Consider the following 144,179-nt stretch of genomic DNA (forward strand, 5'->3'; position numbering starts at 1 on the left):
CCGAAATAAATAAAAGTAAGTCACCGTTGAACTAGGAGAAGAATAAAAATCGAAATATCGTGCCTCACAGGACCACGGTGCTACATAAATACAGGCATACAGCAATGAAGTAAAACAATATAAACCTATACACAACTATCCTACTGATAGATTTGACTATAAATATACTATATATAAAAAATGTTTTACCTATACATAAACTAAAAAAACAAGCAATACAAACTATACGAGTGCTTCAGATAAATACTGTACATGTGCGAAGAGAAACATTGTGAGTCAGCAGCTGGCTGGGGAACAGTGCAGGATGATTTGTAGTGCATGAGCATGTAAACATACATATATTACGGTCTTTTTGTGGGATTTGTATACACACAGCAGTGTCAAGTGCGCATAGAGGAGGAGAGTGTGCTACTACAGGTGGTTTGTACAGGCCCACTCACCTGTGTGTAGCACACTTCAATTGCACAAAAAAAGCTCCATAAGTTTCAGATGGTCCATGTTTCAGGAGGTAGGGGGTTTGTATGGGGTTTCAGAGAGGGGCGGGGTGATTCGAGTTCAGGGCTCTCACAGCCTGGGGGAAAAAGCTGTTGAGCAGTCTGGCAGAGCGGGCTCTGATGCTCCGGTACCATCTTCCTGATGGTAGGAGCTGGAAGAGACTGTGGGAGGGATGTGTGGAGTCCTTCACGATACTATTGGCTTTGCTGGAGCATCGTGTGAGGAAAATGTCCAGGATGGAGGGGAGAGGGGCACCGATGATCTTTGCAGCTGTGTTCACTGTCCGCTGGAGGGTCTTGCGGTCTGCTGCGGTACAGTTCCCGTACCAGACATTGATGCAGCTGGTCAGCACACTCTCAATGGTGCCCCTGTAGAAAGTGGTGAGGATGGGTGGAGGGAGACTTGCTCTTTTCAGCCGGCGGAGGAAGTGTAGGCGCTGTTGTGCCTTCTTGGAGAGTGACATGGTGTTGGTGGACCAGGTCAGATCCTCTGTGATGTGCACCCCCAGGAATTTAGTGCTGCTGACTCTCTCCACAGGCGAGCTGTCGATGGTCAGTGGGGGGTGGTCAACAGAGTTCCTTCTGAAGTCCATCACAACCTCCTTTGTCTTACTCACATTGAGGGACAGGTTGTTAGTGCCACACCATTTCGCCAGCTGTGCCACTTCCTCTCTGTAGTGCGTTTCATCGTTGTTGCTGATGAGACCTACCACTGTTGTGTCATCAGCGAACTTGATGATGTGGTTGGAGCTGGACTTGGCAGTGCAGTCATGGGTCAGCAGCGTGAAGAGCAGCGGGCTGAGCACACAGCCTTGTGGGGCACCTGTGCTCAGTGTGGTAGTGCTCGAGGTGTTGTGGCCGACACGGACTGACTGAGGTCTTCCGGTTAGAAAGTTCAGAATCCAATTACAGAGGGAATTGTTAAGGCCCAGCAGGTTTAGTTTGTTGATGAGCTGTTGTGGGATTATTGTGTTGAATGCTGAGCTGAAGTCAATGAACAGCATTCTAACGTAAGAGTCTTTGTTTTCTAGGTGGGTAAGAGCCAGGTGGAGGGTGGAGGAGATTGCATCGTCTGTAGAGTGGTTTGGACGGTATGCAAACTGGAGCGGGTCGAGTGTGTTGGGGAGGCTGGTTTTGATGTTGTGCATGACTAACCTCTCAAAGCACTTCATTATGATTGGAGTCAGTGCTATGGGACGGTAGTCATTTAGACAGGACACAGGTGATTTCTTTGGTACAGGTATGATTGTTGTGGATTTGAGACATGTGGGGACGACTGCCTGGCTCAGCGAGGTGTTGAAGATATCTGTTAGGACATCTGTCAGCTGTTCAGCACAGTCTTTCAGTACACGGCCAGGTATGTTGTCGGGACCCGCAGCCTTGCGTGGGTTGATCCTAGATAGGGTCTTCCTTACGTCGGCTGGAGACAGACAGAGCGCCTGGTCGTTTGGAGGTGTGGGCAGTTTTTGTGCAAGTGTGTCATTCTGCATTTCAAACCGTGAATATAAAGTGGTTGAGTGTGTCTGGGAGGGATGTGTCGTCATCACAGGCCTGTGGCGGGGGCTTGTAGTCTGTGATGGTCTGAATGGCTTGCCACAGACTCCGTGTGTCTCTGCTGTCTGTGAAGTGATTGTTGATTTTTTGAGCATATGACCGTTTTCCATTTTTGATGCTGCGGGACAGATTGGCTCTTGCTGTTTTGAGGGCTGCTTTTTCTCCAGATTTGAAAGCTTCATCTCTGGTCTTTAGCAGCCCACGAACCTCTGCTGTCATCCATGGCTTCTGGTTGGCGCGTGTGGTGATGGTCTTGGTGACTGTCACATCATCAGTGCACTTTTGGATGTAAGCAGTCACAGTTTCAGTGTACTCCTGCAGGTCTGTGTGGTTGTTGTAAGTGGCCGCCTCTGTAAACATGTTCCAGTCTGTGTCCTGGACGCAGTCCTGCAGTGCTGAGGTAGCGTTTTCTGGCCATACCGTGATCTGTTTTTGAACCGGTTTGGCAAGTTTGAGAAGTGGTCTGTATGCTGGGATTAGCATAACAGAGATGTGGTCCGAGTACCCGAGGTAGGGGCGGGGTTCGGCTTTGTATGCGTTCTTTTCTGTTGTGTAAACAAAGTCCAGTGTGTTTTTTCCCCTTGTTGCAAAGTTCACATGTTGGTAGAACTTTGGCAAAACTGTCTTTAAGCTTGCGTGGTTGAAATCACCGGCTATGATGAAAAAGCCGTCAGGGTTGTTTGTTTGTTGTTCGCTGATGGCGCTGTACAGTTCACGAAGCGCGTCCTAAGTGTTTGCACACGGGGGAATGTAAACCGCGACAATAACGATGGCCGTGAACTCCCGCGGCAGATAGAACGGTCGACACTTCACAAACATAAACTCCACCAGCGAGGAACAGTGTTTTGATACTAACGCAGCATTGTTACACCATTCTTTGTTGATATACACACACAAGCCACCGCCGCGAGTCTTACCAGACAGTGATGAATCTCTGTCCGCTCGGTAGCAGGTTAGCCCGTGCAGCTGAATGGCGGAGTCCGGGATGTTGTCGTTTAGCCATGTTTCAGTGTAAACAGACATACAACAATCCCTTGCCTCATGCTGTGTAGATCGACTGAGTTGAATTAAGTCCAGTTTGTTTTCCAGAGAGCGGACGTTTGAGAGCATGAGTGTTGGAAGAGCCGGTCTTGTGGGGTTAGCCCTTAGCCTGGCTCGTATACCTCCGCGCTTACCGCATTTCTGTCCTCTCTCACACCGCTTGCGACGCCGCCTTGTGCGGGTAGCGTCAGTAGGCGAGGCCGCGGTCTCGAGGTCCGGCTCCAGCAGTAAACAAAGGCCTCGTAGCTTCTCAGTAGCCGCCGGTGAGAGTTTGTGTTTGTATGTGTTGTCGATATCCAAAAGGCTTTGGCGATCATAGATGTATCCCGGAGTGATCTCCCGATGAATTAGCGGTAAATTGACATTGTTTGGAGACGAACAGACGACATTAAAAGACATAAAAGCACCGTCTTTGGGACCCGGAGAAGCCGCTGCGTCTGAGCGCGCCGCCATCTTGGATTTCTTTATTCACAACATTTATGTGAATAAAACACATCGTCAGATTTTAATTGAAAGGATTATTATTGCCACTTTCCTTAGGCACCAGTGCATTTAACAAACTCACAAACATCAGTGAGTATTTAACAAATGTCTTTTGTGCTAATAATTCATTTATATACGATACGATTCAATATACTTTATTGTCCCCTGTAGCTGCGTGTACCTTCGCATTTTATTGAATCTCTATCTTACTTTCACTCCCTTTTGTCTAAAGTGATAATATACAACTTAATTCCCACCATATTTCTGGTGTTATTTTTCAAACTAATCTAACTAATTTGATCGTTCGCCTTTAAAAACCGTGAGTGCAGCTTGTTAGCCCGTTAGCTTGTCACTCGTGGTTCTTTTTGCATTTCTATTCGTGCCTATTATTATTTTTATTTTTTTATTTTATTTTTTTTCCTCGCTCATCAAACAACAGTGGTAAGTGGTAAGATAAGTTGGTATCATTCATCAATCACGGTGAGTAATGGCTTCTTCTCCTGCTATTGTTGTTTGCACTGTTTGCCACATTATCTGTCTCTGTCAGCAGCGAGGGATGCACATGTGATAAATGCAGGGAAATAGTTAGGCTGACAGAGAAGGTTTTAGAACTAGAGACACGCATCCAAACTTTAGTTGAGGACAGTAAGAATGTGAGGGCTGTAGATACTGCTTTGGATGCGACTAGCTCATGGAGTCCGGAACGTGAAAATAGAGACACCAGCCACCATAGTCCATTGTTTACCAGGAGCCAGAGCACCTGACATCTTGGCAAATTTAAAAGTGCTGACTAATGCTAAACATAAATTCAGTAAGATTGTTATCCACGTCGGCACTAATGATGTTCGAATTCGCCAGTCGGAGATTACTAAAAATAATGTTAAAGAGGTGTGTGAACTTGCAAGTACGATGTCAGACACTGTAATATGCTCTGGTCCCCTCCCTGCTTACCGGGGTGATGAGATTCATAGCAGACTGTCGTCACTTAATGGCTGGATGTCTAAGTGGTGCCTGCAAAATAACATAGGCTTTATAGACAATTGGAAGAATTTTTGGGGCAGACCTGACCTGTTGAAAAGAGATGGTGTTCATCCCTCCTGGGGTGGTGCCGCTCTTCTCTCTAGAAATACGGCACATAGTCTTAGAGTTCGTACTTGACTAACTGGGGCCCAGGTCAGGAAGCAGACAGACTGGCTAAACCAACCGTCTGCTAGCCACCTCACGTCACAGAAGTCAGTTAACTCTCAGCACATAGAAACTTTTTCACCTAGATATCACTCTATAGAGTCTGTGTCTGTTCCCCGAACTAGAAAATACAGAAAACATCCAAACCAAAGTAATAGTAACAATTTAATTGATGTTCAACAAATAAAAAACCAATATAATACAGATAAACACATGATAAAGCTTGGCTTACTGAATATTAGATCCCTTTCTTCAAAAGCACTTTTTGTAAATGATATGTTCACTGACCATATGTGTGCTTTGTCTGACAGAAACCTGGCTAAAACAAGATGATTACATTACTTTAAATGAGTCTAAACCCCAAGATTACTGTTACAAACATGAACCGCGTCCAAAAGGTAAAGGGGGAGGTGTTGCTACAATTTATAGCAATATTTTCAGTATCTCTCAGAGGTCGGGTTTCAAGTATAATTCGTTCAAAGTAATGGTGCTTCATATAACGTTATCCAAAGAAACAAGTGTTAATGATAAATCCCCTGTGATGTTTGTACTGGCTACTGTATACAGGCCACCAGGGCACCATACAGACTTTATTAAAGAATTTTCTGATCTTCTATCGGAGTTAGTGCTGACTGCAGATAAAGTCCTAATCGTTGGTGATTTTAATATCCATGTTGCTAATGAAAGAGATTCGTTGGGATCAGCATTTATAGACATTCTAAACTCTATTGGTGTTAAACAACACGTGTCAGGACCTACTCATTGTCGAAATCATACTCTAGATTTAATACTGTCACAAGGAATTGATGTCAGTGGCATTGAAATTTGGCAGCAGAGCGATGATATCTCAGATCATTATCTAGTCTCCTGTATATTCCATATAGCTAAAGCTGTAAAGCCAACTCCTTGTTACAAATATGGTAGAACCATTACCTCTACCACAAAAGACTGCGTTATAAATAAACTTCCTGACTTATCTCAGTTCCTCAGCATATCCAATAGCTCAGAACAACTTGATGATGTAACAGGAACTATGGACCCTCTCTTTTCTAGCACTTTAGATGCGGTTGCTCCTTTACGCTTAAGGAAGATTAAGGATAAGAGTCCAACACCGTGGTATAATGAGCACACTCGCGCCCTAAAGAGAGCAGCCCGGAAAATGGAGCGCAGCTGGAGGAAAACTAAATTAGAGGTATTTTGTTTAGCTTGGCGGGAAAGTACCCTATCCTACAGAAAAGCATTAAAAACTGCTAGATCTGATTACTTTTCGTCTCTTCTAGAAGAAAACAAACATAACCCTCAGTATTTATTCAATACAGTAACTAAATTAACGAAAAATCAAGCATCAACAGGTGTTGGCATTTCCCAAGAGCATAGCAGTAATGACTTTATGAACTGCTTCACTTCCAAGATCGATACTATCAGAGATAAAATTATATCCTTGCAGCCGTCAGCTACAGTATCGCATCAGATAGCGCACTATAGATCCCCTGAGGAACAATTCCATTCATTCTCTACTGTGGGAGAGGAAGAATTGTATAAACTTGTTAAATCATCTAAACCAACAACATGTATGTTAAACCCTATCCCATCTAAACTACTAAAAGAGCTGCTTCCAGAAGTCATAGAACCTCTTTTGGCTATTATTAATTCATCATTGTCATTAGGATATGTCCCCAAAACCTTCAAATTGGCTGTTATTAAGCCTCTCATTAAAAAAAACACAACTTGACCCCAAAGATCTAGTTAATTACAGACCGATCTCGAATCTCCCTTTTCTGTCAAAGATACTAGAAAAGGTAGTATCCTCACAATTATATTCCTTCCTAGAGAAAAATTATATCTGTGAGGAATTCCAGTCAGGATTTAGATCGTATCATAGTACTGAGACTGCTCTCATTAGAGTTACAAATGACCTGCTTCTATCATCTGATCGTGGTTGTATCTCTTTATTAGTTCTACTGGATCTTAGCGCCATGCTCGACACTATCGACCACAACATTCTTTTGAATAGACTAGAAAACTTTGTTGGCATTAGTGGAAGCGCCTTAGCATGGTTCAAATCGTACTTATCTGACTGCCATCAGTTCGTAGCAGTGAATGAAGAGGTAACATATCGATCACAAGTGCAGTATGGAGTACCTCAAGGCTCAGTACTAGGCCCATTACTTTTCACGCTTTACATGTTACCCTTGGGAGATATTATCAGGAGACATGGTGTTAGCTTTCACTGTTATGCTGATGCTACTCAGCTCTATATTTCTTCGCGGCCTGGTGAAACACACCAAATTGAGAAACTAATGGAATGCATAGTCGATATAAAAAAACTGGATGACGAGTAATTTATTACTGTTTTTTTCTTAAAAAACAGGTGTTAATTATCGGACCTAAAAACACCACATGTAATAACTGAGAACATTATCTAACACTTGACGGCTGCTCTGTCAATTCTTCTTCATCAGTCAGGAACCTATGTGTGCTGTTTGATAGCAATCTTTCATTTGAAAGCCATGTTTCTAGCATCTGTAAAACTGCATTTTTTTCATCTCAAAAGCATATCTAAATTGCGACCAATGCTCTCAACGTCAAATGCAGAAATGTTAATTCATGCGTTTATGACCTCAAGGTTAGACTATTGTAATGCTTCATTGGGTGGTTGTTCTGCACGCTTGATCAACAAACTACAGTTAGTCCAAAATGCAGCAGTTAGAGTCCTTACTAGAACCAGGAAATATGACCATATTAGCCCAGTTCTGTCAACACTGCACTGGCTCCCTATCAAACATCGGATAGATTTTAAAATCTTGTTAATTACTTATAAAGCCCTGAATGGTTTAGCTCCTCAGTACTTGAGCGAGCTCTTATCACATTATAGTCCTCCACGTCCAATGCGTTCTCAAAACTCTGGCCGTTTGATAATACCTAGAATATCAAAATCGACTGATGGTGGATCAGCACCAAGAGATGATGTCTACAGCCCTGATCGTCAGCGGAGACCAGGACACCCAGATGACCCCCAGAGACATATCCCCAGTGAAAACCTCGATTGAATACAATAAAACTAAAAAAAAATATAACAAAATAACTAAAATATAATAAAATACCTAACTACATATACTACTATTGTTAGAAATTGCAACAAAATTAAAATAGAAATATAAACTTTTGAACTGCGGGTTTCGTCTGGTCAGAGGAGAACTGGCCCCCCGACTGAGCCTGGTTTCTCCCAAGGTTTTTTTTTCTCCATTCTTTCACAGAGGGAGTTTTGGTTCCTTGCCGCTGTCGCCTCTGGCTTGCTCAGTTGGGGACACTTAATTTCTAGCGATTATCGCCGATTTTATTGCACAGATAATATTTTAACTAAACTGAGCTAGACAATGACATCTCTGAATTCCATAATGAAATGCCTTTAACTGAAAATTGAAAATTGAGTGTTTAATCTTATCATTATACATTACTGACACTCTATCCTCTAATTTTATACTGTTAAGTGCTTTGACACAATCTGTATTGTTAAAAGCGCTATATAAATAAAGGTGACTTGACTTGACTTGACTTGATTTGAGTGTTGTAAATAACAACAGGACTGTGAACCAGCCACGTTTCTAGCATTTGTAAAACTGCATTTTTTCATCTTAAAAATATATCTAAATTGAGACCTATGCTCTCAAAGTCAAATGCAGAAATGTTAATTCATGCATTTATGACCTCAAGGTTAGATTATTGTAATGTTTTATTGGGTGGTTGTTCTGCTGCTTAATAAACAAATTACAGTTGGTCCAAAATGCAGCAGTTAGAGTTCTTACTAGAACCAGGAAGTATGACCACATTAGCCCGGTTCTGTCAACACTGCACTGGCTCCCTGTTAAACATCATATAGATTTTAAAATCTTGTTAATTACTTATAAAGCCCTGAATGGGATAGCTCCTCAGTTTTGGTTCCTTGCCGCTGTCGCCTCTGGCTTGCTTAGTTGGGGACACTTCATTTCCGGCGATATCGTCTACATGATTGCACAGATACTATTTAAACTGAACTGAGCTGGAAGATGACATCATTGAATTCAATAAAGAAAGGCCTTTAACTGAAAATTGAGTGTTTAATCTTGTCATTTTATATTATTGACACACTATTTTCCTATTTTGATATTGGAAAGTTGCTTTGACACAATCTGTATTGTTAAAAGGGCTATATAAATAAAGGTGACTTGACTTGACTTAACTTGAACACTGACTGCTCTGGGGTCAAATGCAATCTCATCTGTTTTTTTGACATTTAAAATCTATTTATTGGCATCACACCACTGTTCAAATTTCTTTATCTCAGAATGATAAAACGATAAGTCATTATACAGTCTTTATACAGTAGACTCAAGATGGCTGTATCATCTGAGAATTTGAATGTAATTCCCAGAGTTTGAGCTTATGCAATCATTAGTATAGAGTGTAAAAAGCACAGGCGAGCTCTCACAGCCCTGAGGAGCACCTGTGTGTGTAATTTCTGGATCTGAGAAGGTCTTATTGATCTTCACAACCTGAGTACGGCTGGTTAAGAAAGAGTGATACCATTTGATCAGGAAAGGTTTAACATTCATCTGTCTCCTTTTCTGGATCATGAGATGGGGCTGAACCATTTTAAAAGCAGAGGTAAAATCTACAAAAAACAAACAAGCATAGGCTTTGCTGTACTCTAAGTGTTTTAAATCAGATGTGCAATACTATTAACAGCATTGTCAGTACCTTTGCTGTGCCTGTAAGCAAACTGTAGAGGATCCTGCAGTGGGTAAATATCAGCTCTAAGCAAGGAAACCTGAATTTTTTCCAAATATTTCATCACAACAGACGTTAACACTGTTGGTCTACAGTCATTATTGTCCATTGTACATACTTTTTTTGGAACAGGTGTAATAACAGATTTTTTCCACAGACTGGGGACAGTATGTGTACCTATAGATTGTTTGAAAACAGGCTACCAAGCTGGAGTCAGTTCCTTTACAAAAGTCTTTAGCAGAAAGGCTGAAATGCCATTCGGGCCTGTGGACTTTTTGGTACACACCTGTCTAAATGCAAACTGAACCATGTGTTCTTCAACATTAGGCTTGGTCTCCGGATCACATGGGATAGACCCCAGCAAAGTGTCCTGAGAGTGATCCTCCATTTCAAACCTACAATAAAATTAATTTAGTTAATTCGCTTTGTGATGTTCTTCCACGCACGTGAAAAGTCTCCTACTGGTTACCATATTGGTTATAGCATTCACTGAATCCCACAGTCTTTTAGAGTTTGATGTGGCAAAGCTTTCCTCAATAATGACTTTTTGTTGCCTTCAGGCTACACAAAGCAGCTGGTTGAGCTCTTATTGAACAGTTTTTAGTTGTAGCCGGTCACAGTTTCTGAAAGCAACTTTTTTCCTGTTAAAATTGTTTTTTTTGAAAAAGTTGTGTCTGCTCAATTGTGCTCCTTCTTGCAAAAAAAAAAAAAAAAGATCTCTGTGAAGAATTTCAGTCAGGTTTCAGGCCCCATCACAGCACATAAACTGCACTTGTTAAAATTACAAATGACTTGCTTCTTGCGTCAGACCAAGGCTGCATCTCATTGCTAGTTTTACTTGATCTTGGTGCTACGTTTAACACTATAGATCATGACATACTCATAGATCGATTACAAAACTATACGGGTATTCAAGGGCAGGCTTTAAGATGGTTTAGATCCTACCTGTCAGATAGCTACCACTTTGTTTATTTAAAGGGGAGTCATCTCAATTATCACCAGTAAAAGTATGGAGTACCACAAGGATCTGTCCTAGGTCCTCTGCTATTTTCAATATACATGTTGCCCCTTGGTAATATTATTATAAAATACAGGATTAGTTTGCATTGTTATGCTGGTGATACTGAACTATATATCTCAACAAGACCAGATGAAACTTCTAAATTATCTAAGCTAACAGAGTGTGTTAAAAATGTAAAAGACTAGATGACCAATAATTTTCTCCTATTAAATTCAGATAAGACAGAGATATTAATTATTGGACCAAAAAACAGTACACAGAATCCCTTGGATTACAATTTGCAACTAGACAGATGTACTGTTACTTCCTCTACAGTCAAAAATCTGGGTGTTATATTAGACAGCAAATTGTCTTTTGAAAAACATATTTCCAAGGTTACAAAAACAGCATTATTCCATCTTAGAAACATTGCCAAGCTACGAAACATGTTACCTGTTTCTGATGCAGAAAAGCTAATTCATGCATTCATGACCTCTAGACTGGACTATTGTAATGCACTGCTAGCTGGTTGTCCTGCATCTTCAATAAACAAGCTACAGATAGTCCAAAATGCAGTGGCTAGAGTCCTTATCAGGTCAAGAAAATATTATCATATTACCCCAATTTTACAGTCTCTGCACTGTATCGGTTACAAAATATTATTACTTACCTATAAGACTCTTAATGGTTTAGCTCCTGCGTACCTAGCTAGTCTTCTACCACGCTACAATCCAACCTGCTCCCTTAAGTCGCTAATCTGTGGACTTTTGGTAGTACCTAGGATAGCAAAGTCTACTAAAGGAGGTAGAGCTTTTTCACATTTGGCTCCTGAACTCTGGAATAGCCTTCCCGATAACGTTCGGGGTTCAGACACACTCTCTCTGTTACGGAAGGAACAGAGGAAGCGTTCAGATCCATCTGCAGATCTTTATTCATAAACATGGTCAAAACACAGGCAGGGTCGAACAACAGCAAACGGGTATGGCATGGGCAAGACATAAGAGTGTAACAATCTCGCCTTAGTTTATTTTAGACGATAAGCTACATAAAAAAAAAGGGGTCACTTTTGCTAATAGATTGATTTCAAAAGAGCTATAGGAGTCTCAATAAGGAGTGGTACATAACCATTGGTACATATATTAAATCACTGAATGACAGAAATTAACAAATTGCACCTTAATGAAAACCAGTACAGTATTGTGAATAACAAAACTCAAATACTTGAAACAAACAGATAAACAATTAATCCCACTCAAACCCAAAAATAAGAAAGTGTTACCACATACAATACAACTAGCTCAATCGAATGAGGGTACCCAACAATTCAAAATATAACCAGAGAAAAGGATATAGAGGCAAGGCTTTTAGCAGGGTATGTTAAAGTCCCAGTCTTGACAAATTCCAAACAGGCCTTAAGGATTGCAATCCCATTGGCATAATCCAACCCAGAGAAGAAGTCGGTCTCAGTCTTTTAAATAGCCTTTAAAGCACCATAGCAGAGTCATCTGTGAGCTCCTCTGAAAACTTTCAAACACTTTAGATTAACTTTTTTTCAGAGTACATCAAAATGTGCATTTGAACATCAGTAAAGTACTTAAAGGCCAAAATTCACTTAACTTCCCGCACACCCTACGATTCCACGCCTGTTCACCCCTCCATCAGCAAACTCCATCACCATGCTTCCCTCTCTCTACTTCCCCGAAACCTTTAAACCATTTCTCTCTTTGTTACCCTCTAGAGGACAGGATGAAAATTTCATCCCTGTAACTGAAGAACTGTTACAAGAGTAAACCTAGGGCAAGTGTGGGTCTTCAATCTGCAAACGTAATCCAGGGAGCAAAACAAGAGAGATAATCTGTAAAGATGAGCAATGGTTCAGGCAGGAGCAAACTGAGTCCAAATGACAAGACGATAAAGCAATCCAAAATAAACAGGCAATAATCAAAACATTGGAAATCCAGGCAAGGAACTAAACTGAGACTAGGACTAGAAAATAAGCAAAGGCTAACGAACAGGCTCCGTAGTGTAGCTGCGCGAAGACAGCGATAATTGCTAACAATACTCAGCAGTGAGAAAGAGGAAGTCCATAGCTTATGTAGCATGTTTAATTGAAATCAGCTGTGTGTGTGTAATCAGTGCATTCAGCTGTGTGTGTGTTATCAGTGCAATGGATGATGGGAACTGTCGTCCGGGGTGAAGTGCAACAGTTAGTGTAGTGCAAGGGTCCATGTGGTGAGTGGGTGACCTCTGGTGGTGAGTGAACGGAAGTTCATGGACCGGATTCGTGCGGAGAGGCCGGGGACTGAGGCAGAGCCGGCAGAGCAGGACACCAAGTGGAGCAGGAAGCCAGGGCAGAGCTGACGGAGCAGTAACCCTAAGCGGAGCCGGAGACCAGGACGGAGCCGAAAGAGCAGAAACCCACCAGGGCGGAGCCAACAGAACAGGAGTCCAAAAGGATGGAGCAGACAGAACTGGAGCCCACCAGGGCAGAGCAGACGGAACTGAAGCCCACCAGGACGGAGCAGACGGAACTGAAGCCCACCAGGACGGAGCAGATGGGACTGCAGCCCACCAGGACGGAGCAGAAGACCACCAAGCCGGAGCAGAAGACCACCAGGCCGGAGCAGACGAAGCAGAAGACCACCAGAGCGGTACAGAAGACCACCAGAGCAGAACAGAAGACCACCAGGCCGGAGAAGATGAAGCAGAAGACCAACACGGCAGAGCAGAAGACCACCAGAGTGGGACAGAAGACCACCAGACTGGAGCAGATGAAGCAGAAGACCAACACGGGGGAGCAGACTGATCAGGAAACCATGGCAGAGACCCGGGATCTAGGGAGAGCAGAGACAGACAACACGGGCAGTGCATTCACGGTCTCAAGGTCCATGGCAGGGAACACAAAAAAAACATCAATAGGTTCACTGACTGAAACTGGACAGAATGACAGTTCATAGACAGGGTTACTGACTAGGACCGGTAAGGCAGACGGTTCAACTGACACACTTGGGGGAACAGAACAAGCAGCCAGTTCATGAATAGCCTCTATGGCAGTGACAGAGTTAACATGAAAGACATGGGATGCATTGATAGTCTCTGGGCTCAAGACAGGCAGGGTTAAGGGTGCAAAGGCGGGTTTTTGAGCTGTGACAGACAGGGCTGAAAGTTCTGTGTTAATTTCATTGAGAGTGGTTGGACAGACAAACCGTTCAGCATTGGGTACATTGGCAAAGGTTGATTGGGTTGACAGTTCACAATTAGATGAACGATTGCACTGAAAGATGCGTTTCTGCGTCAACATCCTGAACGGGAGCTTGTGAAGGGCCCTGTTCATAACACGCAGGTCCAAGATTGGTCGTAACCCACCGCCTTTCTTGGGTACGATGAAGTAGGGGCTGTAGAACCCTGACTTCATCTCGGCTGGAGGGACCGGCTCTATCGCGTCCTTCGCCAGCAGGACCGCGACTTCTACACGCAAGACAGGAGCATCTTTGTTCAACACAGAGGTGAACCGGACGCCTCTGAACTTGGGAGGACGCTGGGCGAACTGAATCGCGTAGACGAGTCTGATGGTTCTCAGGAGCCAGTGAGACGGCCTGGGGAGCGCTAACCAGGCCCCCAGAAACCGTACAAGCGGGACCAGGTGAGCCTGACCATGAGCCGAAGTAGCCCTCCGAGAACCGGAGGAGCTAGAACGGAGCATGGCAAGGGGGATACCCCCCCGTTTGACGAGGAGGTATCTGGAGCGCAGCATCGCGATGGTCATGTTCCCACAATGAGAACATGACTCATCCACGAGTGCTGCTTCAGCGTGCTGAAAGCCCAAGCACGAGACACAGCGATCGTGACCGTCAGATGAAGCCAGGAAACGACCACATCCAGAAACACACGAGCGGGAAGCCATCTTTAAAAAGACGCCCGTCGTTCGTGGAGCTCTTTTAGATATTTTGCTCTTTTAGAAAAAAAAAGGAAAACACTCTTTTAGAGAAGCGCTGAAGCGCCCAGGGGAGGTCGCGGCGCGACCGCAGAATGACGAGCTGCAGCACGCTGTCAGAAGCAGCAGCACTGGAAACAGCAACCTCCGCTGACGCGCCGTAACACCAACTGCTTCGTAGCTGTCTTGCAGACACTCTCGGAGATTCACGCTGAATGGCTCAGCTCCGAAGCGAAAAGCTGATGTGCGCAGTGCGGGTATAAAGGTAGAGCGCGTGGCGAAACAAGCACGCCAACTGTCATTGGCTTGTTTTGTTAACAGTCGAAGGTGATTGGGCTCTCGGGCGAGATCCCATTAGTCAGTCACACTGACGTTACGTCGAACGTGACTGACTGATAGGGAACTGCGGGTTTCATCTGGCCAGAAGAGAACTGTACCATTTGGAAACAGGGAGAGTTCATTACCAGGACAGGTACAGCGCTCATCTACAGTTCCTTCGACCGTGACATGATGGACTGAAAGTGCATTGTTGGGCGCCACCACCACGCAAGGAGCTGAAGCAAGCGCCGCTGCTTCGAAAGGTTCTGCAGCATGTGCTGCCACCTCTGGAGAAACTGCAGCGGGCACCATCGCTTCGAGGAACACAGTAGCGAGCGCCACTACCTCAAGAGGTTCTGCAGCATCAGCCGCCACCTCTAGAGACACCATAGTGGATGCTGCCACCTCGGGAGGTTCTGTGGTGGTGTACGCAGCCCAAACATACCAAAAATGTATCATGGGAAACACTTTAGACAGGGGAATCAGTTCAGGAACAGGAGGGCTAAAGTGAGTGAGTTTGAGGATGCTAGCTGCGCATCCCTCACACTGGATACCAGACTAGGATACCGAAGGACTGACCTTTAATATCTGGGTGTGACAGGCAGGACGTGACGAGACTCTGGAAGATCAGCTGAGACGTCATGGGGCTCTGGGAGATCAGCTGAGACGTGACGAAACTCTGTACGATCAGCTGTGATGTGACGAGACTCTGGACGAACAGTTGTGACGTGACTTGATTCATGACGACCAACTGTGACTTAACTTAGCTCATGAAGATCAACTGTGACTTGACTTGATTCATGATGATCAACTGTGACTTGACTTAGCTCATGCAGATCAACTGTAACTTGACTTGATTCATGATGATCAACTGTGACTTGACTTAGCTCATGAAGATCAACTGTGAGTTGACTTGATACATGAAGATCAACTGTGACTTGATTTGACTCATGAAGATTAGCAGTGACGGCCATTTTGCGATCGGGCACCGCTGTTGCCGCCATTTTGTGCTCGTGCTCTAGTGCGGCTGCCATTACATGAGTGAGTGCGGTGTCGCGTTCCTCCGCAACACCCACAGTGAACACTGAACCAACAGTCAATAAAGCATAGTCCATAAAATCACTTAGAGACGAACGGGGACCATCAAGGGTTAATCACGATTTGAGCGGCTGGTTAATGCCCTCACAAAAAAATCTATGAGCACACAGTCAGGCAAATCAGAATAATTAGCGATCTATAAATATTCTTGAATATACCTCTCGAGTGATCGAGTGTAATGCTTGAGAGCTAACAGCAGTTTTGCTGTATCCATACCTGGCCAGTGCAAGTGGGGCTCGTTTGCACAACACAAGATCCAGGGGGCGTGGATGCATAGTAAGGTGGCTTAGGTTTGGCAGTATAGGCATTTTTTATGTTACCATAACATTTGTTCAAAATCTTGCAACCTAAAATAAATTTTACGTGGTTTAAAACACTGAATTGTAGTGATAAAAGCTCTGAGCGCTTCTCTGGCTCAGCTCCAGACAAAGTGCGAAAACACGTTTGAAGTTAGCAGTGAATGGTCTAAATACATGGTGACCATCCGAATGGAATGGTTAAAATCGACACAGTTCGAGGGGCTGGAGGGTGTCAAATTGTTACCCCTCGTTTGAAATTGCATTCATTCAGATTGCTTTCTGTGTTTAAAATCCGGGTATGAAGTGGTGGGTCCTTCGGATCATTCCAGGGGGGCTCCCCCTTTGACTCCGGGCCTGTCTCCGACATTTTTCTTTACAAATCCTCGTTTCGTGCTTCTAATTCGTGACCGGTGTTTTGTTTTGTTCTCTCTCCTTTGTTCTTCTGCGTCCATCATTAATCACCGGTGCGTGTGCTATTCATACGTCCTATGTCATCCTAAGAATGGCTTGCACGTATGACAGTCAGCAGAAGTGAGAAAAAAGTATTTATAACATTTTAAATATGGATATTTTTCTTACAAAAACATATCGATTCGCTACAGAAGGCCTTTATTCACCCCACGGAGCCATGTGAGGCACATTTTAGTATAGATACGTACGCTTTATTTGATTACTTTTGGACTGTTGAACCAAAACACCCACCTACTAGGATGGCCGAGGTCAGACCTGGACAAGGCTTGGCGGAGAACAAAGGAGATGCACCAGTCAATGAGACCACTCAGCAGCCTGAGCTAGATACTTTGAGCTGTAGTAAACCTAGTCCAGTCGGATAGCCAGGTCTTGAGAACAGCAGTCAGGGCTTGATAATTTGAGCTGTAGTGAAACCTAGTCCAGTCGGATAGCCAGGTCTTGAGAACAGCAGTCAGGGGGAATCAGGACACAGAACAAGAACAAACACTAGACAAAAAACACACAAGACAAGACCACAAGACAGAACAAGCAACAATATAAGACACCAACTACACGCTATGACTCGAAAGGGAAACAACAATACAAACGGCAGAGAACAAATAAACAAAATAATAAACCAAAAGGCAAATTCCAGGAATCGATAACTGGAAATATAAACTGGCTAAAACAAAAACAAAATAAAGAAAAAAGCCAAACTAAAAGCTAGAAAAGACTAACCTAGTTCCTGGCTTTACTTTTTGCTCTAGACCAAAATAACAAAAACAAAGAAATCCAAATTAACTTCAAAAAACTAAATGCAAAGCTAGACCGACCAGCGAAGTAAAACAACACTACTAATACGACCAGTTGACTGACAATGAATTCTCTTAAACACAAGGAACTAACGCAATGAACAAGCAGAGACATGAAGGAAAAGGTGCTCAATATAAAGGAGCAGAGCACATGAGGATCAGGTGGACACACAATCACGTAAACGAGGACTAGACCAGGACTAAACAAGGGGGCGGGGTAACTGGAAACCAGGAGGCAGGGCAAGCGGAGCACATGGCCAACAAAAACAAAGACAAAGCCATGTGCTCAGACACAAGACAAACAAGGAGACATTAAACAAAGCCAGAACAGACATGACTGTCAGGGCAGTACCCTGCCCAGTCAACAATTTGATCTCACAGTGATGTCACCATGAGCTCACAGGATACTCGTGATGAGGTCACAATGTGAGGTAACAGTGAGCTAAAAGTGTAACCTCACAGCGCCCTCACTGTGTGCTCATACTAATCTGAGGTCAAAGTGCACTCACTGCACAGAGACTAGGTACCCAGCATGCATTGCAGCACAAAGGTTTTGATTGTCACCGTTGTTGAGATTCATACACTGATTCTTGATGTCTTGATGACACAGTAGTTCAAAATATTTGTGTCTTATCATGCTTTTAAAATCTTTCATAAGCGATTATGTCACTGCTGGGTCCTACACTGTATAATCACAAAGCTATAATAAAAGCTTTAGATTAATGACTCCTCACAAAGACTAGACAATGAATCTAGGTGATGGTTGCGCTGTTATCGCCAGTAACAAACCAATATCACCTGGTTGCAGTCTCTTTTTGGTTTTTCTTGCCATAACAAATGTGCTTTACAAACACAGTTACAGCAGCCCCAAAAAATATAATGTTATAAAGTCAAGGGTCAAGAGCCCAACTAAAGCAAACACTACTCACCACGATGGTAACGTGAAACAAAACAATAAAACATCATCATCTAAATCTCTGTTCATTCTCAATAAGCGCTTTTGTAGATGTCTAACACCCCCTCCTGTTCAACATTTTGAGTTCACAATGAGCTCACATATTACTCACACTGTGAGTATCACCAGATGAGAATGGTGTGATGTCACTGTGATCATCGCGTGATCTCACGTGTTGACTGGGTGACACTAACCAGCATAAACCAGCACTATACCTGAACTAACCAGTATAAACCAGCAATATAACAGCATAAACCAGCACTATACCTGAACTAACCAGTATAAACCAGCAATATACCAGCATAAACTAGCCTAAACAAGCATTATATCAGCATAAACCAGCTTGAACCAGCACTATACCAGCACTAACCAGCATGGACCAGCTTGGAATCCATGCTGGTTTATGCTGAATTTTTCTTCCCGGGAGCAGAAAATTGTACATAATCAGTTGCCATGAATGTACCAAAATTGCATGATGTGACCATGTGGAGGTTGAACAAGTAATTTTAAGAATATTATTCTAAAGGACAGTATGACCAGTTTTACTCAAAATATAATTTTATGGGTAACGTCTTACTAAAAAAAATATATATATATTGCTTATCATTTGACAAGGGTGGAATCCTTTCTTTAACACTGAGCAACTTTAAGGCAGTTTTGGTCTTTCTGTTGATGCCATTCAGTAGAAAATGCGTCTTAATTTTATTGACAGAGTCTCAAGGATTTTTGCAGCTTGGTGCCTCAAGTTTCTATCTCTGACTGTAATTTCCTAAAATTTCTTTTAATGATAAGAAATGCTTCTGAGCAAACAAGGGAAAGTAGGGAAATGAAGTAGCACCTTCTACCTGAGATGTGATCACAGACACTTGAAGAGAAGATGTGAGACAGATGGTGGAATGGTATCAAAAACAGGACAGGTTAAGTATTCAGAAGGCTCATCTCGCATTTTCCTCGCATACACTCTGGATGAGATCAACTGGAGACTGCACATTCACAGTACAAGAGACAAAAACACACCTTGCTAGCATATTTGAAATCATGAATATAGTGAAAAATGCAAGGCAGTCAACTCTGTATTTCAGCATATGAAACAGCACACACATTTTCCATTCTCCCTCTTACTCTTTCTCTCTTTGAGGCTGTACTACTGTAGCTGGTGGACTAACAATAACATGTGCTTGAGCTGCTGAAACTTAAGCTTGCCAGAGATTCTGGCTGTTTTGTTAAAGGCCCCACTCCCATCTACAACCATGGAAATACACAGTCGCAGCCCAAAGACAAGCAGTGCTAAGCGGTATGTGTGTGTGCTTAGACTTCAGTCACTAAAGGCACACAGATTTTTTATTTTTTTTATCTTTCCCAAAACTCACATGAATCAAGAAAGAAAAATATCAATAGTATCAAGTAGGCCTATCAATACGGTTAATCCCTTCGTTTCATTTCAAATTTGATGTTTTTTTTTTTGTTGTTGTTGTTGAAATAACTATGTTTCTGTGTTGTATGTTACATCTTATGTTGTTAAATTAAGGTTTATTGCATTATTTCAGTTTCATATGTGTCACCGTGATGGTGTTTAGTGATTGTGTGAATGACACTTTCTATATATGTTAATCGGATTTACTGATGCTATGAGGTGTTAGTGCACCTGTTGCAGAACTTATAATTACATAGAAAATCTGGGAAAGATTCCATGGTTGCATCTTTAAAAATGAACATTCATAATGAAAAAAAACCCCCATAAATATCATGGGTTTGCACACATCATAGCATCAGATTATATACACAGAAAAAAAATAAAAATCTTTGATTCATCATAATGCACCAAAAAAAGAGTTAATGCATAATGCACCAAAAAACAAGGAAAACAAAGGAGATTTAAGGCTTGTGGATGAAAAATTTAGCACATAAAATAAAGAAATTAGCAACATATTCAAGAGATGACAATTTGGAGTTTTTGTAATAAAAAAAAAAAATTAACTGTGGATCTCATTAGTAGGGTTAAAAATATAAGAACTTAACCCAAAATATATTGGTTATACTATAATCACAAAATAAATGGGCAGCTGTTTCTTCAACAAGACCACAAAATGAGCAAATGTCATCAACATCAAAATATTTACAGATGGATTAAACCTGTCACTCATGTATTTTAAGTTTTTGTGCTTGTTATTACATCATAGGTCACATGATAACGTCAACATGGTGGATGATGTTGGAATCATATTCATACTTCACGCATTTAGCCTACAGTATATAGTATATAGTATGTGTATATAGTATGTGCTCTTTATAGTATGTAATTCTTTATTGAAATTAAGTACCTACTCAGAGAGTATGTCGTTTTGAACATCGCCACTGAGTTGATAGAAAATAAATTTGTAGTGAAATCATTGTGTGTTGATGCACAGAACTGATGAGTCTGTTTTTTTTTAACCAGTTCATTGAAACAAATGGTCTGAAGCAGGGGTCACCAGACTTGATCCTGGAGGGCCGGTATCCTGCAGAATTTCACTCCAACTTGCCTCAACACACCTGGAAGTTTCAAGTATTCCTAACAAGACCTTGATTAGCTAGTTCATGTGTGTTTGATAAGGGTTGGATCTAAACTCTGCAGGACCTTGGCCCTCCAGGACCAAGTTTGGTGACCCCTGGTCTGAAGGAACCGATTCATACTTTGCATCACTATCTAGCACACCTGCCTGTGATTATCAAGTAATCCTGCACACCTTGATTAGTTGGTTCAGGTGTGTTTGATTGGGGTTAGAGCTGGAATCTGCACTACAAAAAAATATACTTTAAACTAACTTAATTCAATTATGGACAGTGGTTCCACATAACAGAAACATGTTATCGCTACTCAAATACATAATGTATGATGAACTAAACAGAATTGAGTAAACTTAAACAACCACATCCAAATAACTTCAATCAAGTAAGTTTATCCTAACTAAAGTATTTGAGTAAAGATAACATGTTTCCATTATGTGGAACCACTGTCCATAAATTAATTGATTTATTTCAAGGCAAAATGTTTTTTGATGCAGCTGCTATTTATGACACATATTAAACACACTAAATATAGCTCTTATTGTTAGCCAGAAGATGGTTGTTACATACATAGCATGCTCAAACTAGTTTTTTTCTTTTACTAAAACAACATTAATTCTTGTTAGCAGGTCCTCAACCCAAGCACATGCTCTATACTTCACCACAATGGTAACCCCCCAAAACACTAACATAACCGAAACGCTCTTAAATACAAACATAAAAGAGCATTAAACATGAATATTTATCCCCATTGTATCATTTTGAGAAAAGATGCATAAAATAATATTTTATTTGAACATTTACTTTCCTTTTCCAGCCCTGTGCAAAGAATGATGGGAAGTGGAAATCCTGTTCCTAGATTATATAGTGATACTTTAACACAAGTAAAATCATTTATGTGTCTTAACTCAAATGGATTAAGTAATGTGGTAGAAAATTGTGCTAGGTTAACTTGATTTAAGTAAACTAAACTAGCACCAAATGCTATTTTGACCTACTTAATTGACACATGTTCTTTCAAACAGAAAACATTTAGTTGAACCAAAGCATAAGTGTTTCAGGTCAGTTTACCACAATGCAACTGTGTTTGAACGAGAAATCTAATACAATGGTGTTAAATTAAAATGAATTGTTTAAATAAAGTGAACAGTATTGTAATTTTTTAAATTACAATACAATAAAAAAATTTTTTTTTTTGAGTGTGCAGGACAATAAAATCAGCTTTTGTTTTCATCAAATGACATTTAACTCGCTAACATGGGTTTGTCCACAGGGGAAGCAATGGTGGTCCCAGGAAATCTCAGGAAAAAACAAAACAAAACAAAACAAAAAACACTAGCCTACAGGTCTGAAGTTTGCACATCTATTGCCAAATTCAACATTCACTAATTTGCCAGAGAAGATACATACAGATTCTCACAAATATTCACTGTATATCTTTTACCTCTGTGTACTGGCAACCTTAGTCAGCCGCCAGAAGTCAAGTCAAGTCATCTTTATTCATCATTATTAAATTCAGAGATGTCATTGTCTAGCTCAGTTTAGTTTACAGTTTTTCTTGATTGCTAACACACAATTCATGAAACAATTCACCATTTTCTCACAACTATAAACACAATCTCAAAATTACACACCAACTTGTGCAAACTTCAAACTTCCAAATAGTTTAGTCAAAAACATATTCTCTTTTGTCAGACTCAAACTTTGGCCTCAGATGATACACAAACCTGTCAAATACCTCCTTTTGGGAAATAGAAATCCTTTTGCTAGTCAATGACTGCGTTTACATGCGCACGAATATTGCGATTATTTCCAATAATCAGAGTAAGGACTTAATCGCATTTTGATGTTTACATGTCAAGAGCAAAGCTCTTACTCCCGTTTACATGCAATTTCCATTATTCTTATTATTCGCTAAGAATTGTGGTTAATTTTTTCACTGCCATTATTCACATACCCCACTGGACAGCACAAATGATGGACTCAGAAAGAGCAGTGTTACTGGTCGCTGTTTTAATCTATTTACGTCTAATGCATAATGATTTTGTATCGCTGTATTCCACGCTTTTTCGGCGCCATGATAGAAATATGATGGAATTTGTTTGCCTATACGCTGCCGTCGCGTTCTGTTCGTCCTTTCTGGATGAGGGTAAGGACTAGAGCAACCTGATCTCACAGAATTCTGTGTAATGTTCACGGACTTAATTAACCCCGAATCTGTGGAGGCATCACGGAATCGCCGAAAGTTCCGTGATGGGCTCACAGAAGGCATCAGCCGTGGTCCATGCACGGATTCACTGGTTTCCGTGCGTGTAGCACGGCTGATGCCTGTCACTGACTTACATTGGTATCATTCTGTGAGTCCATCACGGAATTTTCGGCGATTCCGTGATGCCACCACAGATTCGGGGTTAATTAAGTCCGTGAACATTACACAGAATTCTGTGAGATCATGTTGCACAGAGACTGCTGGCAGCTTGTTGTGTTTTCCTCAGAATGCGATGCTTTCTTCCCCTCCATCGTTTCTAATCTCCGTATTATTACAGGTGCGTGTCACGTTATTCATATATGTCACAAGCGCATGCGCACTTTGGTCAGAGCGGCAATACTGCGATTACAGTTTTTCTCGATTGCTAACACACTGTAACTGATTCATTTGGCCCATTTTTCCAAACCATTCATACAGTTCTCAAAACAAAGACATGTTTCTCAAAACGTTTAACACATTTCACCTGTTTGCACACACGTTCCAATTTTCTCAGTGTTTTCTGCAAAACTCTACACAAAAACGCCATCATTTTGCACAGGTTTAACCATGTTCTCATTTAGAAAACTCAAACACACAATATAATTAACTCAAGCATCAAAAAATGAACACAAACAGCACATGTTTATCCATGTGTGAACATTCAGTAGCAAAACTGATGACACACAGGTCAGAATCTCAGGATGATATGCACATGATGTGATTATCTGTTTTGGAAAATGAATCATGGTAGTGGGAGACAAAGAGGAATGGGAGGAGAAAAGAAAAAAATAAGGGGATGAGGTCAAAGGTCGTTTGTTCCTGATGAAATACAAAGCACTATAGTTGACCACATTCTTCTGCATGGACTGACCGTGAGGGAAGATGGCCTACAGGCTCATCTACAAGGTTTCAATACTACTGACACATACAATATAATTACAGCACATAGCAGCAGTACTTCGGATGAGACAACTTTCATTATTCTATGTACAGTAAATAATGTAGCACATGTTGTACACCCTCAAACTCATTACTGTTGAAATGATTTGTAGCCAAGTAGTCCTTACATCTACTCTATTTTTGCAGAACTGAGAGACAACTGTCCAGGGAAGGCAGAGAAGTATTTTTTCAGAAGACTAAGAAACCGCTATAACAAATAAGGATACTACCAATACTGTAATGCAATTTGGCTGAGGATGCTGAATGAATGAATGAATTAATTAATTAATGTATTTATTCATTCACAGTAACTGACAGTATAGTCCAGTGTGTGTTTACTGTATATTCAGTTGTTTGGTCTTTGAACTTTTCTCTTCTAGTGCTTTTCATCTACTGTAAGATATCTTTACAGTCGTGTAATGAAAGTAAACTTTTCTTAAAGTTTATTGCTGAATTTTACTGTATCTGCACCCCTTTATTTATGCTGTATACTGTAACAGACATTGACTAGCAAAAGGATTCCTATTTCCGAAAAGGAGGCTTTTGTAACAGTGTTTTGAATTGATCTCACTAGTGTTCTCTAGACAGGAACGTAGTCTGAGTATTTGACAGGTTTGTGTATCATCTGAGGCCAAAGTTTGAGTCGGACAAAAGAGAATATGTTTTTGACTAAACTATTTGATTTTGACCTGGAAGTTTGAAGTTTGCACAAGTTGGTGTGTAATTTTGAGATTGTGTTTATAGTTGTGAGAAAATGGTGAATTGTTTCATGAATTGTGTGTTAGCAATCGAGAAAAACTGTAAGGTGTTTACATGCCTGTATATTCCGATTAAAATCGGCGTACGCCACCTATGTTAATACGATTATGCTTGCTGCGATTATAAGCTTAATCGTATTATTTAGATCGAAGTATTGCGTTTACATGAGGTAAAGCATAATCGCAATATCGCCAAAATCTCATTATAATCGCATTAAGAGGGTCCATGTAAACGCACTCTGTTACAATATACAGCATAAATAAAGGGGTGCAGATACAGTAAAATTCAGCAATAAACTTTAAGAAAAGTTTACTTTCACTACACGACTGTAAAGATATCTTACAGTAGATGAAAAGCACTAGAAGAGAAAAGTTCAAAGACCAAACAACTGAATATACAGTAAACACACACTGGACTATACTGTCAGTTACTGTGAATGAATAAATAAATAAATTCATTCATTCATTCAGCATCCTCAGCCAAACTGCATTACAGTATTGGTAGTATCCTTATTTGTTATAGCGGTTTCTTAGTCTTCTGAAAAAAAGACTTCTCTGCCTACCCTGGACAGTCGTCTCTCAGTTCTGCAAAAATAGAGCAGATGTAAGGACTACTTGGCTACAAATCATTTCAACAGTAATGAGTTTGAGGGTGTACAACATGTGCTACATTATTTACTCTACATAGAATAATGAAAGTTCTCTCATCTGAAGTACTGCTGCTATGTACTGTAATTATATTGTATGTGTCAGTAGTATTGAAACCTTGTAGATGAGCCTGTAGGCCATCTTCCCTCACGGTCAGTCCATGCAGAAGAATGTGGTCAACTATAGTGCTTTGTATTTCATCAGGAACAAACGACCTTTGACCTCATCCCCTTAATTTTTTTCTTTTCTCCTCCTATTCCTCTTTGTCTCCCACTACCAGTATTCATTTTCCAAAATACATAATCACTTGTGCTCCTGTGCATATCATCCTGAGATTCTGACCTGTGTGTCATCAGTTTTGCTACTGTTCACACATGGATAAACATGTGCAGTTTGTGTTAATTTTTTGATGCTGGAGTTAATTATATTGTGTGTTTGAGTTTTCTAAATGAGAACATGGTTAAACCTGTGCAAAATGATGGCGTTTTTGTGTAGAGTTTTGCAGAAAACACTGAGCAAATTGGAACGTGTGTGCAAACAGGTGAAATGTGTTAAAAGTTTTGAGAAACATGTCTTTGTTTTGAGAACTGTATGAATGGTTTGGAAAAATGGGCCAAATGAATCAGTTATAGTGTGTTAGCAATCGAGAAAAACTGTAAATAGTATCTGTGCAACCAATTCGACGATAATCGCTAGAACTTAAGTGTCCCCAATTGAGCAAGTCAGAGGCGACAGCGGCAAGGAACCAAAACTCCCTCTGTGACAGAATGGAGAAAAAAACCTTGGGAGAAACCAGGCTCAGTCGGGGGGCCGGTTCTCCTCTGGCCAGACGAAACCCGCAGTTCAATTCCAACCGCAACCATGTCAGATTGTGTAAAGGGCTTATCTGATTCCCGCCAGAACAGAGAACAACTCTCAGTACATCATTGTAACATCTCTCCTTCAGAAGATTAATTCAATAACTTGCTAATTATTAATTTTGATATACTGTAAGCCAGAAATTTGCACTGCAACATACATCATGCCTACCAGCAATAGCACACAAAATGAAGTTTAGCAGGAGTCTGAGCATTCAGCCCCCATCTGTCATATCTATTTTTCCTTATTCTGTTTAATGCCATTATGGTTAGACTGGAGCTCGAGCTGAGTTCCGGGATGCACTCAGGACAACATGATACACAGTGAATCACACATTCAGCGATTCATAGCACACTAGGGAGTAGTGTTGCCAAAAGTACCAGTCCTGCGGCACCAAGTATATAAATGTGATAATGCCGGTTTTTCTGTGTTACCGGTTGTACCGAGTGTGTAGACAAAATGTAAATAAGAGATTCATTGTGCAGTGTAGTCAGCTTCATTGATAATAACAGGAATTTTTGTTGTACAGTGTGACAAAAATTATGTTATATTGATGTGTGCATGCCCCATATGTATCCCTTCTGGCCTTAACCCTCTTTCATCTCCGCCGATGTGATTTTTTCCCCCCTGTTTAATGATAAGTGACAATCAACATTAAAGTGCAATACCTCCACTTTCTTGGAGTGTCAAACAGATTATCATGCGTATTATTAACATGTTATTATTTCCTTTTTTAAATATCATGATTATTGTCAGTGCTGCATTATTGCAACATCCGTAGTGTAAATGCAGGCTAACAGAACTGCCACTTTTTCTATTGTGCGTAATATATTTCTTTGTTTTGTTTTGTACTTTTCATTTGACTTTTTTTAAAGCAATGTTTAATTAATTGAAGAATATTTGAAAGCGAGTGTTTGATTTAATGGATTATTTTAATGTTATTATCAATAATAAATAACTAATTAAATAAAAATTTCCGTATTTTTATTTTCAAATAGTCAACTGTAATAGTCCCAATATTTTTTGTTCATGGTTTTGAAATTGGTATCATTAATATTGTTAATATTCCTGGACCAGCATTAGTCAAGTAAAGTCAAGTCACCTTTATTTATATAGTGCTTTTAACAATACAGATTGTGTCAAAGCAGCTTTACAGTATCAAATAGGTCAATAACAGTGTCAATAATGCAACAGGACAATAGTAAACACTCAATTTTCAGTTAAAGGCAGTTCATCATTCAGTTCAGTGATATCATCATCCAGCTCAGATCAGTTTAAATAGTATCTGTGCAATCAAGTCGACTATATCGCTATAAATTAAGTGTCCCTAACTAAGCAAGCTAGAGGCATTAAAGACGTTGTAAGTGATTTTGCATCAGTTTAGCTTGTTCTTGCTGAAATATAATCGCAAAACACAAAATCTTATGTTTATGAGAAAGTGGCAGAGACATGGCTTTTTTGTAATATATAAAAGAGATTCTCTGGTTCGACATCATAAGTTGAATCTGCAATTTTAAAAAATGTCACTGCTACTGCTGCACATATAACGTATATGAATAAACCCTGTATATAGCATACGTGAAATCACCCTGTTGCAGACCTATACAGGTGGAGCTGGGGAAGTGGAGGGTTTCTGAAGCACACTGCAACTGCATCAAGCTCATTGGCTGCCGATGCGAAAGAAACCAATCAGCTGCGCCATGTGATAATGATGTCATTATGGCAGATTGAGTTAGAACCTATCGGCCTGTGCCATCTAGAGTTTCATGACAGAACTTTGGATTAATTATCATAATAATAACTTTGATATGCCAGGTTTATGGACTTCCAGCACACTACTACACAAAGAGGAAGGCATTTGTATCATGATTAAAATAAATGTAGGCATTGTTTTTCAAACATATAAGCCAGTACAGTAGGGAAATCTAATATGTAATTTGTGAAATAATTCAATGGTTGCACCCCATGGCATTTTCATTACTAATTAATAATTATAATGTGGCATAGAAAATTATTAAATAATCTATAACAATCACATAACATTTTTCAAATATTTGACATATCTGAGCAGGCAAGCTCCCAGTCAATTAATCCAAAATCTGTGTATGTTTTTGTGTAGTGAATTTAATGTCTATGATTTTCTCTGTGTCATCAGCAAAGTCTCAGACACATCCCACTTCCTGCTTGGAAGGAGAGGAAACGCGTGTTCCTCACATCATTCCCTGAGCTCCTGCTAACAAAGGACCATCTTGTGTTCACCACAGCAGATATTTACATTTGTGAAGTAGGAAGACTCATTCTTTCATTCCTATGTGGTATGTGTGTGTGTGTGTGTGTGTGTGTGTGCGTTTTTGTGAAAAGTCAGGACATAGATGTGTATAATGACAAAGGTATGGCAGGTATTACAAGGTGAAGGTGACTTTTCAGGACATTGACCCATGTCCCCACTTTTCAAAACGCTTATAAATCACTCAGAATGAGGTTTTTTTGGGGAAAGTTGAAATGCACAGTCTCCTGTAAGGGGTAGGTTTAGGTGTAGGGTTGGTGTAGGACAATAGCACATACAGTAAGTACAGTATAAAAACCATTACGCCTATGGGATGTCCCCACTTTTCACAAAAACGAACATGTGTGTGTGTGTGTGTGTGTTTATACATATTCCCATCTGCATACAATAGCTTTTTTTTATATATAGAAACTATTATTATTATTATTATTATTGTGTGTGTGTGTGTGTGTGTGTGTGTGTATATATATATATATATATATATACTGTATATTAGTGCTGTCAATTGATTAAAAAATGTAATCGCATTAATCACAGTCACGGGCTGTGATTAATCTTGATTAATCGCAAATTTAAAATACTAGGATTTACCTGTAAATGTGTTGAAAAAGAAATGCATGACAAACTAGTTTAAGGAAACAGAACCTTTCACTCTTCCGCCAGGTATGAGACATAATCCTCATTATTCTTTTATCATTATTCTTTTGTTTTTATTCAGCCATTATCAGCCTTTATACTGGCAATAAAACATTTACCAAGCCACATCACTTCAATCTCAGTATACATTTACCCAACTATTATCAAAAGTATTTCTAAATAAATACAAAAAAACATTTTCTTTTTATTATGAAGTATTATGACAAAATGCATTATGAAGAAGAATTGGACCTGTTCTGCAGCTGCATTAGAGCTAACATTAGCATCATGCTTCATAAGACAATTTATGAGATTAATAGTACACTTTTACTCAGAACTCACTTCAAACCAGCATCGAGTGTTTGTAATAACTTCCTTTTGCGATCACATGTGGAATTTGTTCGTTTACTGTTGTTAAAATATGCTATTTATAGCCTTTTATATCGCTGCACAAATTAGCATTTCAGATGTACACATTCCACTCAAGAAAATCACATACAGACCATATCTATCGTAATCGTGTGTTTATTATCTTATATAATCTATAGTGGCTGTTGTCATGTTTATTCCTGCTGTGTAAAAGCCTTAACATGTGCTCTGCTGAAACTCATGTTGTTTGATGTTACAACCGTCTCTCCGTTCTTAAGTTGCTAGGGACACATTTCAAGTATAATACACATTAGTAAAAGGATCTATTTAAATTTTTATTTGTCTACACTTTGAGCGGCCGCGGTACATTAAAAAAGTAGCCCAAAAAACTGCAGCCCATGGCGACTGTATTTTCAAAATAGCCCACTTGTGCCGTTACCCTGGCAACACTGGCTCGCTGTAGCCTCATCACACAATGATAGATAACCTTCCGCGCTGCGATGACGGGAAGAAGTTGGGGTCAAACCTTATCAAACGATTAATCTGCGTTAAAAAAATATTAACGCGTTAAATCTTTTTGATTAATCGCATGCGTTAACACGTTAACGTTGACACCCCTAATATATATATATATATATATATATATATGAATGAACAAATGGGCATTAAATATCCAAATACAATGTTTAATTAGCATGTAATATTTGGTTAAAGTGATTGCTCTGTCTTAAGGCTGAAAACAGAAGTGTTAGGTCTGATAGGAGTATACTGATAACACCTGGCCATAAGATCAGTGTCGACATTTTCCAAGCTTGTCCACCACCTGTTCCAGCTATGCAGTTTGGCAAACAGTTCAGGCAATTCATGACTAAAAAAGTCCAATCTCTAGAATATCTCTAACCTGAACACAGGTATTCCTATCATTATGAGTTCGTTCAAAACTGTATTTTCTGTCCCCTTACCCCAAACCCTTCACCTAAACCTACCCCTCACACAAAACTACAGGCATTTTACATTTTCAAAACACTTCATTCTGTTTTTTCGTTAGGACCAAAAAAAAAAAAGACCTTATTTAACATTTGGTCCCCATAATGTAGGAAATACCAGGCACACACACGTTTCTTTTTGTGAAAAGTGGGGACATGCCATAGGCGTAATAGTTTTTATACTGTACAAACTGTATGTGCTATTGCCCTACACCAACCCTACACCTAAACCTACCCCTTACAGGAAACTTGGTAACACTTTATTTTGATGGTCCCTTTTGAACATTCTGTTGACACTAAGTAATGTTGCAACTAGATGTCAACAAACTCTCATAAGAGTATTAGTAGACTCTCTGCTTCATATCTACTAACTCCTTATTGTGTTGGTCTCCCAACAGATATTCTACTGACTATAAGTAACTTTGCAAGAACATGTCAACTTAATCTAACCCTAACCCTACCAGTCAACTAATACACTACTAACACTATAATGAGAGTTAGTAGAAATGTAAGTGCAACATTACTTTTAGTCAATAGAGTGTGTTAAAGGGACCATCAAAATGAAGTGAAACCGGAAACTTTGTACTATTTCAGATTTTCAATACACTCCATTCTGTGTGATTTATAAGCGTTTTGAAAATTCTCCTTGTAATTGTCATTATACAAATTTATGTCCTCATTTGTCACAAAAACACACACGCACACGCACACACACACACCTTTCACTTTCACTTTTTTTTTTATCTAAAATTAATAATATGGCCTGTTTCTCATCAGTTTATATCAAGAATGTTCAGTGCTGCTCCTGACAAGTCAATGTCCAGGATTTTAGCTTCTGCAACCTGCACCAACACACCTGGAAGTTTCTAGTCATCCTATAGACCTCAACTAGCTTGTTGAGGTATGTTTTATTAGGGTTGAAGCTAAATGTCAAGTTGAACTTAACATTTATATTAATTTACATACAGCACTTGTTATGTTGTTTCAAAGCAGTGGCTTTGCTGAACCTATTTGTGACACTGCAGCAAAATTTCCTGATTCCTGGAGAGGGAAGGAGGATCTGATCTACCTCTGAATGGAACATTCTAAAAGATAATGAAAAAACAAAAAAAACAAAAAAAAACAACAACGGCATAAACGTATAATTCTGTGATTCATTCAAATAAATGCAGCTTCCAGTGCACTGTGATATTACTGGAGGGATATGTGTGCTCAGAGAAACACCCTGGATAAGTAGCATCAAGGATCTGCAATGAGAAGAAAAAAAAAGTATTTGTTTAATGTGAAAGCTCGTCTAACTTCAGTTGTTAAAAGACTGTGGATTTTTAGATTTAAACTTAAAATCAAGAAAATGTAATAAACATGCTAACAATGTCTTTATGGAAATGTAAAACTATAACATTATTATTCTCTTTAATACATTTGCAGCTATGCCTTTACAGTACAGATCTGACTGTACATCATTATAGATCCCCGCATAGCAGGGTTTTCTTTCAGAATGACCGTAACGCGTAGATCGTGAATAATTGCACTTGAAATGCTGTTTTCTTGGCAGAGGTTTATTGGGCTTCTGTTTCTGAGCTGCACGTGAAAGAAGGGCTCTTAAAGAATGGGTGCGAGAGGAGAGAGCAGGGCAAAGGTTCTCCGATTTCAGCTTCATGGGGGGTAAAGGGGTGGACTTTTATTTCCGAATGCACGCTCTCCATTCAGAGCTGCATGGACTCAAACTCGCGGCCCCTGGATCAGTCTGCAGGAGTCTCCAGCTTCATCGCCCACCATTCTGGACTAAATGCTTCATGCCCGTCACTAGGAGAAAACACTAAACCCAAGCGCTTTCTCTTCTGCTCCTGAAACGCCGCATGTCTGCAGTTTAGACATGATCCTGTCGGCGGATTCTAGGACTTTACTGCTATTTGTGGCAACACTAGTCGCATTTTTGGCCGTTGTCAAATGCCAAGAGGAGGATGACCGTGAGTTTGCCCACCATTTTCTCATTTTACGCTCAAAAGTTTCAGAAACGTTTCGTTTTAACGCACTTCAATGCTTTCAGACTTTTTAAATCTCTTTAAACGCCGATGGTTGCGTATATAGCGTAAATAGTAATGAAAGACAATACTTCGCGCTCTGCCAGGTTGAAAGTCGCGGAGCAAAGGTATTGGAAAATATATGTGTATTTGAAAAGACAGTGCCTTTATTAGAAAACAAAGAAAATGAGCCAAAGCAAATAAATACTTTCTATTATAAGTATAAAAAGAAAGAAAGAAAGAAAGAATGAAAGAAATGAGAGGAAATCGAAAATCAACACATTTCTAATGCTTTATTTATTTAGTCTAGGGCATTTCTAAAGTGGATTCATAGCGCCTGGTCAGAATGTGTTTATATTGAAGAGAAAAGACTAACCAACAGCACTAAGCAGCAGTCTGAAGGTATTTATGGTATTTCATCCATCAGGACACCTGCGGGACATTCCTAAAGCCTTCACACACACACACACACACAGAGCGCTGATTTATTTGTTGTCTCTGATTGTTTTATTTTATCATTGTTTTATTGATTGATTGCTGGCTGAAGGCCTCCTGATGGCCTGGAGGCTCAGCTGGTCAGGCCTGTAAAAGAGTGCATTCCTCTGCTGTCAGGGGCCACCGGGGCGAATCCAGGCTTGCTCCAACGGCAGATGCTCCAAACACCTTCGAATTATGAGAATTTTGAGCTGGAGGGATTCAGAAAGCACTGCTTTTCTATTGGGCTCATCCAGGGCGCTGACTGATTGTGAAGGGTTCAGAGGTGTATCAGTAGTTGAAGTCAGCAGCGGTGGGCCTTCGCCAGAGTTACTGTTCCATACGGTTAAAGTGCTTCCATCTGTTTTCTAAATTACCCAGGGGCTACGATAGTCCGGGGAAAGCAGGAAAGACTGTCTGGCGAAAAGCTATTGGAAAAACATGAAAAGGACAGAGGCAGCTATTATAATTCAGCAAGCCACATTCCTTTGACGATATTTTGGAAATGTAGAAGTAATAAGCTCACCAGTAAACAAGTTAGAAGATATTTCACAGCGAGTTTTAAAAATGGCAGTAAAAATAACAGTAAAATATATTTGAAAAGAAGCAATTAGGCAGGGGAGAGAGAGGGGGAGACTGAAAAGAAACTGGGCAAAAGCTAACAATCGGGTTATTGTAGCAGAGAGGCGTATGAGTGTTTCCTTAGAGCTCCCCGTAGGGTCACGGATCGGCTCGTCTGGGTCATTTGTGAACCCATCAGTCATGGCATCATTTTACGTGCTGCAGAGGCGTCCGCACTGGCCTAGGGACGTTCCAGCTTGCATACATTAACCTACACAGAAGTTGAAAAGAGAAAAAGGAAAGACACGATCTGAAACCAGAGAGCTCCCCTCACCTGTGTCCAATTTGGAGTTTTCCTCCATTTTCCATTTCAAAAAAGAAAAAGAGCTCATGGTTGTGTTCCTGTAGCTCAGACAGTAGAGCAGCGGATTTAGAAACAGAATGCAAGGAAGACCGATGAAGACTTTTGTGAGGAAGGCCTGGAGCGTGTGTGTGTGTGTGTGTGAGTGTGAGTGTGTGTGTGTGTGTGTGTGTGTGTGTGTGTGTGTGTGTGTGTGTGTGTGTGTGTGTGTGTGTGTGTGTGCGTGTGTGTGTGTGTGTGTGTGTGTGTGTGTGTGTGTGTGTGTGTGTGTGTGTGTGAGTTTGTGTGTGTGTGTGTGTGTGAGTTTGTGTGTGTGTGTGTGTGTGTGTGTGTGTGTGTGTGTGTGTGTGTGTGTGTGTGTGTGTGTGTGTGTGTGTGTGTGTGTGTGTGTGTGTGTGTGTGTGTGTGTGTGTGTGTGTGTGTGTGTGTGTGTGTGTGTGTGTGTGTGTGTGTGTGTGTGTGTGTGTGTGTGTGTGTGTGTGTGTGTGTGTGTGTGTGTGTGTGAGTTTGTGTGTGTGTGTGTGTGTGTGTGTGTGTGTGTGTGTGAGTGAAAGCTGTCCGTTCTCTGCTCTCTCTGGCGTGTTTGAACTGGCAGTGTACAGACACACACTTCCTGAGCCCTGTGTTTAGATTAGCCAAAAGCATGTGAATTGCTCAGTCTTTACTTTTCAGAAAGGCGTCATTCATCGCCATATGGGGTCTGTAGGAATTTACAGAAAATAAACAGGCCTGTGAGGTAAACAAACACAGTGCTTATTTGATTACCCTCAATCTCTCTGCACTGCCCCATTTTTCTAAAACTGCCTGTGAATTCATGAGCTCCAGTGACCTGCTACTGACTGAAAGAAAAGTCACTTGAGTATATAATGTGCTGTGAGTTTAAACAGATTCAGGCTTTTATTTACAAAGTGGGTTTGTGTGGTATCAGCAATTGGGGCAGGTTGTGTGTTTTAAACTGTCTGAGGGCAGAAGTAAATCAGGCCAATGTTGTGAGATTTGAACTGCACTTGGAAATGATTGTTAATTAGCTGGATTCATTGATATCAGTTTTATGCTGCCATCTTGTGGTGTGCGTTTGAATGAGCGTGACAATGCTGTAAACGTTTGACAGCAAAGACAAAAACACCGATCAGGAGGTTCCTGTGCACTGAAAATCAAAAACAATGCACTTTTTAATGCTTTCTACTGTATGCATTTCACTAATATGATTTACCTGATCATGTTACACTAATCGTAAAGCTTCTATGGTTTGGGATCTCAAATCCAAAACATGGATTTAATGGCCTTTTAATGTTATTGGTATGTTTCACCTGAAGCGCTGTGCTTTAACTCTTCACCCACTCACCCAGCCACCTCCTGCTTCTTCCTCCTCCTCCTCCTCCTCCTCTTCCTCTGCTCATGCTCCTCACAGAAGACCCAGGCAGCTGCACGCAGGACGGCCTGTTCTATAGGGACAAGGACGTGTGGAAACCAGAGCCGTGTCGCATCTGCGTTTGCGACACCGGTGCGGTCCTGTGCGATGAAATCGTCTGCGAGGAGCTGAAAGACTGTCCCAAACCCGAGATCCCGTTTGGGGAGTGCTGTCCAGTCTGTGCCGCTGACCAGCCTTCCTCCCCTGGTCGTAATTTATTTATCTCTCACTTTTATAAATAAATTACAGTTGTATTCATATTTGTTTGATGGTTTTGGGTTTGTTTGTTTTTAAAAAGCACCTTAACAATTTATGGATGCTTTTTAAAAAAAACTAACCCAAAACAACCTGACAAACAATTTGAAATGAGAAAAGACTAACCCCAGTGAGACGCAGTGTTGGCTTTGTCTGGAATGGATATCACTGGCGGCAGGAGTGTGATGGACACATATGGGAATCATTTAGAGAGAGCTTCACTTCAACAGACATGGTATAGAGTTTCATCTCTGACTTATTCATGGAAGGAGCATATTTTGAGTGGTTTCTCTTGGTCACCTTTACAAACGTTCCTCTTTTCTTTATAAAGAAAGGAAACAACCAAACAAGTCTGGCATGGGGCTGTGTTTGACTCCATCTGCCTTTAGTCGTGTTAGCAGACAGACCTGGGGCCGGTTGTGTAAGCTTAGCCTCTATGTTAAGCTGTGATTATAATGGTAAAAAACCTGGTAATTGGTTATTACAGCAAATAACTGTAATGGTAACTATAATCTAACCTAACATTTAATGTCATTTTACAGTAGAATACTGTTAAATTTACAGTTTTTCAAAGTGTAAACGAACAAGTCGTTCTATAAGGGAAAACCATTAATTGACATTATACCACAATTCCCTGAGTGATAGTTCACATTAGACAGTGTTTCACTGAAATAATTATTTTTTCTTCTTAGTTTTTTTTCTTTTTTTTCTGCACATTAGGGTTTTGTGTTACATCTAATGTTGTTAAATTAATGTTTATTACATTGTTTGAATGTCATGTGTTTTACCATGGTGTTTTGTATTTGTGCTTATGACAGACAATTACAAAACTGTAACCTTTACTGTAAACTTCACAGATTATTTATTTATTTTAATGTTTACATTTTTACAGTCCCTGTTGGAAAAACCAGCATTTGCTGGTTAGATATGTTTTGAAGCATGGCTGCTGGTCATGAGCTGGTTTAAGTTGTTCAAGTGCTGGTCCTGAGCAAGAGCTAGTTGCTTAGGAGGACCAGCTTAGGACCAGCACATGACCAGCTGAGAACCATTTAAACCAGCAGACGGCCAGCTAAGGACCAGCTTAAACCAACTCAAACCAGCAGCCATTCTTCAAAACATACCTAAACAGCATATGCTGTTTTTTTTCAACAGGAGTGTAGTTAATGAGTCTTATTTTCTGGATTCAAATTAGACCAATCCAAGTTTTCATGTAACTTAAAAAAGTTATGAACAGTTTAGAAGAAGAAAAAAATGGGTGACTAACTTGTGAGACTAGTCTAAGCATTTTATGCAACCGGTCAATGGGCTGTTTCCTGAACGCATCATAGCTTATGGAGATCATGGAGACCATTGGTGCATGTGAGAAACCACAGCTCTGATCTTGTCTCTGAATACACAATCTGGTGATTTGAATAAGCCTCAGCCTCCCGCCGCTGACATCTGCTTCAGATCAAAGCCCTGCTGCAGAGTTTCTCAGTGTTTGCTATCATGTCCCGCGGTCAGATGTGAACGGCACACAGGTCTCTGTCTGTCACGTTGGTGGCAGGTTGTAGCTTGCCCTCAGTTCATGTATAGGTAAACTGTGATCTTTTCTAATTATGTCTCTAACTCTCAAGCATTGTAATGCCATATTTATAATGTCAAACCTGACATTATGACCTGTTTAAAGGCCCCCTGGTGCCGGGGTTTTGACCCTTTCGGCTGAGATAGAGGTCTGTGTGTTATTCTGGCTCTGCCTAGTCAGAATATACAGCTCTGACATATTTTAGATCTATTATGACATGCACGAGTGTGAACGACAACAGGCCACCAACGCCTTTAAAATAACAGTACATTTACGCTGAAGCATTAACTGTTGTTAGGTGTTCCTGGAGGGCCAGAGTTTAGCTCCAGCCCTAATTAGACACACCTGAACCAACTAATCAAGGACTTCAGACTCGCTAGATCTTCCAGGCCGGTGTGTTGGAGCTAAACTCTGCAGGACGTCGACCCTCCAGGAGTCAGGATTGAACAACCCTGTTTTATTTAGCAGGTCCTCTGCTTCTAACTAAACATTAACGGCCCAAAGAATTGAACATAACCTTTTACTGTTAAGTAAAAGTAAATAGTACATGTGATGTTTTGCTCTTGGTTTGTGTCAGATTCACAACAGCTGAAATGTAAGCAATAGCATTATAATTAGAACAGTCCAAAAATCATGTAAACGGTTTCAAAAACACCCTGAGAGACTTGTTTTAATCAGTTCTCAGTAACTTATTAGTAATTTGCGGAAACAATCATTCTTGCTAAAAAGCCATAGATTGGTGCACATGTCTGAACGTGTGTCGCTTGTAAAGATAGTGGGCAGAAGTCTCACCACATATGATGCCTGTGGGAAACATTGAAATGAGCAGGTTTTATTCAAGCAAAAACGATGAAATCATTAGATTCATAATCATAATTAAGTGCCTGAATGCATGCAGCTGAAGCTCTGAGAGTGTGCTGCAGTTAAACGTCTTCAAGACTAGAATCTGAACGGGAATCTGAAATAAATGCAGTGGATATGACCTGTGAATAATTTTTGTTCTGCCAACTAAGTGGAGCTTAGGTTTGCTTTTATATGATGCTCTTTTAACACTGTTTTTATCTTTCATGCCGTGATAATAACAGGCTTGCCAGGTGCTAAGGTGAGTCTGTGTTTAATGTCTGTTTGAAAGTGTTGTAGGTTATGATTATGTCTCAGGTTCATCCTGTCTAGAGATGCTGTGTTTGGTCTGAAATGTTAGATCATGTGTATGATGTAGAAATCAATCTCTTAAGCCACGCTGTCTGTGTAATCTTGTGTTTTCAAGTTTAATCTGAATGCCACTGAAGGTGTGACAGCACTTAATTTCTTGCTTTTTAAAAGAAATATTTTCTCTAATGTGGCTAATATCATCGTTTCCCCATTGTGCAACAGGGACAAAAGGGGGAACCAGGAGACATAACAGATGTAAGCTTCAGACTTTTATCATTGATGTGTGTGTGTGTGTGTGTGTGTGTGTGTGTGTGTGTGTGTACCTACTTAACCATATTTTGGGGACAAATTTGTATCTTGGAATTTTGTACAAATTTTCTATGGGGATGTCCTCATTTGTAAAACTGGTATAAAATAAAGGAAAACAAAGTTTTTTTTTTTTTTTTTTAAATTGCAAAAATGCTGAAAGTTTTCTGTTATGGGTTGGATTAGGGTTAGGTTATAAAATGTATAACTATCTGTATGTAAACACAAGGTGTGTGTGCTGTCAGTGGATTTACGGTTGAGGTGTGTGTCAGCTACTTCACTCTGAAACTACTGCCATGATCCGTCAACACGGCACTAATGAACTCTGCCAGATTTCTGAGTGGATTCTGTAGTTTTTTATCTTCTTCTCATGTTTGTTTGAGATGGTAGAGCCTCTCCCAGTAATTAACACTGACGCTCTGTTGATTTTTCCCCCAGGTTGTGGGACCGAGGGGACCGGCCGGTCCTATGGTATGAATACTTCTGGCATTCTTGGGATTCTCTGGGTTTGCTTTAGCAGTGGTATTGCAGCATGCTCAGAAACACACTGTTTGCTTTCTCTCCTTCACCAAACAGGGACCCCCAGGAGAACAAGGGCTGCGAGGAGACAGAGGAGAGAAGGGGGAGAAGGTGGGCTTCACTTCCTCCCAGACTTCTGTTGAGCTTTAGGCTGCTCTTGTGATTTTCTCTGGACTGACAAATACCAGAGCTGTGCACACAGACTAGAAGACATTTTATAAGAGAGAGTAACATATTTGTTATTATTATTATTTTCATGAATTAAAATTTGATTTTGATTGCTTCCATTGTCCTCATTTCTAAGTAGTTTTGGATAAAAGCGTCTGCTAAATGACTAAATGTAAATGAATTAGTCTCCAGATCACAGTCTCTGTTGTGCTGAAGACAGTCCATGCTCCTGCTATAAGTTTGCTTTGAGCTGTAAATGAGGTTAATAGAGCTTTTCCATTTGAATTTCTAAATATATTGCAAATATGGTGAAAAGTGGACCACTTTACCAGAAATCACCTTTTATTACAGCCCTAAAAATAGCACAACACAACGGCGTCCTTTGACAGGCTATTGAGCTAATGGGCTGCGGCTGCATTATCATTGTTGTTTTAGCACTGGCTGTGCAGTTTTACTCTGCAGCTGTGTGGCAGTGACAAACACAAACTACACTGTGGGTGAAATCTGTTTTTTGAAGTCATTCATTGCATTTCTCCATCTCCGTCTTTAGGGAAGTCCAGGGCCCCGTGGTAGAGATGGTGAGCCGGGGACCCCTGGAAACCCCGGGCCTCCTGGACCGCCTGGGCCAAATGGACCTCCAGGCCTCGGTGGAGTGAGTATTTGTGAGATTTATAGACACAGTCAGTCTCCAAGTAAGACCTAAACACCAAATCAGATGATACTCACTTGCTGAAATGCAGTGAAATACGCTGCCAGCTGATAGTGTCAGGTGAGAGAGATGCCTCATGTCCTTTACCTGCATTCATCAGAGACTCAGACAGCAGTGAGAGCGGAGGTCAGTGCTTTTCAATCTGTGGCTTCCAGGTGCACCACACAAAACACCTGACCTCCACCGCTGCTTCTGCTGTATATTAATCACCCTCTGTTAATGATGGATGCAGGGCTCGAGCAGACAGCAACCCACATGTGTGCATCTGTGTATTTTAGGAATATGTGGACTTGTGGATTGTGTTTACGTTTTACATTTTGATGATGCTGAACGATTTTGCTCTTCTCCAAGAACTTTGCTGCTCAGATGGCTGGTGGATTTGATGACAAAGCTGGAGGAGCACAGATGGGAGTGATGCAAGGACCAATGGTGAGCGTCACACCTGACCGCTTGCAATGGCATCGCTCGATAATCATGGCATTTTTCTATTTAAGTTTGTACTGCATAGAGCTGGCCTCATGTTTTGCTTAATTGGTAATTCATAGTGTAAATGTCTGACTCTAATTCATCTTGTTCTCATTTTCTTTAGCAGTACACACTAAGGGTTAGTGTTAAGTTTCAGTACTCATTACCATTGCAATTCTCAATATAACTTTTGATACCAAAGATGAGAAAAAAATATGAGATTGAACACTTTTAAACTGTTCAGCTGCATTTAAATTGTAGTTAATTATACAATTTAATTTAAAAAGTACATTTTAAAATAATTTCAAATTAATGATAAATTAAAACAATTGGGTGTGTAGTCTGATCATTTTCATCTAACTAGTCAGCAGTGAATGAGAACAATGAAACCCATTATAAGCATTATAAGCAAAAAAGTGGCATCAGTGTCTAAGAGTGTGTTTAGTATCTGAATGTTTCCAGACAGCAGTGAGTGATACTTAGAATATTGGCTGGTTATTAGTACTTATATAAAGCACATATTAATGCTTTATTCTGCGTAGTCATATTCTAGATCCCTTAACCCACCCCATACCTCAACTTAACAACTACCTTACTAACTATTAATAAGCAACACATTAGGAGTTTATTGAGGCAAAAGTCATAGTTATTAGTTAGTTAATAGTGAGAATTGGTCACTAAACTACAGTGTGACCTTGATTATTATTGTTGACATCATAGATCTAATCAGCTGCATTCACACTGATGCACAGATCTGTCTGGGTCATACTCTATCAGATATTTCTTCCCATTTGTTTGCAGTCCCTTGAAACATCACTGTCTGTATTTACTTACATTCATTTATTATCCTAAAAGCATTTTGAGATTTGCATTTAACCACTTCAGACAGCATAAATGATGCATTTGTGAGGCATTTGGAATGAAAAACACTCAAACACCTCACAAGCGCAGCACCGAGCAGAAGCCTTGATCTTCTACAAATCATATCCTGTGCAATGAAGCCTGCAATTGCTCTAATAATTCACTTCGACCTCTCCGAACTATATGGCTATTTGTTATAACTGTTAAATAATATATATATATATTTTAATATGTGTGTGGAATTGGCAGAAAGCAGATGAGTTGAAACATGAGTTGTAAAATTAAACATGAATAATTTCTGAAATTCTTAAAAACTGTTTCAGAATTGCTGAATTTATAATTTCCCCCCCCCCACACTGTAGTGCTGTGTGAGATTCTAAGCCATTTGGCTCAAAATTTAAAGGGGTCATATGATGTTGCTAAAAAGAACATTATTTTGTGTATTTGGTGTAATGCAATGTGTTTATGCGGTTCGAGGTTCAAAAAATACATTATTTTCCACATACTGTACATTATTGTTGCTCCTCTATGCTCCGCCTTTCTGAAACGCGCCGATTTTTACAAAGCTCATCGTTCTGAGAAGCGAGATGTGCTCTGATTGGCCAGCTGTCCAGTGCGTTGTGATTGGCCGAATACCTCGAGCATGAGACGGAAATGTTATGCCCCTTACCATGCTGTGATGCCGTGTCCTGGCGCAACGAGACTAAAACAATAAAACCCATTATAAACGAGGCATTTGTTGCATCCAGTGTGGACATAATTACTGATTATAATGACTTATACTGTATTTTTACGCATTGCGCCACGCCGCCTAAACATAACACCATGTCTACTCTACACTGCTCAAAACTCGCGTTTATAGTCAGTAGCAAATTCTTTAAATATCAAAAGGTACTTACAGGCTGTGAGTCAGAAGCACCAGACTGTCCTTGCAAAGTTGGAATTGCCCCACTTTATAGTGTTCACAGCCATTCATAGTGTTCACATTGTAGGCTACTCTCTTCCAGGTTCAGGAAGCAGTCCTCCGTAAAATGCGCTGCACACACTCAATTATTTGCGTTGTACTGTTCTGGAACAGTGTTGTAAATATAACATAGGGGTGGGCGATATGGCAAAAATATAATATCACAATATTTTTAAGAAAAATCACGATTCACGATTTTATCACGATTCTTTGTCATGTTGGTTTTACTATTTTGCAAGTTGTCTGAGCATTACAGCCAAACTAATTTCCCTATTATAAAGACAAAACCTAATAATATTAAAATGTTAAAAAATAATGGCAGATATTTAGGCCAAAGTGGGCGAAGCTAAAAATCTTTGTCATTATTTTATCTTTGTTATTAAAAAATGAGAACAAAGATACACATTACAAATACACATACTCTACATATAAAACAGTGTTTTATTTTCAGGTACAATAGGTGTATTTAGCAGGAGCATTCGAGAAATTGAATCAACAAAAATAAAAATAAAACACTATATAGATTGATTCCTATTAAATCAACTGTATTAACGTTTTTCAGTCAAGAGTAGTGAGTGATTTTTCTCTTTGTGTTTTGGTGTTTTATTAACATTGAAGGAATAGTTAACCCTAAAATAAAAAGTTTTATATTTATACCACATTTACACACTCAAAAGTTTATTTAAACCTGAATGAGTTTCTTCTGCTGAACATAAATGCTATTTTGAGGAACATGGAAAACCAAACAGTTGCTGGTCCCCAGTGACTTATTCCATAGTATTTCTTTTTCCTTCTATCAAAAGTCAATGTGGACCAGATACTATTTGGTTACCCACATTCTTCAAAATATCTTCTTTTGTGTTCAGCACAAGAAAAAAAATAATACAGGTTTGGGACAACATGCGAGTTAGTAAATAATGACAGAAATTAAATTTTAAGGTGAACTATCCCTTTAATGACAGTCGGCAGCATGTTCAGTACTGCTGCCCCTTTAAGACCTGCACGCGTCTAATATACAGAGGCACGCATCCGTTTCTCTCAGCTGTTTACTTACTCATTTTAGACATAAGCAACGGAGTCTATACATAAACCTTGTGTGTTTTGACAGTATTAGTGCACAAGATAACTTAGTTCAGTAATCAGGCGCTTTTTGACAGGCTTTAGCACGCGCACTTCGGGTGTACGGGCTCAGAAAAAGCGCGCGTCAGACTGACGCGTGAATAAAACATTTAACCGGCAAGGCTTTAAAGCAGATCCGAATAATGTACAGTATATTGAGACGGAGGAATAAGAACTGCAGCTGATAGAATGTGCGCTGTAGCACGATACTACCATATTTCTTCAAAAGCAGATCGTGGAGACATTTTTATCTTCCACGATCAAAAATCGTCATATCGCACACCCAGGCCCGGCGCCAGGATGTTATAGCTGGGGGTGCATTTCTATCCCATGGGGGGGGCGCCACTTCTTATATGCGCAATGACAAAACAGACACGGGTGCCTGCACACATAAAAAAGTTAATAGTTTTTTTAAATAAATTTTTAAAGATTTGTTTTACACGTTTGCTGCATGAATTAAAAATAACTTTTATAAAAGTGCATTTTTTGAGAAGAAAAAAAAAAAAAAAAAAAGGTAGGCTAAGGCCAAGTCACATTTTATTATTACATTCATGAATAGCCTAATGTAAAATGCTGGTAAATGAAGCTAAATGTTTACTTGCATTATAAATACAGATAAACATTTCTAAAAGCTTTTTTAGTTGTTCTCACTTGATGATAAATCCTTTAAATTTAACGGTATTCAGAAAACTAATGAAAAATAGTAGGCTATAAGCAGCTAGTTAAACTAATCCTTTAAATTTTAAGGTATTCAGGACAGAGCAACATAAATATCAGAAAATATACGCAGCTATACAATTAAAGGACAAAGTTTTACATATGCCATTATAATTTGTGTTTTATTTTTTAATTGTATACAATTATAAAATAAAACGCAAATTATAATCGGGCCTGTTTTAGGCTTTTACATTTTTTTAAAAATATTTTAGATGGTGTCACGTGATGAAAAAAATGACTCGCCATGTCCTCATTGTATGTGCCTTTAGAGAAAAATGCATCTTTACGGATTACATAATTAAAGGGTTTTTACTTTCGATTTGAATTATTTCATTTTAAAATGGTAATTTAAAGCTTTCTATAGATATATTTATCATATCTGTGAGTCAGTTTCGGTGAAGCGCTCCTGTTCAAGACCGGCAGAAAGCGCATCCTCTGTTTTCCTATTTTGTTGATATTGTGAATTCACACAAATAAAAGTAGACCCTTTAAAGTTCCGAATGATGTATTTATCTTACCATAATGAGCAAAAATTACGGTGTAGGACTGTTTTAAGTTCTACTGTAAGAAAAAAAATGCAAGTGATCGTGCTGGCGCCTCCATGTCCTGCAGAGCGCGCTTCAGCTTACACTCTCCACACAAACTGATGGATATGAGTCTAACAGCGCACATTTATATAGATTAAACATTTAAACTAACATTGCGATATGCTTGAACTGTTTTATATCTAAAGATTTTATTTTAGGCAAGTCGTGATGATTTGATGAGGCTAAATTAATCAAACACAGGCTGATTAACTCACTGCTGCCACTGGCTGCTTGGTCCTTGCTTAAAATGCATTTAACGAACAAAAAAATGCTCCATTCGTTTTTCTAAATTAACTTTATGGAAAAAAAATAAAAATAAATAAATAAAATAAAATTAAAAACTTTTCCATTTAATACAAAACTGAACTATTTTAATAACAGTAGCTAGTCTGTTTTGGGAGAAGGGGAAGACGGGCTCAGGTAATTCTGATAAGTGCGTACCCTCGGAAGAAATCCTGCAGGCGCCCCTGATTGCAGTAATATAACTAAAATTTTTACAAGAGTTTGTTACCATTTTAAAGCACGACATGAACTACGGTGAGACTTTAATCTTTGCAACTTTAGGGATCTTATCTATGCACAAACAGCTTATAATACTCCAAAGAAAACATGAAATCGCATCATATGACCCCTTTAAAACAGCGTCCCACTCTACCTGTACTGACCCTATTGACTCATTGAGCCTAAATATGTGTTCACTCTGCCAATGATTCACTGTGACAAGACAACCTTATTTTCTATGAGAGCTGATTTTTGGTGACATAAGCAGCAACTTTATGCATATGAGCAGCTCATGTTGGTGATGCAGGTTCAAGTCCAACCTGCAACCACTCTCCCTAGTGATTTCCTGCCTCTATTTCATTATTTATCCAATAATATATTGTGCTCTGGTCAATTTGACCCAAAGAGGATTTTCTTTTGTCTGAAAATTCTAGTTAATCTTATTGCATTGGACTAAAACTTAAAAAAAGGATCATTTTGGTAAGGGTAAAGTTGTGTTTCCCCTTATGTTGTTAAACTGGTGTTTCCGGTCAAAAATGACTGGCTTACAAAAATGCCTTTACATTTTGTGTGATACTGATAATATAGTGGTTTTCTCACTATATTATTACCAAATATTGGATTAAATCTTTTTATTAAGCTATTTCCTTTCAGTTTGCACAGGTTTTGTATTTGTTTTTGCAAGTGATTGGGCATAGGCCTTACTGATCTGAACTTATGAGAACGTGAGTGAACACTGCCAAAATAATCCACTAATAATGCTTTTATCACTCAAATCATAAGGTCAGATTAATAAGAAATACAAACCCTGTGCTAAGTGAAAGTAAACAAGTCCACAAGAAGATTAAATCCAGTATTTTTTAAAAGGCTGGTCTTTTTTGACCAGGAACACCAAATTAGGGGGATTTTCATCACAGCACAAGGGTTAAAAAATCCCACCCATCTGACAGCCAGATAAAACCAGAAAACAAAACTAGTCCCAGTGGTTTCACATGAAGCATGCTAGCAGCTCAATGTATGTTTGGAACTAGAATACTGTTGTCAGGAGCAGGACTGGCTCATTAAAAACAGTCTTCAGCTAATCTAGATGGCTCCCAAAATGTTTTTTTTTTTCTCTCAGCATGCAAACATCTGAAAGTATATTTGTGTGTACTTTGCTGTTTGTCCTGACTGATATAAGGAGATTCCATAAGCGCCACGTTCACGCTGCAGCCTTCAGACGCCCAGTGATGTGATGTACAGAACACAGAGTGTTTTTACTCCCACTGCGTTCACTTATATATCCGTCTCTTTAAACAATAAGAGTCATTCAGGAGCTCGGCCCCATTTCAGTTCGTGCAGACGGAGATTTTTCTGTGGTTTCAGGAGAAGCTATCTAAATATCCCATGTTTTCTTCGGTTGCTGCTCAGAAGTTTTGTTAGTAATGTTAGTAAACATTAGTGCATGCATGACTCAGCTAAGTTTAAAAGTAAAACGTCAAATTTTATTACATATACTCAAATGTAAAGGCATCTCCATAAGAGAAGCTATGGAAAATTCAGACAGGTAATAATCAGACCCATTATGATTATTACCTGTCTGAATCTGGCTGATGGTTTTTTCTCAGATGAATTATTATCCTGCGGTAGATAATCAGTCTTCTGATTGTCACTTTTCTTCATGAAAAAGCTCTGAAACATTTAATTGGTGGTAAGTCACAAGGGTTCAAAGCACTTTAGCTGATTTCCTGCGTGTGAAGGTGGAGTGAGCGTGAGGAATTCTCTGAGTGTTTCTGCTCCAGCGAGTCGCTCTGATGTCCTGAGGGCACCGCTGCCTAACGTTTCCCATCAACACCAAACTCTCAAAAACACATCAGCACAGCTACAACAGCTTCTGCCGCTGTGTCTCCTCACACTGTGTGACTGAACACACTCACTGATTGCTGTTGTTACTCTGTTTGTTCTTCAGGGTCCGATGGGTCCTCGAGGACCGCCAGGCCCCAACGGATCTCCTGTGAGTGGATTTCCTACATAAACACCTCAGCCATGTGACATATGCCATAATGAGTAAAATACAGTCAGTGCGTTTTTATCCTTTGAAAGATGTGCATAAATAGCGTGTGTAAAATGATACTTTGCTTCCCAAAGATAATAATAACATGTCACACACACACACACACACACACACACGCACACACTCTCACACAAACACACACACACACACACACACACACAGGTTAGTACTAGTAACTTTCATCCTCTCTGTGAGCCGTAAGGGCTTTTTTCTCATTCTACCATCATGCAAACAGATCCTTCATTTTATCTCTTTTCATTCTACACACAGAAGATGTTTTATTTTGTTTTAAATGAAATAATTTTTTCTTGTTATTAATTATACTGTTTATATCAAGGGTTACATGAAAACCAAGTGATAATCTTGGAAAAAGTTTGTCTATATACACAGACTCATCCTGTGTTCCAGGCAGAAGCAGCTTTTGCTCCAGCAGTCTAATAATACTTCTTCTCACTGTACACATACTGATCATATAAATATTGTTTCTGGCATGAGATTGAACACACAGTCTGTGATGTGAATTCCGTCTCATTTTTGCTGCAGGGCCCACAAGGATTTCAAGGCAACCCTGGAGAAGCTGGAGAGTCCGGATCAGCCGTACGTATCCAAAAACCTTCCTAAAAGACCTCATTACTGACGATTACAGTCAGCCTCCCGGTGTGCAAATGCCACTTCATTTAGCCAGAATCATTCTAATTGAAATAAGCCTCTAGATCGTGTATGTAGGTCAACAAGGTGCACACGGCTCGCTGGACTCAATTATGTATTTTTGTAATAAACACCACAAAATCAGCACTGAATACACTTCAGCATTGTTCTTACCAAGTGCAGTCTCAGATCATTCACATGTCCCATCTTCCGTAATCTCACAGTTTTGTTTTCTCTCAACAGGGCCCAATGGGTCCTCGTGGCCCCCCGGGTCCCTCAGGAAAACCAGGAGATGATGTAAGTACGCCTCATGATTGACCTGATTACCTGATTTCTTCCTCATAGCGTTCAGGATAAAAGAATGTGTTTGGACATTGGTCAAATCACCCACGGAACACTGTCGCAGGTTACGACTATAGCTCTGTGAGCTTTCTCCTCTCCAAACACGCGCCAAGGTGTTTTTCCCCGTACTGCCGTCTCCAGCTGTTCTTCTCCTCAGACCCATTCCTTCCATTTCTCTTGCCCACATCACACACGATTCACACACATCGTGCTGGAAGATTTCTGCGTATTAAAGTCACTGGTGTCAGTACAGCAGCAAATGCCTTTTACATGAACTTTTAAAAGATAATCAATAATCAGTAATATTATCAATTTAACTGCACTGACACTATTGGATGAGAACAGAATTTGAACTGAATCAGGATATTAGACATTATAAACTTTTTTATTTCAGCTACTTATCAAGGCAATAAAAATAAAAACTGATTCAAAATATTAATATAAATGATAATAGTATCTCAATGATACTAGCATAACATTGAATTGAACTGATCTGTATAACGATTTCTGTAGAGCTGCTTTACAGCTGAAACTGAGTTTTTTCATAATTGATGAATTTGACAACATTGCCGCTGTTATTTTACTTTTTATTACTGAGATGCTACTTTGACACAATCTGTATTGTATAAAGCGCTGTAGAAATAGATCATTGTGAAAAAAATGCATTAAAACGATCAGTTCTCTGGGCGTTTGTTCACGGCCAGCTGCAGCTCTGATGTAGAAGCATGAATGCAAATCTTTCATTTCCTGATGGGTTTGTAGTTACACTTTGATATTTGAGCACAGTAGCGCTGATCAGAGTTTAATTTTAAGCTTTGTGAAATCACTGTGTCTGTCTTGTAGGGGGAAGCAGGCAAACCTGGGAAATCTGGTGAACGTGGACCTTCTGGGCCTCAGGTGAACCGCTTTAAATTAAAACAGCGTTAAAGCGCTTGATCCATGTGAGAAAGCAGCGATGCAGTGACTGCTGCCCGCGGCGCGCAAGCTTTTGCCCAGATGTGAGACGCTGCTGTGGCTGCAGGCCAGAGAAAGAAAGAAGAGACGTCTGAATACTTCCATTCACCTCATACCTCTCTCTCTCTCTCTCTCTCTCTCTCTCTCAACACAGGGAGCTCGTGGATTCCCAGGAACACCAGGTCTACCTGGAATCAAGGGACACAGAGTTAGTGCACTTTTTCATTATGTGATCTTTTTGTGGTCAACCTCTTAAGGCCAGGCACTACAGGTGAATAGGGTAAACATTCTTAACTATAGACCTCCCCTGGTGATTAATCAAAGTACATTAAGAGTACAAGTATTACAAAACTACATTTTCACCAGAATATAGACAGGAATAAAACTGTAAGTTTTGGTGTATGTAAGTGTGTAAAATGGAGGAAAAAAAACAAACAAAAAAAACTCTTTAAAGATATGGATTGGAATTGAAATCTACAGATGCAAATGTATAAAGTGTAATAAAAAAAATAAAAAATCTTAAATGCATATTTTGGATGTTTCCTTTACACTATGAAAGAAGCCATGTTATAAATGCAAAATAGACCAAAATCTGGCCAATGCATGGAAAAGAAATAGGGTCATTCTGTGCCAAAATCCATATAAAATTGTAAGATATCTTTAAAACTTCTACAGTTCTACAGACTTCAGAGAAATAACTTGAAAGGTGCTCTTTCCCCCTTTTTGAACAGTCACCATAGGCACATAATACAACAAAGATTGCTAAAGTCAACAGATTTCACTAATAGACCTACCAATCTCTGTGTGAAAATAACATTATGATGCTGCGGTCTTTCTGAGGTCATTTTTACCCCCCTGTAATTTGGCTCTGAATCTCAGGTTAAAATGAACAGTTTGACCCCTCTACAAAATAGTGGATTGCTCAGTACATATACATCCATGACATTTCATATTTTGGCTTTCCTCACTATACATGTTTATCTTTCTTCAATCAAAAATTTGGACCTCTGGTTGAGTTGACAGGAGTGACCCGATGGTCTCACCTCCCCGCTGTAGTAATTTCATCAATAGCTCTGTGAATGCAGTATCACTGACATGTGTTGGTCTGTGGTGTGTTTGCAGGGTTATCCAGGTCTTGATGGTGCTAAAGGAGAGTCCGGAGCCACTGGGGCTAAAGTATGACTTTCACTAATCACATTTCCATCATTACATGTAAGGGTAGTTCCAGGTTTGACTCTCGGTCCGACCCTTCTCTCTCTGTCTGTGTCTGTCAGGGTGAGGCCGGGTCTTCTGGAGAAAGCGGCGCTCCTGGACCAATGGTAGGTGTTCGTGATCAGCTGCTGCCCTGCTGTTTCTCTTGAATACATTTGTATTCTTAACACATATGCAGCTGCAGTATGTTTTAAACACCTGAGCTGATGTCAGATTCAAACAAACATCAGCACACACACTGTAAACACTTAATTTCTGCTGGCAGCGTGTCAGAGTCAGACCGTCTGACCACGAGCATCTCAAGCTCTCAGACGCTGTTAAACAAACTGCCATGGGCTCACATTCATCAGCATATATGAGACAATAAAGTGAATAAATACGCCATTACAAATATTGCAACCAAATTTCCCTCAAAGGAAAGAGCTTACGCACATGAGATCTCTGAACAACTCAGTTGTTTCTCATAGACAGTAATGAGATCAAACGGAGAGCAAATGGAGAGCGTTTCAATTTCTGTTCAATATGAACTTGATCATTGCTCATCAACTATTGACTCGTTTTTATTTCTCCTGACAAATCTTTTGAGAAAACATCTGAGACACAGTTAATATTCATTAGAAACATGTTTGTGTGTGTTTTTTCTTCAGGGCCCACGTGGTTTACCTGGTGAAAGGGGGCGTCCAGGACCGTCCGGAGCTGCTGTAAGAATCACTCACTTCTTAATTAACCTTCTTTCTTTCTTCTGTAGCACACTGACAAATATTTGATGTTTTATAAATGAATTTCTACATCTGTCTCAGTAGCTAGTAAGTTAGTTTCTGCGTCCTCTTGACATGCTTCTGCATTACCGCACTAGTTTGCTGGTTCTCCTCATGCATCTTATTTTGAGACGTGGGAAGTAAGCAATATGATGTACTTATTTTTGTGCGTTTACATTTCTATCCACTGTAGATAAATGGAACAAAATCAGAATCTGTCACACAAAAACAATATAGCAGCGTATGTTACTATGAGTTGAAATATACAGCATCTACAGTATAAAGTAATTGATTAGATTAGTGTTTCGTCCTCTGTTGTCTGCTACAGACGGTCTCTCTGTGTCTTGCTCTCTTACTCATAGTCACAAATCTATATGCTGTGTCTCTGATAATGATAATAATCTGATAGCTAGTATCTCAAGGTGTAGTGTTGCTTGTGTGTTCTGTGAGGATGTTGATGATCTGAACTGTCTGTGGTGTTGTGTTTGATCAGGGTGCTCGAGGGAATGATGGGTCACCCGGCGCTGCTGGTCCTCCTGTAGGTTTGAGGCTTCGTCTTCTGTTGCAGTAACTCTGCTTGAAAGCTCATTTTATTTGAGGATTGTTCGAGGCGCGGAAGCATTGTATATAACTCATGTTGTTTGTCTTAACAGGGTCCAGTTGGTACGGCTGGCTCTCCCGGTTTCCCAGGATCCCCCGGTTCTAAGGTGTGATGTCTCTTAATTCTGCCTTTCTCTGTCGCAAATCAGACGTTTACACTATTGGTGCATGTCATGTATGTCATAGGTATATACCAATAATAATAACATCTATACAAACAATAATAACAATTCATGAATGTTTTGAGAAACTGTCGTATCTACCATTAAATATCACATCAGACTGGTCATTCAGATTCTAATTTTTCTGCTATTAAAAACAGTAAATTTAGTAATAATCTCAGGTTTATGACCACTTTTTATGACCACATTAATACAGATGAATGTACAACCCAGGCTCTGAAAATGACGTTTGAAAATGTTGCTGATCTTGAGAAGGAATAGTCGTGCCCAAGCAGAATGTCTCGTGTTGTTTTTTCCTTCATAGGGTGAAGCAGGACCTACTGGAGCCAGAGGACCTGAAGGAGCACAAGGACCCCGAGGAGAGTCTGGCGTCCCCGGATCTTCAGGACCTTCTGGAATGTCTGTGAGTAACCACGGAAAAAGATTAATGCGATCGAAAATGACTCAGATGACTATATTCATTGATCACCATCCTCACTGTGCCCTTACACGAGGTCAGAGGTCAGAGGTTACTCCAGAGGTGTCGTAAGTCACTTTGGATAATGGAAACTAAAACATTCTGCTGTTGATATGGACAATGAAATGAAGTTATGCCCTGCAGAGGCAGTATGACTCTGACAAGTGATGAGGCCCAAAACATGACTGAAACTCTTCATGAACGCTATTTCTCTGCAAGAAAGAGCATAGCTGGGTGGGCATTAATGGCATAAATGGAAGTGCTACAGAGGTCAAGATGTGGTTTTCTGGCATAAGCTGGTTTAGCCTGACCAGATGAATAGTGCCCAACTAGACCAACCAAACCAGTGGAAACCATCTTGGTGGGCAGGATTTAAGTTCCTCCAGGAAGTGGACATCACCTTTCCACCAGCTGATGGATTTAATAATAAATATATGAATCAATTAAGAGAACAACTGCACACTCACATAAGCATATTTATTAACAAACATTTCTAAACGTTGGTTAATAAATATGCTTAAGCGAATGTGCAGTTGTTCTCTTAATTGATTCATATTTTTTCCTTCAACTTGCACCTCATAAGGTGTGCGTTTTCCTTGCCTCGCTTGTTCTAATAATAAATATATGTCATTGATGCCACCGCTCAGGATGGACGGCAGTGAAGTGTTTGGGACTGTGTGCTCCAGTCTATGTTTTCATGACGTCATTTTCTCACAACTGATTCGTCACATGACCTTTAAAGCTGAGATAACTGGCTCAAAGGTTCTGAGCAGTGAATGTGGATGTAATGGATAGATCGCTACAGGTATTATACAAAGTCAGAGAATGCATGAAGACTTATTAGAGGCAATCAGCAGAAGATAAGAACAGGAAATCAGATTCAGAAGAAAAGCACACAGCAAACACAACAAGACACAGCGACCCCCAGTGGATGATGGGAGAAAATTGGTTTGGATTTGGTTTGGTTCCTCCTGAAGTCAGCAGTGGTGAAGTGCACTGGTCTTGTCCCGTGGACAGATGAATTGTGTTCCTGAATTGAATAAGTTTTATTTTGACTTGGCAATTCTATGTTTCTGCTGGAGTTTTGCTGAGGAGAGACTTGCAGCAGATGAAACAGAAATATTGCTGTTTAACCTGTTGTAGGATCTGGATCTAGTCTCTCTGACTGTGTGCTCTCGCTCATTCTGCAGGGTAACCCCGGGACTGATGGCCTCCCTGGAGCCAAAGGATCAGTGGTAAGTACACCTGCATTTAAAGAGCTGTAAGACTCTTTGTGACGTATTTGTGATCCACTGTGAATGAGCTGTTCTTCATAGTTCACCTGAGCATCATTCCTGTTTCAAAATTTGTGAGAATCACTTGCGATAATTCAATCCTCTCAAAGCAACACAGTAGATAGTATGAGGATTGGAGTTGTTTGTGAACCTGTTTGCACACGCTCATCTGTGTCATCTCATAGGGTGCTCCTGGTATCGCTGGCGCTCCTGGTTTCCCAGGCCCTCGGGGCCCTCCTGGACCCCAGGGAGCGACTGGACCTCTGGGGCCGAAGGGACAGTCTGTGAGTTTCTGTGTTCATTTCAAATGGTCAGTCTTCAGACAGCCATTCACCTCTGAAAAATAAACCCAGACAGGCCCATCAGGACCTGACACCTGGTTTATTTAGCAATAACGACTGGTTAACTCTACATTACACTGCTTTACACTACTTTACATTACAGTGAGTGTTTGTGTTTTATACTCCGTATGCAAATGACCAAAGTAAACACAAAACAATGCCATCATCAGAGACTCTTATGATAAGTGTATTAAGGCCCGTGCACACCAAGTACAATAATTATGAAGACAACGATAAAGTTCTAAAAATCGTTCTCAATATTAAAGAATAGCAGAGTCCACACCACAGCTATAACGATAAAGGCACAGAGAAACGACAGCGTTTGAATCACTTTCAGAATGATTGTTTCCAGCTGATGAACGATACAAACATTGACATCCAATCAGAATCCATCCTGCTGTAATGAGCTTGAGAATTTAAAGCGGCAGCTTAGAATAAACAGATGATATAATTCGCTGGTGAGGACACTAATATCGTTATCTTTATAGTTATCGTTCTTGGTGTGAACGGGGCTTTAGAGTGTGTAGTTGGAGTTAAACTCTCTGGCTTAGAGATGAGTTCAATGTGATAATGTGAGATATAAATTATTTATCACGTTTTGCCCTGTGCCATAATACACACTTAGATATTTCACAGATCTGTTTTATTTAAACCCACACTGAACCTTTCCAGGGCTGGATGATATGACGATATATATAGTGATGTTAATTGATAGAGATTTTGTTATATCGTTTATAATGCGGATTGATTTTTATTTGATTTATATATTTGTTTTATTGAATTTATTTGTATTATTGTTTGTAATTTACTTTTTTGTTCTTATGTTTGTTAATGACAGTTTTTTTTTTTTAATGTTGAAAAAATAACTATACATCTTTATAGTGAAAAAAGAGACTTCTAATCAAAGACCCTTCAATCCCACCAGAAAACTTCATTCAGAATATCTAATGTCTATTTCTGATAATGCTGATATTAGATGAGATTTACTCATATGTCAGACTATGATGTGTTTGTCTTTAGGGTGATTCGGGTCTCGCAGGGTTCAAGGGTGAGGCTGGTCCTAAAGGAGAAATTGTAAGTTCTGTTCCTTGCATTCACACTAGAAGTTATTCATAGTCATATAACTTCATAAATAAAAACTTCATAATCTGCAGCACTGTATTCTACAAAGTTGAAATACAAGGAGCGAATGCACTGTAAACACTTCTTTCATGAAGAGTGTTTGCTAACATAAAGCAATGTCACAATAAAATAATACTTTTAAGTTTACATGTCTTTTTAACATTTTAAAATGTTACTTTTTTATTCATTTTAACTAAAAGTAACTAACCTATTAATTTTACAGCTGTACAGATGCAAGTGAAAAGTCAGTGTGTAGCATTTAAACCTACTATCAGTGTGTTTTTGTGCTGCATGTGAAGCGTATCTGTCAGAGAATGCAGTGATGGTAGTTCAGCAGCTGGCTAGTGTTTTACGTGAGTTAAATGTGTTGCCTTACAGCTGTCATAGTTAAATGAAAATGAGGGTTTTAAATAAAGGATGGTTTGTTTAGGGCAACGCTGGGCCTCAAGGTACCCCTGGCCCTGCCGGAGAGGAAGGTAAGCGAGGACCCAGAGGAGAGCCCGGCGCTCTTGGACCCCTCGGGCCGCCTGGAGAGAGAGTAAGACACGGCTTCTTCATGTCTGACCTGATCTTGTGTACCTTCTGTACGTGACCCATTCGAGGAAATACAGTTATTCAGCTCTCTCAAGGACTGCCATCGGTTAGATGGGGCTGTTGTAGTTCTTTGAGATGAAGCTTTATACTGTATTGTGTTATAAATTAGATTAAACGAGGATGACATGTTTTCTGCAGGGAGCTCCTGGTAATCGAGGTTTTCCTGGACAAGATGGTCTGGCTGGACCAAAGGTGAGACGCCTCACGTGTTCGAAATGCATAACACACATACAGTCTTTCAGGAAAAATATAAGCATTTTGCTGTTTAGAGATCATGAGTGAACAAGAAATTATGTTAAATAAGTTCTGACAATGTGCCTGGATGAGAAGTAACACTAGCAAATTAGTGATGAAGTAAAGTTTATTTTTTAAGAAAATGCAGTCTGAAGGTCATTTCTGACGATTGACATCAGAGAGTTACAATACAACAATTTTACAGAAATTAACCAGATTTGATGTGTGAAGGTGGCTTTTGTCATCATGCCTGATATTGTTCTTCGGCCATATGCTGCTCCGTGTCCTTCAGTCTCGACTGCACTTTACTACATTGCAAACCAAATTATTAGACATCACGTGGCTATGAAATGCATGTTTTAGCTGATGAATTCAGCATGAATTGAGTTTCTGGCGTTGTGCTGCAGGGTGCTCCGGGCGAGCGGGGAGCTGCGGGAGTGTCGGGACCCAAGGGAGCCGGCGGAGATCCGGGCCGGCCTGGAGAACCGGGTCTGCCTGGTGCAAGGGTAAATCAGGACATCTGTCTGCAGTGTAAACAGTGTAAACAGGTTTGATGCTGATTTTACACACTTGTCATAATTCCATTACGCAGGGTCTGACGGGACGCGCGGGCGATGCTGGTCCACAGGGCAAAGCTGGTCCGTCTGTGAGTAGACGCTGTTGTACACAACTATTATGCTTATATTTTGACTATATTTTTACACACATATTTTGGCTGTGTGCTTAATAGTGAATTTGACCATTACAATTATAATTTCTATTCATAATTTCAGCCAGTCTGCTCTTTAGATATCAGCCTTAGCCATTACAATGTACATGGGAAAAAATAATTGGTGCAGAAACAAATTGCCGTTTGTAAATCTTACAAATAATTACAAAGAAGTGGCACATATCATTTTGAATTAAACATTAAACTTCGAAGCAGAAAGACTGAAATAGTCTTTTCTTCTAAATGTGTACTCCAGTAATCTTTGTTTTATTCACAGCTTGGAAAAGTATCATAGTGAAATGGAAAAACATGTTCTGTGTGAACCAGCCCTTAATCTGTTAAAAGCATAAAGTCTATTGGTTCCACACCAACAGACAGCCTTGAAGAGTCTCTGTGTGTCAGCAATGCACTCAAATACAATGCACTGATACAAAAGAGTGAATGCAGTGTCCTGATTCTGTTTAAAATCTCAGACCATGCTGCTTCTTATACATATCATAGAGGGTCCTTGACTTCCTGCTTCCTGTCATGTGATCTCTCACGAAAAGATTCACAGTTAAAGACTAACACACACGTGTTTAAGAGCTGTAGTGGTATGTTTGTACCCTGAGTAACTGCAGTGCTCTGGGTGTAGGGTGCTGCTGGTGAAGACGGCCGGCCGGGGCCCCCGGGCCCTCAGGGTGCTCGCGGTCAGCCGGGAGTCATGGGATTCCCTGGACCCAAGGGTGGCAATGTAAGACATAAAACTCTTGTCCATACATGTCTGTTTGTGTCACAGCAACCTGAATGTCAAGTCAAGTCAAGTCACCTTTATTTATATAGCGCTTTTAACAATACAGATTGTGTGAAAGCACTTAACAGTATCAAATTGGAGGATAGAGTGTCAGTAATGTATAATGATAAGATTAAACACTCAATTTTCAGTTAAAGGCATTTCATTATTGAATTCAGAGATGTCATTGTCTAGCTCAGTTTAGTGAATGTGTACATCACTGTTCTTTTTTGTTATTAATTGTGTTATTATGTAAACACTTTTTCAAGTATTATTGCTCTGCATTTTAATGGCTGTTTCACATAGCCATCACTGAAGGCATCTTCCTCTCGCTGCAGGGTGAGGCTGGGAAGCCCGGAGAGAAGGGCCTCGCTGGAGCTCCTGGTTTGCGTGTAAGTTGCTCCACGATCCTCAACACATCTACACTGCCAAACGAAGCAGCAAGGGAGCAGCTTGACTGATCTTCAGAGCGACTGAACTCTGGGCAGGATTGCTGGTGCTTGTCATTAGCGATGCCGAGCTCTCTTGGCAGGCTTTCTTGGCAATTTCTTTCTTCCAGCGCTAAAACGGTGGCTTGTTTTAAAGAAAACCAGACATTTGATCTTGTGTATTTGAGTCGACTTTATGATTTTTCTAAACATGCATTTGGGTAAATGGTAATTTACTAAGAAATTATAAAGAATTATAAAGAAAACATGCTGTTTCCAAAACTAGTGATTGGCTTTTATTTCAAGCACAGCGGACCATGTACAGTATAATTCTTACTTGAACGATTCTTTACATAACTACAAAGCAGTTGTTTGCCGGTGAAGGTCATCAGGGATGTAATTTGTTAATGTGTCAAAGTTTCTGTGTCACAGTGCATCAGGTTTCTGAAACATATTCAAGAGTTTAGTTTGAGGACTGAGCGAGCTCTTGTGTGTCAAACAGACGCTGAGTGTCTTTATGTGTTGCACACTGCTCTGGTGTTCTCCTAGCATTCATTTTAAAAGACTTTTATTGGCCTTTTTGCATAAAATAAAAATGTGGTTTCTTTGTGGCTTCAGTTGCGGATGGATAGAGCAGATACTGGTACTGATACTGGTCCACAACTGATCATTTCACAAAGCCATTTGATAGATAAACATCCAAAGCAATGGAGAAACACTTCCAGTTAGCTATAAGAGTTCAACACACTGCATGATGACCTGGAGAACTGAAAACACAGACCCTTGGCATTTTGACGCTTGATTCGGCTCAGATGTGTTGAGCATTATTATCCTGGAGTCTGGGATTCATGTTTGAACCATGTCTTGTGAAAGGACGGCTCTTGCTTGGCTTTGGATAAAAGTTAGAGGCAGTTTTTGACTGGTGAATGATTATCTCTTGTGAAGTAGAAAACTCTGTTTTTTGGAAATATGCAATGTTTGACAGTACTTTGTATGACATTTTTTGATCTGGACAGGAGGCAGAAAACCACATTAGGGCGTGCTAAATAATCAGAGCCTCGACATAATTGACCTGCAGCACTACAAGGACACACCTGCATCACTATTTCTGAAGAAATGCTGCCACAATAGTAAATATAAGAGGCTAATCATGCAGTGAGAGGCTGAGGCAAACCTCAGTGTTTTTCTCCAGAAGGTTTGCGGTGTTTTTCTAGTCGTCTGCTGTCTGTCTGATGCTGAGATTAGGCTGACATTATAATATGTAGACAACAAGCAGTGACACTAAGGCTCTTCTGAAGAAACAGTCGTCTCTGACACACACACAAGCACCTTTCACACCTCAGCTTCAGTTCTTATACAACACTGATGGAGTGACCGATGTCTGTGCTCTGCAGGGTCTTCCAGGGAAAGATGGTGAGACGGGCGCTGCCGGACCCCCTGGACCTGCTGTGAGTGTCATCTGCACATGCGCATGTTCACATTACAAGTTTATGAGTGAGAGTCTGATGATGATGATGATGATGGGATGTTGACAGGGTCCTGCAGGAGAAAGAGGAGAGCAGGGTCAGCCCGGACCCTCCGGATTCCAGGTGAGTTGCCATGCTAGTCTTATTCAAGTCAAGAAGAGTGTTTAACATCACTCAATCAGCCTAATTACATTATTTCTTTTCTGTGGGTTAAATCAGGTAAAAATAGCTCTGTAAGCTAACAGTTGCAGGTTGCCTCTTTTTACAGTGCAGAGTGTTTCAATCATGTCTTTGTATATTCACTGTCGTGACTTGTTACTTAACAGTTAACATTAACAATTCCAGCAGCAGCAATATGATGAGAGATATGTATTTACAAAAATCATTCTGTAGGGAAAGATAATTATTCCCATCCATCTGGATGACTGTAGACATCGATCTGTGTATTCCTGTTGAACATAGATGGTTTTAATGCTTTGCTTCAGTTTGAATCTCAGTATGATCTTGTTCTTGACAGCAAACCCATTGTGAGAAGATTCAAGATCTATACATTTAACAGTTTATTTAGTTTAATTATCATGAATGAAGAAATGTAAACAATATTAAATATAAAGTAGTAATTAATCTTCAATCCATTTCAGATGTAAATAGTTTCTCAGATGGTCATGAGATCATTTCAGGATTTACAGGCATTGATCAGTGATTTATTACTGAAGTCATTTTCTTCCACAAACCTGAGGAAGATTCCCAGCTGAATTTCTTCGTTCTACAGTTAATAGCGGACCATATTTTATAATGGATGAGCCAACAAATGATCTTTTACAGACATCATTTTTGTACAGATGTATCTGTGATGCATCTTGACCAGGACACTTCTGGAAAAAAAGAGATTTTTAATATCAGAAAGTTTATATCCTGGATAGATATGGACAATGAATAAAAAATCATCATGTACAATATGTGCCATCCCAGCAGGGCATTAGTTCAGATCATGTCTTACCTGTAACTTGATACCTGTAACAGTATTATTATATGACATAATGAACTAATGAGTGACACGATTAACTGCTACTGCGAGTTTTTTCTGAAGGAACTATCACTGAGGCTTCTGTTTGTTTCAGAGAATCATACAGATCCTGGAATAATACCAAGATTAATAGAGGTTACAATGAACATCCTTTACATGGATCTGAAGCTCTAAAGCTAGTTGTGCTACTTGAAGATTTATTTATCAAAAAAATAATGAACAGTTTAGTTTAACACCATGTTTGCATGTCATAGTGTTGTGAACAAAGCATTTCTTTGTTGTTTGTAGGGTCTCCCTGGACCCCCGGGCCCCCCTGGTGAAGGTGGTAAACCTGGCGATCAGGTGAGAGCTCCTGAAGAAGCAGAGGAAACCTTGCTTTACATGTCATTGTGCTGGCTGCACACAGATGTGTAATAAACCTTGTGTCTGTCTTTGCTCACTCAGGGTGTTCCAGGAGAGGCTGGGGCCGCAGGGGCCACCGGACCACGCGTGAGTCTCAACCTGATGCTCTCTCTTCGGTTTGTGAGTGCTTAGTATTCTCATGTGTGTTAAAGTTCCCTGCGCCCTTCCTCCTCAGGGTGAGCGGGGTTTCCCAGGAGAGAGAGGAGGAGTGGGGCCCCAGGGCCTCCAGGGGCCTCGAGGTCTTCCAGGAACTCCAGGAACTGATGGGCCCAAGGTGAGCAGATCAGTCAGTCCACTACAGAAATACAGCAGTAGAGATAAATGTACCGTACTTAGGTACCGTACCATACTCAAATCCTGACTCACTCGTGTGTTTTATGATAACACATGCTACAGCCTTCACTTCATTAAAGCATGCGGGTTAAATGTGCTGAAGCCTGTATTGATCCGTAGGGTGGCGTCGGCCCGGCGGGAGCTCCTGGTGCTCAGGGGCCTCCGGGACTGCAGGGGATGCCTGGAGAGAGAGGCACGTCCGGCATTCCTGGACCAAAGGGGGACAGAGTAAGTGAGATTTATTCAGATCCACCCTCTGTGAGACTAGGCCTGTGTCTTTTTGAAATGAAGAGAAACTTATGTTTATAAAACTCTGTTGATCCGTTACCTACTGCTTCATTATGTAATATTCATCAACGCTCCAGCTGCTTTGTTTAGAAAATGTTATAAAATAACATGTTAGAAAAGCACTAGTAAAGCACTATTGTCCATTTACTGCTGTGTGTGCAAACATTAGCGATACAGGTACTGTAATGGATATAAATCATAAGATTTAACTGTCTGTGTATTGCAGGGTGACAACGGTGAGAAAGGACCTGAAGGAGCTCCTGGGAAAGACGGCGCAAGAGTAAGAAGATTGAACATCTTGGGCCAGATTTACTAAACAGGGCAAATTAGCATTAGAGCGCAGTTCCATAAAAGTGTCGATGGGAGGGAAAATTCTGCGGGTGATTTACTGACAATGCACACATTAAAGAACACAAATGCAGCAGATCATTTCCATAATGACCAGCGCAATCTACTGAGAGCAGCGCAAATTACCTCCTGCATAAGACATGCTTTTTTGGGTGTTATATAATGGCGGAAATACGCAATTAACTAAGTAATTTAATGAGTGTAAACGTAAGTAAATCGCATTGCTTGATTCATTTTAATACTCTCCTCCCATAAATTTTGCATCTGAAAGGGAAACTCCTACAAATGCATATTCAATAAGGTCAGGCCCAAAAATAACTGTGTCCTCGCCTTTTCAGCGCTAATTCTTCACTGCGCGTCTTTAGTAAATCCTGACAGTACTATTTTAATGGCAAAACACGGTTTGTGCTGGTGCAAGCTGTTAGTAAAACTGGCCCATTGTTTTTTCCTCTAATATTTTCAATATTTACTTTGGTTTTTACATGTATGGTTGAGCTGGTGATGAAGCATGTGTTGCTCTCAAAGCTGCCTCTCAAACTAGCGCTGAACAGTGAAATACACATCTGATTTGGTTTACAAATGGCCATAAGAAGAAATATGATGAAGCCAGACTTCTTGTGCAGTCTTCGAGCCACCACTGGTCTACATGATATAACTAAACACTTGAACCAAACGAATCCTGAATAGCATGTGCGTGTTGTAGTGTGTTAATTGTACACAAAGGACATGCTGCATGAATATGCCAGCATGAGTTCTGTTCTGGATGAATGCGTGGGTGAATTCATATGTGACCCTGGAGCACAAAAGCAGTCATAAGCAGCACAGGTATATTTGTAGCAATAGCCAACAATTCATTGTATGGGTCAAAATTATACATTTTTCTTTTATGCCAAAATTCATTAGGATATTAAGTAAAGATCATGTTCCATAAAGATATTTTGTAAATTTCCTACCATTAATATATCAAAACTTAATTTTTGATTAGTAATATGCATTGCTAAGATCTTCATTTAGACAACTTTAAATGTGATTTTCTCAATATTTTGATATTTTTGCACCCTCATATTCCAGATTTTCAAATAGTTGTATCTCAGCCAAATATTGTCCTATCCTAACAAACCATACATCAATGGAAAGCTTAATTATTCAGCTTTATGACAGCTTTTAATTGACCCTTATGACAGGTTTTGTGGTCCAGGGTCACATATGTGTTTGTGTGTGTCATTTCAGTAGCAGAGTCTTGTAGGGATGTTAATGAGATCCTTTTTTAATCATACTACTGAAGTTTATGAACAGGAGTGCATGAGGAAGCTGCTTTGTGTCTTTGCAGGGTTTAACGGGTCCAATCGGTCCTCCTGGTCCTGGCGGACCCAACGGTGAAAAGGTACTAAAGTTATCAGTTTATTATCAGTTTGTTAACATGTTAAATGTCTAATATTAATCTTTACCCTGCACATTCCTCAGGGAGAATCTGGACCTGCAGGACCATCTGGAGCTGCTGGTACTCGCGGTGTTCCTGTGAGTCTCTCATAAATGATATCAGTGTTCAAAGACCTGTGTTCAGAATAGTGGCATTTATCTACTTTCCATACTTTCCACATTGAAGTCAATATATTTTGCAACTTGCGTATGTAACTCAATGCATGCAGTGATCTTCTGTTGCTCAAACTTTATACCGACCTTTGAATTTACATACGGAGAAGTTTTATCCGTCATACAGTTTTGTCATTCTGTATCTCACTTACGGTAATACACCAGACATGATATGACACACCAGATCTCTGGATAATTTGGATATATGTTTTTATATGCTTTATACATATGCGCTTCTTAGAAATTAATGTGACATGAGCAACCTTCATAATCTAAAATGCTGTTTTATTTGATGGCATGGCATCATTATTGTACATAAAGTATAAAAATGTACTAGTATGATATCATAAAACTGGGGCTTTATGTTTTTGACAGGGTGACAGAGGAGAGACTGGACCTCCTGGTTCTGCAGGTTTTGCTGGTCCTCCTGTAAGTACAGCAGTGGCAATCACTGCACCTCGCCTTCACTCTTTCTTTATTTCTGCCTAACAGTAAAATCTCTTATGCTCTCATACGTCAAGCTCACACAATCTGACCATCAGACTACTGGAATTGAATTGCTGTTTTTAATATTATAGCAGTGCACAAATGAAACCCACAAATAAAAAAGGCTTTGGCCTAGAGACTACCCAGCTAATGGTGATACCAGTCATCTAAGTGTTTGTGCAAATAAATTTTATTTTTGCAGAAAATAAAATAAAGAGGCAAAAAAGATGGAAAGATGGTGCAAATGGCTAAAAGTCAATGCGTATAATTCCTTGAACTCATTTATTTATTAAAGCAAGAACTGAGATCTCAGTGATCAGTAAAAGAGAAGGTAGATGAGTTTGCTGTCTAATCATAAATGATGTAATGACATCTCAGCTCATTACCCAGAACAACATGCGAAACAGTTTATACAGTTTGTTTTCTGCCTCTGCACTTTGTTTGGCTGCAGCACGTCATATTACACGTTTAAAACTGTTCCTGTGACTGCACCAGCATTGACAGAGATACACTACAGCTTTATAACATCAACTCAGATTTGGGACGACTATGTTTGCACAGTCAAAGTCCCTCTAAAGCAGGGGTGACCAGACTCGATCCTGGAGAGCATCTTCAGTGGTGAAGTTGATTCAGGAGCTGGAGCTGTGGGAATGGTTGCCAATTCAGTTGTTTTTAAATCATCACTGTGAACTTATTTTGGGACATATTTAAGGAAATGCAGCGGAGGAAGAAGCAAAAAGGAGTTTCATTAAAATTCAAAATCAAGAACTAAATGCAGTCATGAATGCATCAAACCTGAAATGAATAGATTTAACATGATATTAAGGATAGATGAACTGCCTTTGCATGTTGATTAATGACATAAAAAGGTGTGAGTGTTGGAGCACTGACAGCACAAACATTGATTAGCTGATTGTTATTTGATTTGATCTGGATATGTTAGGGTGCAGATGGACAGCCTGGCACTAAGGGAGAACAGGGTGAAGGTGGACAGAAGGGTGATGCTGGTGCACCGGGCCCTCAGGGGCCTTCTGGAGCTCCAGGTCCTCAGGTAAAATGAGCAAAATGATTTTGCTTTCCCGTCTCAAGACAACATTTGCCCTGTATTTCTTCACATTGTATATTCCTGGTTTGGTTATAGGGACCAACTGGTGTGTCTGGACCAAAAGGGGCTCGCGGTGCTCAAGGACCTCCTGTAAGTACTAACAAGAGACTATCCTTTGTAAATGTAGATCATGAAACTCAATTTTAATTTTTTATTAATTTTATAGGGTGCCACAGGTTTCCCTGGAGCTGCTGGTAGAGTCGGACCTCCTGGTCCCAATGTAAGTAAAGCAATGGACCTGTTCACTATGACAAAGACCTCAAGGGGTCATGAACTGAGAAAACAAAATTCTCTTGATCTTTTGACAGCTAAACTAAACCACACTCTAAACCTACCCGTCACAGACCCAGCGATTATAATCTAACTGTGACATTTATGGTCTTTGAAACATGGCAATTTGGCTTAACAAAACTTCTTAGAAACCTAGCCGGTTCAACTCAAGTACTGCTAGATTTAAGGCTGAACTAAATCACACCCTAAACTTAACCATCACAGACTCCGTGACTATAAATCTAACTTTCACTTTTAGGCCCAATGCTTAGACAAACCCAGCTCCTAGACCTGAGATAATCTCACACAATGTGGTATAGTCTAACAGGCGTAGGCCCGTGCACGCATCCTCAGTCTCCCTACTCCAAACCTTCCTAGACGGGTGCTAGGTCTGGGGGAGCTGTTGTAATTTTTCAACCTGGTCATTGTACTATAAAAAAACATCCTGTAAGTTTCAGAAATCAAAACTTTCTCATAAGTCTAAAAACAGCTTATATTGAAGCCAGTCTGCCAAAACAACAGCTTGTGGAATGTTCTACTCTGATGTAATAGTGTGGATAAGCACCGCCTCCGTGGAAGAAGATCAACACCTGCTTCTACATCGCTGCCTGTTTAGCCCCGCCCACAGAGTATACATCTCTGCCTGTTTAGCCCAGGGTAGAAAATAGCCTGTTACTTCTAAATTATGTTTTTTGATGTAAAAATCTTGATGACATTATAAGTGGACCTCAGAGAACAGTACAAAATAAAAAACAATGGCAGTTCATGACCCCTTTAAGGAATAACTGCTCAGTATACAAATGTACATCATTAATGCAGTGTGAAACATTTGATTAATGTAATGTGTGCATCAGCCCAAATTACTAATGGTCAGCTGAAGCCTCTAGGTGCATAAATAGCCAACCTATTTCCTGTAGACAGATGTCCTTTCACATGCTCTGTCCTCCACACTTCAGTCTTTCATTCATGTTAATGTGCATTGGTTCACGTCATTCTCAGGGTAACCCGGGTCCGGCTGGTCCTGCTGGTCCTCCTGGTAAAGACGGTCCTAAGGGTGTGCGCGGTGACGGTGGTCCTCCTGGAAGACCCGGGGACGCTGGCTTGCGTGGGCCGGCTGGGACTCCTGGAGAGAAGGGAGATCCTGGAGAAGATGGGCCTCATGTACGTAGTTTTACTGGCTGTCATTTAGCACGGCTGGTCATCAGTGTGAACATACAGCATTTACAGCTCAACACATAGTAAAGATAGCAACACTCTGAGCGTTTCCTAGAGATTTTAATTGCAAAGTCCAGACTCATTTTGTGACAAGTGTCTTATATGTGACCCTGAACCACAAAACCATAAGGGTCAGTTTTATAAAATAGAGATTTATAATCTGAATAAATAAGCTTTCCATTGATGTATGGTTTGTTAGGATAGGACTATATTTGGCCGAGATACAACTATTTTAAAATCTGAGGGTGCAAAAAAATCTAAATATTGAGAAAGTTGCCTTTAAAGTTGTCCAAATGAAGTTCTTAGCAATGCATATTACTAATTAAAAATGAAGTTTTGATATATTTATGGTAGGAAATTTACAAAATATCTTCATGGAACATGATCTTAATATCCTAATGATTTTTGGCATAAAAGAAAAATTTAGAATTTTGAGCCATACAATTGTTGGCTATTGCTACAAATATACCTGTGCTGCTTATGACTGCTTTTGTGCTCCAGGGTCACATATTATAAAGTATTTTTAGGTTCTATTCTCACTGTGGCTTTCACTTCTGTGCTCTTCCAGGGTCCGGATGGGCCTGCAGGTCCTCAGGGTCTGGCTGGGCAGCGTGGTATTGTTGGTCTTCCTGGACAGCGTGGTGAAAGAGGTTTCCCCGGCCTGCCTGGACCCTCTGTGAGTCTCCAACGTCCCAGATAAACACACTGACATTTAGGATAGTAATGATGACAGTGACAGGAGAGAGAGAAACTGTTTCAGTCATAAGCTTTTTATCAGATTTTCCTTTAAGGTGAACTTTATGTAGTTATACTTTGTCAGCTTTTCAGTTTCCAGTGAATGTGACAAACAGACAAAAGCATGAGAATGTTTTTCCATGTTTGATGATCCCTTGCCAGTGAAACACTTTGATGTTAATGCATTATTAAAAAAATTAAGCAGATTTCACAGTGTCACCAAAAATCACAACAGCATGACTGAAAATCAAAAGTCATGTCATTTAATATGGGATTTATCATTTCTCAAATTGCACTTACAGTTAAGAAATAGCAAAAAACAAAGAGTTTTATACAGGCAAGTGCAGATCTAATACAGGTGGATGACATTCATCTAATGATCCCCATCACAGGGTGAGCCTGGTAAACAAGGAGCTCCTGGAGGACCTGGAGACCGTGGACCCCCTGGACCTGTTGGACCGCCCGGTCTGACCGGACCTGCTGGGGAACCTGGGAGAGAGGTACGTCACAACCAGCCACGGTCCTGGAGATTTACTTCAGCACAACACATACTATCAACCAGCGCTCAAACCGAGGAAAACATGCAAACTGCATAGTTCAGGTTGCACCTAAATGATGTTTCATTCATTACATTCTGCTCAAAACCAAACGGGAGAGTTTTGCACATTTTATGTGCTTGATGTTACTTGCATTATATAACTCACTTTGAAATAAAAGCCACAGCACGTGATAATAAGATGCGACTTTAGTCTATTGCTATAAGCCAGAGGTTCTCAATCCTGGTCCTGGAGTCCCCAGCGCTGCACAGTTTATATGTCTCCTCAATCAAACACACCTCAATCTAATTATCAGCTCATTAGTAAAGGCTCCAAGACATCAAATGGTTGTGTCAAATAAAAGAGACATCGCAACTGTGCAGTTTCAGGGCTCCAGTGCTGTGGAGACAATATTTGACAGAGAAAGTAGTACTTGCTCACACAAGTCATCGAGTGGCGATGACAGCCAGCAGACTTCAGTGTGCAGAAGCAGCTGTTTGTAAAGTGCTCCCAATCCGATCCCAAAACTGGTATTTAGAGCCTGTGCTTTGATCAGGACATGCTGAAAACCATTTGGCATGTTCCTGTCTAGGCTTGTCTATGTATTGTACAGTGGATCCACATTTCTGTCAGAGCTTCATCTATAACCCTCACAACTGAGAGAGCTGTATCAGTGATTTTGTACCATCATCGCATTTCACCAGTTTATAATGTACTCTATGATTAAATATGTTCAGTTTATTGAAAACTGCCCATTTTGTCCTGCACTTCAGAATGTAATTGTTAAAGCCTCTCTTCAGTCCAGCGTTTTATTGCCAGTAGCTACTAATCATGTCTTTGCTCCCTGCCTTATGGACAGTGCTAATCTGGAAATTTACAGGATTTTTGCATCCTCACCAAAATTTTTTATTTTTTTCAGATATTTATAGGTTCATTGCTTTGCTTTTCTGACATTCCTCATTCCCAAATTCCCAGTTCCCCCATCTAACCAGAGATTAATCTTTCTATAGGTTTCTGACACCAATTCAAACAATGGAGGTTGAATATTTAGGTTTAAATATGAAGGTTTAAATAGGTTTACATATTTCTAATAAATATGTATTGTGTGGGTTCAGCAGCAGTCATAGAGGTTTGAAATGGTTTGAATTATGAAGGTAATTAAATGAGGACAGAATTGATATTTTTTGTATCAACTGTCCTAAAGTAATGAATGGCTGAAGCATGAAAGTAAGTGTTTACTACTTAAGGCAGTGGTGTTCACTCCTGTTCATGGAGATCTGCCATCCAAAAGTTCACCTCCAGCCCAAATCAAACACACCTGAAACAGCTCATCAGGATCTTCAGGAGAACTTGATCATTACAGAGAGGTGTGTTGGAGCAGACTGGAAGTGAACTGCAGGACTCTAGGAGCAGAAGCCCATCCTGACACTGATAAGATGAGCTCTGCTCTCTCACCTTTATACTCTTCACAGGATGGATTGGCGTGAACCAGCTATCCTTATAAAAGGGGAAGCATAATGCCTGTTAGAATTGACTGTTTGCCAGATTTAGCAAACAAACAGTGAAGCAAACTGTAAAATGAACATTAACAGAATAGTCTAAACCGCCACAAGCTACAGTATATCTCTATGACCAATTCCTGGTGGAGAGGAGAGGAGCCAAACCAAATGTAGATACCAAGAAGTGTTAACCATGTTAACAAAGTGTTAAGCGTTAACATGGTTAGGGTGCAAATGGCCATTTGGATGACAGAGAGTAATGAACAATTGAACATTTCGTATGGACTTGCTGTATGGACACACGTATGGACACACGTATTGGTTAAGCAATGTGATCTTATTTTGTAAATCTAAAAAAAAGAAGAAAAAAAAACACACGCTCTATACCTAATTTTTAGAAAACGCAAGGCCATTTTTTTCCAGAAGCTTGTACCATTAATCTAGGTGAACAAGCTCAGGGTTACGGGACTGGTTTTGAACTGATAAAATCAAACCAATATAAACCAGCTGTACCGTTTTCCAACAAACGTGAAAACTAATAATCAAATTTGTTAAAAAACAATAGGAGAAATGGAGATTAGATGCTTTCCTTGTACACAGTTGCTTGTTGTCTCGAAACTGACATTAATCAATACATGCATACATGCTGTACATATATAAAGCACTCACAGCGAGTTTAATATTTGAATTTTTTTGCAGGGCAATCCCGGATCTGATGGTCCTCCTGGCCGAGACGGTTCCGCAGGAATAAAGGTGGGCATCAAAGAGGATTGTGTTTATCCATCTGCTTTCTCATTATAAGGCCTCCACAGACATGCTTTCATTAAGCTGTTATCATTTTTGTATGATCTGAGCTATGCTTGCTGACTCTCTGCATCATTATGTTCTGTTCAGGGTGACCGAGGAGACACTGGACCCACGGGTGCTCCTGGTGCTCCGGGTGGCACTGGTGCTCCCGGTCCGGTCGGACCCACCGGCAAACAGGGAGACCGAGGAGAGGCCGTAAGTACAGATTCCTAGAGATCTGAAGAGCACTGAAGAAATGACCAAACATTAGTTATTAGTCTGTAACATTGTGTAAGGAAAATGGTTATTTATTATTCATGTTATTGAAGGGTATTATTTAAAGGATATTTTTTATTTATTTTTTTTAACCATAAATGGTCTCAGTTTGAAATTAATGAAAGCTATTTAAATAAATAAATAAAATACATTTGATTAAACCAGTTAACGGGTTGGAAAATTTGTCAACTAAATTGACTATATCAGTGATTTTGTGACATTGTACTAGTTTAATGATTGACTTAAGAAAGTCTATTCGGTATCAATACTCATGTCATTTTTCTCAACAGGATGGAATGCGTATGAGTGATTTTAATTCACTACAAATGCTATAAAAATGTCAATCAAACCTGTTGAGACATTCCAAGCTTTTTTAGTTGAATTTCCCTTAAAATGTGTTGCATCTGGAAAGTGGTATAGCTGGACGGGATTATGTCTCAAAGCTGCCATTAATACATAGTAAAAGCATGGAAAGCATAGGCCTGTCCAAAAATACACTGGAAATGACAAGACAGGAAAAAAGGATTTCTGATTTATAATAGATGATTTTAAGCCAAAAGATTACATTTTATATAGAACACACTTGACACTCATTACTTTTAACTGTAGGGACCCCAAGGACCTGCTGGAGCTTCGGGGCCTGCTGGAGCTCGGGGAATGCCTGTGAGTGCTTTTCTTGCCATACAGGAATCGATTCTGCTTTCAATGGTCAATGTGTGAATTTATGCACAAAAAATTGACTGTAGACTGAGAGAGTTAATGTAGAGTTGCAATGCTCATGTCCATTAATCACAGGGCCCACAAGGCCCGCGCGGAGATAAGGGAGAGTCTGGCGATTCAGGTGAGAGAGGACAGAAAGGACACAGAGGATTCACCGGTCTTCAGGGTCTGCCTGGGCCTCCTGTAAGTTGCTGTTTCTTTGTGACATATTCAGCTAAAGCATTATATATGCATAAACTGAGGTAAGATGTGATAACACAAAAACACCTGTCCTCCATACACAGGGCCAACCTGGTGACCAAGGAGCTTCTGGACCTTCTGGACCCGGTGGAGCAAGAGTATGTAGCCAGGAGCATTATTACTGCATCTGTATTTGCCAAGGTGTCAAACCCTGCTGCGTTCAGCTCCAACCTTAATCAAACACAAGGGGCCTCATTTATAAAATCTGATCTTACAGTGTGTGTACACAAAAACCAACAACAACGTTCGTCTTTGACATGTGGCACATCAGGGTTTAGGCAGATGTTCACACTTTTCCTTGTGGGTTTGTAGAATGGCTTCTATGCAAAATTTTATAAATGAGGCCCAAAAAACAGCTTGAAAGCCACAGGCAAGTGTGTTGGAGCAGGTTGGAACTAAACTCTGGAGGCCCTACAGGAGCAGGATTCGACACCCTTGGATCATGCAAACAGGTGATGTTGTGCTGAGACTCAGACTTCTCACTCTTTCCAGGGACCCCCAGGCCCTGTTGGTCCAGCTGGAAAAGATGGTGCAAATGGTTTGCCTGGACCCATCGGACCCCCTGGACCTCGCGGTCGCTCTGGAGAGACTGGGCCATCCGTGAGTAGCAAGACTAAACTTATACAGCGGTATCGCCAACGATTCACATTTTCTATGTCCCCCTAGTTCAACACACCTAAATCAACTCATCAGCCAGTTAATAGAGGCTCTGCGGCCTGAAATGAGCGTGTCAGATGGAGACATTCAAAATGTGTACTGTTGGGGGTAGAGGTCGACCGATAGTGGATTTTGCCGATACCGATAGCTTGATTGTACCACACTGATATGGATTAATCAACCGATAGTTTTTAAAATGGATAATGAATGAAAACTAAAATAGTGCTTTACTATTTAAAAATAAATAAATAATTTATTTTTGTAAATGAATAAAAGAAAATTATATTAATTATTATATTGATCATTAAAGTTAGTTCATAGTTTATTAACTAATGTTAACAGAAGAAATTTAAAAATGTATTAGTAATAGTAAATGTTGAAATTAGCAAACTCTGTCAAGGAACAATACTTCTACAGCTTTCATTAATCTTAATATTACAAATGGACTCTTATTGTAAAGTGTTACCATTTCATTTCAACAGTCATGCTTAAAGATGGACATCCTTAAATATCTACACAAAGGCCATAGCATTGAAATGACACATTATTTGCTTCTATTTTAGAACACTTGATGACACCGGGCAAAAGCGCAGCGCTGCGTCTAGGACGACAGGTGTTACACAAACCGGATGCATCGCATTCAGTTCAAGCAGCGGTCTAAAACAGTTGATTTAATCACCAAACGGACATAAGTTTACTTCAAGAATGAACCATGTGGCATAGATGAGTTTGAAGTTCAGTGTTTAAAAAAACGGAGCAAACGGAAAGAGAAAGCGCAAATTATATTATAGTTCTCTGTATTGGAGCCACAGAAAGAAACGTTTCACTGAAAAATGCACAATACACAATTGTACAGCCTAGGTTAAAGTCATTATGTACATTAACAATGATTTGGGACAAATATAATTTAATTTAATGGGAATCCATGTGAATGGCGCTCTGTGGCACAGCAGGATTTTCTGTCAGCTGCATTTAAATAAGTGTCTGAAGTTTCCTGCTCTGTTCAGTGCAGCGCAGCATCACGTGTCAAAACAAACAGCACGAGGTGTCGGTTATTTCCGCCTCTAGAGGCCGCTCTCGTACTGTGTAATGACAGCAGACCTTCTCAGCCGCTCCAGCAATGGACACAACCCAGAAAACTATCGGCATGGATTTTTGCAGATAACCGATAGTTCCAGCAATCAACTATCGGTGCCGATTAATCAGCAAAACCAAAACATTGGGCGACCTCTAGATGGGGGTACTCTAGGACCAGGGTTGCGAAAAGCTGGTCTTAAAAATTCTGATTAAAAAAAAGTCTGCTGAAACGTAAGGTTGTTAGTTTAACAGAAGATCGGTTCATACGCTGCTTCTCCTCAGGGCCCCCCAGGAAATCCTGGTCCCCCCGGTCTTCCTGGCCCCCCGGGCCCCGGCATCGACATGTCTGCTTTTGCTGGTCTGTCCCATCCTGAGAAGGGTCCTGACCCCTTAAGGTACATGAGGGCAGACCAGGCCGCCGAAGGTGACCGCCAGCACGATGCAGAGGTGGATGCCACTCTGAAATCCCTGAACAATCAGATGGAGAACATCCGCAGTCCTGACGGCACTAAGAAGAGCCCGGCCCGGACCTGCAGAGACCTGAAGCTCTGCCACCCCGACTGGAAGAGCGGTGAGTTTGCCCCGCAGGCATGTTTGAGCAGGGCACGTGTGGGAGGTTTGGCTTCTGTCTTGATAAAGTACAGGGAATATGTGCGGGAAATAACGTTTTGTCTCTTTGCAGGTGAATACTGGATTGATCCTAACCAGGGCTGCACAGTTGATGCTATGAAGGTCTTCTGCAACATGGAGACCGGCGAGACCTGCGTTTATCCAAAGCCTGCCAATATCCCACGCAAGAGCTGGTGGACTTCCAAGGGAGCTGAACGCAAACACGTTTGGTTTGGAGAAGCCATGAATGGTGGATTCCATGTGAGTCTCTCTCGTTCTGGTCCTGCTAACCCTTGAGTTGATTCAGGACTATTCAGAACGATTCTTTAGGATTTAGATCATCTCTGTCTAATGTGCTTTCTTCTGTTTTCCCTCCACAGTTTGGCTATGGAGACGACAATCTGGCACCTAATACAGCAAGCATTCAGATGACTTTCCTGAGACTGCTGTCCACAGAGGCCTCGCAGAACCTCACCTACCACTGCAAGAACAGCATTGCTTACATGGATGAGACCACTGGAAACCTGAAGAAAGCTCTGCTGCTGCAGGGGTCCAATGATGTGGAGATCCGCGCGGAGGGCAACAGCCGCTTCACATATGCTGTTCTTGAGGACGGCTGCAAGGTGAGGAAACACTTCTGACCAGGCTTGGCAATCAAGAATTTAATAATAATAATAATAATAATAATAGAAGTGAATGTATCCATAATAGTTCCAGAACTGTTTTGTTGCAGCTAAATGATACAAAGGCCCTGTTCACAGCTGGTATTAAGATGCATTTTGGTCGATCAGATCACAAGTAGATGAGGGAGACACATTCTCATTCACACCTGCTGTTTTAATCGGTCTCTTCTGTCCACTTTCCACCACTTCTGTTCTGATTTCTTTTGAGGGCAGGGTCTATGGGCCAGTGAATGTGTGCTTATTTTGATCTTTCAATCTAATATTGTGAAATAAGCTTCATTCATTCATTGTGCAATTTACATATGAGCTGAACATATGAGCTAAACAATTACACTTCACATATCAGTCAGAATTGCGCTGGAAAAAAAAAAAAGTCACATTAGTCACATGTAAGTTGTTAGTAAATCCTTTAAATTTTATCGGTATTCAGAACTGAATAAGATAAAAATCAGAAAGTGTAAGTAGCTATAAAATTATAGTACAAAATTACATGTACAATTCTAAAATAAAACAAATTATAAAGGCATTCATTATAAACAACATAAGCCTATAAACATCTCACACTGTTGTGTGTGTGCGAGATGCTCCGGGGCGATTATGGATATCGTACTTATTACAGTGGGGGAAAAAAACTAAAAAATTCTGTCACTTTTGGTCATAAAGATATGAGTAGGACATAATTTGAAACTGTAAAGGGTTTACTTTTATAAGGGTTATACTGACAATAAGAACAAAACTTGCCTTTGTAAAATAAAGATAACAAAGAGGATGTGCTGTCAGCAATCTCTGTTACCTTAAACGTGATGTGGCCATAAAAAAATTAAATGAAACAATTTTTTCCCCCTATTGTTTTGTTAATTTGTTAATTATTTAACTGAAACATATTTCATATAGTCCTATTTATTTTATCCCTATTATTTGTCATTTTATTCTCCATTTTCTCCTGTTGCTTGCGTGCCTGCAAAAATAAACCACTGAAAAGAAAAACATTTATTATCGAGTGACATACCTGTATTTATCCAATGTTATTTAATTTAAAATTCAATTCTACTTTAGTCTGTTAACGGATAGGAAATGAACACGGTAATGTTTAAGAATGATCTTTAGTGCAGATGGTCTTTAGTGGCTGTTCGAACACATTTCGAATGCGTTTTCAACTACCTCTGGAAGTAGTCGAAAGTGGACAAGCTCAAAACATTTTACACCCTATTTACATCTGTATTTAGCATCGTCCACTTGAGATCGAATCACCGAAAACTCACCTTAATACCAGGCGTAAACAGGGCCAAAGAGAGCAAACAGACAACAACGCCTTTTTGTTTTTGTCCTCATTGGGTTGAACTCAACCACAAACATACAGTGCTACCAGTATAGTGTGACTCACAAATGCTTTCTAAAACGTGTTGCTCACGATTACATACAAAAACAATAGAGAAGCAGTTCGGTAGAGTGCAAAAACATGTTCTGTGTGAACAGGCTCCTTACAGAGTTTTTTGTCCCTACAGAAACACACAGGACAATGGAGCAAGACGGTCATCGAGTACAAATCACAGAAGACTTCACGCCTGCCCATTGTGGACATTGCACCTATGGATATTGGAGGAGCTCATCAGGAGTTTGGAGTGGACGTGGGTGCCGTCTGTTTCTTGTAAAGACAGAGGAACAAATGAAACCGGATACAGACAAAATTAGGGAGAGATAACACACACTCGAGAGCGAGGAACAAAGAAAGAGAGAAACTTAAGAACTAGACATTTTTAAGTGGGACATCTTTATGACTAGAAAAGAAGTGCTTCCGAAAGTATTTTTAGGAAATGCACTGATAGGCACTAGCAGTACTCATCTGTGACTGACGGGCAGACGGCGTCTCGACCCTCGGCACTCTGGGACATCTCACAGCCCAACGCAACGCTACATAAGGGAGAAGCCAGAGAAAACACAGAAGCAGAAGTGTCTTGGTTTTATTTATTTATTGTTAAGGTGCTATTTCCCCCTGTGCATTTGAATCAAGAGTTGTACATCGGTGAGTCCCACACTAAGTATTTTTATCTTTTTCTTCTATAATTATCGGACTCACGTGCATTTTACAACAGCCTGAACTTTGACAATCACATGCAAGTGTTCGTGTGTCTTATCACTACAGTGTATGTAAATTACTGTGCATTAAAACATAATCAATGGTGCTAATCTGATGAAACACCCTGCATTTCTTTCCAGCGAACAGATATATAATAGACATCTAATTGTTTATTTGTGTATATGTGTTCGTGCATTAAAGTTAGGTTTTTTCTTCAGTCCCCGCAGCCCTGTTATGTCACGCAGTGTACTTTTACTTCCACATGTGGCCCAGTTTTGAGTTTTCTTTTGTAAGCTACCTCACGCTGTAAAAAAACATCGCAAAAAAAGAAAAGCCTTACTAATTTGTGAAGTCAGCATTAAGCCAGACTGTGCTCTGGTCAGAATTGAAAAGATAAATGTAGTTCTTTTCCCTGTTTATGCTATTCTTTATGAAATTACTTTAATGAACGGCCTGAAGCACATTTGGTGAAATTACCTTCCATTGGTGTCTTTGAAAACCTATGTATGTGATAGTTGAAAAGAGAAGAGCTGTCGTATTATTGTTTTTAATGAATGAAAATGTTAAAAATGTACAACCTAGAGATTGCTTTTATCCCGTTTCCTCCTTTTGTTTAGTTTCAGATGCACTCTTAGACAGAGGGAAGGTCAGAGCGCATCAACCATCTTACTTGCTTGTATGTGTGTTGTGTTGCTTTTTAAATTTGTTGTTTTGTTTTTTTGGTAAAATAAAAAAGATAGTGCATCTTTGTTCTGTTATATAGTATTCGGGTTTCAGAGGTGGGTTGATTTATTTTGTCTTTGTTTTCTTGGAAAATAAAGAAAAAAATATAGCATCACAGCTTAAGTAAAATAGTTCATTATGATGGTCATTAATATTTCAGATAATACATCTGTGTACAAATAATACATTGTGCAGTAGTGCAGTCTGGTTAGTGTATTTATGTTTTGTACATTTCAACATTTGTGCTCTGTTTTTCTATGACTTTTTATAGTAGCAACAACACATAGAATCATTTCTATAAAATAAATAGAGTAAAGTTGGTATATCATCGATGGTTCTTCTGATGATTATGATTTTACAGCATGCCCTTGTGACAAAGTAACGTCGCAGATAACACACTGTATAATTATGATGTACTGAAGAAGCAGAACGAGAAGACAAAACAATCATTCTTCAGACGTGAAAGAAAGACTGAAGCAAACGTCTGAGATCCAGCGCACACTGATCATCACTAGTTTCTCTGCTTGATCGAGACAGGGCCAGATATTCATGCTTTCATCACAAGGATACAACAGAAGTGTGTTTTAACGCTTACCCCAGAAACACTGATGCTCTGCCGGGACGCTGCTTGTCAGATCTGGATCCTCTCTTCTCTGAGTCTTCAGCTCAGTCATCTTCAGTGTGGTTCACGAGCAGACACAGATACTGAAGGACTGACCGCTCTCTCCATATTCATCAGATTACTCTGAACTTGGAGTATGAGTACCTTTATAGCCAAGCGCTCAGCTAAAAATACATCAAGTCCAGTACAAACCCTTACACGTGAACTCAAGGATCTGAACATCACCCTGAGAGGATACTGCACGTCCTGAAGTGTGTTTGCCCACCGCTGTAGTGGACAGTCTTCTGGAAGTGCAGATTGTCTTCATACTGTAGGAAGAGTAGCAGATTTTTATTATTACAACTTATTAAAGATTTTTCAAAACGGTGCAACTCTAAAAACGAAGCTGGATGTTATTATTACTGAAAACAGAGAGCACAAGGTCATCACGGGTGTTAAAATGTCAGGTCACAGAACATTTTCAGCATAAACCTTGATATAAAATATACCACTTTTCTCAATGGTGTATATACATACATTTTCCCAATACTTGTTACATTTTTCCTAAAATAAATGTGAGTCTCTCCATACAGTACATTGTCTGGTTATATTTCATGGTGGCAGCAGACTTTAGCCAAGACTATTAGCAATGGTACATTTATAATGTAAATAAGCTGCTGGGTGAATCTGTGTTAATAGATGCTCTCGAGCACTAACTGAAAGCGCACTCCAGACACACATGGGTTTAGAAAAGAACTTGTTATAGCTGTTGTTTGGTCCGGTGTGACACAGGAGACTTACAGATAGCAAACAATATCATCACATGTGAGTAGAGTACCCAGAATTAACGTACGAGGGGATGAACAGGTCTGACTACAGCCTAAAGAGGCTATGTTTTTGTTTATTGTTTCTAAATTCTTCACGCCTGGAGAATATATACACATATATATATATATATATGGAAAAACAAGCCAGAAAAAAAATATGTAGACGCAGTGTGGACACACAAATACATGATACTGATACAGACAAGAGAAATCCTGACACCTTGTGGAATTTCTTTGAAAGACAGTTGAAAGTGAGACTTCAGAATCCACAGACTCCTGAGATCCAGAGGAAACCCATGCGAGAGCGTAGACATATTTACAAAGGCTTGGGCAGAAACCTTCAAAAAAAAAAAAAAGTGCTGTCTCTTCCAAATGTGAAATCTTGAAGTTGAGTACAGCTAAATGGTCTCAGATCTCCAGCTTGTAAACAGCTCTTTAATAATGCCACTAGCGTATAAAAGAGCACCTGTCAAGAACTGCTCAGATTTCCAAACGCCTGCAGTACTCTGAGACCCTGACGTGGTGCTGAGCACTTCTATCAATCTGACCGTTGGCATGGATTTTGGAAACGAGGCCCTGGTCACTATAAGCAGAACTTCAGCACTGAAATGCCAGTTCTCTCATGTAGAGCTTAAAGAAGAGTTAACCTTTGAGAAGTTATTTGTACAGTAGATGTACTATCAACTCACAACAGCGTAATATGAAAAAGTCTTTGCCAAGAACGCGCCAGAATTGTGATACAGGCCATAATTGAAGGCAATGCCTGCATACAGTAATGACTGCTGTGCAGCAGAGGACACTGAGGAACATGCCACAGACAGCAGTCCATCCGTAACCCAGTGTTGAACAAACCTTTGATCAATGAGTTCTGAGGAAGAAACACAAATCTGTGTTCCAGCTTTCATCACAGATAACATCCAGATCATATTGTCTGGAAACATCTAGCACACATTATCTCCAGCGGTCCATCCAAACGTGCAGCACTCAGTGAGTCAGACACAGAGTCGTCAGCTCCTGCTAACGAGGGCTCCACAGCTTATCCTCAATCCGCTCACTTCAGCTTGCATTGCACTGGCCGTTAAACGAGCGTCTGCATCTGATGGTGGTGGAAAGTTGCAGCGTGACTTCTTGTAATTTTGAGGTCGCAATAAACTAATTATTTAAAATTGTATGTTTTAGGATCTTTGCACATTTGTTCTGGGACATTCACAGTTTTTGTACTAATAAATTACTCTGGAAATATATATGTAGATTTCACCATATGTAATGTAGAGATCCTCACCTCTGACCCACGAGATCCAGTTTCCTGCAGAGCTGAGCTCCGACCCTCATCAAACACACCTGAGCATTAAGGACCACAGGCAGGTGAGTCTGATCAGGGACGAGCTCAGCTCTGCAGGAAAGATCAGCACAGCTGGGGCTCTCCCTGACAGGTCCCCATGATCGGTTTCTCTCGCCGTTTCTGCTGTTTGCTCGGTAAAAACTACGCTGTTCTCAGTAGCGAGCGATGGTGTTTTAAAATATTAAGGCAAAGTTCCCACAGGTGTGTTATTTATTATTATTGTTATTATTGTTATTATACATTTTTATGTATCAGCTGCCAGAGTTTGTGCCAGGAGTCACGATCGTTTGTCGCTGTTTCTGCTGTAAACTACAGTTTTATTTTTTAATAAAAGATTTGATGATGCATATTATATACCAGCAAGCAGATGCGACCAGAATATGAACCCATAAGCTAAATTGCATAAGCATTTTCCCATAAAGAACATACACATAAGGAGTGCTTAGCTGTATAGACAGTATATAAGCATGTGTATACTATATACAGCTGCGTAGCCATCATTTCAGAAGTGAGGGAGACAGAAATGTAATATATACACACATACACACAGTGCCTTGCAAAAGTATTCATACCACTTAACACACATACAGGTGCTGGTCATATAATTAGAATATCATCAAAAAGTTGATTTATTTCACTAATTCCATTCAAAAAGTGAAACTTGTATATTATATTCATTCATTACACACAGACTGATATATTTCAAATGTTTATTTCTTTTAATTTTGATGATTAGAGCTTACAGCTCATGAAAGTCAAAAATCAGTATCTCAAAATATTAGAATATTACTTAAGACCAATACAAAGAAAGGATTTTTAGAAATCCAACTGAAAAGTATGAAAATGAATCTATTCGGTATTATCAAAATGAAAATGAGAAACAAGAGACCAAAAAATGCAGATGAGCTGAAGGCCACTGTCAAAGAAACCTGGGCTTCACACCACCTCAGCAGTGCCACAGACTGATCACCTCCATGCCACGCCGAACTGAAGCAGTAATTAAAGCAAAAGGAGCCCCTACCAAGTATTGAGTACATATACAGTAAATGAACATACTTTACAGAAGGCCAACAATTCACAAAAAATGTTTTTTTATTGGTCTTGCGAAGTATTCTAATTTGTTGAGAGTGAATTGGTGGGTTTTTGTTAAATGTGAGCCAAAATCATCACAATTAAAAGAACCAAAGACTTAAATTCAGTGCACACAGACTGAAGTAGTTTATTTAATACACGAGTTTCACAATTTGAGTTGAATTACTGAAATAAATTAACTTTTCCACGACATTCTAATTTATTGAGATGCACCTGTATATAAATAATAATTATAGTTATTTATATCAGCTGCCAGAACTGTAGCAGAATCAATATTACAATCAACTAATCTGTTCCAGTAAACATTTCAGTGTCATTTCACTTCAACTCTAAGAAATGGTATTTTTGTGGCCACAGAAAATAACTTTATTGCAGTATTAATGCATTAGAGCAGGGTTCCTCAGATCCTGAGAGAGAGCAGGCCAGATCAGCAGATGCAGTCACTGCATGATATATGTGTGTCTGACACTCAGAAGAACCAGAAAAAGCACACTTTTCCAAGTTCAAGATTACTATTTAGTTACACATAAATCATTCTTTGAGGTTTCACTATAAGTGCATCAAGGAGTGAAGATGACCAGCTGATCTTAAACACCTTACTGAATATGAAAATAAGGCTGAGGTATAGATGTTTGCCAGTTTGTTCAACAGCAGCACAATCCACTGAATGCACTGTATTTCTATCACAGCTTCATTTTCATTCCTGTCCAAAATTAAATATGGCTCTACCTGACTAAGCTCTGATATTAACTGTCTTTTTACATATTTACATTTTTAGGCCAAGAAAAAGTGCAGTATTTTCATTATCTGTATAAAAAGATTACTGTAGATGTCTAGTCCAGTTCTTCTCGTGTGAAACTGAATCCTTTCAAACCTCGCAAATAATCCACAACATCTCTGTCAATTTCTGTATAGTGAACACACACAAAAGCATGAATAAAAGCAAAGATTTATTTGGGTAAAGGTCTGGGTGCGGTCTGCAGCGTTCTCTTGGCCATCTCCAGCGCTCCGTCCTGTGTGCGGTTCCCTCCGATGAAGCCGCTGGCGTGAACGAAGATGCAGTCGGGGATCCCGCTCAGCTCCGACAGCGCCTCGTCCCGCACCCCTCGCCATTCCTCCAGGAGACTCAATCTAGAGACGAGACCGGCACAAATCAATCTCCTCGCTTCAGCCGTGATGAAACAACGCTAGGAGTTTATAACCGGCAACAGTGAATACAATATCAGTTATTACACATGACCCTGCAGCACAAAACCAGTCATGAGTAACACCGGTATATCTGCAGCAAGAGCATTGTATGGGTCAAAATTATCTTTTATATTATGTAAAGATTATGTTCCATGAAGATATTTTGTAAATGTCCTACCGTAAACATATCAAAACTTAATTGCATATTGCATTACTAAGAACTTCATTTGGACAACTTTAAAGGTGATTTTCTCAATATTTAGATTTTTTTGCACCCTCAGATTCCAGATTTACAAATAGTTGTGGTCCAGGGTCACATATGAGTTATTACACTCGAAGATCTTTCACGTCTTATATACTCTTGAATAACAGAAGCCGTGTGCTGATGGTGTCGTGTGAAAGCGTTTCAGGATGACAAGGAGAAGGCGCACCTGTTCTGGAAGGTGTTGAGTCCGGCCGGGACACACTGGACTCTCCAGTGTCCGTTCTGATCCGAGTACAGCACAAACTTGATGGGCACGTCCACCTTCAGCTCCTTCTCCAGCGCAAACAGATGCTCTTTCCAGGGACAGCCACCCTGAGCCAGCAGCAGCAGCTCTCCGCTCGGATCCACCTGCACAGCACAGTCATTACACACCAGACACCACCCACGGGCACAGCGCTCCTACACCACCCACGGGCACAGCGCTGCTACACCACCCACGGGCACAGCGCTGCTACACCACCCACGAGCACAGCGCTCATACACCACCCACTACACCACCGACGAGCACATCGATCCTACACCACAGCGCTCCTACACCACCCACTAGCACAGCGCTCCTGCACCACCCATTGCACCACCCACGTACACGACGCTCCTACACCACCCACGACCACAGTGCTCCTACACCGCCCACGACAACAGCACTTCTACACCACGACCACAGCGCTTCTACACCACCCACGACCAGGAGAGCTACGCTTCTGCTAAACTGGGCTACTCTTTAAGAGCCTGTTGGGGCACTGATTTAAGATATTATATAAGTGGAGTAGATTCAGTTCTTCAGTCTCAGTCTCAGCTGCCGTTTTCAACTAACAAAGAGCCTTTGGATGCAGGTGAACTACAGTAGCATGTGCAATGCATGCTGGGCACAAACCCTGAGCATGGGAAGCTGCTTTATTTGTGTGTTTGACTGTTTATCTCCATCTTGTATTACACTAAAAATCCATTCATTTTATTTAATTAGGAGTTTTTAATATTTGATCACTCTTTCGTCTAATGTAGTCTGTTTACTGTCTGTTTGATAGTGTGACTTCTCTTGATGCTTTGGCTCTGAATCAGGTGTGTTTGATAAGTGCAGCGCTGAGACTCCAGGACAGGGTTTGGGAACCAGTGGCTTTTCAAACCGTGGGTCGCTCAAAGTCACTTGGCTGCAGATAAATGTGTGTTTCAGTGACACACACACACACACACACACACACACACACAGTTCAGTCTAGGGCTGCACGATATACCAACATTAATTATGAATTGTGATATTGCTTCGTGCGTTTTTCGAACCACAAAGGCTGTGATTTAAATCATGCGTTGCGTGTTTTGAAGCGCGGGTGTGTATGAGCTGTAATAACAGAGGGTCTCAGAGCAACGGTTCATTATTAAAAGTCTCGGTCCGCATTATTGATGAGAAGAAACTCGCTCACTTCACTGCGCTGTGTTCTGCATGAGAGCGCATACACCGGGAAATTAAAACTGTTTCAGGTACGTTCATTCATTTCTGTCGTCTGTTTGAACCTGGCACGGTATCTTTCTGAGAGATATGAAGAGTTTGTTGTTTTCGTTCCTTCATATGTATTTGGCTACACAAGGAAACGCTCTGTAAAAACATTTCACATGAACGGGGTGAGCAGGGCACAAACATGGGGTTAATTGTAAAACTAATGGTTATTTTTCTTAAATACTTTAAGCTTACAGTAATGTCAATTGTTTTTTGATCTCAAATATTTCGGTGGGTCTTGAAACAGATTACACTTGTCTAGGTGGGTCAGGAATGGAAAAGTTTGTGAACCCCAGGATTCGAGGATGATTTAAATACAGACTGCAGATGATCCTCAGACTCTGTCACAGGTGAATCAGTCACACACACGCACGCACGCACGCACGCACACGTTCGTTTGTGTGAAAAGTGGGGACTCTCCATAGGCGTAATGGTTTTTATACTGTACTTACTGTATGTGCTATTGTCCTACACCAACCCTACACCTAAACCTACCCCTTACAGGAGACTGTGCATTTCAGCTTTCCCCAAAAAAACCTCATTCTGAGTGATTTATAAGCGTTTTGAAAAGTGGGGACATGGGTCAATGTCCTGAGATGTCACCTTCACCTTGTAATACCTGACATACCCTCGTCTTTATACACATCTATGTCCTGACTTTTCACAAAAACACACATACGCACACACACACATGCACACGCACACACACGCACCTGTCTGCAGGACACCTGAGCAGCTAAAACCATCTCCGCTTCAGTACAGCCTGCAGTGTAGCAAGACCAAGCCATCAGTGAATCACAGAGCCTCCAGACTGTAATGTTGAGATATTAATCACCTGATATCTGGTCTGAACAGCTTTCTGCACGATCTCTCTCGCCGGCAGCCAGGCCTTCATATAGAAATCCAAACGGTCCTTGAATTCTACTCCTACAAGAGCCAGGGCTTTACGGAAGCCCTCCTGTGATGTACAAGTTTTAAGATTTAAACAATATTCTTTACATGATTGTAAAAATGCATGCTATTCACCTGAAATTCATGCTAATTGTATTCAGTTGTTGTGTATTGAACGCAACTCTCGTCTGACAGAGGTTCAGGTGACTCGAGCAGGAAAACAGCACATGGATCCTGATACTCTCTCAGACGGGTTTCAGGCCTCATTGGGCCAGTTTACACACGCTCACTTTTCTCTGATCGGATACCTATCTGTTTTGTTAAAAACGCTTCCATTTACACTTGTCTCTCCACAAAACGGATATAAATCTGATCTTTAATTCCCATCATGCAAAATTAACATCACATCAACGAACGCAACAGATATGCGCTGCATTTCTAATGAAGAGGACTGTGTGCCGAGCGTCTGCGGCTTACTTTCAGTTTGATTTGCAGCAGTTTGTGCGTCTGCTTGCTGAAGAGACACTCAGATACTCATCTGCAGCGATGCGTGTTGCATTAGTGCTGTCATATCGGACTATAACATCACACATTTATTATTTTAACATTCTGGGAGGAGTAACATTTAAGAGTGGTTTCAGCAGCCAGACGCATCTACACTTGTCCAGTCACTGACGGTGGCGTCTGATGTTGACTCGGATGGTGTTTTTCTGAGCAGTGTTGCCAAGTCCACAGTTTTCCTGCAGAACTGGGCTCCTTCTACACTGTTGCCGCACTGTTACAGCGATCTCTCCCCCGGATTGTGATTGTGACAGAGGCGATGGCTAGTTTAGATTAGCAATTGGGCTGGTTTTATTTTGCAAACCTGGCAACCCTGTTTCCGGGTCAGTGTGTCTGCCTTGAGTTGTTTCGACCGAGTGTATAATGTAAATGCAGGTACTGTATATCTTTAAAAAATGATGCAAGCTGGTTCCCAAAAAATAAGATACAGCCAACAAATCAGAGTTAGGAGTCGAGACCTGCAGTGCAAATATGGCCAGAGGAACCCAATCTTCATTTTCAGTTAATCCATCTGCTGTTTGTGTTCAGACCAATTACATACAGGTGCTGGTCATATAATTAGAATATCATCAAAAAGTTGATTTATTTCACTAATTCCATTCAAAAAGTGAAACTTGTATATTATATTCATTCATTACACACAGACTGATATATTTCAAATGTTTATTTCTTTTAATTTTGATGATTAGAGCTTACAGCTCATGAAAGTCAAAAATCAGTATCTCAAAATATTAGAATATTACTTAAGACCAATACAAAGAAAGGATTTTTAGAAATCCAACTGAAAAGTATGAAAATGAAAAGTATGAGCATGTACAGCACTCAATACTTAGTTGGTGCTCCTTTTGCCTGAATTACTGCAGCAATGCGGCGTGGCATGGAGTCGATCAGTCTGTGGCACTGCTCAGGTGTTATGAGAGCCCAGGTTGCTCTGATAGTGGCCTTCAGCTCTTCTGCATTGTTGGGTCTGGTGTCTCTCATCTTCCTCTTGAGATTCTCTCTGGGGTTCAGGTCAGGCGAGTTTGCTGGCCAATCAAGCACAGTAACACTATGGTCATTGAACCAGCTTTTGGTACCTTTGGCAGTGTGGGCAGGTGCCAAGTCCTGCTGGAAAATGAAATCAGCATCTCCATAAAGCTTGTCAACAGAAGGAAGCATGAAGTGCTCTAAAATCTCCTGGTAGATGGCTGCGTTGACTGTGGACTTCAGAAAACACAGTGGACCAACACCAGCAGATGACATGGCAGCCCAAATCATCACTGACTGTGGAAACTTCACACTGGACTTCAAGCAACATGGATTCTGTGCCTCTCCACTCTTCCTTCAGACTCTGGGACCTTGATTTCCAAATGAAATGTAAAATTTACTTTCATCTGAAAAGAGGACTTTGGACCACTGAGCAACAGTCCAGTTCTTTTCTCCACAGCCCAGGTAAGATGCTTCTGGCGTTGTCTCTGGTTCAGAAGTGGCTTGGTAGCCCTTTTCCTGAAGGCGTCTGGCGTGGTGACTCTTGATGCACTGACTCCAGCTTCAGTTCTCTCCTTGTGAAGCTCTCCCAAGTGTTTGAATCGGCTTTGCTTGACTGTATTCTCAAGCTTGCGGTCATCCCTGTTGCTTGTGCACCTTTTCCTACCCAAATTCTTCCTTCCAGTCAACTTTGCATTTAATATGCTTTGATACAGCACTCTGTAAACAGCCACACCTTTCAGTAATGACCTTCTGTGACTTACCCTCTTTGTGGAGGGTGTCAATGTTCATCTTCTGGATCATTGCCAAGTCAGCAGTCTTCCCCATTATTGTGGTTTCAAAGAACAAGAGATGCCCAGAATTTATACTGTAGGGATGGTCATTTATTCAAACTCAAATGTAAATATTCTAATATTTTGAGATACTGATTTTTGACTTTCATGAGCTGTAAGCTCTAATCCTCAAAATTAAAAGAAATAAACATTTGAAATATATCAGTGTGTGTAATGAATGAATATAATATACAAGTTTCACTTTTTGAATGGAATTAGTGAAATAAATCAACTTTTTGATGATATTCTAATTATATGACCAGCACCTGTATAAAACACAATCAATTATGATTACGCCTCATCCCTAGAAAAATGGTCTAAAGGCTGAAATATTTATAAAATGTGTTTCTGTGAAAACTTGTTTTACGTAAACTATAAATTCGATTTTACCATGCATCAACTTCACAGGAAGTTATCACAGACAGAGATGTGGTTTCAAATCAACACTGCAGTTTTACTCTAAAATCAGAATCTGTTGTTTACAGAAACGGCTGATTACAAAATATCTTTCAGAAGAGTTTAAAGAGCATTAGATCCTCGCTGCTGGAGTCTGCAGGTATGTGTGCTAGTGATTCTGGTGTAAGGTGAGTGAAGCGGTGTGTTAACCTCGGTGTCCTGGTCGGTGCTGTTCCAGTGAGGGTTGAGATAGCCGACGCGAGCGCTGAGGGTGGTGCTGATGGAGTAACGCACCTCTCCATCACACTGACTGATCCCGTTATCCACCGCATCCACCTCCTCCACGAAGTTCTCGTACATCTGGAACAGAGATCAGTCAGACACTGGGTCTGTGTTCTGGGGACAGCGTTTAGATCGAACTGACCTTGTCATACAGGACCTCCAGCTGCGGCTCGTCCTGCTTCAGCTCCGTCAGCTGCGAGAGAACTCTTCTGCCGAAGTGAAGGTAAATCAACCCCGCCGAGCTCAGCTTGGTCACCCAGGGCTTCTCTGGACACAAGCTGTGGAAACTCTCCACAAAAGACCTGTGGACACACACACGGTCAGATCTACACGCACGGATCAATCATTCACTGCAGTGCACTAAAGACTCTCTCGATGTTCCAGTTCAAAGAATATTTTTGATTCATGCATATTCTTATTTTTGATTTGACTAACATATATAACATATGTTTGATGGCGTCAGCAAGCTCACGGTCAGTCGCTGATTGTTTACATTTTAAAGGAAGTCACTGCCATAATTCAAAGTGTTGTGTGCTGAAGGAAAAGCGGTGGGAAGATTATGACTGCACCAAAATGAAGCACCGGTCATTGGTTATGTTGGAAAACACTGCAGATCTTCAACAACCCTCATGAACTGATGGATGAGGATTCACCAATGCTTTCAGAGATAAATAATTCAGCTGAAAATCAGGTAATGAGAGATCCTGATCTCAAAACACTCATCGTAAAGTACAAAACCACAACCTGGTATGCTCCAAACTACATATCAGTTCAGGAAGGAGTCTGAAGATCTATTTATATTTACAGTTAAATTAATGTGAGGTAATGAGATCGGTAAACAGCTGTATCAAATACTATTATTCTCAGTATTATATCTTATCACTATCAAATAGCATAGAGGCACATTTCACATAAAATGGGTAAATGCCAATTAGCCAATTATTCCCCACACATTTCTGCATTCACAGCTTCTCTAAGTGATCAGGCATGATAAATAACATGATGAAGAAGCGCTGCAGTAATAATCTGTACAGTTCTAGTACAGGAGGAGGAGGAGGATGATGAAGATGTACCTCTGATGATGGTCATAGTGCTGCTGACTGGGATCATATTCTCCTCCGACATCCACCACAACATCACACTGCTTCAGGAGCGACGCGTCTCTGCTGCGGAGGATCTCTGCATCCTGAAGAAGACCACAGATGACCATTATACACTCATCACAGCTCCTACAGTAAACACCACAATAACCTCCTGAAGAGCCCAGATGACCATTATACACTCATCTATCACAGCTCCTACAGTAAACACCACAATAACCTCCTGAAGAAGACCCAGATGACCATTATACACTCATCTATCACAGCTCCTACAGTAAACACCACAATAACCTCCTGAAGAAGACCACAGATGACCATTATACACTCATCTATCACAGCTCCTACAGTAAACACCACAATAACCTCCTGAAGAGACCACAGATGACCATTATACACTCATCTATCACAGCTCCTACAGTAAACACCACAATAACCTCCTGAAGAAGACCCAGATGACCATTATACACTCATCTATCACAGCTCCTACAGTAAACACCACAATAACCTCCTGAAGAAGACCACAGATGACCATTATACACTCATCTATCACAGCTCCTACAGTAAACACCACAATAACCTCCTGAAGAGACCACAGATGACCATTATACACTCATCTATCACAGCTCCTACAGTAAACACCACAATAACCTCCTGAAGAAGACCCAGATGACCATTATACACTCATCACAGCTCCTACAGTAAACACCACAATAACCTCCTGAAGAAGACCCAGATGACCATTATACACTCATCTATCACAGCTCCTGCAGTAAACACCACAATAACCTCCTGAAGAGCCCAGATGACCATTATACACTCATCTATCACAGCTCCTACAGTAAACACCACAATAACCTCCTGAAGACCACAGATGACCATTATACACTCATCTATCACAGCTCCTGCAGTAAACACCACAATAACCTCCTGAAGACCACAGATGACCATCACCTGCGATACACTCACTAATAACCTCTCAGGTCAGTCTGTGATCGATCAGCTGCTGTCACTGCAGTAAACACCACAATAACCTCCTGAAGAGCCCAGATGACCATTATACACTCATCTATCACAGCTCCTACAGTAAACACCACAATAACCTCCTGAAGAGCCCAGATGACCATTATACACTCATCACAGCTCCTACAGTAAACACCACAATAACCTCCTGAAGAAGAGACAGATGACCATTATACACTCATCTATCACAGCTCCTGCAGTAAACACCACAATAACCTCCTGAAGAAGACAGATGACCATTATACACTCATCTATCACAGCTCCTGCAGTAAACACCACAATAACCTCCTGAAGAAGAGACAGATGACCATTATACACTCATCTATCACAGCTCCTACAGTAAACACCACAATAACCTCCTGAAGACCACAGATGACCATTATACACTCATCTATCACAGCTCCTGCAGTAAACACCACAATAACCTCCTGAAGAAGACAGATGACCATTATACACTCATCACAGCTCCTACAGTAAACACCACAATAACCTCCTGAAGAGCCACAGATGACCATCACCTGCGATACACTCACTAATAACCTCTCAGGTCAGTCTGTGATCGATCAGCTGCTGTCACTGCAGTAAACTACACAATAACTCTACACAATAACTCTACACAGCAGGAGCGAAGAACACAGTTCAGCTGCAGACATGAGAACACGTGAAGACGAGACTGTTTCATGCTAGAGTCCTCCATCTCCTCTCATGCTTTATCTGATGCTGTAGTGAAGAGCACCTTGTATTCCGGCAGCTGTCGCAGAAGGAAACACGCCAGAACTTCATCGCAGTGAAAAGTGCCGTTATGAGTCCCGATCTTCATCTTCCTCTTCCTCAGAACAGCTTTATTCAGAAACACGTGAGTGAGCGACCAGCGCAGCGCGTTCATCAACCTCTTCTTCTTCCTCGTGTAGTGTTTAGCGGCTTCTTCTTCTTCCTCGTGTAGTGTTTAGCGGCTGGCGAAGCAGTGTTAGCGCCACCTGTCGGTCAGGAGTGTGCAGCGAGCTCACCTACACATTACATTTATGATTGCATACACACTGAAATTAAAAATAACACACAGTTAGTGAAACCTGATACTCAAAGAGCAAAACCTCAGCCCATTGTTTTGCAGAACACTAAACACACTTCTCTACATTAGACACAGAAATCTAACATGATGTCACTTCTTTGCCATTTTAAGGCACTGCTTTCCAAAATACTACACACATGAACCGACTGATTAAACACGGCCGTCAGGTGCAGACACTAGCCGCTTAACTGCAAACTCAACAATCAAGGTGTAAGCACTATAAAAAGGCAACACAAATGAAAGGCAGTGTTGCAGGAAGAAGAGCTATTTTGAGCGTCCGGGTCAACATGGTGTTAATCACATTATATGCTGCAATCACACAGAACTCATCTATCACAGCTCCTACAGTAAACACCACAATAACCTCCTGAAGACCACAGATGACCATTATACACTCATCTATCACAGCTCCTGCAGTAAACACCACAATAACCTCCTGAAGAAGACAGATGACCATTATACACTCATCTATCACAGCTCCTGCAGTAAACACCACAATAACCTCCTGAAGACCACAGATGACCATCACCTGCGATACACTCACTAATAACCTCTCAGGTCAGTCTGTGATCGATCAGCTGCTGTCACTGCAGTAAACTACACAATAACTCTACACAGCAGGAGCGAAGAACACAGTTCAGCTGCAGACATGAGAACACGTGAAGACGAGACTGTTTCATGCTAGAGTCCTCCATCTCCTCTCATGCTTTATCTGATGCTGTAGTGAAGAGCACCTTGTATTCCGGCAGCTGTCGCAGAAGGAAACACGCCAGAAAAATGGTCTAAAGGCTGAAATATTTATAAAATGTGTTTCTGTGAAAACTTGTTTTACGTAAACTATAAATTCGATTTTACCATGCATCAACTTCACAGGAAGTTATCACAGACAGAGATGTGGTTTCAAATCAACACTGCAGTTTTACTCTAAAATCAGAATCTGTTGTTTACAGAAACGGCTGATTACAAAATATCTTTCAGAAGAGTTTAAAGAGCATTAGATCCTCGCTGCTGGAGTCTGCAGGTATGTGTGCTAGTGATTCTGGTGTAAGGTGAGTGAAGCGGTGTGTTAACCTCGGTGTCCTGGTCGGTGCTGTTCCAGTGAGGGTTGAGATAGCCGACGCGGCGCTGAGGGTGGTGCTGATGGAGTAACGCACCTCTCCATCACACTGACTGATCCCGTTATCCACCGCATCCACCTCCTCCACGAAGTTCTCGTACATCTGGAACAGAGATCAGTCAGACACTGGGTCTGTGTTCTGGGGACAGCGTTTAGATCGAACTGACCTTGTCATACAGGACCTCCAGCTGCGGCTCGTCCTGCTTCAGCTCCGTCAGCTGCGAGAGAACTCTTCTGCCAAGTGAAGGTAAATCAACCCCGCCGAGCTCAGCTTGGTCACCCAGGGCTTCTCTGGACACAAGCTGTGGAAACTCTCCACAAAAGACCTGTGGACACACACACGGTCAGATCTACACGCACGGATCAATCATTCACTGCAGTGCACTAAAGACTCTCTCGATGTTCCAGTTCAAAGAATATTTTTGATTCATGCATATTCTTATTTTTGATTTGACTAACATATATAACATATGTTTGATGGCGTCAGCAAGCTCACGGTCAGTCGCTGATTGTTTACATTTTAAAGGAAGTCACTGCCATAATTCAAAGTGTTGTGTGCTGAAGGAAAACGGTGGGAAGATTATGACTGCACCAAAATGAAGCACCGGTCATTGGTTATGTTGGAAAACACTGCAGATCTTCAACAACCCTCATGAACTGATGGATGAGGGATTCACCAATGCTTTCAGAGATAAATAATTCAGCTGAAAATCAGGTAATGAGAGATCCTGATCTCAAAACACTCATCGTAAAGTACAAAACCACAACCTGGTATGCTCCAAACTACATATCAGTTCAGGAAGGAGTCTGAAGATCTATTTATATTTACAGTTAAATTAATGTGAGGTAATGAGATCGGTAAACAGCTGTATCAAATACTATTATTCTCAGTATTATATCTTATCACTATCAAATAGCATAGAGAGGCACATTTCACATAAAAATGGGTAAATGCCAATTAGCCAATTATTCCCCACACATTTCTGCATTCACAGCTTCTCTAAGTGATCAGGCATGATAAATAACGTGATGAAGAAGCGCTGCAGTAATAATCTGTACAGTTCTAGTACAGGAGGAGGAGGAGGATGATGAAGATGTACCTCTGATGATGGTCATAGTGCTGCTGACTGGGATCATATTCTCCTCCGACATCCACCACAACATCACACTGCTTCAGGAGCGACGCGTCTCTGCTGCGGAGGATCTCTGCATCCTGAAGAAGACCACAGATGACCATTATACACTCATCTATCACAGCTCCTGCAGTAAACACCACAATAACCTCCTGAAGAAGAGCCCAGATGACCATTATACACTCATCTATCACAGCTCCTACAGTAAACACCACAATAACCTCCTGAAGAAGAGCCCAGATGACCATTATACACTCATCTATCACAGCTCCTACAGTAAACACCACAATAACCTCCTGAAGAAGAGCCCAGATGACCATTATACACTCATCTATCACAGCTCCTACAGTAAACACCACAATAACCTCCTGAAGAAGACCACAGATGACCATTATACACTCATCTATCACAGCTCCTACAGTAAACACCACAATAACCTCCTGAAGAAGACCACAGATGACCATTATACACTCATCTATCACAGCTCCTGCAGTAAACACCACAATAACCTCCTGAAGAAGAGCCCAGATGACCATTATACACTCATCTATCACAGCTCCTACAGTAAACACCACAATAACCTCCTGAAGAAGACCACAGATGACCATTATACACTCATCTATCACAGCTCCTACAGTAAACACCACAATAACCTCCTGAAGAAGAGCCCAGATGACCATTATACACTCATCTATCACAGCTCCTACAGTAAACACCACAATAACCTCCTGAAGAAGAGCCCAGATGACCATTATACACTCATCTATCACAGCTCCTACAGTAAACACCACAATAACCTCCTGAAGAAGAGCCCAGATGACCATTATACACTCATCTATCACAGCTCCTACAGTAAACACCACAATAACCTCCTGAAGAAGAGCCCAGATGACCATTATACACTCATCTATCACAGACAGAGATGTGGTTTCAAATCAACACTGCAGTTTTACTCTAAAATCAGAATCTGTTGTTTACAGAAACGGCTGATTACAAAATATCTTTCAGAAGAGTTTAAAGAGCATTAGATCCTCGCTGCTGGAGTCTGCAGGTATGTGTGCTAGTGATTCTGGTGTAAGGTGAGTGAAGCGGTGTGTTAACCTCGGTGTCCTGGTCGGTGCTGTTCCAGTGAGGGTTGAGATAGCCGACGCGGCGCTGAGGGTGGTGCTGATGGAGTAACGCACCTCTCCATCACACTGACTGATCCCGTTATCCACCGCATCCACCTCCTCCACGAAGTTCTCGTACATCTGGAACAGAGATCAGTCAGACACTGGGTCTGTGTTCTGGGGACAGCGTTTAGATCGAACTGACCTTGTCATACAGGACCTCCAGCTGCGGCTCGTCCTGCTTCAGCTCCGTCAGCTGCGAGAGAACTCTTCTGCCAAGTGAAGGTAAATCAACCCGCCGAGCTCAGCTTGGTCACCCAGGGCTTCTCTGGACACAAGCTGTGGAAACTCTCCACAAAAGACCTGTGGACACACACACGGTCAGATCTACACGCACGGATCAATCATTCACTGCAGTGCACTAAAGACTCTCTCGATGTTCCAGTTCAAAGAATATTTTTGATTCATGCATATTCTTATTTTTGATTTGACTAACATATATAACATATGTTTGATGGCGTCAACAAGCTCACGGTCAGTCGCTGATTGTTTACATTTTAAAGGAAGTCACTGCCATAATTCAAAGTGTTGTGTGCTGAAGGAAAACGGTGGGAAGATTATGACTGCACCAAAATGAAGCACCGGTCATTGGTTATGTTGGAAAACACTGCAGATCTTCAACAACCCTCATGAACTGATGGATGAGGATTCACCAATGCTTTCAGAGATAAATAATTCAGCTGAAAATCAGGTAATGAGAGATCCTGATCTCAAAACACTCATCGTAAAGTACAAAACCACAACCTGGTATGCTCCAAACTACATATCAGTTCAGGAAGGAGTCTGAAGATCTATTTATATTTACAGTTAAATTAATGTGAGGTAATGAGATCGGTAAACAGCTGTATCAAATACTATTATTCTCAGTATTATATCTTATCACTATCAAATAGCATAGAGAGGCACATTTCACATAAAATGGGTAAATGCCAATTAGCCAATTATTCCCCACACATTTCTGCATTCACAGCTTCTCTAAGTGATCAGGCATGATAAATAACATGATGAAGAAGCGCTGCAGTAATAATCTGTACAGTTCTAGTACAGGAGGAGGAGGAGGATGATGAAGATGTACCTCTGATGATGGTCATAGTGCTGCTGACTGGGATCATATTCTCCTCCGACATCCACCACAACATCACACTGCTTCAGGAGCGGCCAGCGTCTCTGCTGCGGAGGATCTCTGCATCCTGAAGAAGACCACAGATGACCATTATACACTCATCTATCACAGCTCCTGCAGTAAACACCACAATAACCTCCTGAAGAGCCCAGATGACCATTATACACTCATCTATCACAGCTCCTACAGTAAACACCACAATAACCTCCTGAAGACCACAGATGACCATTATACACTCATCTATCACAGCTCCTACAGTAAACACCACAATAACCTCCTGAAGAAGACCACAGATGACCATTATACACTCATCTATCACAGCTCCTACAGTAAACACCACAATAACCTCCTGAAGACCACAGATGACCATTATACACTCATCTATCACAGCTCCTACAGTAAACACCACAATAACCTCCTGAAGACCACAGATGACCATTATACACTCATCTATCACAGCTCCTGCAGTAAACACCACAATAACCTCCTGAAGAAGACCACAGATGACCATTATACACTCATCTATCACAGCTCCTACAGTAAACACCACAATAACCTCCTGAAGAGACCACAGATGACCATTATACACTCATCTATCACAGCTCCTACAGTAAACACCACAATAACCTCCTGAAGAGACCACAGATGACCATTATACACTCATCTATCACAGCTCCTGCAGTAAACACCACAATAACCTCCTGAAGAAGACCACAGATGACCATTATACACTCATCACAGCTCCTACAGTAAACACCACAATAACCTCCTGAAGAAGACCCAGATGACCATTATACACTCATCTATCACAGCTCCTACAGTAAACACCACAATAACCTCCTGAAGAAGACCAGATGACCATTATACACTCATCTATCACAGCTCCTACAGTAAACACCACAATAACCTCCTGAAGAAGACCACAGATGACCATTATACACTCATCTATCACAGCTCCTACAGTAAACACCACAATAACCTCCTGAAGAAGAGCCCAGATGACCATTATACACTCATCTATCACAGCTCCTACAGTAAACACCACAATAACCTCCTGAAGAAGACCCAGATGACCATTATACACTCATCTATCACAGCTCCTACAGTAAACACCACAATAACCTCCTGAAGAAGACCCAGATGACCATTATACACTCATCTATCACAGCTCCTACAGTAAACACCACAATAACCTCCTGAAGAAGACCACAGATGACCATTATACACTCATCTATCACAGCTCCTACAGTAAACACCACAATAACCTCCTGAAGAAGAGCCCAGATGACCATTATACACTCATCTATCACAGCTCCTACAGTAAACACCACAATAACCTCCTGAAGAAGACCACAGATGACCATTATACACTCATCTATCACAGCTCCTACAGTAAACACCACAATAACCTCCTGAAGAAGACCACAGATGACCATTATACACTCATCTATCACAGCTCCTACAGTAAACACCACAATAACCTCCTGAAGAAGACCACAGATGACCATTATACACTCATCACAGCTCCTACAGTAAACACCACAATAACCTCCTGAAGAAGACCACAGATGACCATTATACACTCATCACAGCTCCTACAGTAAACACCACAATAACCTCCTGAAGAAGACCACAGATGACCATTATACACTCATCTATCACAGCTCCTACAGTAAACACCACAATAACCTCCTGAAGAAGACCACAGATGACCATTATACACTCATCTATCACAGCTCCTGCAGTAAACACCACAATAACCTCCTGAAGAAGACCACAGATGACCATTATACACTCATCTATCACAGCTCCTACAGTAAACACCACAATAACCTCCTGAAGAAGAGCCCAGATGACCATTATACACTCATCTATCACAGCTCCTACAGTAAACACCACAATAACCTCCTGAAGAAGACCACAGATGACCATTATACACTCATCTATCACAGCTCCTACAGTAAACACCACAATAACCTCCTGAAGAAGACCACAGATGACCATCACCTGCGATACACTCACTAATAACCTCTCAGGTCAGTCTGTGATCGATCAGCTGCTGTCACTGCAGTAAACTACACAATAACTCTACACAATAACTCTACACAATAACTCTACACAATAACTCTACACAGCAGGAGCGAAGAACACAGTTCAGCTGCAGACATGAGAACACGTGAAGACGAGACTGTTTCATGCTAGAGTCCTCCATCTCCTCTCATGCTTTATCTGATGCTGTAGTGAAGAGCACCTTGTATTCCGGCAGCTGTCGCAGAAGGAAACACGCCAGAACTTCATCGCAGTGAAAAGTGCCGTTATGAGTCCCGATCTTCATCTTCCTCTTCCTCAGAACAGCTTTATTCAGAAACACGTGAGTGAGCGACCAGCGCAGCGCGTTCATCAACCTCTTCTTCTTCCTCGTGTAGTGTTTAGCGGCTTCTTCTTCTTCTTCTTCCTCCTGTAGTGTGTTTAGCGGCTGGCGAAGCAGTGTTAGCGCCACCTGTCGGTCAGGAGTGTGCAGCGAGCTCACCTACACATTACATTTATGATTGCATACACACTGAAATTAAAAATAACACACAGTTAGTGAAACCTGATACTCAAAGAGCAAAACCTCAGCCCATTGTTTTGCAGAACACTAAACACACTTCTCTACATTAGACACAGAAATCTAACATGATGTCACTTCTTTGCCATTTTAAGGCACTGCTTTCCAAAATACTACACACATGAACCGACTGATTAAACACGGCCGTCAGGTGCAGACACTAGCCGCTTAACTGCAAACTCAACAATCAAGGTGTAAGCACTATAAAAAGGCAACACAAATGAAAGGCAGTGTTGCAGGAAGAAGAGCTATTTTGAGCGTCCGGGTCAACATGGTGTTAATCACATTATATGCTGCAATCACACAGAACGGGGTCATCATGCCAAAATAGCTCCTTACAACACACACCACACACTCGTGTTTAGACAGACTCGGTACTGGACAGACTATCTGGTCCCATTATTCCAGCTATACACAGAGATGATGCCGAGGTGTGTTTTTTCCGTCTCCACAAAATTGGATTTGGAATATGTTCTGATTTTCCTAATTGCAATGATATGAAGGATTTAACGATGTGGTGAAAAATAAATATTTTCATGTGCAGTACAGTCTCGTGTTGTGTTTGGTCAATATATTCATGTACTGTAACAAGATCTCTATTTTTCTATCAAAAATAGAAATGTTACGCATGTTTATGATTGAGCACAGCAGTGTGTAAGTGGTTCAAACAGAATCCGGCTGTATGAAGCATGTGTGCCATACAGTACCAAAACTGGGTTTTGTTCAATTATTATAGAGTTTAGAATATAGTGTTTAGTTTTGCAGATCTGAGATGTTCTGCTACTTTTGTGTTTGTGAGTGTGTGTGTGTGTGTGTGTGTGTGTGTGTGTTTGTGAGTGTGAGTGTGTGTGTGTTTTTGTGAGAAGTCAGAACATAGATGTGTATAATGACGAGGGTATGGCAGGTATTACAAGGTGAAGGTGACATCTCAGGACATTGACCCATGTCCCCACTTTTCAAAACGCTTATAAATCACTCAGAGTGAGGTTTTTTTGGGGAAAGTTGAAATGCACAGTCTCCTGTAAGGGGTAGGTTTAGGTGTAGGGTTGGTGTAGGACAATAGCACATACAGTAAGTACAGTATAAAAACCATTACGCCTATGGAGAGTCCCCACTTTTCACAAAAACAAACGTGTGTGTGTGTGTGTGTGTGTGTGTGTGTGTGTGTGTAGTGTTGTGACAAAATGAGCCTTGTTTTTAAAAGAGTGCCTAAGCAATCATAAAAACTGTAATAGTGCACTGTACTGCTTCACTGACGCATCGAGGAGATGTTTTAATGTAAAATATGCTGAGCTGGGCAAATCTCAAGATCTGCTGACAAAGTGATTGTATCGCTATTAAAACATTCATTTAGTACACAATAATAAATAAAACCGGTAGATGTGTCAAGCTTTCTCTTAATGTTTTATTTATTGAAAAATTTCCTGTGTTTCTTTATTATCCAACAAAAATGATGCAACTGAGTTCAGTGATTTCACAGTTAAAGCTTACGGTTAATTAAATCTGAAATACTTCATAACACTCATGGCTTTATTAACTACAAGATCTACGTCACCTTCATGAATTCCTGATTATTAACTTTGATCAATACATATTTAGTGCTTCAGGTAGTAAAAAGTAATGCACAAAGAAACATCTGACTACGGTTGATGTGTCAGAATCGTCCTCAGTAAAACTAACCCCCGGGTTTCACAGACAAGGCTTAAAACTAGTCCTAGACTAAAATCTAAGTCTGAACTGTTTCAACTGAAATAAACTTGCACTGACTGATCTTAAAATATATCAGTGCCTTTGTTTTGTCTCAAGATGCACACCAGTAATGTTTTTTCATAAGAATGTTTATAAAAAGTACTTAAATGTCCTAATTGAACTATGGCCTAATCCTAGGCCTAAATGTATCCAGACGAAAGCATACTTTTTAATTGACATTTTTTCTAAATCAACACAGATGTTTTCCAGACGTCTTGCAGATGTACGTGTGTTATCTGTGACTTTTCTTCTTAAAGTAACTTTAATGCATAAAGGAAGCGAGCTTGTTTAATTAAAGTTGTCTATTTCTCAAATCAAGGCAAATGTCTGAAATATCAGTATGATGTTCACAACTGAGTCAAGTTCAGCAAAAGTTATAATTAAATCATCAAAAGACTGACGATCTCTTCACAAGGAAAGCTGATTATTTATATACTCGTTTCCTTGTAAATGTAATTAAGAAAAGCATTCAGACTCACAGAAACGCATAAATATACTTAATTGCTATACATTACTGCATTTGATTATCCATTTTATTGCTGCTGGGCTTTATGTATTAGCCCTGGCGCTTGTGAGATCAGGTGTGTTAGTGCATGTGTGCTGCTCTTCAGTCAGAATCACTGCTGCTGCTGCTGCTGCTGCTGCTGGACGAATGCTGCAAAACAACACCAAACACAGCATTAAACCATTCAACATCACTGCAGCCACACACACACACACACACGCACGCACACACACACACACACACGCACGCACACACACACACACACACACACACGCACGCACGCACACACACACGAGGATCAGCGCCTTTCTACACACGGACTCGCTGTCTGGATAATAAGGGGAGCAGTGGCGTGCACAAGGGGGGGGGCCGGGGGGGGCCGGGGGGGGCTCGAGCCCCTGCCCCTTTGAGGTCCGACGGTAAAGTGCCCTTGCGGTCCGGTGCCCCCGGTCTGCGATTTCTGCCGAGAGTAGGGGTGTTCCATATGACGAGTTTTGATGGTGGACTATAAAAATGTCTCCACGATTTGCTTTTTTGAAGAAATATGGTAGTATCGTACTTCAGCGCGCATTCTATCAGCTGCAGTTCTGGCGCCGCCGTCTCTATATACTGTACAACGCCACATACATTCACATCAGTGTTAACTCAGCGGTAGAGTTACTCTCACGGGACACTGCACTTATTCGCAGTCACAAAAGTACATTATCTGCATCTGCTTCAAAGACTTACTGGTTAAATGTTTCACTCAGTGTTCTGTTCTGGGGAGCGCCTTTTCTGAGCACATACACCCAAAGCGCGTGCTCTAAAAAGCCCGTCAAACAGCGCCTGATTACTGAACGTTATGTTTTGTGCTAATACTGTCAAAACACACCAGGTTTATGTATAGACTCAGTTGGTTATGTCTAAAATGAAGGTAAACAGCTGAGAGAAACACATGCGTGCCTCTATATTAGATGCGTGCAGGTCTTAAAGGGACAGTACTAAACATGCTGCCGACAGTATTTAAAGGGATAGTTCACCCTAAAATTGTAATTCTGTCATTATTTACTCACTCACATGTTGTCCCAAACCTGTATTAATTTCTTTGTTGTGCTGAACACAAAATAAGATATTCTGAAGAATGTGGGTAACCAAACAGTTGCTGGTTCACATTGACTTTGACTTCCATAGTATTTTTTTTTTCCTACTGTTACTGTAGACCAGCAACTGTTTGGTTTTCCACATTCTTCAAAATAGCATTTAGTTTCAGCAGAAGAAACTCGTTTAGGTTTAAAACAAATTTTGAGTGAGTAAATGAAGGTATAAAAATCAAACACTAGCCTATTTTAATTTTGGGGTGAATTATTCCTTTAATGTTAATAAAACACCAAACACAAAGAGAACAATCACTCACTACTCTTGACTGAAAAACTTTAATACAGTTGCTTTAATAGGAATCAATCTATATAGCGTTTTATTTTTATATTTGTTCATTCAGTTTCTTGAATGCTCCTGCTAAATACACCTATTGTAGACTACCTGAAAATAAAACACTGTTTATTTTATTTGTATATTATGTGTATTTGTAATGTGTATCTTTGCTCTCATTTTTAATAACAAAGATAAAATAATGACAACAATTTTTATCTTCACCCACTTTGGCCTAAATATCCGCCATACTTTTTAATATTTTGTTACCTTGAAAGGCTTTGGGTGCGTCCAAAATCGCATACTTCCCTACTATATAGTATGCGAAAAACAGTATGCGAGGCGAGTAGTATGTCCGAATTCATAGTATTCGAAAAATAGTAGGCGAGAAGTACCCGGATGACCTACTACTTCCTTCCGAATTCTGTAGTAGGCATACGATGGACACTTTACTATCCCATGAGGCCGCGGGAGAGGCGTCGTCATATTCGAAAAATGGCGGAAAGCCGCGACGCGGCTGTCTTCAAGTGTAAAGTACCTCAGGGAAAAACATTTTTTATGTTCATTGTGGTTAACTTGTAACTTACTTGTTTAACATCATCCAAGTAAACGACTGTCTTGTTGAGGGTTTAACAAACAGATGAAACTACGTCAACCTCAATGTAGTACATCAGCTTGTTAACGTTGCTTTCTTTAAATAGACGGTTCGTTAAGCGTTAAGAATTTAAATCATTAACGATATTCGCGCAGTGAAGTGGGTTCTTTAAATTTGCGCGCTGTTGTGAAGACGCATGACACGTGACATCAACATGGCGGATGTAGTACGTCCGAATTCCAGTCATACTACCCTCATTCATACTATATAGAACGTACTTTTTTAACGGTCGAGTAGTACGTTCGAATTCAAATGTAGTACCTACACAAGTAGTATGCGATTTCGGACGCAGCCTTTGTCTTTATAATAGGGAAATTAGTTTGGCTGTAATGTTCAAACAGCTTGCAAAATAGAAAATCCAACATGACAAAGAATTGTGATAATACTGTGAATCATGATATTTCTAAAACAATTGTGATATTTTTGCCATATCACCCCCTCCCCCCCCAATTTTGACCCTGCCCCTCCGGAGGTCTGTGCACGCCACTGAAGGGGAGGTATATGATGCTTCATGCATCAGTCGTTTAAGACCGTGATTTAACATCGTTCATCGCAGCAGTTTTAGGAATAACACAAGTAGGGGATTTAAATGAGGTTGTTACTCTTCAGCCTGAATTTTTGGAAAAACCCGTTAATCGTCAGTGAAGTGCTCCACACACTGACTGGATTATTCACATCACTTCTACACTGTACTGCATTCGTGACGCTGGCATTTGGAGCAGATTTCGTTGCTAAACCCTTCTGATTGGCTGCAATCACAGCAAAAACACACTGTAGACAGCAGGAGTCAATAATAGTGTTAAATAAATAGTGTTGTCATGATTGCTTCAGTGCAAGATTATTATAGATTTGCATTTTTAAACTCGTTTTATTTTAATATCGTTTTCAAATTTGCAATAAAATTTAGTTTCATTTTTATTCGTTTTTAATTAATACTTTAATAGTTTGTTTAGTTTTTATTTTGCGAACACATTTCTATTTAGTTTTTATATAGTTTAGTTTCAGTTTCAGTTTTAGTAATTAAAGTTCAGCAATATTAACAGATCACTTCCAGAGCGCAGGCCAAAGAAAGACACAAAGTTAAAGCATGCCGACATTGATTAGATGGTAAAAGTATACAAATATACGCAAAAATCATGCCTTTTTACTCCATAAATCTACTCAAGCTGCGCTTACGTTATCATAGCCTATTTAAAAGCACTAGACTGAATGATAAATGTGTTGTGATATTTAATTTAATTTTACCTTATTTAACCATAATCCTGATACTGTAACTGTCGTGTCCTGCTCACTTAATCGCGAACAAACGTGCATAAATCATAACTGGGACTAATGAAATTCAATAATAATGGCAAAGCCTCAATATTCGATTTGCAGCATCCATTATTATTTTATTTCAGTTTTTCAATAACGGTTGTTAATTTCGTTTCGTTTTAGTTTTTCATTTATTTTGATGTTTTTTTATGAAAATAATCTTGCTTCACTGTCTTCCTAACCGTCATGTATAACGTGTCCTTGAATCAGCTCATCCGCGCAGCACTCGTTCAGTCTCTCACCTTGCCGTGCTTCATATGTTTGTTCTCCTTGTGAGCTTTATGGCCTTTCTTCATCTTCTTCATCTTCTTGTGTTTCTTGTGTCCAGGTGCATGTGTTCCGGCCGGGTGACCGCCGTACTGCGGGACGGGGCAGGGGTGTCCGGCCCCGGGGAAGGGTGCGTGCGGCCCGGGCCCCACCGGAGGGAACGGCTGCTGGTTGGGCGCGGGGTACGGGATGGTCATGGGCTGGTTCATGGGTTGGTTCATGGGCGGATAGACGGGGTTGGGTCCGGGCTGGTAGGATGGGATGGGCATGGCTGGGTACGCCGGGTTTGGAGGACAAGGAAAAGCAGGATTGGGCGGTCCAGCGGCCGGAGGTCCAGCGTACGGAGGTCCTGAGAGGAGAAAATCACAATACATCAACATACAGAAAACACTCAACATCTACTGAGAGAGAATCACTGATTTTCAGCGCCAAACTGCAAAAGAGCATCATTGTGACAGTAGGCCATACTGCATGACATCTCCATCTGCCCTTCAACTTACAATTTAGTGTTTAACTGAAGAAAGAAAATACTGTACAGTCACACCAGGCAGGAACAGCATTTGGATGAGTGAATGACATGTTCAGTTTTTGGCTGAGCCGTTTCTTTAAATCTGAAATTTTCAAAGTACTGCACCGCTAATGTGTTTAATATCAACCGGCTGTGTTTTAGGACTCAGATACAGCAGCCATGTTTACTGACTCTGAACTAGGGGTGGGCGATATGGCAAAAACTTAATATCACGATATTTTTAAGAAAAATCACGATTCACGATTTTATCACGATTCTTTGTCATGTTGGTTTTACCATTTTGCAAGTTGTCTGAGCATTACAGCCAAACTAATTTCCCTATTATAAAGACAAAACCTTTCAAGGGAACAAAAATATTAAAAAATAATGGCAGATATTTAGGCCAAAGTGGGCGAAGATAAAAATGTTATCTTTGTTATTAAAAAATGAGAACAAAGATACACATTACAAATACACATACTCTACATATAAAACAGTGTTTTATTTTCAGGTACAATAGGTGTATTTAGCAGGAGCATTCGAGAAATTGAATCAACAAAAATAAAACACTATATAGATTGATTCCTATTAAATCAACTGTATTAACGTTTTTCAGTCAAGAGTAGTGAGTGATTTTTCTCTTTGTGTTTTGGTGTTTTATTAACATTGAAGGAATAGTTAACCCTAAAATAAAAAGTTTTATATTTATACCACATTTACACACTCAAAAGTTTATTTAAACCTGAATGAGTTTCTTCTGCTGAACATAAATGCTATTTTGAGGAACATGGAAAACCAAACAGTTGCTGGTCCCCAGTGACTTATTCCATAGTATTTCTTTTTCCTTCTATCAAAAGTCAATGTGGACCAGATACTATTTGGTTACCCACATTCTTCAAAATATCTTCTTTTGTGTTCAGCACAAGAAAGAAATTAATACAGGTTTGGGACAACATGCGAGTTAGTAAATAATGACAGAAATTAAATTTTAAGGTGAACTATCCCTTTAATGACAGTCGGCAGCATGTTCAGTACTGCTGCCCCTTTAAGACATGCAGGCATCTAATATACAGAGGCACGCATCCGTTTCTCTCAGCTGTTTACTTACTCATTTTAGACATAAGCAACGGAGTCTATACATAAACCTTGTGTGTTTTGACAGTATTAGTGCACAAGATAACTTAGTTCAGTACTCAGGCGCTTTTTGACAGGCTTTAGCACGCGCGCCGGTGTACGGGCTCAGAAAAAGCGCGCGTCAGACTGACGCGTGAATAAAACATTTAACCGGCAAGGCTTTAAAGCAGATCCGAATAATGTACAGTATATTGAGACGGAGGAATAAGAACTGCAGCTGATAGAATGTGCGCTGTAGCACGATACTACCATATTTCTTCAAAAGCAGATCGTGGAGACATTTTTATCTTCCACGATCAAAAATCGTCATATCGCACACCCCTACACTGAACTCAAGGAAGCTGAGAGCCTTTCCATCAGTCACCTTATGACTGGTTGTGCTGGGTTACACTAGCTGCTTATGAGACTGGTAGAGATCCTGGAGGAGCTAGCAGCTAAACTAACAGCAGTTTTTAATACAGAAGGGGACAAAACTTTCTGTGTTTGGTGTTAAAGGAGACATTATGCCCCTTTTTACAATATGTAATATAAGTCTCAGGTGTACCCAGAATGTGTCTGTGACGTTTCAGCTCAAAATATCCTACAGATCATTTATTATATCATTTTGAAAATGCCCATTTTGAGTGGAAGCAGAAACACACTGTTTTAGTGCATGTCTCTTTAAATGCAAATGAGCTGCTGCTCCCCGCCCCCTCTTCTAGAATAGAGCTGCGCCATACCTGCTAAAAACATCTGTTTTGGTTCTGATTATCATATTTATCACGCTGAAATCATGCGTTTTAAACCATATTAGTTTAACGATATAGGGTTTTCTGAGCGCACACATCCGAAGCACACGCACAGAAAGCGGCTGTCACAGCATGTGAGTACTAAACTAAGCTCTCATTCACACACAAGTTTACGTTAAAAACACACGAGTAATAATAATTTGCATGTTTATAATGGATCTGTGTGGCAGCAGTGTAATGTACAGTAAATAAATCAATAAATCCACTGCTCTGTTGTCTCCTCTGAGGACTCTTAACAGTGTTCAGTGCTCGTCTGTGCAGACAAAGACAGAACAGTTAGCATGTTTTGCTCAAACTTTCGCCCTGGCATTAGAGCTGGTACACCGCTGTCGCTTGATAAATCAAAATGAAGCGCTGTGGATGGAAACTTACAGATTAAGGGGCGGTAATATTATAATGAGATGCCTTTACAACGTCACTAGGGGAGTGAAATCAGACGCGCTCGTTTTTCAGACGCTTGCAGAAAATGGCTTACCAAAACAAAGTTACTGGGTTAATCTTTTTCACCTTTCCTTGGTTGGTAGATGCACTGGGGACCTGATTATAGCACTTACAACCTGGAAATGTCAGATTTTCATGATAGGTCACCTTTAAAAGGCACTGCTAGAAGAATCCACACACACACACACACACACACACACACACACACACACACACACACACACACACACACACACACACACACACACACACACACACACACACACACACACACACACACACACACACACACACACACACACACACACACACACACACACACACACACACACACACACACACACACACACACACACACACACACACACACTCACACACACACACACACACACACACACACACACAGCTGAAGCAGCTACTCAGGAACACTAGGGGTGCTTCTCATTTCTCACGTGCATCCTCACTATCTTTCCTCGTGTCTTAGGATATGAGGGAAGGATGCCAGGAAAGGAAACGAGGACAAAGGAATCAAAGGAAGAACACTGGAATATTCTCGACCACTCGAGCGTCACATAAAGCGTCATCAGCTGCGCTAATCTGCCCTTATGTTGTTAAAGTTTGTTATTTAAGGCATTCATAATAAATATTAATAAAGCAAGATGCCCTGTTGAAATATATGACATATATGGTTTATTTAAACGGCAAAGGTAAAATATAAATGTAAATTGTGACAGATGTGAAGGGGGAGGAGAATTGATACATGTGTCAGAAGTGTGTGGAGCCTAAACGCCCTGATTGAGGCGCAGCACAGACACTGATGGCTTGAGAAATGATTAATGAATGCAAAAATCACCTTGATTTGGCCACATGTTTGTCTCTTCTGAATGACCTGCAACAAATAAAAAGACAGACGTTATTCACTGATGTAAAGTGATCAAACACTAATGTCCACCAAACCGGTTCTGTGTGCTGAACAGATATTTACTACAAATACAGTTTATTAATCTGAACTGTTTGCACTACATTCAGCAGTGCTTAAAATAGCCAAAGACGAATACAAACTTAAAGCCATTCATTCTGCTTTCTGGGCTGGAGCCGAGAGTCAAGAGGAAGTTATAAAACATGTGAAAGGTGATTGGATGTAAAGGTCAAATGATATGGGATTTTACTGCTAACGCTTACAAAAGTGAGAAATAAAGCCAATGTCAGATTAATCAGCTTTTTTTTTTTAAATCAATGTGCTGAATAAAAATATTTCCCAATGTTACAAATGTTGTCCAGCCTTCTTTGGCATCACAGTATCTGTCCAATCATCATTACTTTAATAAGCACTGCCCTTTCTGATGTACAGCCGTGTGTTTCCAGATTTGCCGTTATGTTTATGAATTTCATTTGCACTCCAGGATCACATTATTTGTATTTTTTGAATTTTTATTTATTTTGATGTAGCAGCATGGACAACAGTACATTATTTCAAAACAAATGTAGTTACAGTTTTCTCTGCCATTCAATTTTTCCTTTTTCTTTTTTTTAAACATAATATAAACAAAAAAATAAAATAAACTAAATAATAATATTACCGGTAATAACAATAATCATTTTAACGGTTCGGGGGAGGTCAGATATATACTTAATAATCAAATTCCATATTAAATAACGTTAAATGTTTGTTCTTGGTCTATGGCAGAGACTGTGAGAGAAAGTCCGTTAGTAAGATCACTTTATTTTACAGGTGAATTGTGATGGAGGTATCCTGCTCATCTCACTTCACCAAATGGGAAATAATAATAATAATAATAATAAGCAAAGAAAAAAAAAAGGATTTGTATGATTTTTAAATTCAACTACATTTCTAGTCATTAATTTTTTTTTATTTTTTTTTTTTATTGCAATAATAATAAAGAATACAGTATAAAAGATAACAAACAGAAAAGAACAGTATGTAGAAAAACGAACAACATACCTTTCAATTAAAAAAATAAATAAAAAAAATAAAATACTCAAGGATTAATAGATAAAGAAATAAATGTAAAATATAAGTTCTTTAAAATTGACAGAAAGAGAGAAAAAGAGGGCATACAAATAGAGATACAAATATATTAAGGAAAAATCTTAAATATGGCACAAATTCTAGAAGTTTTTAAAGCTTTCTTATTAACAGACATTGATATTGTATTTAAATACAACTTCAGTTCTTGTTTGAAGATGTTAAAGTGGGGTTTACATTTAGTATATTTACATTTATGGACATAAAACTTTCCAATAAATAACAGAAGGTTTATACAAAAACATGCATTAAATAGATTCTTATCTTTAACATAAAACCCAAAAGGAATGTGTTTATAGCACAAAGAGAAATCATAAAGAATATTTTGGACAATCAGAGCATTAAGATTATTCCAAAAAGACTGAACAAAAGGACATTCCCAGAACAAATGAGCCACAGTTTCAGAAGAAAGCTCACAGAAAGAACAAGATATATCAATGTCACTTTTAAATTCCTGTAAAAACTGCCTGACAGGATAAAACCTGTGAATTATTTTATAAGATATTTCTGAGGAAGTGACCAAACATATGCCCGCTTAATATCATCAAAACAGTTGTTCCAATAAGAAATGGAGGAAGAAATAGAAGTAACACGGTCCAAGAATAAAGTCCTAATTTTGTGATTGGATCTTTTAACAGAGAAACAAATAGAACCAACCGCAGTGGATTCAGGAGGACAGACAGAGATCAACGAGCCACTGTTATTATTTCTAAAGAGCATACAAATTTCCAAAGAGATGGCCTTTAAAACTGTATTAAATTATTTTCTAGATACAGGAAAATGATATCTTAAAATAAAATCTGAATAATTAAACAAAATGCCATCATTGTCAAACAATTGGTTCACGAACAACACTCCGTTACTGAACCAACTTCCTAAAAACAAGGATTTCCTCTTATGTAAAATATTACAGTTGTTCCAAATAAAAAAGTTGTGAGGCGAGAAATTATGCTTATAAATAAGTTTCCAAGCCAAAAGCATTTGCTGATGATAATTGGAAAGTTTGATAGGGAGTTTACTAATGGAAAAATTACACATTAATAAGAAATTAATTCCACCTAATTGTGAAAAGACATCTCGAGGGATTACACTCCAAACTGAAGACTGATTATGGAGAAAGCGTCTCAACCAATTGATTTTTAAAGTGTTATTGAGAGAATCAAAGTCAATAAAATTTAAGCCGCCCTTACTGTAAGAATTTAAAATAACAGATTTTCTAATATAATGAGTTTTATTTTTCCAAAGAAATTTAAATAGCATTACATCAATTAACTTACAGGTTGGTCTATCTCCAGATAAAGAATGAGCAGCATATAATCTAGAGATACGCTCCGCTTTAGTCAGCAAAGTCCTTCCTTTCAATGACAGATCTCTTAATAACCAAAGATTACTTTTCTTTTTAGATTTTTCCATAATTGGGTTAAAATTTTCCTGACATCTTAGTTTAGAATCTTTAATTATTTTGATTCCTAAATATGTGACATTCTCTTTAACGGGAATATTACAGATAGAAGATGCAGCACATTTTTTAACTGGAAGTAATTCACATTTATTAAAGTTAAGCAGAAGGCCAGATGCATTTGAGAAAGATAAGAGAGACGTCAAGGCAATTAGGATCTGAGAGGCATCTATTAAAAACAATGCCGTATCGTCAGCCAACTGGCTAATAATTAATCCCGTTCCTGCAACAGAAATTCCCTTCACAGGGCTCTCTTTAACATGGAAACATAGGAATTGTGTAGCTATTAAGAAATAGCTACACAATTTAAAAAGAATCTAGGAGCAGTGCCATTAGTATTTGCATTATTATAAAGCATCTTAACACATTTGTAAAAAAAACTACCAAAACCAAGTCTGTGCAGGGCCTGTAACATAAACTCATGTTCTAAACAATCAAATGCTTTGTAGTAATCAAGAAAGAGGATAAAACTATCAGTTGAAATAAGATCTGAATAATCCAACAAATCTAAAATCAGGTGTATGTTATTAGATATATGTCTCTGGGGTATAAAACCTGATTGGCACTCATCTATTATATTATTAAGAATAGATTTTATCCTCTTTGCCAAACCGTAGGCAATAATTTTATAATCAGTATTCAGTAAAGAAATTGGACGCCAATTTTCAATTAAAAGGGGATCTCTGTTGGACTCAGGTATTAAAGTTATTAGTCCCTGACATAAAGAGGGAGGAAGTGTTGTTTTCAATACTCTCTAAAAACATTTTATGTAAAAAAGGAGCCAATTTTTGTTTCTAGTCATTAAATACGCGTAAAACAATTATTTGTGGTGTTTTCTGAAACTGCGCAGTTCATGTTATCCACATCCGGGGACTGGGAACGCCCTGGACAAACAGCAGCTCTCTCTCTCTCTCTCTCTCTGTCTCTCTGTGTCTCTCTCTCTCTCTCTCTCTCTCTCTCTCTCTCTCTCTCTCTCTCTCTCTCTCTCAGCCGTAAACTCCTGAACACACCGATCTCATCCCACAGCAGGAGTTAGATCTGAACAACTAACGGGAACATGTGATTGTCAATAAACCCAAAATACACATTCCGTTCACATAAAAGCTGTTAAAAACCAATGGTATGAAATAGCGTACCATTACAGTGCAACAACAAATAAAGTCATGTGATAGAGCTTGCTTTTAGTTTTGCGGTAAAGATAAGCCGATGGTAATTTTCTAAAGATGTATTTACTATTTGCAAATAACACCAGCAATAAGGTCACTAATGATCAGGTTTAGACACATACCTTCTTCCCTGGAAAGCTGCAAGGCACTGACTCCCGCTTCCGCATTCCGCGAGCTCACCGATCACCGTCGTGACGTCATCACGGACTCTGACCGCCTCACCTGCCGCCGATCGATTACCGACAGCGACCGTTTATACTGCAGCCCAGGGGCGTTGCTAGAACTAAAGCTCTACTGGGACACAGGCCCTAATTACTTTTTCTATCACTTTTTTCTTGAAAACCTGCTGTGTGCAACACAAAGCACTGTACAAACTTTCGTTGCTTAAACCACTATTCTTACAGTGCAACAATACTCAGGAAGGTAAACATGTATGTTTGAAAAAATGTAAGTATCTTTAATATACTTAATATGAACATTTACATTGTTTACGGCATAAATGGCGTATGGAAATAATAAAAGCGGAGAGAATTTTTTCTTGCACATCTGCATTCTTCTACATTACACAATGATAACAATGAATAAATACATATTTTCAAGAATTTACAATTACAATATTTCAATAAACCAGTCATTGTATGGCTGAAACTAAAATAAAGAGCATATTTAATCTAGAAACAAACAAACAAACAAAGGCATTCCCCGGTTTCTCAGTGAAGTCCAAACAAGGTTGGTTTTTTGAGCATTAAACTGTACTGCGTATAATAGCAGCAGTGGCGTGCGGTGGTGTTTTAAAATGAGGAGGCAGTTATATTCAGTATATATATATATATAAATTCATGTCCCTGTTACACTTAATTTTTTCGTATTTTATTAACATTATTTTTATTTTATTTAATATTTTAAATAATAATTATACATTTCATAGTGTTTTTATGAATTTTTACATTTATTCCAAAATAATAACGAAAGGCGGTAACAGTTTGAACAATATTTTGGAAAGACTTCATTAGTTAGGCTAACATGAGTTAATATGAACTAAGAATGAACAATACTTCTACAGCATTTATTAATCTTAGTCAGATCCTATTACACTAAGTGAAAATAGCAGTATTTTCTTAGCGATATACTATTTACACTAAGTGCAAATAACTATAGATTCAATTTAGACTATGTTAATATAGCAGGATTTTCTGCTATATATACTTATTTCAAATAGTGGCAATTATCTGCACCTCAGTATTGTAGAACATTATAAAATGCAATAATAACATACTGAGAGTAAATTATAATTTTAATTCAAATTATTAAATGGATGCCACCGTATTGGGGCAATATAAGCCCTCCCTACCATAGATATATATATAAACACTAGATCTCTTAAGGCGGAGTCACTTCCAGCATCATAGGGCGGCCATCTTGCCACAGGGAAGCTTTCTGGCAAGTTCTGAGGTATCTGAGGTAAGATGAGTGATCAGCACGAACATAAATCTTCTTATCTCGCTGAAATCTTGACAGATTTACAAACGGTTTGGTTTCTTACAAACGTTATTAACGTGGCTATAATTCTGAATGCTGTAACATGTTGAAATTGCAGATTGTTATAATTATTCATATGTATGCAGTGTCATAACTACATCTCTGACGTTGATAACAAATCAAACCGTTTGAAAATCGGTAGATAATTGAGCAAGTTATGGTTATTTAAAAAGTACATGCTTCATACAACACAATGTTACGAGTGAGCGAGCACCCTGTGGCAAGATGGCCGCCGTGTGCGGACGTCGACCTCCATTGGCCAACAGCGCGTACGAGGTATCTAGTGTTTATATATATATCTATGCTCCCTACACCCGATGTGATATGAGATTTGCAAATGGAGAAGAAGAAAAAAAAAAGTTCGGTAAAGGGCGGAATCTATGGAGCGAATTTTGTGCCAATATTCATCAAACAAATCCAGAGTTTCGCAAATAAAAACTCGACTTGCAAACAAACGCAAAGTGATTTGCAAATACAAAACTCTATTTGAGAGAAAATGCAGAGGTATGGACAAATATATGTATTGTGTGTTGCAACTGTGAGACTCATTTTCCTTTTTATGAGGAAACTTGGCTTGATTTTCTCACACGTGCAATTGAGCAACTTTCTTTTCCAAAAACAGCAGATGGGCTGTCGGTCAATCTACGCTAGTCTCCCGAGACCTTTTCAGACCAGTATGAGTGGGGAACAGGTGAGTTTCTGTCTTACTATCTCTATAATTAACCATTTAGATGTTTTCACAAAGCGACTCTACTACAGTGTCAGTGAAATTCACAACAAGTGCTGTAAAACTGTTAACATGATTGATTAGTTCAAAAATCAGGAGTGACATGGCTAAACATTTAACTAGGCAGTCTTTCCCTATAAAAACTGATCCATTCGCCATACCTCTTATCCTCTGTTGGATCGTGGGATATAGAATATATAACATTCAAAACAATGCAGGGCTATAACCAGGGTTTAAATTGGGCCGGGGCCGTCCAGGGCTGAGCCCCGGCACATAGACTCCAGGGCTCGACATTAACGCTTCATTAACACCAGACAAGTAACATGATTAAAACATCACTAACCAAAAATAACTATGTAAACACCAAAACGCAACTATTATTCTGATTTTATTACATTTAGAGTGAGTGGCGATTAGTGGATAGCTACTGTATATAATGCATCTGACAATATAAGGTTGCGCTGCTGAGGCGAGGAGAAATCAAAACGGGCAACACCAAGAAACTTAGCATACTGAGGTAAAAATTCAAAATGGAAAGTTTTTATATTTAAAATACAGATAGTAAGGCAACATCACTCAACGTTTTCACCATTACGACTGTTTAATAGTTCTATAAACAGTTCAATGAGCAAATACAATAACATTAGGTCACTTACATTTTTGGCGGAACCACAGCGCATCTCAAAGCAACCATCCGATTCATTGCTGAATGATTCAGTGTTTTGAACGAATCGGTTGAGTCACAGTTTCATTAGCCCAAGCATTAGCATCTGATGAATCTGCCGTTTGAACGAATCGTTTGAATGAACAACTCAATGACTCACTCATTAAAAGCTCACTACTGGCACCTACTGGCGTTTTAATTTCGTTGAAAAGTATAATTTCCACCATCATTTCTTGTTTGTATGTTCAATTTTCTTTTTTTTTTTTAAAGAATCTCATAGTTTAATGTAGTTGTATTTTTCAATGTAAATTATTTAATTTGATAACGTATAGATAATAACAATCACATTATTATAATTGAATGTATAGATCAAATGTAAGCATTTGAAATGAAAGCTAATGAGATTAGTGGGAAAATGCCCTCCATAAAGGTAAAAAAAAAAAAAAAAATGTAAAATTTAAAAAAATATAAAAATGGATAAAATATAAAAAAACATGCAGATTTATAGCCTATGTCACAGCTGATAGAAAACCGATGAGAATATTGCATTAGAATAAATCATATTTGCAAAAAAAAAAAACCCCACACACATTATATATATATATATATATATATATATATATATATTTCCATTGTCCTCATTTGTAAGTCACTTTGGATAAAAGTGTCTGCTAAATTGTTAAATTACTAAATGTAAATATATATATATATATATATATATATATATATATATATATATATATATATATATATATATATATATATATATATATACAGGTGCTGGTCATATAATTAGAATATCATCAAAAGTTGATTTATTTCACTAATTCCATTCAAAAAGTGAAACTTGTATATTATATTCATTCATTACACACAGACTGATATATTTCAAATGTTTATTTCTTTTAATTTTGATGATTAGAGCTTACAACTCATGAAAGTCAAAAATCAGTATCTCAAAATATTAGAATATTTATATTTCAGTTTGAATAAATGACAATCCCTACAGTATAAATTCTGGGTATCTCTTGTTCTTTGAAACCACAATAATGGGGAAGACTGCTGACTTGGCAATGATCCAGAAGACGAACATTGACGCCCTCCACAAAGAGGGTAAGTCACAGAGGGTCTTTACTGAAAGGTGTGGCTGTTTACAGAGTGCTGTATCAAAGTATATTAAATGCAAAGTTGACTGGAAGGAAGAATTTGGGTAGGAAAAGGTGCACAAGCAACAGGGATGACCGCAAGCTTGAGAATACAGTCAAGCAAAGCCGATGCAAACACTTGTGAGAGCTTCACAAGGAGAGAACTGAAGCTGGAGTCAGTGCATCAAGAGTCACCACGCTCAGGCGTCTTCAGGAAAGGGCTACCAAGCCACTTCTGAACCAGAGACAACGTCAGAAGCATCTTACCTGGGCTGTGGAGAAAAGAACTGGACTGTTGCTCAGTGGTCCAAAGTCCTCTTTTCAGATGAAAGTAAATTTTACATTTCATTTGGAAATCAAGGTCCCAGAGTCTGAAGGAAGAGTGGAGGCACAGAATCCATGTTGCTTGAAGTCCAGTGTGAAGTTTCCACAGTCAGTGATGATTTGGGTTGCCATGTCATCTGCTGGTGTTGGTCCACTGTGTTTTCTGAAGTCCACAGTCAACGCAGCCATCTACCAGGAGATTTTAGAGCACTTCATGCTTCCTTCTGTTGACAAGCTTTATGGAGATGCTGATTTCATTTTCCAGCAGGACTTGGCACCTGCCCACACTGCCAAAGGTACCAAAAGCTGGTTCAATGACCATAGTGTTACTGTGCTTGATTGGCCAGCAAACTCGCCTGACCTGAACCCCAGAGAGAATCTCAAGAGGAAGATGAGAGACACCAGACCCAACAATGCAGATGAGCTGAAGGCCACTATCAGAGCAACCTGGGCTCTCATAACACCTGAGCAGTGCCACAGACTGATCGACTCCATGCCACGCCGCATTGCTGCAGTAATTCAGGCAAAGGAGCCCAAACTAAGTATTGAGTGCTGTACATGCTCATACTTTTCATTTTCATACTTTTCAGTTGGCCAAGATTTCTAAAAATCCTTTCTTTGTATTGGTCTTAAGTAATATTCTAATATTTTGAGATACTGATTTTTGACTTTCATGAGCTGTAAGATCTAATCATCAAAATTAAAAGAAATAAACATTTGAAATATATCAGTCTGTGTGTAATGAATGAATATAATATACAAGTTTCACTTTTTGAATGGAATTAGTGAAATAAATCAACTTTTTGATGATATTCTAATTATATGACCAGCACCTGTGTATATATATGCTCGATACCATAGAGCCCCCCCACATAACAAATCCCAATTTAACCCCTGGGTATAACAATATATCGTGTCACAATATATTGTAATACTAAAATGCAAATGTGTAGTGGATAGCGACAATATTGTTGTCACGAATCTGGTCTGCACTCCCGTTCACTCACCACTAGAGGTCACCCGCTCACCACATGGACTTTTACACCACACATCACATGGACTGCATTTCCCATCAGCCATCTCACCAATCACACGCACACAGCTGTCACCAATCATTCATTGCACTAATCACATGCACACCTGATCACACAACATCACTAATCACACACACTATTTCAACCCTGGACATTCTCTCCCTCGTTGCCGAGTATTGCATGCATTATCGCTGCCCTACAGAGCTCCATTAGTTTGCCTTGCCTTGCCTTGCCTAGCCTAGCCTAGCCTAGCCTAGCCTAGCCTAGCCTAGCCCTGCCTTTGTTGGATTGTGTTTTCCCCAGCCTGGACTATCGCTCATGTTTCGGTTTACCTCTCCTGTCTCGCCCCTTTGGATACTGTTTGCCGATCGCCGACCCACGCTTGTCTCTGGTTACTCTTTGTCTCGCCCATATTATACCTGTTTGGCATTGTTTTGACCCTGCCTGTTATAACCACGTCTCTTACAAATAAAAGTCTGCACATGGATCCGCACGCCTCTCGTCTCGTCAGCCCCGTAACAATTGTGTACCAAAAATGAAAGCATTTTGAATTTTATTTTTTACATTAGGTCTGTCAGACTTTGTCTCTACGTCCTGTGTTTCCCCTCCTCTCGTGCCCTTATTTGGAGTTCCTGTCCTTGTTTGTTGTGATCATTAGTTAATTTACTTTAATTTACAAGGTCAAGTAAGATTTATTGTCTTTCTGCTATAGACATAGCCTCCAGTGGAGAGAAATGTTGTAGGCTACCTCTGCAGTAAAAGTTTAAACAAGTATAAAACTACACATAGACAACCTACTAAAAGGAGTAGGCTAAACTAATTATACAAATAGGCTACTATAATCATTTAATAAACTAAAGTTCAGATGAGCTTTATTGTGATTCAGCTATGTAAATGTACCAAAATATAATCTAAACATTAATATCCCTTAAGAAAATTAACCATGGTTTTACTAAATAAATACCATGGTATTTGTAGTAAAGCTGCCTATATTGAAATGGTAACCTGCAAAAAAACATGATTACCACACTTTTACTATAGTAAAACCAACTTTAATTTTCATAAGGGATATCATAGTTTATTATCATATTTATGTTTATATATAGTACAGTAATATACATGCCTTGTACAACATGTAAAACTAAAAGTGGCCTGTAAGGAGATATTTCATATTTCAACCAATATACCAGCAGATTTTAGTCCGACAATAGCCTGTTTGGAAAAATCCAACTAAAATTATGTAGCTTTTTATATAAGGCCGAGCAACATTTTAACTCATGAAGTTAAGAATAAAAGGCTACCGTCAGGAATTATATTAGTGGCTCTTCAAAATGCAAACATTCGTCATCTGAGTCACTCCGAGAAGAGTCCTCGCTGTCTAGAGTGTGTCTTCACCCGTGTAGCACACTGTTTATTAAACCACTGTTTATTAAAATGCTGAATTTAGTATTACATCAGCGTGAACTTGTTCCTTCTCGCCAATTCACAGGACAAGAGTGACACCAGAAGAGAAATATTCATCATTTTGCTTAGCTAAAAAATACGTAATTATTTAATCATTTAAAAAAAAAGTTTAAGATATTGTACTAAATTAATGAGATTTGTTTTCATTTTTTTATTAATAATTAATGACCTCTTGGGTGATATTACTATATCTGATACTAAATTAAATTGTCTAAGCTTTCATTTTTGGTACACAATATTGTCGCTATCCACTATACATTTGCATTTTAGTAGCCTATTACAATATATTGTGACACGATATATTGTTATACCCCTGCATTGTTTTGAATGTTATATATTCTATATCCCACGATCCAACAGAGGATAAGAGGTATGGCGAATGGATCAGTTTTTATAGGGAAAGACTGCCTAGTTAAATGTTTAGCCATGTCACTCCTGATTTTTGAACTAATCAATCATGTTAACAGTTTTACAGCACTTGTTGTGAATTTCACTGACACTGTAGTAGAGTCGCTTTGTGAAAACATCTAAATGGTTAATTATAGAGATAGTAAGACAGAAACTCACCTGTTCCCCACTCATACTGGTCTGAAAAGGTCTCGGGAGACTAGCGTAGATTGACCGACAGCCCATCTGCTGTTTTTGGAAAAGAAAGTTGCTCAATTGCACGTGTGAGAAAATCAAGCCAAGTTTCCTCATAAAAAGACAAATGAGTCTCACAGTTGCAACACACAATACATATATTTGTCCATACCTCTGCATTTTCTCTCAAATAGAGTTTTGTATTTGCAAATCACTTTGCGTTTGTTTGCAAGTCGAGTTTTTCTTTGCAAAGCAGATTGTGTTTATTTGCGAAACTCTGGATTTGTTTGATGAATATTGGCACAAAATTCGCTCCATACTGTAAACACTGTCACAGACACGAAGATACATCTGTCATTTCATCACGCTGAATGCTCACTAACTGACAGTCATCACGTTTTCAGGCCATTTTAAGTTTTATTTTGATGTGACACATAGCAGTGGTATCTAAGCGGGTGAGTTGTTTACTTACTTAATATATAGTCAATAACGCCATAATTTTCTTTGTTCAGGCCGAGAGCTCGCACGAAAACAAGAGGCGGGATTTATAACTGATCATATCCGATCATATGGCGATGGAGGCATTGCCTCCTCCCACGTGAATTAGGTTATACGTTGCATATAGACCAGTTTTTTTGTTTGTTTGTTTGTTTGTTTTTTTGCCGCGATTATCGATGTAAATGAATACACTGACAAATAAAGTAAATTGTTCAATCTTAAACTTGATATTTATACTGGGGCACGTGCGACGGGGTCTAGCGACGCCCCTGCTGCAGTTTGTAGGCTAGATAAAGAAGTTTGGCTGTAACTGTTCAGAGATGCAGAGGCTTTTATTTAAAGAGTAACTCTCAGCTGATAGTAACCGGCCAGTATTGGGAGAGTTAGGGACGGTCGGTATTTGGTGTTGTGTGAGCAGAAGTGTGACTGACCCGTGATCTTCACAGAATATACTGCGTCTCTTCCTCAGATGATGCTCATCATTTCAAATTTTATCCTGTGTCATTGGGTTTTAATGCATGTACCATTCAGGGGTAAAAGACTACTTTAAAACTAATTAGGGGAGAGTGGAGTAGGTTGAGGGGTAGATAGATAGATAGATTAGTTTATTTGTCCTCAAAGAAGAAATTCATTTTCACAGAAGGTGCATATGGAACACAAGGACAACTACACACACTTATCACAATACAACCACAAACAGTTATGTCCCCCCCTCAAAAAAAATAAAAATAAAATAAAAACCTAGAGTGTAAGATGATGGCTGATTTCCTATGTGTTTAAAGCTCGTATCGCTGTAGGAACAAAACTCTTACTAAAGTTAGTCCTCCTACACACAGGTAATCTATACCTACGGCCAGATGGGAGAAGGATGAAATAACGATGGAGTGGGTGATCTGGGTCATTTAGAATTATGTGTGCTTTCCGGATCGTAGTTGAAGTAACGCAGTCAGATAACTTAGGAGTAGGAATACCAATAATCCTACTTGCCAAATTAGGTATCTTTAAAAGTTTGTTCCTATTAACGACTGTAAGCATATGAAAAAAACAAATGGCACCATACATAAGAACTGGCTCAATAATACTCCGATACAGGAGAAGAAGGAGATGAGGCTGAACAGACAGGTGCTTAAGTTTACGGAGAACTGTAAGTCTCTGTTGACAGGCTTTATAGATACCTAAGATATGCTGATTAAAGCTGAGATGATCATCCAATGTAATACCAAGGTATATAAAATTCTCCACTCTCTCAACCATCTCTCCATTAATATCAATACTTGGATGGATCTGTGTTTTGGAAAAGCCAAAAACCAGTTCTTTAGTCTTTGAAATGTTAAGATGTAAAAAATTATCATCACACCATGTGCTAAAATATGTTATGGAACGTTGATAATCCAAAAAAAGTTATCACTGTTTTTGAGTAACGCAAGAATAGCTGTCATCTGCGTATTTAAAATAATGAATAGTAATAAATGGACTCTGACAATCATTCGTATAGAGAATGTAAAGAAATGGACCTAATACACATCCCTGGGGGGCCCCAGTATTAAGAACAACGGTGGGTGATAATGAATTGTCCACTTTTACCACTTGAGGCCTATTAGACAGAAAATTATAAATCCAGTGAATTAATGGTGATGGAACTTGCAGGCCCTGTAATTTCTTAATTACCTGATGACGCTGAATTGAATTAAAGGCAGAACAAAAGTCAATAAAAAGAAGTCTAGCATAATTTCCAGGGGTGTCCAAGTGTTGAAGCAAACAATGCAGAAGACAAGCCACTGCATCATCTGTACCTCTTTTCTGCTTGTATGCAAATTGAAAAGAATCCAAAAATGGTGAAACATATGGAAAAATTATATTTTGGACCAATTTCTCAAAACATTTCATTATGATTGAGGTTAACGACACCGGCTTGTAATGATTTAACTCCGATGGATGTGGTCTTTTGGGAACAGGAATGACAACTGATGATTTTCATGTGACAGGTATTTTTGAAGTTCAGAGAGAACGAAGGACGAGAGAATGAAGAATAGGAGTTAATTCCAGGGCACAGTTTTCAAGACCCGACCAGGAATTCCATCCGGCCCAGGAGCCTTATTCGACTTGCATTTAATGAGTTGGAAATAGACATTCTGCTTAGTTAAGAGGGACTCATAATCCAACTCTTGTGAAGGCATGGAATCCAAAAAGCTGTCACACTCTGCTGAAAAATCTGCTGAGGTGTCAATACGGCCATAAAAATTATTAAGATTGATAGCAAAGGTGATAGGATCTGAAACACAAATAGGTTGTTTAATAGATTGTCCAGTAAGAGTCCTGACACGTTGAAAAGCCTGTTTAGTGTTCATATTTGCAAAATCCTGCTCCAGTTTATTTTTATAATGCTTTTTAGCCTTATATATTTCACTTTTAATGTCCCGGTTTATAATTTTGAGACCAGCAAAATCCTTCTGTCTGAAGGCAAGTTGTTTAAAGATGTTTTATCTGTGGAGGTTTTTATAGTCTTTACCGGTATCAGGGTGTCTATACAAAACTTTATATAATCACTGATAACTAAAGTCTGTTCATCAAGCTCTCCCTCAAAAACTTCCCAGTCTGTACACGCCGAGCAGCCTTGTAAGCGTGCAATAGCCTCCTCTGACCATTGTGGGGCGCTGTGTATCATAGGTTTGTGTTGTTTCAACCATTGCTTGTAAACAGGAAGTAAATGAATAACCTTATGATCCGCAAGTCCCAGCGGTGGTAGAGCTCTGGCTTTATAGGCTTCTTGCATATTACTGTAGCACAAACCCCGGGAAACCCCGACTGCAACTGGCCTTACAGAACTGGGCTAAAAAACTTTGATGGTCAATTTTCATAAACAAGACCTATTTAAAATTTTCAGAACAAAATCAAGTTCAAAACAAAATGTGGGAGCACCCACATTGAGCTTTTACTGGATGTGCGCACTTGAACTGTTTTTTTGTTTTTTGTTTTTGTTCTAAAATTAATGAAATATAATGTAGAATTACAGTGACATAATACTTTGAGCCGCTGGCTCAACTTACCCCAGGGCTTTTGGCTCAAATTACCCTACTCCTACCATTTTAAGCAGTTTAGACCTAACGTCATGCTAACAGTGAAGCCTCATATTATAACTTCCTAAAGCATAAACAAGTGTGATATTTTTTTCAGAATTGTCTGTAAGTGTTCAGACACAAGAAGCATGAATCCTTGAACATTAAACAATCCCTTTGAACAGTAAAAAAAATATTTTTTGAACCTAAATGTAGTCATTAATCATCCCATGAAGAAAAAACAGCACTGTTTGCTCCTTACAATTTTGTTTCAACTTGAAAAGTATTTTTGCATTTAATTTCTTTCTTTTCTTCTTAATTAATGGTAAACGGAATGACATTTTTTCCCCCGTCTTTAAATGTATTTTACATTTTTTACAGTCGAACCTGAAGGAAATATGAGCTTATTATAATTAACCTTTAAGTGCTAGATATGATTTTTAATGATGTGTTATTTGTGTTGTGTGTTATATTTTGTGTTTTTGTTAAATTGTTACTTTTTATGTGAAACTATTTGTGCTGCCATTTTGGCCAGGAAGATGAGATGGAACTGTCCTGGTAAAATAAAGGATAAATAAAAATAATTAATTCAAGTGATTCCACAGCAATATTAATATTATGGCTGGGCAGGCAAGGAAGAGAAGATGAGGATCATTTTGCCTTTTTTCCATTTTTTTTCTTTTTCTTTTTCTTTTTTATTTACAAACAAAACTGAGAAGGTAATCCTAGAATGCAGGAGCAGGAGAAAACAAACACAGACATCTATGCAATACCAGATGGGGAACGAAGGAAACTAAGAGGAAATAAATACAGTGGAAAATGATAAACTAACAAAAAGGTGAACATAATCAATGAACCAAGGAGAAACTATGGAAAACAAGAGAACAAATGACATAGGAACTAAAAATAGGAACAAAAACTAAAACAGAATGTGACAATTAAAGGTGTCAAATATTACTGTAGTAACATATGCACGTTTATAATATTTAACGTGAATGTTGCGTGACTTAAAAATGCTCTATCATTAACTGGAACATCGATGGATATTTTAAAGTGCTCTCTTGTCATTTTAACATATAACAAATATCCTATTTCCCTGTTTTAGAAACATTCCAGTAAACACTGATGATAGGGATTACAAGTGATATATTAAGTGAATATTGTGTTTTAAAGCGCCTATGTGAAAACAAAACTGGGAAAGACACACAAGTGCAGATTTGGAGACAAAAACAAGACATTCCAGTGAATTATTCATGGAATATTGTTCAGTAAATTGGGGAGCAGGCCATAAGAGCAGCTTTGTTTTTTTGTTTTTTAATTGTTGCAGTGGAAAGAAGAAGAAAAGAAGAAATAATAAGATGCGGTGTCAAAACAAAATTCAGTGAGTTCTATCGTCTCAACAGATTTCAGGGACTTTTTAAGCTTGCGCTGCTGTCCTGAGTATTTAAAGCATGTGATGTTAGGAGCCCAGCGAGCTATTTGTCAAAATGCCAACAATATTCGTAAAAGGTTTATTAGACAACTGAATGAACTAGATGAGCTAGAGGAGAGGAGAAGGATCTGCAGGACGGAGTCTCTCCTGGAGCAGGGTTGCAGATCGCTGGCATGAAACCATATCAGTTTCACATTAATTCTACACATTTACTGTACATTTCACAGCACTGTTATTTAATACACACACACAACAAAACTGTAAACAGAAATAAACAGAAACGCAAGAAGGTAAAAATAATTTCTTCCTCAATACACTGAGTTTTGATTTCTAAGTGAACAAATGTGGTATGTGTTTGTGAACAAATGATGCAAGTGTTTTCACACATGATCACTGGCTGTAGGTCATCAGTAAATGAGTGTGGCATTTAAGTGGCAGTGTTTCCCAAATGAAACACGAGAGCTGTTAGTTTTGAATGATATGTGTAATGTAGAGAAATCAGAATCAGAAAGAGCTTTATTGCCAAATGTGCTTACACACACAAGGAATTTGGCTTGGTGATAGAAGCTACCAATGCACAGACGGGATGACAAGTGACAAGACAAAGATGACAAAATAATAAATAAAATAAAATAATAAAATAAAAGTGTTAAAAATAAATATGAAAACAATGCACAATAGACAAGAAGTCATTAGATAATAATATTGTATGTACAAATGTGCTATATACAAATTATGCAAGAGAATTTGGATAGAGGCAAGATATGTTAAATCATTAACATATGTATAATAAATATGGATAGTGGGTATTGCACATGTTTTATTGCACAGTGTGGGGTGGGGGGTAGATGGCCTGAGGGAAGAAACTGTTCCTGTGCCGGTCGTTCTGGTGCTCAGAGCTCTGTAGCGTCGACCAGACGGCAGCAGTTCAAAGAGGGAGTGTTCTGGATGTGAGGGTCCAGAGTGATTTCAGCCCTTTTGCTCACTCTGGATGAGTACAGTTCTTGGAGAGTGGGGAGGGTTGTACCAATGAACCTGAATGACTCCACTGCAGTCACAGTGCTGTTCATGATGGTGAGTGGGGGGAGAGCAGGGGGGTTTCTCCTGAAGTCCACAATCATCTCCACTGTTTTGAGCGTGTTGAGCTCCAGGTTGTTGTGACTGCACCAGACAGCCATCTCCTTAACCTCCTGTCTGTAGGCAGACTCGTCTCTGTCCTGGATGAGGCCGATCAGTGTGGTGTCGTCTGCAAACTTCAGGAGCTTCACAGAGGGGTCTTTAAATGTGCAGTCATTCATGTAGAGGGAGAAGAGCAGCGGGGAGAGGACACATCTCTGAGGAACACCAGTGCTGATGGTGCGGGTGCTGGATATGTATTTTCCCAGCCTCACTAGCTGCTGCCTGTCTGTCAGGTGATCCACTGACAGACGGAGGTGGACACGGAGAGCTGAGTTAGTTTGGGCAGAAGGAGGTTAGGAATGTTGGTGTTAAAGGGATAGTTCACCCAAAAATGAAAATTCTGTCGGCATTTACTCTCCCTCAAGTAGTTCCAAACCTGTATGAATTTCTTTGTTCTGCCGAACACAAAGGAAGATATTCTGAAGAAAGTGTGCAACCAGGTTGTTTTGGGGCACCATTGACTTCCATAGTAGGAAAAAAATACTATGTAAGTCAATGGTGCCCCAGGTTGCTCTGTTTCCCACATTCTTCAGAATAATTTCCTTTGTGTTCAACAGGACAAAAGACATTCATGCAGGTTTGGAACTACTTGAGGATGAGTAAATGACGACAGAATTTTCATTTTTGGGTGAACTATCCCTTTAAAGGCCGAACTGAAGTCCACAAACAGGATCCTCACATAAGTCCCTGGTATGTCCAGATGCTGGAGGATGGAGTGCAGGCCCATGTTGACTGCATCATCCACAGACCCGTTTGCTCAGTAAGCAAGCTGCAGGGGGTCCAGTAAGGGTCCAGCAATGTTCTTCAGATAAGCCAACACCAGTCTTTCAAATGACTTCATGAACACAGACATTAAAGCAATGAAGTCCTGTTATCTTGGGTTTCTTTGGGACCAAATTTCTTTGGAAATGTGTTTAGAGCTATGCAAAAAGTTTGTTTTACAATAGCAAAATGAGTTTAAAGCACGTAATTGTAATGTTCTAAGCATAAATGCTTTTCCAAATGTGCATGCGCTATGCGCATGTGGATTTACGCCAACTTGCACTTGTTATGTGAAGAGCAACTCTACACTATGCGTGTTCATGTCTCCTTGATAAATTAAAACATTACACTGGTGACGAGGACTGAAATCTATGCGCAGAAACAGAGCGACAACACTCAATGCTGACAAGCACAAACAGTAAGCAGAGGATGATAACATGCAATTACCCTGCACTCATTTCCAGCGTTCGATACAGAAAGTGAACCACACCCTGTCGGACCTCGTTGGACCAAATGGGTGCAAAGTTCAACAACTATGTTACTGCAATGAACATTAGTGGCAACACTAGACTCAAGGGCCTGATGTTGCATGGCATGCGTGCCGAAGCAGCAGATAAATATGCAGATGTAAAGACTAAGGCCCCGATCACACCGAACGCGTTTTTTAGTTCTGAAAATGTGAGGCGCACCGTGACTATTTTATTTTGGGGACTATTTAAAAAGAGCAGTGTGCTGCGGTTTTTTATGTTGCTAGGCAACCACCAAATCAGTTGTCCTGTCAGTCTAATCAAAGGATTATAGAGTGAGAGCTCTAAAATCTTTGTTTTTTTTGCTGTTACGTAAACTGTCATATTAACAAAAACCTTAACAAATACAGCTCCGGGTAACCCGTGACAGACACCACAAGTTTCTCATCCATTATTGCAGTCTCTGGACTTTCTAAGCAACGGTAAACTTTTGTCACCACAACGGAAGGCCCGCCTCTCCATTCATTCGATTGGACAATGGGAAAAAACGCGATGATGTGGGGTGCTTTTCCGCTCAGTTTTTCCGCTCAGTGTGCGGTCAGTGTGAGGTCAGTGTGAGCAGTGACCGCATACGAGCGTGGAACTTCTGATACGTGCAGCACGATCTGTTAAGCGATATATTGTAAGAGGGCCGAGTGTCACCGCGTCCCAAAACAATAAACTCAAATTAACAAAGTTAACAAAATGATGCACTCCATTGTGTTGAGCGAGAGCGCTTCTCTGCTGCCTTCACATGCTATCTGAAACTTCCTATTTCCCACTTAAGAAGTCGTGATTACGAGCTCGTTGCATTCAAGTGAATTGTTGTCAGAAAAAATAAAATGTAATATTCCATTCATTGATAACCATAAACATTCACCACACTAGGATTCTGGAATTTTGGTCAAATACATGCTTATTTCACTGTTTATAATACATACATTATGCTTCAAATGCCTGTATATAAATAGGCGCTACTTTAATGAGGAGACAAGGTGATGTAGTTGTTGTTAGAAAAAAAAAGCTAATAAAGAATAGCATTGACAGCAGCAATCGGTGTCCTCTCCTACATGTTTAAAGTTTATGGCCCGCCTAACTCAACACCAATGATGGATGACAGCATATATGAATTGAATGGTGCCATAGTATTTTCCAAGGCAGGATACCATCAGCTCAAATTGCATCCCAACTGCAGGTATATCACCACATTGTCAGCTCACCTTGGTTTGAGGAGATACAAGCATCTCAACTTTGGAATTTCATCTGGAATTTCAAAAGCAATAGACAAATGCTTCAAGGCATTCCTGGTGTCGAGATTTTTAAAGGGAGGGAGGTCTAATGCTATTTTGAGTCATTTACACATTTAAAGAGATGGATTCTCATGCTAAACATGGCCAAAGTTGCAAAAAAAGGGATATGAATGTAGAACGGAGTATTTCTGTGTCAAATATACTCCTTCTGGTTTTGTACAAGTTTCAGAGTTTTTTTTTTCAAGCATGGCTGTTTGTGATGTAATGAAGGGTAGAAATCCTTGAATGGGCATTTCTCTCGTAAGAATGTGCCCGCGTACACATCGACCAGAGCGAGAGCAAGAGCAGCCCATCAACGCGCTTAATTTGTCAGCACTGAACAGGACTGGCTCGGGAAGAATGTCTCCAAAGAAGTGTGTTTTTGGTTGTAAGGAAAAGATAGCCTTGTTCAGCTTCCCAAAGAACCCAGCGTTACGTAAACAGTGGATGCAGTTTGTTTTTCCAGGCAGCAGCGGAGTTTTGCAAGTATGGTTGTTGACGTGCATTTTATAAATAAGCCGCAGTTCGACGCTGGATTTGCACATCGTGTGATACGGAAAGATGGAGCAGTCCCAGCTATAAAAGATCCCAGTCATGATTCAGAACTGCAGACAGTAAGTGAAATGGCATCAAATGTCTGTGTTTTGTTCGTGATCAGCGCTCAAGTGCTCGTCACTCTTTAGCTCCGCCCACAGCGTGCCTCCAAGGAGCTCGCCAGTTTTCGGAGAGAATGAATCAGAAAGCTGTATCTTTCTTTTCTAAATATGATAAAACTAAAGACACTTTGGAGCTATGAACGATGCTATACTACTCTATAGGTACTCAAGATCAACATGAGATTGAGTGAAACTATGTGTGTTATGTGTAATGATGCCATCATAGTGTATGGATCGATACAAGCAGACCATGACAGCAGCCTGACTGCACTATTCCAGTGAAAAGGGTCTCATGCTCAATCGCAGCAAATGTGAGTTCCACAAGTCTAAACTTGAATTCTTTGGATTTGTCTTGTCATCGAATGTTATCTGCTGACCCCATAAACATGCTTGCAGTTCAACACGCCAGTGCTCCAACAAGTGTTCCTGAAATGAGTAGTCTTCTAGGCATGACCAACTATTGCTCACGTTTCATTCCTGACTTCGCAACCATAACAGAACTGTTGAGAAGGCTCACATGAAAGGCACACCCTGGGAATGGGGTGCTGAGCAAGAGTCAGCATTCAAACACCTCAAAGAGCTCCTGACCAGTAAAAAAGTAATGGCCTACTTTGATCCTAGAAAGGACACCGAGCTCATAGTTGATGCCAGCCCTGTGGGTCTAGGTGCAATTTTGCTTTAGAACCACAATGGACAGTGATCCATCATTGCATATGCCAGCAAGGCTCTCATTCCTAGTCAAGTCAAATCGAGCTTTATCGTCATTCCACCACGTGTGGACATAGAGTGGAACGAAATGTTGTGTCTCGCAGTACCACGGTTCTACATAATTAAACATAAATATAAACATAAAACACTAGACGTAAGAAACCATTTTTGAATCTATGCATGTGAGATGTGAGAGGATCCTGGTTTCAGGAGCTAGTGGATGAGGTTTCAGGAGGGGGGTGAAGTGATCGGAATTGAAGGCTCTCACAGCCAGGGGGAAAAAGCTGTTGAGTAGTCTTGCAGAGCGGGCTCTGATGCTCGGTACCATCTTCCTGATGGCAAGAGCTGGAAGAGACTGTGGGAGGGATGGGTGGGGTTCTTCACGATACTGGTAGCTTTACTGGAGCATCATGAAAGGAAAATGTCGAGGATGGAGGAGAGAGGGGCACTGATCATCTTTGCAGCTGTATTCACTGTCATTGATGTTGAAAGACATTAATGTCAAACAGAGCGTGAAGCACTGGCAATTGTGTGGAGTTGTGAACACTTTCACCTTTACATTTATGGATATCCATTCATGCTGATAACAGATCACAAACCCCTTGAGCTCATCTGAAACAATCCATGCTCCAAACCACCCTGCTTGAATTGAGCATTGGGGACTCAGACTTCAACCATATAATTTCACAGTGAAGTACAGAAAGGCTCAGACAATCCTGCAGATTATGTCTCATCACCCTGTTTCCACACCTGCACCATGCAACACTCAAACCACAAAAGTTGCGGAAGAATACATTAACCTTCTTGCACAACACAGCACATGAAAGCCATAACTCTTGATCAAATCAAACAAGAAACTCTGAACAGCCCAGTCCTCCAAAAAGTGTGCTCCCTCATTTCACACAAACTCTTGGAGTTCAGTTACTGACACTATGGAAAATGCATCAACACTGCTAAAATATAAACGCATCAGCAGTGAACTCACCAGCTGGCCTAATGATGACCTAATATTCAGATTCCCTAGAATTGTCATTCCACCTTCGCTAGAGCACCAAGTTCTTCAGTTGGCTCATGAATCCCATCAGGGCATTGTGAAAATAAAAAAAATTGGTCAGTGCTGATTTCTATTGTCCTCTACACACTGCCGAATATAAGAAGAGTTCATTTGCAAAAACCATTAACAAAAACCATTATTTATTTATTTATTCATTTTCAGTAACATCAATAAAACTACAGTTGGGTTTTTTGATTAAGTAATAATAACTTGAACAAATACAGGTAATTCACAAAATTAAAGGTCATTGAAAGTATGTTTTATTACATATTAAAAGTTTGTTTTATAGCAAAAGCAGATAACTTCAACAGTCGTATTTTGGCAAAAGCAGATAACTCCACATTTCATGTTTTAGAGTTTAAAAAAAAACACTCATTTAATCTTTGTAATCTCCTCAGATGACAATTAGATGCCTGACAAACGTTGTTGTTGTGATCATAGTTTATGGATGTGATTACATGCATTACACAGAGCTTTTCCCTCACCATTGTAACGTGCAGTTTTTTCAAGGTTCAGTGAAAACGTTTCAGATTTTATTTTCCTTTTAACGCCCTGAAGAAGACATCACAGGTTCATAAAGTTCGAAATTATCCATAAACAAAACGTGTTTGGGGTTCAGATCGCACTATATGTGGAGAATAATGCATGGCAATCTTTTTTTTTTTTAAAGTGGTGTTTATTGGTTTTTGCAAATAAACTCTTCATATGCTTGTCATCATAGATGAATATTCTCGCTACCCAGTGGTAGAAGTGCTTCATTCCATCACAGGAAATGCTGTGATCCCTGTGATGGATAACGTTTTCTCAATGTTTGGCATTCCAAAAATTTTGAAAATGGATAATGGACCTCCTTTTAACAACGATTGTTTCAGCAACTTTGCAGAGTACCTTGGATTTCATCACCGTAAATCTACACCATTCTGCTGAATGATTCATGCAGACCCTGGGCAAAGAGCTCTGCATTGCAGGAACCATACAGATTCCGTGGCGATAGCAGCTGTGCATCTTTGTAAGGGAATATCGTGCGACACCACATAGCACCACCAACACATCACTGTCTGAGCTGATGCGCTGACGCTTGCGGTGGCAAGATGCGCATAAAGATGCCAAACCTAGCTACAGAAACACCTGTTACATCTGATCATGATCTGCGGAAAAGGGACAGTGCAGCCAAAGCAAAGATGAAAGCATATGCTGATTCTTGCCGACATGCTTCCTCTCACACTCTATTGATCAGTGACCCAAGTACTTCACCGGCAGCCCAAACAACATAAACTCATAACACCCTATAATGCTTTACCACACATTGCAACCATGACCAAAGGCTCAATGATTGCAGCTGCACGAGGTAATTATTCCATCACTCAGACCTCGTCATTCTTCAAGAGATTCCTCCCTCCTCAGAACGCTGTGCCATGTGAGCATGGTAATGATCATCCACAAATTGTGACATCACCAAGATACCCAATTTGGAAAAACAGACAGCTTCCGGCATATCTTTCAGACTATTGTTTAAAGGAGTACTTTCGAAAGTCTGGACTCAATAGTTGATGTCAAACACTGAGTAATCCAGATAGTATAATTTAAAGTCTTTGAAGTAACTTTCATATTGATGTTTGTTCTGTGTTTAGAGTTTACTTTTTTTGAAAGATGTGCTGTGAATATGTAAATGGTTTTTCTCTAAGTGGGCCTCAAGTACTACTTTTAGTGTCCAAGCGATTTTTAAAAACTGTAATGTCATGAAGAGACTCTGTAACATCTCACTGTTACTGATTTATCATGGAGCTCAAAGCATTATGGGTAGAATGTCTCATCAGTCTGTTCTGATTCATCAACACAGTTTCACTGATGATCCATAACCAAGAGTAAACCCCAGACAGAGCGGCTGAGTGAATGTGGTCTGGACTGTGTGGATGAGGCTCATTGTGTCAGAGACGCTGTAGAGGGACAGAGTTCCTGCACTGTGATCCACATACACTCCTATTCTATGGCTGATGGACTCTACAGGAAGATCAGTCACTATACTATTGTGTCTAAATGAGTAACTGGAGGGAGAGCAGATCAAACTCCATGACTGATCATTGAACCCAAACACACACTCATTACCCCGTCCCTTCCTGCTGATGCTCTTATAGGACACTGATATATAGACATCTCCACTTCGCTCAATCTCCCAATAACAGCGTCCACACACACTCTCTCTACACAACACCTGTTCGTGATAATCAAATCTGTCTGGATGATCAGGATACGACTGGACTGTGTCAGTGTAAGTAATCACTCTGTTGTTCTCTGACAGACGGAGGTTTTCATTCACCGTGTTCAGATCCACAGTGAGCTGATGGGAATCTGATAGAGATAAAACACATCAGAATCAGAAGTTTTGAATGAATTCCTTAATCAGACACACAAAGACATGATCTTTAATATAAGACAATAAAATGACTAAATATAATATGGAGCTAACCTACACCAACCCTAAACCTACCTGAACCTCACAGAAAATATTCTTTATATATAAATAAATAAATAAATATATATACATAAATACATACACACACACACAGGTGCTGGTCATATAATTAGAATATCATCAAAAAAGTTGATTTATTTCACTAATTCCATTCAAAAAGTGAAACTTGTTTATTATATTCATTCATTACACACAGACTGATATATTTCAAATGTTTATTTCTTTTAATTTTGATGATTATAACTGACAACTAAGGAAAATCCCAAATTCAGTATCTCAGAAAATTAGAATATTACTTAAGACCAATACAAAGAAAGGATTTTTTTAAATCTTGGCCAACTGAAAAGTATGAAGATGAAAAGTATGAGCATGTACAGCACTCAATACTTAGTTGGGGCTCCTTTTGCCTGAATTACTGCAGCAATGCAGCGTGGCATGGAGTCGATCAGTCTGTGGCCCAGGTTGCTCTGATAGTGGCCATCTGCATTATTGGGTCTGGCATATCGCATCTTCCTCTTCACAATACCCCATAGATTTTCTATGGGGTTAAGGTCAGGCGAGTTTGCTGGCCAATTAAGAACAGGGATACCATGGTCCTTAAACCAGATACTGGTTGCTATGGCACTGTGTGCAGGTGCAAAGTCATGTTGGAAAATTAAATCTGCATCTCCATAAAGTTGGTCAGCAGCAGGAAGCATGAAGTGCTCTAAAACTTCCTGGTATACGGCTGCGTTGACCTTGGACCTCAGAAAACACAGTGGACCAACACCAGCAGATGACATGGCAGCCCAAACCATCACTGACTGTGGAAACTTTACACTGGACCTCAAGCAACGTGGATTGTGTGCTCTCTTCTCTTCCTCCAGACTCTGGGACCCTGATTTCCAAATGAAATGCAAAATTTACTTTCATCAGAGAACATAACTTTGGACCACTCAGCAGCAGTCCAGTCCTTTTTGTCTTTAGCCCAAGCGAGACGCTTCTGACATTGTCTGTTGTTCAAGATTGGCTTGACACAAGGAATGCGACAGCTGAAACCCATGTCTTGCATATGTCTGTGCGTAGTGGTTCTTGAAGCACTGACTCCAGCTGCAGTCCACTCTTTGTGAATCTCCCCCACATTTTGAATGGGTTTTGTTTCACAATCCTCTCCAAGGTGCGGCTATCCCTATTGCTTGTACACTTTTTTCTACCACATCTTTTCCTTCCCTTCGCCTCTGTATTAATGTGCTTGGACACAGAGCTCTGTGAACAGCCAGCCTCTTTTGCAATGACCTTTTGTGTCTTGCCCTCCTTGTGCAACGTGTCAATGGTCGTCTTTTGGACAACTGTCAAGTCAGCAGTCTTCCCCATGATTGTGTAGCCTACAGAACTAGACTGAGAGACCATGTAAAGGCCTTTGCAGGTGTTTTGAGTTAATTAGCTGATTAGAGTGTGGCACCAGGTGTCTTCAATATTGAACCTTTTCACAATATTCTAATTTTCTGAGATACTGAATTTGGGATTCTCCTTAGTTGTCAGTTATAATCATCAAAATTAAAAGAAATAAACATTTGAAATATATCAGTCTGTGTGTAATGAATGAATATAATATACAAGTTTCACTTTTTGAATGGAATTTGTGAAATAAATCAACTTTTTGATGATATTCTAATTATATGACCAGCACCTGTATATATATAAATAAATAAATACACACACACACACACACACACACACGCACATACATACTATAGTATGGTTCACACCGGGGGTTTATCAGACTTTGATCTATACCATCTATTTCCTCCACTCCGTCTTTCATAAAACTCTGCACACTTTGTATGTTTCATATCCAGACCAGACCACCTCATAAAGTCATCCGTACGAAGAAGCATACTATGAATTACACTCTCATCTCGTGAAGATATTTCCACATCATCCACATAAGCTTGCACTGGATTTGGAGATCGAACACCTGCTGGTGCGCACTGACATATCCATTTCAGCCAGGAGTTAATCGCTAGTATGAAGTTAACAGCGCTCCAAGGGCAACCAGTCTTAATACCGATCTTAAGTGGTATAGGATCAGTTAAGACACTTCCACATATGACTTGAACATAGGAGTTATTATAAACATCCTTGATCACATCCACGTACGGCTGTGGTAGTCTTATTTCATCCAATGCATGAAGCATAACATCATGGGACAGTGAGCCAAAGGCATCACGAAAATCCAGAAAAACTGTGAAGAATCTTGCAGATGAATGTTTAAAATCATCAATTCCTGTTTTCAAACAAAAGACATGCTCATTCATTCCCTGTCTATTAATATATGCTTTCTGTTTTGATGAGAGTATTCCTGTCTCCACCAACCAGGGGAGGATTCTTCAGAGCAAACATTTCATGAATACCTTATAAACTGTCGGTAGCAGGGATATATCTCTCCAAGTTGAGGGGTCATCAGGAATATTATCTTTCTTAGGGATTCGATGGATCAATGCCCCTTTCCATACTTCTGGTACTTTACCATTCTCAAGACAGATGTTAAATATATTAGTCAGAACTGGACACAACGTGCTTTTACCAGATTTCAGCGTTTCATACGTCACACCATTGGATCCACTTGCTTTATTATTTGGTAAATTAGTAATCACTTTCTCTACCTCACCAATAGTAAATAGCGAGGCGTTTAGTTGACTATATTGCACCGGATTTAGTGAGCCGGTCAATGGCGGCACACTTAATGTACTTCCTGATCTTTCAGGCACACATTTGGAAGTATAATACTTTTGCACAGGCTGCTTACTATTTGTACAGACTGGTGCACTTGGATAATTACTATTGTTAAGAATAACTTGAATTGCTTTAGCTTTTCTATTTTGCCATAAATATGCCAGTTTGTCTTTGCCCACCTGCTTTTGTTCTTGAGTTGTACTCCGTGACACCCCTGAACGACATCCCGCAGGAAGCGCAGCTCCGCCTCAATCCAGCTTCCAAGGGAATCCCGGGTTTGAACTTGAGGGAGGCCTCTGTTGATTAACCCCCTGGGGTCGACAAACGATATATGCGTTTTGAGGCAGATTTTCCTCATAAGGCCGAAATGAGCTTGAATTACTCTGTCATTTTTGATCGTACAGATAAGAGCAATACACCATTCGAATCTGTAAGGGGTCTACTTTTATTTGTATACACTCATAATAACAACTAAACTTTGTGCTTCTGAAGAATAAAGAAAACAAACAGGGTGTGCTCTCTGTCTTCTCCGTCTCCATGAACTGTTTTAGAAACGCGTCACTAAAATGAACTGTAACTCAGCAAATACTTCACACAGAGACATGGGAGTTATATCTATAGAAAGCTTGAAGTGTCTACTTTGAAATGAAGCAAGTCAAACAAACATTCTGTGATGAAGTAATCCGTATAAAACCAACACGATGTTCATCTGTCCCGTCTGACTTATTATCGCTAATGTGACCCCGCCCTCGCGCGACTCGCCCTGTTCATATGTAAATAGCCACGTGGTAAGTGCGCGCGTGCAAACGCCCAACACAAACAAAGAGGAGGTCCTTCATCGCGGCTACTGTTCGTTTCTGGAAGACTTGCCGAGTAAAAGCAGGATTTCCCTCGAAAGAAGAACACGATTTCACCCAGCAGAGGAGATGAGTAAGTAATGTTTCTTTTTTACATTAGTTACCGTGTTATTGTGACATAAACTTGAACAGATCTACTAACAGTTAGCTGGGTTTTCCCCCAAACGACAACATGATGAATGCTACGCCTCTAAGAATGTTTAGACCATGTTTATTATTAACACTCTGTTCACAAATAGATTTGAATGTTTTTAATGTTTGAAATCGTGTAAAACATTTTGAATATGATAGGCAATTCATTGTATTTAAATTTCTTACAGCGCTATTATGTTTTCATGCTCTATATAAAACAATAAAAGTAATATGAGTGTACACTGTAACATGATGAATGCTACGAGTCTAAGTATGTTTAGTACATGTTTATTATTAATAGCCTACTCTGTTCAGAAATAGATTTTAATAACGTGCTAAACAATAATAATTAGTTTCTCAGATATAAGATTTCTTTCTCTTTTTATGATAGTGATATGATATTTATGATATATATACACAGATGTTCCTGATATTAACATGCTCACAAATGTTTTTTTTGTTTGTATTTTATTGAATCAGATACCAGCACCAGATGAATCCTGATGTCTCTTCAAACTGTTTTCCTCTGAGAGCGCTGCACCAACATCAGATGTTCAACTACACTGATATTCTATGTTAAAACAAGCTCCTTTTCTACTGATTGTTTTTTTTTTCTTCTTGAATCCATGGAAAGAAGTAGAAACACTTAAATAACACACGTAAATATCAGGTATGATTTACTTGTTTCACTTGTTGAACAGAATCTGTTGCAGGAATGACTCAAAGTCTGTTCACATCTCTGTGGTTAGATCAGTGTGCACAATAATGTGTCTTTGACCTTCATTATGTATGTTTTGATTATACTGTGTTGTAAATAAAATACAAATAATTTAAAAAACCCCTTTTTTCAATCTCCTCACATTCTCTCTTACCTGCCTCACAGTCACACTGATGGGCCATTAGGGGCCATTAGGGAGGGCCCTTGTCTCTCAGGTGAGACTCACTTAATATTCATGGCCATTGCCACTCCCTCGCATATAGACCCTCGATCACAAAACATGTCTTGAAAATGTTAAATCAATATATTGTTTTCTGTGAATGAGTAAGTAGAATGATTTTCACATAATTTTGAAGTAAATATTCTAGCCTACAAGACTGATTACTCAAAAGTCTTGTTCAGGACTATTTAGTGTGGGTTTTATGGCCTTATTTCAGCTACATTTTTCCCCAAAACTTACAAACCACGCATAATATTTTTTCTAAAAATGCAAACATGTACATCCATCTTGGTCACATATTATTGTAGCACAGTTTGTGCTGAATACAAAAAAAATTACATGTTGGTCAATAGTATGTTTTAAGTAGCTGAAATAAGCACAAATATCAAGGCATGTCAAAACATCTCAAGGGCCCCAAAATGACCTCAGACCCCAGAGGGTTAATGGCATTTTCTTCAATACACGGGTTGTAAACTTTAAAAAAGGTAGTCCGAATGGTCTCCCATTTCGCCAAGTAGTAGAAAATGTTCCATTCTTGAAATAAACTCCATTTAGGATACAGATGAGTTTAATCCATTTTATCGGCGTTTCTCCAGAGAAAACGAAGTTGTACCTGTCCTCAAAATGTTTCGAATCCAAGGTCGAGACTCAAAAAATCTGTATTAATGGAATTATCATCCGCTGAATGTTGTTTGGACACAGCGTCATATATAGACCATGTTTGTTTGTAGATCCTACTGGTCTGTATAGCGTCTTTAAACACGCTCTTTATAGTTGTTACACACACACAGCAGTGGGCAGCCTTGCTCCAACGCCCGGGGAGCAATTAGGGGTTCGGTGCCTCGCTCAAGGGCACCTAAGTCATGGTATCGAAGGTGGAGAGAGTGCTGTTCATTCACAATCCCCACCTTCAATTCCTGCTGGCGCGAGAATCGAACCAGCAACCTTCAGGTTACAAGCCCAACTCCCTAACCATTAGGCCACGAATTCTCATAAGAGTATTAGTACTATCTACTATCTCCTTATTGTGTTGGTCTCCCAACAGATATTCTACTGACTATAAGTAACTTTGCAAGAACGTGTCAACTTAATCAAACCCTAACCCTACCAGTCAACTAATACACTACTAACACTCTAATGAGAGTTAGAAGAAATGTGCAACATTACTTATAGTCAAGAGAATGTGTTAAAGGGACCATCAAAATAAAGTGAAACCACATTTTTTATTATAATTTTTGAGATGTTGTCTTTATATGATATTATATTTATGTTTTTACTGTCTTTGTGGGGATATTTTAGGATGTGTGTGTGAGTGTGCATCTGTGTGTGTGAGAGAGAAAAGACCTACATTTTCTCAGTCCTGGTGTGATTTTAAAATGGCCACCATGTTCCAAACTACAAAGAGATAAATATAAACCACAAATTATTAATGTTTGATTATTAAAAATATGCAAGTAGCAGCTAAAATATCAGCTAGTACTCAGTGAAATAAGTGAATAAAGATTGGTCAAAATAACACTCAGAAAGCTGAATAAAGCCTAACAGTTGCAAAGCTCACACATCAGCTCAAAAATAAATAAATAACACTGTGAGAATAAATTGAAGTTCAAGTGAATAAACACAAAAATAATGTGTTCAAAAAGTTTAAAATAGTGAAACTCTCAAAAGATCGCAGTTTCTTCTACAAAAGATTAATTTTAGGGAAGCAGCTTACTTCACACAATCACAAATACAGACACCTACAATGTTCATAAAGTACTGTCTGTGTATACATATCTTCTAATGCAACTAAAATCACCCAAATGATTTTAGCAGTATTACTGATCTTGAGTAAAACCCTGTTACTGCCAAACATACTTGAGTATCTGCAGTTTATAGTTATACTATAGTTTATAGTATCCTCCAGTTTTGCAGAGAGCAGCTTGACTCCTGAATCTCCTGGGTGATTGTAGCTCAGATCCAGCTCTCTCAGCTGTGAGGGGTTTGAACTCAGAGCTGAAGACAAATAACCACAGCCTTCCTCTGTCACCATACAGCCAGACAACCTACAGATGGATACAACACACACACACAAACAAATGTCAGATATGCAAAATTCACTTTTAATCTGAAAAGAGGACTTTGGACCACTGAGCTACAGTCCAGTTCTTTTTCTCCTTAGCCCAGGTAAGATGCTTCTGATGTTTCAGAAGTGACTTGGTAGCCCTTTTCCTGAAGACATCTGAGTGTGGTGACTCTTGATTAGGGATGTGCCCGAAGCCGAATACGTTATTCGGAAAGGCATGGATAATGGCTTCAAAACGAATAACGGATTTATCCGAATAACAGAAAAAATATTTCACATGTTTGCTGGAACAGCACTACATTAGTGAGGTCTGTGGTTGTTAAGATGTGTGCAATAATAATGGCTAGTACTGCTTTGATAGCGTACAGATAATATCATGGTGATCATTGCGTTTGTCTAACGAATGTGGTCTCCTCAGCAATAACCTATCTGTGCGCTCCTTTTTGATTGCTGCCTGTCAGTGCCGGCAAAGCAGTGTTGGCAGATATTGCTACAAAAACAAACACAACCAATCTCATGAAAATGCACCAAAATAAGTTTAAATCTTGTATTTTGCAAATAGGATACAGAATCTTTAACCTCAACCTTCATCTTCCCACTTTATTAATGCTCCAATTACTTTATTAATGCTGTTACATGAAGTATTAAAATAAATCCAGCGACGCTTATAATAACTAGATCTGGCAACATGGCGGAGCAGAGTGGAGGCTGCACTTGCGCCAAGCTCCTTCACTCCTGTGTTTCGCAGCTGCTGCGAGTCAGCCACATGAATTTATTCAGCGACATGATTTGAAATAATTTTTCATATGGTTTCAAATGTTATTTTTGAACATGAAACATTTACGGAGGTCTGAATCTCATATCTTCAAAGATCACATTGCAAAGACTGCTCGATCTTGCAGGTTTGCACTACACAACATCAGAAAGATCAGGCCCTTTCTGACGGAGAATGCTGCACAACTTCTTGTCCAGGCCCTTGTCATTTCTAGGCTGGACTACTGCAATGCTCTTCTGGCTGGACTTCCATCAAACACAGTCAAACCTCTACAAATGATTCAGAATGCGGCGGCACGACTGGTCTTCAACGAACCCAAAAGAGCCCATGTTACACCTCTCTTTATCTCATTGCATTGGCTACCAATCGCAGCTCGCATCAAGTTCAAGACACTGATGCTTGCTTATAGAACAACCACAGGCTCAGCACCCGCCTACATGCACTCACTATTAAGAATCTACATCCCCTCCAGAAGTCTGAGATCTGCTAGTGAGCGGAGCCTCGTGGTACCATCACAAAGAGGCTCAAAATCACTCCAGAACATTTTCGTTCACCATTCCTGGCTGGTGGAATGATCTTCCCACCCCTATCCGGAGTGCTGGATCCCTGTCAATCTTCAAGCAACAGCTGAAAACTCATCTCTTTCGACACTATTTGACTTCACCCTACACTTAAAAAAAAAAAAAAAAACTCTCTCTCTTTATTTATTCCTTCCCTGGCTAGCTTGTACTTATTTAAACAATGCCTGAGACTTGGTATTACAGGCACTTCGTTTGTCGGATTGCCTCTTCAAGATGAATCGCTTTATGTATTCCCCAATTGTAAGTCGCTTTGGATAAAAGCGTCTACAAAATGACTAAATGTAAATGTAAATATCTGGCTATGGGCCTGGATGTGTAAAGTGAATGAGTGTAAACTATAGCCTATATGAATGAAATGAGTGCAAAGCAATAGCCGAGTTGGGGTCTATGCGCGTCTCTCAGAAATCAGAGCTTTGTCTAGAGTTATATCAACTCGACAAAAATATCCTAAAAATGGTCCTAACTTCAAACCTTTTCGAAATCCAACTGTAAAAACGCATTACATTAGCCATTTTCGTGAATGGCATTACATTTAATTATACAAGATGAAGAAAAGTTTTGTTTGATCAAGGCTTTTGGAGGGTCCAAATGATTTGTTGCGCTCTGTTGATAAAAAAAACTTGTAAATGATCACAGACTCCCACAACATATGATCTAAGTTACTTAAAGTTCAAGCAAGCTTTATTGTCATTCTGCTATGAGTAGGCTACTGAACACTTTCTTTCCATTTCCATTTAGTGCTCTTATTTAAGATTGTGGATGCTCGTCTCTTGTCAAATTTGTACACAAAGTTTCACTGGAAAATAAGAATAAAGTTATTTTTCTTTTTTGATAAAGTTTTAAATAGAAGATATTTACAAAGTTAGAATTTTAATAAAAAAATAATACTTTCTTTAGTTATACAAGGCATATTTGTTAAATGAAAACTACGAAATTTGCATTTAAAATGGTATTTTCATGTAATTTGACGAACTTTTGGTTTAAGCCACGCCCACTTCCAGATCTATCCGAATACAGATATAAATAATTTTGAGATCGTTACAGATACAGATACAAATAATGGCTCCGCTGCACACCCCTACTCTTGATGCACTGACTCCAGCTTCAGTCCACTCCTTGTGAAGCTCTCCCAAGTGTTTGAATTAGGGGTGGCACGGTACATGTATTCGTACCAAACCGTCACGGTACAGGCGTCTCGGTTCGGTGCATGAGGCCTTATGACGAATACAGGCAATTCTCTCCCAATCCAGAAGGGGGCGCCCGCAGCAATGCAGCGCTGTTTGATAACCGCCAGCAGAAGAACAGCGAATGCCATGAGTTGCGCACTTGAAAACAAAGCCCACTAGACAGTGACCATGTGCTGATTCTGAACGCGTCTCTCACATAGACTGACAAGGGAGTATACTTTAAAGGCTTGCGCACTCAACTGTTTGTGAAATGGAGCTTTGTGCTCGAGTATCCTACCTCTCTCATTCGGCACAAATCCAAATATTCCATAATATTTCCATATTTGTGATGTAACGTATCTGAATGCTAAACTATTATTTATTATGTAAATTATAGGCTTTGTACTTCAGTCGCGTTCCAACGGTGACACAGAGGCGCGCGCGCTGATGTTTGGTTCACTGTATTTTATTTTGATAAAGTACCAACTGAAATGAAATGAAAAGAAACTGAGCATAGTAGATTTTTTTTTCCACGCCTGCTGTACCGAAATCGTATCGAACCATGACCCCCGAACCCGAGGTATGTACCAAACCGTGACATCTGTGTACCGTGCCACCCCTAGTTTGAATCGGCTTTGCTTGACAGTATTCTCAAGCTTGTGGTCATCCATGTTGCTTTTGCACCTTTTCCTACCCAATCCCTTCCTTCCAGTCAACTTTGCATTTAATATGCTTTGATACAGCACACTGTGAACAGCCACACCTTTCAGTAATGACCTTCTGTGACTTACCCTCTTTGTGGAGGGTGTGTCAGTGTTCGTCTTCTGGACCATTGCCAAGTCAGCAGTCTTCCCCATTATTGTGGTTTCAAAGAACAAGAGATACCCAGAATTTATACTGTAGGGATGGTCATTTAATGAAACTCAAATGTAAATATTCTAATATTTTGAGATACTGGATTTTGGACTTTCATGAACTGTAAGATCTAATCATCAAAATTTAAAAAAAAAACATTTGAAATGTTTTACTTTACATGTAATGAATCTAGAATATATGAAAGTTTCACTTTTTGAAATAAAGAAATATGAACTTTAACACGATATTCTAATTTTTCGAGAAATTGGACAAAGAACCGATAGAAGCTGAATTAGGGGCTTGAATTAACATGTTTAAAAAAATAAAAATGTTAATAATTTTGGTAACACTTTACAATTGACACAAATCCGGGTTATGGTCTTCCGTTCACTCACCACCAGAGGTCACTCGCTCATCACATGGACTCTTGCACCACACTATTGTTGCACTACACCAGACTACATTTCCCATCATTCACTGCACCAAGTACACACAGCTGTCTCAATCACACGCTCACACCTGAGAACTATCACACAATCACACACTCTATATAAACCATGGACTTCCGTTCACAGTTTGCAGAGTATTGTTCTGTGTGTATCTCTCTCCTAGCGAATAGCTGCTTTACCGAGCCATTCTGTGTTTATGCTTAACCCTGTTTATGTTTAGCTCTGTGTTTAGTTCTGCATATATCCCTCTCCTAACGATAGCTGCTTTACCGAGCCATTCTGTGTTTGTTTAGTTCCCTTATTGTCTAGCGTTTATCGCTCCCCCAGTGATAGCTACTCTACGGAGCCCACTTAGTTGTCTTAGTCTTGTCTACTTAGTTGTCTTAGTCTTGCCTTGTCTGTTTCCTCGTGTTCTGATTTCTGCCGTTGTATCTTGGATTAACCCTTTGCCTGCTGTCTCGGACTCTATTCGCCCCTGCCCGGATTATTGCTCGTGTACCTGGATTACCCCTCTCATCTAGCCCTCTGGATATTGTTCACCAATCGGAGACCACGCCTGTTCACTTGAGTACTCTTCTGCCTTGCCCTCTATATACCTGTTTGCCATTTGTGTGACCCTGCCTGTTATGACCAAGATTAATAAATACTGTAATAAATGTACTGTTCATTGTTCATCATGTTAATAAATTAACTAATATTAAATAATAGAACATTATTGTAAAGTGTTACCATCATTTTAAATTTATTTTAAATTTTGAATAAGTGCAAGCAATGCCACCAGAAATAGTCATACCTTCTTTGAACAGTCTGTTAAATTTAACTAT

At 39.8% G+C, this 144,179-nt stretch overlaps 3 protein-coding genes and 2 pseudogenes across 8 annotated transcripts; 1 reads left to right on the forward strand and 4 right to left on the reverse strand.

Moving 5' to 3' along the window:
- The first annotated feature begins 32,286 nt into the window (after positions 1-32,286).
- On the forward strand, positions 32,287-77,250 carry col2a1b (collagen, type II, alpha 1b). 6 transcript variants are annotated; one of them, XM_058791233.1, is made up of 55 exons: positions 32,287-32,636; positions 32,996-33,092; positions 35,498-35,704; positions 38,402-38,418; positions 38,691-38,723; positions 39,213-39,245; positions 39,351-39,404; positions 40,012-40,113; positions 40,522-40,599; positions 47,333-47,377; positions 47,981-48,034; positions 48,329-48,382; positions 49,271-49,324; positions 49,536-49,589; positions 50,504-50,557; positions 50,656-50,700; positions 51,241-51,294; positions 51,845-51,889; positions 52,005-52,058; positions 52,438-52,536; positions 53,781-53,825; positions 54,050-54,148; positions 55,226-55,279; positions 55,758-55,865; positions 56,060-56,113; positions 56,563-56,661; positions 56,748-56,801; positions 57,499-57,597; positions 57,975-58,028; positions 59,459-59,512; positions 59,600-59,653; positions 60,846-60,899; positions 61,002-61,046; positions 61,135-61,233; positions 61,413-61,520; positions 61,807-61,860; positions 63,259-63,312; positions 63,393-63,446; positions 63,897-63,950; positions 64,951-65,058; positions 65,149-65,202; positions 65,279-65,332; positions 66,382-66,543; positions 67,166-67,273; positions 67,725-67,832; positions 70,067-70,120; positions 70,262-70,369; positions 71,039-71,092; positions 71,225-71,332; positions 71,434-71,487; positions 71,882-71,989; positions 73,406-73,694; positions 73,806-73,993; positions 74,113-74,355; positions 75,921-77,250. In XM_058791233.1, exons 1-55 carry the CDS (start codon positions 32,631-32,633, stop codon positions 76,065-76,067), a joined length of 4,482 nt encoding a protein of 1,493 aa, XP_058647216.1. In that variant the 5' UTR covers positions 32,287-32,630; the 3' UTR covers positions 76,068-77,250. The 6 variants fall into 6 exon arrangements, with proteins under 6 accessions (XP_058647216.1, XP_058647217.1, XP_058647218.1 ...); XM_058791234.1 differs by lacking the exon at positions 32,996-33,092; XM_058791235.1 differs by lacking the exons at positions 32,287-32,636; positions 32,996-33,092; positions 35,498-35,704 and adding an exon at positions 38,157-38,301.
- A 4,764-nt stretch (positions 77,251-82,014) lies between these two features.
- Positions 82,015-91,002, reverse strand: LOC131549252 (MYG1 exonuclease-like). Its single transcript, XM_058791259.1, has 7 exons — positions 90,808-91,002; positions 89,025-89,137; positions 88,094-88,253; positions 87,880-88,029; positions 84,858-84,980; positions 82,697-82,878; positions 82,015-82,208 (listed from the first exon to the last, which is right to left on the reverse strand). The coding sequence occupies exons 1-7, from the start codon at positions 90,955-90,957 to the stop codon at positions 82,028-82,030; spliced, it is 1,059 nt and encodes a 352-aa protein (XP_058647242.1). The 5' UTR covers positions 90,958-91,002; the 3' UTR covers positions 82,015-82,027.
- Positions 91,003-91,935: 933 nt separating this feature from the next.
- LOC131549259 (MYG1 exonuclease-like) lies at positions 91,936-99,542 on the reverse strand (annotated as a pseudogene).
- Positions 99,543-99,675: 133 nt separating this feature from the next.
- On the reverse strand, positions 99,676-111,993 carry prr13 (proline rich 13). Its single transcript, XM_058791281.1, has 4 exons — positions 111,853-111,993; positions 107,912-107,947; positions 104,163-104,536; positions 99,676-100,694 (listed from the first exon to the last, which is right to left on the reverse strand). Exons 2-4 carry the CDS (start codon positions 107,925-107,927, stop codon positions 100,647-100,649), a joined length of 438 nt encoding a protein of 145 aa, XP_058647264.1. The 5' UTR covers positions 107,928-107,947; positions 111,853-111,993; the 3' UTR covers positions 99,676-100,646.
- A 20,187-nt stretch (positions 111,994-132,180) lies between these two features.
- LOC131549241 (protein NLRC3-like) overlaps positions 132,181-144,179 on the reverse strand; it is an 18,919-nt pseudogene continuing 6,920 nt past the window's right edge.

Source organism: Onychostoma macrolepis, chromosome 11 (assembly GCF_012432095.1).
Source record: "Onychostoma macrolepis isolate SWU-2019 chromosome 11, ASM1243209v1, whole genome shotgun sequence".
NCBI classification, from domain to species: domain Eukaryota; kingdom Metazoa; phylum Chordata; class Actinopteri; order Cypriniformes; family Cyprinidae; genus Onychostoma; species Onychostoma macrolepis.

Coding starts and splice junctions, on each gene's coding strand:
- LOC131549252 (XM_058791259.1), bottom strand. CDS start 90,957: ATGAACGCGCTGCGCTGGTCGCTCACTCACGTGTTTCTGAATAAAGCT. Junction 88,254..89,024: donor CACTATGACCATCATCAGAG/GTACATCTTCAT, acceptor GTGTGTCCACAG/GTCTTTTGTGGAGAGTTTCC. Junction 84,981..87,879: donor GCACCGACCAGGACACCGAG/GTTAACACACCG, acceptor TGTACATCACAG/GAGGGCTTCCGTAAAGCCCT.
- col2a1b (XM_058791233.1), top strand. Junction 40,114..40,521: donor GACCTCCAGGCCTCGGTGGA/GTGAGTATTTGT, acceptor CTCTTCTCCAAG/AACTTTGCTGCTCAGATGGC. Junction 57,598..57,974: donor CTGGACCCAAGGGTGGCAAT/GTAAGACATAAA, acceptor CTCTCGCTGCAG/GGTGAGGCTGGGAAGCCCGG.
- prr13 (XM_058791281.1), bottom strand. Junction 100,695..104,162: donor AACATATGAAGCACGGCAAG/GTGAGAGACTGA, acceptor GTTGTTTTGCAG/CATTCGTCCAGCAGCAGCAG.